Below are 144,179 nucleotides of genomic sequence, written 5' to 3' on the forward strand. Positions count from 1 at the left end.
AACTTTTAACAAAAAATTAATAGAAAATTTCATGTGTTTGGAAACTAAATGACACATGCTGATAGAGAGAGCAGATGCCTAGACATGGATGCTTGGAGATGTAGAGCCCAGCAGATGTCATCATGTGTCTTCCCATGAGATGCTAAGGAAGCCAGAACCCAGAGTTGTGTCCTAGAGGAGCTAATTGAAGGCTCACAGATTCTTAGAGAGGAAACCACTGGCATGAGAATCTGGAAGCAATGGAATCAGGAACAGGGACCAGCAGATGCCAGCTGCGTGCCTTCCCGATTGACAGACAATGTCCTTTTCTCAATTAAGGTATCTTTCTTTGGATGTCTTAGTTTGGACATTTCTATGGCCTTAGATCTGTAAATCTGTAACTTAACAAATTCCCTTTTTCAAACCCATTCTTTTCCTGGAATATTGTATTGCACAGCATTTAGCAAACCAATACAGACATGAATGACAGCATGAGGTATACCAACACACACATCCTGCACATCCCAGAAGGAGAAGAAAATGGAAAGGGGGCAAAATGAATCTTTGAAGAAGAACTGGCAGAAATTTCCCAACTCTTATAAGAGACATAAATGTACATGTCAAAGAATGCAATATACTCCAAACAGAATAAAACCTAATAGATCCAATCTATGGCACATAATATTTGGAATGTTTACTTTCAAAAATAAAGAGACAATTCTTGAAGTAAGAAGAAGAAAATTAATTAGTCCCTTACAAGGGAAACTCAGTAAGACTATGGGTCAATTTCTCACCAGAAACCATGGGGGCAAAATGCAGTAATATGATATATTTAAAGTACTGGAGGAGATTAAAAACACTGGCCCCAAATTCCTCATTGGGCAAAACTGAAGGAGAATTTAAATCATTCACATAAAAACAGAAACTGCGAGAGTACATTACCAGAAGACCTACCCTATAAGAATTGTTAAAGGGAGTTCATTAAGACTTTTTTTTTTTTTTTTTTTTAAGGGAGGAAGGGAAGGAAAGACAGAGAGAAGGAAGGATGGAAGGAAGGAAGGGAGGAAGAAAGGGAAACATCTTTAAACATTTTCTTGTTTTATTATATTTTGTTTGTTTGTTTGTTTTTTACATGGGCTGGGGCCGGGAATCGAACCGGGGTCCTCCGGCATGGCAGGCAAGCACTCTTGCCCGCTGAGCCACCGCGGCCCGCCCTCATTAAGACTTTTAGGTAGAAAGGAGGAGAACACAGAGATTGGCTTGAAGCAGTGTGAGGAAGTGAAGCTCTTCACTAAAGTTAACCAAGTGGGTAAATGTAAAATCCAATAGTACTGTAGCTTCAATATTTAATTCTACTCTTTAATTCTTATAAGACCTAGACTGCAATTGAATAAATGATTGTCATATTTCCTGGCAATTGAATCACAAAATATAAAGAGGTAATGTGGGACAAAAACAACATGAAGAGGGAATATAGAGGGACATAAGAACAGAGATTGTGTGTGCTATTGAAGTTGTTCAAATTAGTTGATGATAAACTCAGATTTTCTAATACAAACCCCAGGATAATCACAAAGAAATATTTAAAAAATAACAGAAATGGAAATGAGAAAGGTCTCTATCAGATATTATCACAATAAATAAACTGTACAGAAAAGAAGGCTGAAATAAAGAAAAAGAGGGAAAAAAGATAGAAGTCATATAAAAACCAAAGAACAAAATGGTAGAAATAAGTACTGCCTTTAGAGCAATGACACAGAATGTTAATGGATTACACTTCCCAGTCAAAAGGCACAGACTGGAAAAATGGATAAAAAGCTTCATCATATGTTGTTTACAAGAGACTTACCTTAGACAACACACACAAGAAGTTTGAAAGTGAAAGGATGGAAAAAGATAATCCATGCAATTAGTAACCAAAAGACAGCTGGGGTATTTATACTCATATTGAACAAAATAGTACTTAAGATGAAAGCTGTCAGAAGAGAGAAAGAAGGACACTACATATTAATAGAAGTATCAATCCACCAAGAAGAAATAACAATCTTAAATATTTATGCAACTAATCATGGTGGCCGAAAACACATGAGGCAAAAACTGGCAGAAACTGAAGGCAGAAGCAGACACCAAAAGAATAGTAGTTGGAGACTTCGATACACCTATTTTATCAATCCTAGACTATCTATACAGAAGATCAATAAGGAAATGGAGAACTTGAATAATGTGATTAATGAAGTAGACCTAAGAGATATATAGAGAACAGTTCAAACCAAAACTGCAGCATACTCATTCTTCTCAGGTGTGCATGGATCATTCTCCAAGATAGACCAGATATTGGCTCACAGGATAAATCTCAATAAATTTTAGAAGACTGAAATTACATAAAGTGTATCCTCTAACCAAAATGGTATGAAGATGGAAATCAAGAACTATAGAGAACTAGAAATTTCATAAAATATATAGAAGTTAAAATAACACACTCCTTAACAATGAGTGGTTCAAAGAAGATATGACAAGGGAAATCAGTAAATAACTTGAGATGAATGAAAATGAGCACACAACCTATTAAAACTTATAAATTTCAGTAAAGGTTGTGCTAAGAAAGAAGTTTATAGCAATAAATGCTTATGTTAAAAGATAAGAAAAAGCTAAAATCAAAGACTTGACTTTACATATAGAGGAGAGCAAACTAAACTCAAAGCAAGCAAAGGAAAAGAAGTAATAAAGATTCAATGGAAATAAATGAAATAGAGAATTAAAGAAAGAGCATAATAACCACACCAAATGTTAATTCTTTGAAAATAAAAACAATTTGGCAAATCTTTAGCTAAACTGACAAGAAAAAAAAAGAGAGGACACAGATAAATAAAATCATACATTAGAGCTGGGACATTCCTACTGCCTCACGGTAATGAGACTCAGAGGAGGAGAGTATGAGCAACCACATGCCAACAAATTTGAAAACCAACATGAAATAGAAAAACTCCTAGAAACGCACAGACAACTTCAATTGACTCTAGAATAAATAGGAAATCTCAATGGACCAGTTACAGAAAAAGAAATTGGATCAACCATCAAAAACCTTCCAACAGAAAAAAAAGGCCTGGACCAGTATCTTCATAGGTGAATTCCTCCTCACACTGCACAAAGAATTAATACCCAGCTTCTCAAACTCTTCCAAAAAATATAGAGGATAGGACACTATGGAACTCATGCTATTAGGTCAATATCACTCTGTTATGAAAGCCAGATAAATATACTACAACAAAACAAAATTGCAGATGAATTTCTTTTATGAACATAGTGCACAAGTCTTCACCAAAACACCAGGAAATTTAACCCAACAGCACATTAAGAGAATTACACAACCTGATCAGGTGAGTTTTATCCCAGGTATGCCAGGGTAGTTCAGCATAAGATAATCAATTAATGCAATAAACCACATTAATAGAATAAAAGGAAAAAACCAGAGGATCATCTCAATTGATACAGAAAAGGCATTCGACAAATTTCAGGATTCTTTTCTTGATAAAAAACACTCAGAGAAATAGAAATAGAAGGAAATGTTTTCAATATGATAAAAGGGCATATATGAAAAAGCCATGGCGAACATCACTCTCAGTGGAAAGATTGGCAGCTTTCCCTTTAAGATTTGGAGCAAGGGAAGGATACCCACTGTCACCACTGTTTTTCAACATTGTGCTGGAAGTTCTAACCAGCGTAGTTAGGCAAAAATCAATAAACAAGTAAATAAATAAATAAAAGGCATCACAGTTGGGAAAGAAGAACTAAAACTTTCACTATTTTCATATGATATGATGCTGTATAAAGAAAGGCCTGAAAAAATCTACAGAAAGCTGTTTAGTATTAACCAACATTTTCTGAAAAGTGGCAGGGTTTGAGATCAACATGCAAAAATCAGTATTGTTTCTATACACTAGTAATGAGCAATATGAGGATAAAATCAAGAAAAAATCCATTTCTAATAGCAACTATAAGAATGAAACATCTACAAATAAATCTATCCTAAGATGTTATATATGTACATATAGAAAACTACAAAACTTTGCTAAAAGAATTTAATGAAAACTACTGTATTGTAAAGAATATGCTCATGGATTGGAAGACTAAATATCACTAAGATGTCAATCTACATAAATTATTTATAGATTAAATACTGTCCCAAATCAAAACTCCAACGAACTTCTTTGCAGAAATTTAAAAAAGCCAATTACCAAATTTATTTGGAAATGTAAGGACCCCAAATAGCTAAATAACCTCTTGTAAAAGGAGACAGAAGTTGGAGGACTCAAAAACTTAGAAAGCTCGAGTACTCCAAAGAGCATAGTACTGACACAATGACAGATACATAGAAAAATGAAATCAAATTGAGAGTTCAGGAATTGACCCTCACATCTTTTGCCAATTTATATTTGATAAGGTTGCCAAGTTCTCTCTATTGAGAAAGAAAAATCTCTTTAACAAATGGTGCTGGGAGAAATGGATATCTATACGCAAATGAATGAATCAGGAAACCTGCCTCACATCATGTGCAAAAATCAAATCAAAATAGATCAAAGATATAAATGTTAAAGATGGACTATAAAACTCCTTGAAGAAAACATAGGGAAGCATCTTCAGTGTCTTATGTTAGGTGATATTTTCTTAGAATTTACAACCAGAGCACAAGCAATGAAAATAGATAAATGAGCCCTTAACAAAATAAAAACTTTGTCTTGAAGGACTTCATCGTGACAGTGAAAAGACAACCTACTTAATGGGAAAAAAACTATTTGAAAACAGCATATCCAATAAGGGTTTAATATCCAGAATATATAACAAAATCTTGCAACTCATCACCAAAAAGACAAACATTTAAAAAAATAGGCAAAATACTAGAACAGACATTTTTCTAAAGATGATGTCCCAATGGCCAAAAAGCACATGGAAAGTTATATTTTGGTTTTCTTTAAATATGCTGGAATGCAATATGGAAGAAATGGAATGGCTTTTAAAAAGGGAATATTAAGTTACAAGTTTACAGATCTAAGGACATAAAAATGTCCAAACTAAGACATTCATAGTAAAATACCTTGACTCAAGAAAGCCCAATGTCTGTCACACATTGCATTCCATAGACTCAGTGAAGGGTCTGACCAACTCCACAGGAGAGGTTCTCTGGCTGAAGAAACAGTGAAAGAATCTCTGTTCTTGCTTCTTTGGATTATTTCATTGTGGAAACATGCCTTCGTTGATCACAGATGTGATCAGCCACAGATACCATCAGCTGAATGGTGATTTAAGACAGCAACCTTCCCATCTATCAACCAGCCACAAACTACCCTTGCAGCAGTGATCAGGCCGGTGCTTGCCTGACCAGACAGCTGGGCATCATCATTTGGCCAAACTGGCACCAGGACCTAACCATCAAAATTAGTAAAACCCAAACTGGCCATCAAAAGGTATCACTTAAAATGGTTACATGGACTGGAGAGCTGTGTGGGTCTGATAGAATTTACCAATAAACATGATCCCATTAAGTACATCAAATGACCTTTTTTGTGTGTGGTGAGGAATGGTGTTGCAAATCAGAATATGGCCTGGATTCTTTTGCTACCTGTTTTAGTTTGCTAGCTGCCAGAATGCAACATACCAAAAACAGAATGGCTTTTAAAAAGGGGAATTTAATAAGTTGCTAGTTTACAGCTCTAAGGCCGAGAAAATGTCCCAATTAAAACGAGTCTATAGAAATGTCAATCAAAGGTGTCCATCCAGGGAAAGATTCCTTGGTTCAAGAAGGCCGATGAAGTTCATGTTTCTCACTCAAGTGAGAAGGCACATGCCGAACACAGTCAGGGCTTCTCTCTTGGCTGGAAGGGCACATGGTGAACATGGCATCATCTGCTAACTTTCTCTCCTGGCTTCCGGTTTCATGAAGCTCCTCTGGAGGCTTTTCCTTCTTCATTTCCAAAGGTCTCTGGCTCGTGGACTCCCTGCTTCATGGTGTGCAGCATTCTTTGCTCTTTCCAAACCTCCTTCATTCTCCAGATTGTTTCCTCTTTTATAGGACTCCAGAAACTAATCAAGACCCACCCAAATGGGTGGAGACATGTCATCACCTAATCCAGTTTAACAACCACTAGATTAAATCATATCTCCAGGAAGATGATCTGATTACAGTTTCAAACATATGGTATTGAATAGGGATTATTCTGCCTTTATGAAATGGGGTATAGATTAAAACATGTCTTTTCTAGGGGACACATGTCCTTTCAAACCAGCACACTACCCTATTTGCAATGTCTGTCTTGAATAAATCAGCTAGAATTCAATAACAGAAATTGATTGCATGTTGCACTTATAAAGAAGTTGATTAAACATAATAAACTACTTTACTATAAACTGTAGTATAAGAGAAGGTTGTGGAGCTTCCTCTTGAAAGCAGTGTCCCCAACCAGTCATTCTGCTCGTTTCTATCTTCAGTGATGGACCAGATGACTCTTTCATCAACTGAAAATAAAAATGGGTATCTTATTTCCTGAGATATGCTAGAAAATGTGACAATTGAACATTTAGGACAATTAACTCATGTACATTATCATTTACAATGTGAGAAATAAAATGATGATAAATGTGTCATAGAGAGCAATTATCTTACTTGTCACTGAACTTTGATGTTCCAGCATCAGCGGCTGCTTTCTTCTTCGTGGAAAGAATACCATTGTTTCCATCAATGATGTAGACCTCAATATTTCCTAAAAGCTCAAATGGCACCTCATTCTCCTCATCCTACAGGATAAATAACAGGATTTTGTGAGAAGAATTGAAAATACAATAAAAATAAATTTAGTGCCAAATCACATGCATTTCTGAATTTATTATTATGAAATGTTAATCAAGTTATTGTCTAGAAATAAAATTATCAAAATAAGTTTTAACTTTTGAAAATGGCATTTAACTTTATTTGCTTTATAAATTAAACATACGTATGCTAATTTATTGGTAATTATATTACTATCCTGGAAAAAAATTTTAACAAAATTGTGTGAATTTGCTGTCATTTATGTAGATAGTATCATTTCAGAGCTCTTGCAGGAAAAAGTTCAGGGGGACTGAAATTTACTCTATAGCTATGATTGTATATGGATATAAATATGATGTTTCATTAATTTTAAAATCATAGATTTAATGGAAGCACTTCAGTGACTTCATGATGCCCCTTCTAAAAAAATTGTTGCATTCTTTTGTCTAAAGATACAGTTTGACTGCATCCATAGCTTGTGAGTAGGATGGATGGCATTCAGAAATTGAACAGCAGAAGTCAGATATGTGTTCTTTGAGATAATAACTCTATTTCATGTGGTACATCTCCCCAAAACTTTGCAGCAAGGAAAGGTAAACCAGTCACATAAAAGGTAAGGCCTGGGGCGGGCCATGGTGGCTCAGCAGGTCCATTCCAGAGGACCCAGGTTTGATTCCCTGTGACTGCCCAAGTTAAAAAAAAAAAAAAAAAGGTAAGGGATATTCGGAATCATCACGGGTCTATTCAAATGTAGAGCTAGCAAAATGACTTAAGGCCAAACCTACTTAATTATTCAGTTTATCACATCAGTGTTAAGTTGAATCTCTTTGCTTGAGGAAACGTACAGAACTTGGAGTACAGGTGTGATCACAGCAGGAAAGTTTCCATGTCAGGGACACAGTGTAGGTGCCCTGTGGGTGCGTGAACCACCCTTTAGAACCTGGGGCATGGGGATCTATTCACCTAATCCAACAGCAAACGCAAATCATCCATGTCCTTTATTTGATTATTCCTCAAACACAGAAAATAATAATAAAGTCTGGCTGAGGAAACATTTATCTCAGCTTTAGGTCTATATGTAAATGATGCAAAATATACTTTACTTGAGGAGACTCAGCCTAAACTGCTGAAGAATATTGGATGTAAATCTCTCATTCTATTGTCTCAATGGTTTTGGAAATTCATGTTTCAGACATCCATTCCAATCAACTCCAATGTATTATCTTAACTTTCAATTCAGTATCTCTCTTCTGGTTCTTGACACTAATTCATTTCTGTCAAGCACTCACTCTACTGCTTGTGCAGAAGTTTTCTTGCTTCTTGATCCCCACGCTCATGTTTCCTACCAGGATTGTGGCAGCTCCCAGTTCGGGATAAACCCACACTGAGGCCCTGCCTGGCTTTGGTGGTTGCAGTCATGATTCCACGCCTCCTGTCAATGAGTCATTTTTCCAAAGAACCATTATGATTGCCAATCTAGCTGTCAAGGAGAAGCTAGGGTGACTAGTGATGCAAAATGCGAAGGAAAAATATAATACTCTTCAGGAATTTGAAGTAGCGCTCATCAGTTCTTTAGGTGGCAAGTAGTTTCTCACTATTTGAAATTTGCACTACCAAAGTTTTCTCTTTTTAACCTACATTTCAAAGAGAAAAATAATATTTGATTGATTTAAATTTGATTTTGGTTTAAAAGTAATTTATTCTTTTATAAAGCATGATCTTTATCTTGATATATGCATTTACAGGATTTTCATTAAAAAAATTTGCACCTGATAGGTTTATATATATGAATAAACTATTGAAAAGCATCAGATTTATTAGATGCATCCTATATTGAAATTGAACGTTAACTGCTAAAATAAATATTACCGTTGAATATGAAAAATCATCATCAAGTTTTTATTTGTAGATTATGAGATAATGGAAGTGAACCGGCACAGTGATTAAACAAATGGACTTTAGAGACAAAAAGATCAGTGTGTGGAATCTATTACTAGCTTTGTGAAAAGGGGCATGTTATGAAATCTCTTTTAGATGTTATTTGCTTATCTTCAATGCAAGCATATTAACAGTTAGCCAATAATATTGTGGTAAAGATTAAATGACACCATGTCTCTGACAGGCTTAGGTGAGATTCTGGGATATAATAGGCATGGAATAAATTGTAATTCTTTGGGAAGGGGCTTAGAATCCTTGGAAAAAAGCAATAGACTAAGTCTGAAACACTGATATTTAACTAAAGTTAATAATATTTGGAATTTGGAAATGGCAATAGTCAGAGTTACAATTCTTATTATGGCTTCTCAAACCAATTAGTCCCCAGGGAAAGTACAAAAATTATGTATTTTTGAAATCTTTAAATTATCAAGATTTATCCCAACATATCCAATCCCATATAAAAGCAGAGCAGGCCTCATGGCCGCAGCTGAACTGAGAAGTCTGCAGCTGAACTGAGAAGTCTGCAGCTGGGATAGCACTAACCTCCCCAGCAATTGCGTATGGATATGCAATTCAGAACCTCAGCCTTATAAGCACAGGCTGAACTCCTAGAAGGATCTGAGAACTACCTACACAGTGCACAGAGAGCAGATAAAAATCATTCTCCAAAAGGAAAAGTTTCAACTTTTACTTGAAAATATGAGAAAGAAGGAAAAGAGACACTATGCCTTCCTTTAAAAATTAGAAAAATAGGGTTATGCTTGCCAATGATATTGCCTAGCCATAGCATGCCATCACTATCACATACTTTGAGCCAAGAGATGAGTGCAATAATTCAAAAGTCCAAGGAGTTATTTTCAACACCAAGTTACCACATTGAAATGCTCATTTTTGTTCTGTGCTTAGCCTGAGTTTCTTGGGAGTGTAGTTGCTTCCATAGAAGACATTTGGAAATTCATGAAAATGGGAACTTGGTGCAGTTAGTGGATCTCATTTAATAACAAAAATTGGCTCAAGGAACAGAAAGAATAAAAATCAGATGGAGTAAAAGTGAAGAACTTTCTAGAAACACAGAATTTCAAGCTGAAGTATCACGTTTCCATTGTGTTTCCTAATTCTGCTTGTTGCTGAACAAGAAGAAAATGGCCCAGTACTAGGCTGGGTCTTCCCTCGTTTTCATCCTTTCTTACTGCCTGAGTATAACCACTGATAGAAAAGGTACTGTGTGTTGAGATCAAGATCTCAAATACTCTTTCCACTAGCATTATTTGGAGCAATGTCCAGGTTTTGGTCTGAAAACATGTTCCTTATTTTATTTTAAATGACTCTCAGCCTGGTTTTTATAACTGAAAGGTGTTCTTCTCATATTTGCTAGTATAGCCCCACCAAATGAGAAAAAATTATTTAAGGGTGCTACATTTGTCTGAGAAAACTTTGACTAGAAGATTATAATATCTTGAGATGGAGGGTTTTATAATTAGAGGGAAATGTTTCTTCTCTAAACAACATACTTTTGCAGCTCCCAGAAGCTTATTTCTCAATTGCAATTTTCTATGACTGTAAAGTCTATGAAATGTAACATGCAGCAATACCAATTAATTTTATTAAGAGAAGAAAGTCATTGGTTAGGAAGTAATCATTTCTGAATACTGGAAGATGAAAGAGTATATTTACAGCACATTCCAAGAGCATTCATACAGTAACACACTAGCCATAATGCTAATCTCAGGAATAAAGAGAAAAATCAATCTTCCCTAGGAACAGTTAAAATGTCATACCTGTTTTACAGACCTTTCCATAAAATAAAATGTGGCCAATTTTTTTTTTTTTTTTTTTTTGCAAATGAAGTAAAATACTTAGCTGACTTTGTAACAAGGATCTTATACATTTGCAATTGATCCATATATCCAAGGGATTAATGGTCATTTTGTTATTCTTTACCGGTAATTCTTCTGTGCTCCCATTAATCTGGTCCCCAAAAGGAGGGTAGCTGTCATTTTCACCCATGGCTGGCTCTGCATTTTGGGCCAATCCGAGGGAAAAGAAGCTCAGTGGTAGAAGAGAGGGGACTGTCAAAGTGGTCCACATCCTCTCACTGCCAACTGCGCTTAAGCCTGAGTCTCAAGCAGGGACAGATTTATACCAGGTGGAAGGCAAGTAATCCTTCTGTCAGTTAGATAATTATGACTCTCTCATTGGGCAATTCACTGGCCTATGACAGCCTGGTTGGTTAATGACCAAATAAATGGGTATCTGCAAATATTATTCTGCATTAAATTGTTGAATGCTATTGCAAAATTCTTCAAGTAAATAATTTGTTCAGACAATTTATTGCAGAAAATCAAACGGCCAATTATTTCCTATAGTTTAAATTATTCAAATATTACCAGCCTTTCCAAAACTACTTAATTGTAGCCATTTAATGCTGCCCTTCCTCATAAAGTTATCTCCCAGTTAATACTAACCAAAGCTTTAAAAATAAATAAAAGGGAAAGAAAGAAATAAAGAAAAATCATTTTTGCCATTGGACAGATTAAAATATAAAACTAAATTCTTCTCTATGCTCCAAGATTAATCATAGCACAATTTCATTGGTGTCTTGAATAAACATTGAAAGGGAGGGAAGGGAAGTAGCATTGATTTAGTTCTGATTGTTTTCTAGACACTTTTAAAATATTTTAAAATTACTTTTTTTAAAAAAAATTTAACTTTTTTTTATTGTGCAAAAATAGCATATGCAAAAAAGCAATAAATTTCCAAGTACATATTAACAAGTAGTTATACAACAGATTTTAAAGTTTGGTATGGGTTACAGTTCCATAATTTTTCATTTTTTTTCTTAGCTGCTCCAAGACACTGGAGACCAAAAGAAATATCAATATATTGGTTCAGCAGTCAAATTCATTTGTCTCTGAAATTTTCATCTCTCCCCTTTGAAAGACCACTTGGCTGTGTACAGAATTCTCGGCTGGAAGTCTTTCTCTTTCAGGATCTTAAATATAACATACCACTGCCTTCTCGCCTTGATAGTACCATTTGAGTAGTCTGAACTCAGTCTTATGTGGTTACCCTTGTATGTAGTAGATTGTTTTCTTGCCGTTTTCAGGATTTTCTGCTTCATTCCAACATTTGATAAACTGATTACTATGTGTATTGGGGAAGGCCTATTTGGATTTATTTTATTTGGAGTTCATTTGGCTTCATTGATTTGCATATTTATGTCTGTTATAAGAGTTGGGAAGTTTTCCCCCATTATATCCTTAACTAATCTTACTTGCCCTTTACTCTTCTTTTCTACTTCTCGCACACTGATGATTCTATTTGTGCACTTTGCTTTGTCCACCATTTCCCTGAGATTGATTTCAAAGTTTTCCATCTTTTCTGCCATTTCCTGTTTTGAGTTTTTGAAATCAGTTATTTTGTCCTCTAGTGTGCTTATTCTTTCTACTGTCTCTTCAAATCTGCTGTTGTAGGTATTGAGTATAGTTTTTCTTTGGTCTGCAGCATCTTTAATCTCTGTGGTATCTGGTATTTTTCTATTCATTCTTTCAAATTCCTCTATACACTCTTCTAGTGTCTTTTTGATCTCCTTTATGTCATCAGCCATTCCATTTAATTTATTTAGTAAAATTATATGAAAATCTTTGATTAGTTATTCCAAAGCATGTGTCACCTCTGGTGTTTTAATTTGGCCATTAGGCTGGGCTATATATGTCTGTACCATTGTGGTAGTTAGACTCAGTTGTCAACTTGGCCAAGTGAAGACATCTAGTTCTATTGCTGTGGACATGAGCCAATGGTACGTGAACCTCATCTGTTGCTGATTACATCTGCAGTCGGCTAGTAGGTGTGCCTGCTGCAATGAATGATGGTTGATTTAATAGGCTGGTGCTTAAATGAGAGACTCAACGTAGCACAGCCCAAGCAGCTCAGCATACCTCATCTCAGCATGAGCAGCTCAGCCCAGGCCTTTGGAGATGCAGAAAGAAATCACCCTGGGGAAAGGCACTCTGTGCCTTCCGACATAAGAAAGAACCTCAGATGAAAGTTAGCTGTCTTTACTCTGAAGAACTAATGAAATAAATCCCCTTTTATTAAAAGCCAATCCATCTCTGGTGTGTTGCATTCTGGCAGCTAGCAAACTAAAACAATCACGATATGCTTAGTGACCTTCTGTTGTCTTTGTGGCATGTAAATATCTTGAAAGGGTACTTTGCATGTTGATTTCCTTCGGTAGACTAAAGCTTTGTATGTGTAGGATGGATGTGGAGCAGGATGTGGGGCATGGGGTGGGGTTCAACAGTGTGGTGATGCATTTCAGTGTGGATCTAGGCCAGGTTGGTGACTGTGATGATGCTGGTGAGCATGTGTGTTCAGGTTGTGGGGTTGTGGAGGTGCATTGCAGAGCTGTGGGTTTGGGACACAGCTCAAGCAGACTTTGGAGTGCAGAAGCAAAGTGTAGCATGGGAGACACAGATGAAAAGAGTGCTGGGAGGTGGATGGGGACACAGTGTGGATATATGGGGCCTGGTTTGCAGGTAGATGTAGGTGGGAGCATGGAGCATGGGTATTAGAGTGTAGGATGGGGGCACAGAGGTTGGGGTATGGGTTGTGGGGTGCAGATGTGACTTTGTGTAGGGGAAGGGACACAGAGGGCCCTGGATGTGGATGTGGGAATATTGTAGGGGTGGGCACAGGTCACTGGGGTCGCGGGACATGGGTCAGGGTTTGGGGTGGTATCAGATGGGTCATACCGTGGTGCAGGTGCACAGGTATGGAGGTGGGCATGTGTGTACAAGGTGAGGGGTATAATGAGCAGATTAGTCTGTGAGCACCTACCATGTTTGGGAGCAGGGCACTTGTGCTTGTGCCGGGGAGTGGGGCAAGTGTACACATTTGTGGGGTAGGGATATTGGGCACAGGATGGAGAAGTCAGTGCATGAATGCATGGGTGCCAGGTGGTGGAAAGGATGTGGCTGGCTATATGGGTGTGAAGGTCTGGGGGCAGGGCCCTGGTGGGGTCTGGTCTAGGGGATTGTGCCCTTTGTGTGCATGCACAGAGTTCAGGGGTTTGTGGGGTGGGATTGCACAGCTGTATGGGCTAGGGGTGGGTGTAGCTTGGGTAAGGAGGTGTCCACAGCCTTTATGTGCTGGCAACCACCTGTAGGGTACAGGGAGGTGTGAGTGGGTCTCCAGAGGGGTGGGATGAGACTGTGCTTGCATAAGAGAGATGTGTTGGGCTGGGGCAGGCTTGCACAGGCTTGGGGTGGGGTGTAGGACAGGTATGTGTGGAAGGGTTGTGGCAGGGTGGGGGCACTTGAAGTTGGGGAGGGGGTATGGATGACAGGGTTCAGATGTTTAGGGTATAGGGTGAGTTGCAGTCACAGGGCTTGCAGGTGAGGGTAGCACATTCAAGGGAGACAGCTTGGTTTGCTTCCTATCCCCATCTCCCTGTTCATGCCCTCCTGAGCACTCCAAGCTTCTACGTTATGCTGTTTGCACCAGCTGGATGAATTCCAGTTCTCTGCCTCTTAGTTCAGCTTTTGCAACCAAGGCTTCCCTAGGAGGTGCAGAAGACTCTCCCAGGACACTTACACCCTGGAATCACTGTCTCAGTTGTCCTCCCATCCCTTCTTTAGCTGTTCCTTGGAGCAGGGATGAACTTGACCTATCCTATTTCACCATCGTTTCAGAAGTTCAGGTATCGATTTTTATAATTTCACAAAAATCTTATGAAACGTGTATCATTATCACTATTTTAAGGACAACAAAAAAAGGTTTAAAGACCTTGTAGGTTGTTTGTACAGAGAAATGAATTTTATTTCTCCCCATCAGGCAGACTTTAAAATATCATAACTCTTGGTATACTATGTAGAGAACTCAGAAGGCATTGACCAACCTCAAGCATATTTATTCTACCTAACCAAAATACTAAAAGAGAAAAATCCTGAAAATATTATACAGTTTCTAAATGACTTCATTGTATTCCATTTAAAAATACTTATGCAAAACTACTCACATACGAATTGGTAAAATTTTCAATGTCTGACATCCAATAAAAATTTTCTTTTATGCAAAGAAGTATAAAATGTGATTTTAAGATTTAAGAGATAAATCAAGCTTTCAAACGAAAGTAACAACTGACAAAGATGTTAGAATTAGCTGACAAGGACAATAAAGCATTTGCGATAAGTTCACTGATGATGATCAATAGCTACAAACAGGATAAGGGAATATTGGATAAGAGAGAGAATTAAAGAAATCTTAAGAGATGGAAAGAAAATACTGCACCCAAAACAAACAGAACAGATCCTGATGCCCAAGTAGCAGATGAAAGAAAGCTTTCTCCTGGAGGTGAACAATTGTACATGAATTACAATTTAAAAAATTATATGCATATCAAGGGCAAGAATCAGGTGAAGAATAACTGAGAAATCTGAAAGCTAAGTACATGGTACTCTAAAGTTGGCCCAAGCATGAAAAAAGGGCCTTTACTGAAAGTCAGTGAACAATAAAACCCTAGACAAAGGGAGAAATTGACTTTCAGAGTTGTCATTGAGAATATCAGATGCCCAGATATCAGCAAGTTTTATAAGGCATACTAAGGAACAAGAAGATATTTCTCAGTGAAGAGAACAAATTAAAACTTCAGAGAAGACATGGAATTTGGAAAAACTAATTAAAGAATTTCAAACAAACCCCTAAATCATTTCAAAAAAGATTAAAGAAGAATTCCGGGAAGATGGCAGAATAGCGTAGCTCGAGATCAGCCCTGCCCCATGGAAGAGTTAGAGAAGGGACAGGAAGGCGACTGAGGTGGTGATTCGGGAGTGCAGCAGCCCTGGTTGCAGAGGCCGAGGAACTGAGAGGCAGAAAGCTGGAGCCTGGTGCAGAAGACTGAGCCAGTGGGAGTGCACAGGTGGGAGCTGGGGACTAGGAAATAAGCCAGGCCATGTTCCTTAGGAGGCTACCCTCACCAGGCAGCCCTGTGACCGGTGACTCACCCCACACCCCACACACCTGAAAACCCATCACTCACTCCCATTCCCCGTGCTCCAGGTGCCCCCACCCCACCAGCCGCCGGTGCACGTACCTGCCCCCCACCCCCACCCCAAGAGCAGCCCAACCCACCTCTCCTGCACCCCTCCAGAGCACTACCTCCCCTTCCTGTTCCCTGCAGGTTGTTGCCAGTGCATAAAGGCTGTGGGCACCAACCTCCATACCCAGGCTACCCCCACCCCCTGCGCATAGTATCGCACAGCCTCACTCTGCAACCCCTGGGCCCTGTGCATCTGTTTATGGCACTCCCAGGCCCATGTATGTGCACGGGCCCCCAATCAGTCATTCAGCTCTGGGAAATGCACTTTACAGCAGTCCTAGAATTGTGCATGTGCATGGCCCTCAGCCGCACTTCCAGTTCTGAGAAAGTGCCGACCTGCACAGCCAGGTTGCATCTGCCCCCAATCCATGAGGGCATAACACTGGCCTGGCTGCCACAGCTCTGTGCATGCTCACAAAGGGCCTTGTGCCTTAGACCAGCACACACCAGGGTTATGACCCCAGACCGGTGCACCCACACAGCTACATCCTCCCTGGCCGCTGGGTCCCACGTTCATAAGAATCATTTTAACATCTGCAACCTGCACCTATGTCTGCCCTGAAACAAATCACTGCCCTGAGTGCCCCACCCTGTGTTCTGCTCCCTGCTGTACAACCATCCCACAACACAAGGCCTTAGACTACTGAAAGAAATCAACTCCCAAAGTAAATCAATCAAGGTATTTACATGCCACAAAGATAGCAGAAGATCACTAAGCATATCACAATGCAGACAGATAGAGCCCTGCCTAACGGCCAAATTAAAACACCAGAGGAGACACAGACATTGGAAAAACTAATCAAAGACGTTCATACAACTCTCCTTAATAAAATGAGTGGGATAGCAAATGACATAAAGGAGATCAGGAAGATAGTAGAAGAGCATAAATAGGAATTTAAAAGAATAAATAGAAAAATAGCAGATAATCACAGAGATTAAAGACTCTGTTGACCAGATAAAAAACATACTAGTGGCACACAACACCAGATTTGAAGAGACAGAAGAAACAATCAGTGATATAGAGGATAAGATAATTGACATGGAAGACTCAAAGCAGCAAATGGCAAAAAAGATGGAAAAAAATTGAATGGAAAGTCAGGGAAATGATAGACAAAACAAAGTGCATAAATATATGAATCATTGGTGTCTCCAAAGGAGAAGGTAGGAGTAGAGGGCGAGCAAGAATAGTTGAGGATATAATGGGGAAAACTTCCCAAACCTCATAAAGGACATAAATATACAAATCAAAGAATCCCAATGAACTCCAAACAGAATAAATCCATATAGGCCTGTCCCAAGGAATCAGTCTGTCAAATGTTGAAGAGAAACAGAAAATCTTGAAGGTGGCAAGAGAAAAAACAATCTACTACATACAAGGGTAGTCAAATAAGACTGAGTAGCACCCTCGAGGTGAGAAGGTATGATATATTCAAGAGAAAAAACAATCTACTACATACAAGGGTAGTCAAATAAAACTGAGTAGCACCCTTGAGGTGAGAAGGTATGATATATTCAAGATCCTGAAAAAGAAAGACTTCCAGCTGAGAATTCTGTACCCAGCCAAATCATCCTTCAAAATTGAGGGAGAGATTAAAGTTTTCACAGACCAAGAAGTCCTGAAAGAATTTGTCAACATGAGCTTGGCCATACAAGAAATACTAAAAGGAATTCTGCTGGCTGGAAAAAAAAAAGACAGGAGAGGGAGGTCTGGAGGAGGGCACAGAATTGAAGAGTTCCACTAAGGGTAATTTAAAGAATAAAAAAAGAAAAAGGGGAAAGAATATACAGATCTGAAAAATAAAATAAATCAGATAAGTTAGTAGAATTAAGAAATGCATTTTCAGTAATAACTTTGAATGTTAAATTTACCAATTAAAAGATACAGATTGGCAGAATGGATTAAGAAATATAATCCAGATATATGATGCTTGCAAGAGACTAATCTTAGACACAAGGATACAAATGGATTGAAAGTGAAAGGATGGATAAAGTTTTTTCATGCAAGTTGTAACCAAAAGAAAGCAGGAGTAACTATACTAATATCAGGCAAAATAGACTTTAAATGTAAAGACATCCTAAGAGACAAAGGATAGTATATACTAATTAAAGGGTCAATTCACCAAGAAGATATAATAATCATAAATCTTTATACTCCCAATCAAGGAGCTCCAAAGTACATGAGACAGACATTGGCAAAACTGAAGGGAGAGATAGATGTTTCAACAATAATAGTAGGAGACTTCAATACACCACTCTCCTCTATAGATAGAACAACCAGGCAGAAGATCAATAAGGGAATAGAGAAGTTAAATACTTGATGAATGAATTAGACCTAACACATATATATAGGTCATTGCACCCCACAGCACAAGGATATGCATTCTTCTCTAGTGCTCATGGAACATTCTCCAGGATAAATCATATACTGGGGCACAAAATAGATTTTTATGAATTTAAAAACATTGAAATTATTCAAAGCACTTTCTCTGATCACAATGAGATGAAGCTGGATCTCAATAACCACCAAAGAATGAGAACACTCACAAATACATAGAGAATAAATAACACACTCCTAAACAACCAGTGAGTCAAAGAAGAAATTGCTAGAGAAATCAGAAGCTATCTGGAGATGAATGAAAATGAGAACACAAGTTATCAGAACTTATGGGATGCAGCAAAGGCTGTGCTGAGAGGGAAATTTATTGTCCTAAATCCCTACCTTAAAAAACAAGAAAGAGCAAAAATTGAGGACTTAGCAGAACTCCTGGAGGAAGTTGAGAAACAACAGCAAATTAACTCCAAAGCAAATAGAAGAAGAGAAATAACAAAGATTAAAGCAGAGATAAATGAATGGAAGAAAAGAAGCACAACAGAAAGGATCAATAAAACCAAAAGTTGGTTCTTTGAGAAAATCAATAAAGTTGATGGGCCACTGGCAAGACCAACAAAGAAAAAAAGAGAGAGGATGTAAATAAACAAAATCAGAAATGAGAAGAGGTGCATTACTACAGGCCTTGAAGAAATAAAAGAAATCATAAGAGAATACTATGAATAACTATATGCCAACACACTCGACAACTTAGATGATTTCTCCAGGGGAATTTTATCTAACATTCCAGAAAAACTAACACTAATCCTGCTCAAACTTTTCCAAAAATTTGAAGAAAAAGGAACTCTACCTAACTCATTTTATGAAGGTAATATCATTTTAATACCAAAACCAGGTAAAGATGCTATAAGAAAGGAAAACTACAAGCTAATCTCCCTAATGAACATAGATGCAAAAATTCTCAATAAAATATTAGCAAATTGAATCCAACAGCACATTAAAGGAATTATACACCATGACCAAATGGGGTTTATACCAGGAATGCAAGGATTGTCAATTAATGTAAACAGCACATTAACAAATAGAAAGGGAAAAATCACATGGCCATCTCCATTGATGCTAAAAAAGCATTTGACAAAATTCAGCACCCTTTTCTGATAAAAATACTCCAAAAGATAGGAATCAAAGGTAACTACTGCAATATGATAAAGGGAATATATGAAAAACCAATAGACTGCATCATATTTAGTGGAGAGATAATGTTTCCCCCTGAGATCAGGTACAAGACAAGGATGCCCACTGCCACCACTATTACTCAGCATTATGCTAGAAGTTCTAGCTAGGACAATCAGGCAGGACAAAGAAATAGAAGGCATCCAAATTGGAAAGGAAGAAGTAAAGCTCTTATTGTTTGCAGATGATATGATACTATACTTGGAAGATTCTGAGAAACCTACAGCAAAGTTACCTGAGCTAATCAACAATTTCAGCAAGGTGGTGGGAAATAAAATTAATGTGCAAAAATCAGTAACATTTCAATAGACAAGCAATGACCTAGCTGAGGAGTCAGTTAAGGAAAAAATTCCATTCAAAATAGCAACTAAAAAATCAAATACTTAGGAATGAACTTAACTAAGGATGTAAAGCTTCCTAAACTTTACATCCAAAGCATAAACACAGAAAACTACATAACATTGCTAAAAGAAATCAAAGGAGATCTAAATAAGTGAACAGACATTCCCTGCTCATGGATAGGAAGGCTAAATATAGTTAAGGTGTCAGTTCTCCCCAAATTGATCTACAGATTCAACACAGTACCAATCAAAATTCTAACAAACTACTTTGAAGATTTGGAAAAGCTAACTACCAAACTCATCTGGAAGGGAAAGAGACCATGAATAGCTAAAAGCATCCTTAAAAAGAAGAGTGAAGTGGGAGGATTAGCACTCCATGACTTTAAAACTTATTATAAAGGCACAGTGGTCAAAACAGCATGGTACATGCAGAAAGATGGAAGCATTGACTAATGAAATTGAATCAAGGGTGCAGAAATAGACCACCAAATCTATGGTCAACTGATTTTTGACAAGGCCTCCAAATCCTCTGAATTGGGACAAAGTGGTCTTTTCAATAATTGATTATGGAAGAACTGGATATCAATAGCCAAAAGAATGAAAGAGGGCCCCTATCTTACACCCTACACAAAAATTAACTCAAAGTGGATGAAACACCTAAATGTAAGAACTAGCACCACAAAGGTTCTGGAAGAAAATGTAGGGAAACATCTTCAAGACCTAGTAATAGGAGGTAGCTTCCTAAACTTTACACCCGAAGCACAAAATACAAAAGAAAAAATAGATAAATGAGAATTCCTAAAAATCAAATGCTTTAGCACCTCAAAAGACTTTGTCAAAAAAGTGAAGATGCAGCCAATTCAATGGGAGAAAATATTTAGAGATCACTTATCAGAGAAAGGTTTGATTTCCTGTATATACAAAGAAATCATACAACTCAACAACAAAAGAACAAACAAACCAATTATAAAATGGGCTAAAGATATGAATAGACATTTTTCTGAAGAGCAAATACAGGTGGTGTGCTGGTTTGAAAGGATGTATGTGCCCTAAAAAAGCCACGTTTTAATCTAAATCCCATTTCATAAAGGCAGAATAATCCTTATTCAATATTGTATGTTTGAAACTGTAATCAGATCATCTCCCTGGAGACGTGATTTAATCAAGAGTGGCTGTTAAGCTGGATTACATGACGACATGTCTCCATCCATTTGGGTGGGTCTTGATAAATTTCTGGGGTCCTATAAAAGAGGAAACATTTGGAGAACGAGAGATTCAGAGATAGCAGAGTGTAACAACATAGCCACGAGAAGTAGCGTCCACCAGCCAGCGACCCTTGGAGATGAAGAAGGAACATGCCTCCTGGGGAGCTTCATGAAACAGGAAGCCAGGAGAAGAAGCTAGCAGATGAGGCCATGCTCGCCATGTGCCCTCTCAGAAGAGAGAGGAGCCTTGACCGTGTTCACCATGTGCCTTTGCAGATGAGAGAGAAACTCTGACTGTTTGTCATGTGCCTTTCCACTTGAGAGAGAAACCCTGAACTTCATCAGCTTTCTTGAACCAAGGTATCTTTCCCTGGATGGATGCCTTTGTCTGGACATTTCTATAGACTTGTTTTAATTGGGACATTTTCTCAGTCTTAGAACTGTAAATTAGCAATTTATTAAATTCCCTTTTTTTTAAAAAGCCATTCCATTTCTGGTATATTGCATTCCTGCAGCTAGCAAACTAAAACAGGTGGCTCAAAATCACATGAAGAAGTACTCATTTTCATTGGGTATAAGAGAAATGCAGATCAAGACTACAATGAGATACCACCTCACACCTGTAAGAATGGCTGCTAATAAACAAACAGGAAACTATAAATGTTGAGGAGGATGTGGAGAAACTGAGACAGTAATGCACTGCTGGTGGGAATATATAATGGTGCAGCCACTATGAAAGACTGCTTGGAGGTTCCTTTGGAAATCAAATATCAGGTTGCCCTATGACCCAGCAATAGCACTACTTGGTATATACCCAGAACAGCCAAAAGCAATGAAACAAACAGACATTTGCACACCGATGTGCACAGCAGAATTTATTCACGATTGCCAAAAGATGGAAGCAAACCAAATGTCCATCAACACACGAGTGGATCGGCATAATGTGGTATATACATAGGATGGAATATTATGCAGCAGTAAGACAAAATGATGCCCTGAAGCACATGAAAAGATGGATGAGACTTATGGGCATAATGTGAGTAAAATTAGCCATACAGAAAAGGATAGATACTGTATGATTCCACTTTTATAACCAACATATGGATATAATCAGAGGCTTATAACACAGAATATAGGGAACTTAGAGATACATAGAAACTAGAGATGGGTGAACCATTAGCTGATGAGGTTGAACTTCAATGTAAGGGAATAGATAGATGTGAAGGTGCTTCTCTAGTGGGTCTATATAAATAATTATATATAAATAAATTCTGCTATGAACATTGGTGTGCAAATGTCTGTTTGTTTCATCGCTTTCAGCTCTTCTGGGTATATACCAAGTAGTGCTATTGCTGGGTCATAGGGCAACCTGATATTTGATTTCCAAAGGAACTGCCAAACAGTCTTTCATAGTTCACATTGAAGATGAACAAGATTGTAAGGTGTTATATAGAACTACGTGTCCCACTGATTAACACTAGAAATATGAATCAGTACCCACAAGAATTACTTCAAAGATATGATTCCTGTATAAAGAGGGTTTATGTCCAGGGTCCAGGTGGAAAACCAGTACTGCATGCTATGAACTATGTTCAGAAGGAAACCATCAGCATTACCACAGCAACAGCAGAGGTAAATAATGGGGTGAGGGACAAGAGTTAAGAGGAGGTTTAGTTTTCCTATTTGGCAAGGGTGTGTTTATTGGTTTTCTTTCTCTTGGGAACAATAAATTATTTAAAATTGAGAATGTTGAGGGACTGTGGACTTTGGGCTCTCTACATGATGCTTGATGGGTGCAGGTGGCTGAAGGATGCACTGATGGAGAGGTAGATTGGTGAACAATGGTGTATACTTATGAATGAAGGTTGTGCTGCTACAAAAAGGAACAAAGTTGTGATGCATGCAACGATGTGGATGAACATGTGGGACATTTGGTGAGACAAAATCAGCCAGAAACAAGAGCAACAATGGTATGGTCTCCTTTAGAAAATGCTTATGAGAAAACAGGGTCTTAGGTTGTACGCTTTTAGAGCAGACACATTACATCCTGAGTGGTGATTATTGTTTCTGGATTTTGAGAGGCTGTTTCATATATATATATAACCTGATATCTAGAGATAAAAATGAAGCCAAACAGGTTGGGGTTAAAGTAATTCAGAACATAGGTGTAAGGAAGACAGTGTCTATATTTTAGAACCACACATACTCTTTGAGACCAATGGAAGAAAGGTTTATTTGGTCTGGAACATAAATTTTCTGTAGTGCATAATCTGATTCAGCCTACCTGTATGGCTCATTTGAACAACTGAAACACAGGGAGCATAGAATAAGAAAGATGAAGAAGGAACATGCCTCCTGGGGAGCTTCATGAAAGATTCCTTTAATCCTGTATAGATTACTGAAATGCCTGGAAGCATCCTAGAATATATTAAGCAGATAACAAAAAGTATTGGCAAAGTCCTCTGAGGGATGGGAGAAAGAATATGGAGGGTTGGGAGAATGAATATGGAACTATTAAACCTTACCATCAGGGAATCCCCTGATACTGTGTCAAACTTTAGGGACACCCAACTCAATAGGCCATGCCCTCGATCATGAGGCTTATTCTTGTGAAGCATATATAGGTAGCAGAGAAGCTTAGACTACCTATTGGGATGCCTAAGAGTTACTTCTGGAGGACCTCTGTTGTTGCTCAGATGTGGCCTCAGTCTCTCTAAGCCCAACTCTACAAGTGAAATAATTGCCCTCCCCGCTACATGGGACAAGATATACAGGGGTGAAGTCTCCCTGATGATGTGGGAGATGACTCTGGGGATGAATCCAGACCTGGCACCATGGGATCAACAATTCCATCCTTACCAAAGGGGGAAAAAGAAGTGTAATTAATAAAGTTTCAGTAGCAGAGATAGTTAAAGTAGAGTCAAGAGGCTACTCTTGGAGTTGCTTTTATGTGAGCTTCAGTTAGACCTTGCTAACTATCATAACCTGCCAAAGGATAGACTAAGCCTATTTAAGCCAGAACCATTCCAGCCAAGCCTAAAGAACACCTAGGGCAATATATAAGATTCTACAAGGTCTCCATACACTAGAGTAACTTTCCAGAAACCTAAAACCTCCAGATGGGTCCCTGGTCCAGACAAGTCCTGAAACCTAGCCCAACTTCTCCAAAACATCAGGTAGTTCCATCACCCTACCCTATATTAGTGACAGACCCTTCCAATAAAAAAAAATTTAGAATTGTCATAGCCCAAACACCCCTAAAGAGAGGTATGGAAAGATCAAAGGTGATGGTGGAGTTATACATAGAAGATAAGATTTAACAAATGAATATGAATGTTGAATCATTAAATTGATATCTCTTTTTAGTCTGCAATATTTCAAAGCAGCTAGAAGTAAAAACATAAAATTGTGGAATTGTAATGCATGTCAAACTCTGAAATATGTTCTACAACTAATTGTGGTGCTGTGCTTTGAAATTTACTGCTTTTTTGAAAAAATGTTATTTTTCACAAAAAAGAAGAAAAAAAGTCAATTGTGATGATAAAAAAATATTTAAGCCCTCTAACCTCCCATATTCTGGAGTAGCGAGAAGGAAAAATATGAGAGGATCGTATGGTAGCCCATGACAAACTCCAGGATTTGTCCTGTAACCATTTGTTGAAGAATGCTTTGAAAACTATTGCTTTTTTATTTCTTTGCTTTGTATATATGTTATACTATACAATAACTTTTATCAAAAAATTAAAGAAAAAATGGATATAGAGCGAAAGTATATTGAAAAGACATATGTGATCAGAAAGAATTATTTTAAAAAATATAAAGAAACGTAACAGAACTTATGGGGATGAAAGGCACAATAATGACAATTAAAAATAACTAGAGGCATATAAGAGCAGATTTGAACAGCCAGGAAAAGAATCACTTAACAAGAGAGTCAGAAGAACTGATAGGGAAAAGAAAAGAAAAAATTGAGCACGGCCTCAGGGATTTGAGTGCACAAACACACGTGTCATTAGTGCCCCAGAAGAAGGGAAAGGAAGAGTGGTGGAGATATGTTTGAGGAAATAATGACCCCTAATTTCCCAAATCTTATGAACTACATAACTACAAATGCCTGAGAAGTGTAACATACTCAACACAGAATAAATCAAATAAACCTCCTCTAATCAGAATGTCAAATTCCATGCATATAAGTACATGGAATCTTGAATTGGGCATGGGATTTTGTTGGCTTGTCCAGGTTAGTGCGAAGCCCTGGTAAATCACAGAGGGATCTGGATGGTGAACAGAGAAGCATTTGCAAAGTCGCCTTGGAGGAATGTGGAGAAAGGGGGAAATATTCAACTTCCCTATTTGGAAAATTTCTGATATTCTTGCAAGCAGTGGAGACAACCAAATCAATAGGCCGAGCCCTCAATCTTGGGGTTCACCCCTATGAAACTTATTCCAGTGAAGGATAGACTAAGCTTATTTAAAATTAAGCCTAAGAGTCATCCTCAGAGGACCTCTTTTGTTGCTCAGATGTGGCCTCTCTTACTGAGCTGACATAGTAAGTGAACTCACTGCTCTCCCCACTATGTGATACATGCCAGGGGTGTAAATCTCCCTGGCAACATGGGACAGAAATCCCAGGATGAGCAATCACCCAGCATCAAGGGATTGAGAAAGCCTTCTTGACCAAAAGGGAGAAGAGAGAAATGAGAAAAAATAAAGTGTCAGTGGCTGAGAGATTTCAAGCAGAGTCAAGAGGTTATCCCGGAGGTTATTTTCATGCATTATATAGATGTCCCTTTTTAGTTTGTGGTATATTGGAGTGGGTGGAGGGGAGTACCTGAAATTGTTGTGCTGTGTTCCAACAGCCTTGACTCTTGAAGATGATTGTATAGCTATATAGCTTTTACAATGTGACCATGTGATTATGAAAACCTTGTGTCTAATGCCCCTTTTATCCAGGATATGGACAGATAAGTTAAAAAAGGAATAATAAACAAACAAATACTAGGGGGAACTGAAAGGGAAACTAGGCTTGTAGAGTTTGTTCTGCTCAACTGATGTTGCCATTGTGTGAGCCTGTTGATAAAGTACTGAAATGCACGCTCCAGCTGGAAGGACTGGCTATCCTCTCAGAAGGAGACATACTTTTGGTAAAGTTATCTAGGTCCCAGGAAACTTCCCTCAGTCCCTAGCCAGTTTCCAGAAGATCACCCAGGCCAAGTCATGCAAGCTAATTAGAATCCGGCCACTATTGCATAAAAACACCATATAAACTGCATACAAGCAGGTAGATGTTGGAATCTCATCCAAGAGGAGGATGCTCTGCTTGGGTCCTTCCCCATCAGACCCAGATGCCATCTCTGGGATTCCCCAGCGCTCCTCTTTGGATGTTGGTGCTGTCTTGTTTGGTGATGTAACTGCATCTCATTTCTAGCAATCTTTTGATTACTTTCCTAATAAATTTTATATGACTGAAGTCTGTGTTATCCATGAATCCAAGCCTCTAAATTAAATGGTCACAAATATCATGTTGCCTTTAGTGCAACAAAAATGGCATAGTTGGCAGGATTCTCATTTCAACATGACTTTATAGAGGTAAATGCCATAAGACAAGCTTTAGAAAATCTACGTAAAGAATATGGACTGTGCGATTCTGAATATTGTAATGCTTTATTAGGACCATTCTTAATAGACTTAAAGTTGCTGGTTCCTTGTCCTTTTTGTGTGCAAAATGTTGTTTTGAATTTGAATGTTTTATCTCCCTGGTTTGCACTTTCTAATACTATAAACCATTTGGGAATTTGTAATTCAGTAAACCCTCTTCAGGATTGACTTGAAATTGTTAAATATCAAAACCCACATCCCCACATTGAACAAATTTTAGGGAAGATTCCTCCAGTTCCTTGCGAAGTGCACTTGTAATTAATCACCTTCACACTATGAGATGTGTTTTTCCTCTTCAGCACCAGGTAGGATGGGCCCTTCCGTGGAAAGTGCCATGCCTGCAGGTGTTAGCTACTCCTCCTGAGCACCCATGCTGCTCTGAATTGCAGTCCCAACCCATGTATGTTCAGCCTTAGAGGCTCTCTAGACCCCCAGCTCCACACCGATCCCCTGGACAGGGAGTTCCCTAGAGGACTGGGGCTAGAGGCTCTGGGAGAGTCTTCTGCTGTGGGCAGCCACCAGGCACATCTATGTAATGATGATTTTAAAGTTCAGACTCTACTGGGCTAGTTAAGTGTGTGATATTTCTCTTCTTCTTTGTGTTTACTTTTACTTTACCCTTTTGCTCATGAGGACGAACTTGAATTGGCCTGGCCTCATTAATGCAGATTCAGCAGGTTTAAGCCACACTATCTGTGACCCCAGATTTGTAGTTCCCTGTTTGTTCTGTATTTTGTAGTTTTGAATTGGGGAAGCTGTTTAATATTGAGGAACTCCTTGCTTGCTTGTTTTTTCTGGTCACAGATTTTCTTTACTTTTAACTTGAAAAATCTGGTAACTTAAAAAACTTCTGTCTTGATGCTTTGTCTTCACGACTTTTGTTAGTGTTGCCTAACCATAGGAAACTCTCAGGATGTGCCAGCTATTACTGCTTTGAGTTATGTTTTGAATAATTAGTCTAAATTTGGTGGGACCCTCTTGAAAAAAAAGAGGGAGAAAATTGACTTTCTCCTATACTGTTGCCTGGCCATTGTATAAATTGGACATCGGTGAAAAATAGTCTAAAAATGAAACTTTAAATTTCAATAGCATCTTGTAATTACATTCATTTTGTAAGAGAAATCATAAATGAGATAAAGTGTCTTATATTCAAGCTTTACAAAAATTCTATAATGATCATGTGTGGTATTTAATCTCCATATATTCATGAAACTTTTCATTCTTTGGTATTTATTGATGTCCAGCTTCATTCTATTTTGATCAGAAAAAGTGCTTTGAATAATTTCAATGTTTTCAAATTTAAAAAGACCTGTTTTGTGCCCCAGCATATGATCTATCCTGGAGAATGTTCCATGAGCAATAGAGAAGGATATATATCTTGGTGTTTTGGGGTGTAATGACCTATATATGCCTGTTAGGTCTAATTCACTTATCAAGTTGTTTAATTTTTCTATTTCTTTGTTGCTGTTCTCTCTGGTTGTTCTGTCTATACAGGAGAGTGGTGTATTGAAGTCTCCTACTATTATTGTTGAAACATCTATCGCTCCCTTCAGTTTTGGCAATGTCTGTCTCATGTATTTTTGAGCTCCTTGATTGGGAGTACAAACTTTTATGATTTTCATTTCTTCTTGGTGATGTCCCTTTTATTAATATATAGTGCCCTTCCTTGTCTCTCATGATGTCTTTACTTTTAATGGCTATTTTGTCTGATACTAGTATAGCTTCTCCTGCTTTCTTTTGGTTACAGCTTGCATGGAAGTTTCCCATCCTTTCACTTTCAATCTATTTGTATCTTCATGTCTAAGATGAGTTTCTTGTAAGCAGCATATATCTGGATTATGTTTCTTAATCCATTCTGCCAATCTGTATCTTTTAATTGGTAAATTTGGTCTGTTAACATTCAAAGTTGTTACTGAAAAGGTGTTTCTTAAATCCACCATCTTATCTTTTAGATTTTATTTGTCAGTTTTATATATTCTTTTCCCTCTTTCTCTTTTTATCCTTTGTTACCTTTCCTGGTACTCTTCAACTCTGTGCCCTCTTCCAGACCACCCTTTCTTGGTCTTTTTTCTTTTTCAACTGGCAGAACTTCCTTTAGTATTTCCTGAAGGACTGGTTTCTTTTTGACGATTCTTTCAGGATTTGTTTTTCTGTGAACATTTTAATCTCTCCCTCAGTTTTGAAGGACAATTTTGCTGGGTACAGAATTCTTGGCTGGAAGTTTTTCTCTTTCAGGATCTTAAATATATCATACCATTGCTTTCTTGTTTCCATAGTGCCAAGTGAGTAGTCTGAATTCAGTCTTATGTGGTTACCTTTGTATCTAGTAGAATGTTTTTCTCTTGCCACCTTCAGGATTTTCTGCTTCTCCTCAACATTTGACATGCTGATTAGTATATGTCTTGAGGGAGGCCTACTGGATTTATCCTGTTTTAGAGTTTGATGAGCTTCTTTGACTTGCACATTTATGTCCTTTATAAGGGTTGGGAAGTTTTCTCACATTATATCCTGAATTAATCATCCTAGCCTTTTCTCTTCTCCTTCTGGGACTCCAATTATTCTTCTATTTGTGCATTTTACTTTGTCCACCATTTCCCTGAGCTCCAAATAAAATTTTTACATTTTTTTTGCCATTTCCTGTTTTGAGTGCTCAAAATCTGTTGTCTTGTCCTCTAGTTCTCTTATTCTTTCTTCTACCCCTTCAAATCTGCTGTCATGCATTTCTAGTATGTTTTTTTTTATTTGGTCTACAGCATCCTTCATCTTTGTTATATCTATTTTTCTATTTATTCTTTCAAATTCCTCTTTATGCTCTTCTATTGTCTTGTTAATCTCCTCTGTGTCATTAGCCATCCCATTAATTTTATTTAGTAGAGTTATATGAACATCTTCGATTAGTTCTTCCAACATCTGTGTCTCCTTTGGTGTTATAATTTGGTCATTAGGCTGAGCTATATGTGTCTGCATCATAGTATGCTTAGTGATCTTCTGCTGTCTTCATGTCATGTAAATATCTTGATTAGTTTGTTTTGGAAGTTGATTTCCTTTAGTAATCTAAAGCCTTGTATTTGTGGGATGGATATGGAGCAGGATGCAGGGTACATGGCAGGGTACAACAGTGTAGTGATGTGTTGCAGTGCAGGTATAGGTACAGGTTGGGGATGCTGTTCTGGTGCCTGTGAGTATGGTTGCCCAGTGATGGAGAGATTGTGACTGTGTGGGTACAGGGATCAGGGGGCTGTTCCCTGGTGTGCACCAGTCCAGGGCATGGGGCCCTTTGTGTGTGTGTGAACAGAGCTCAAGGCAGTGGGCCAGCATTACACATGCATGGGTTGGGGGCAGATGTGGCCTGGCTGTGCAGGTCAGTGCTTTCCCAGAGATGGGGTACATGACAGGGAACCATATGCATGCACAGATATGGAAAGGCTTTAAACTGATGTATATGTGCATAGAGCTTGGGGAGGCCGGGGGCGGGGTTTGACTATATGAGCTAGAGATGGGTATGGCCTGGTATGGAGGTAAGCATCCACAGCCATTATGTGTTAGCAACTGCCTTCAGGGGGCAGGAAGGGGGAGGTAGGGTTCAGGAGGGATGGGGCAAAACTGTTCCTATTCAGGAGAGGTAGGTTGGGCTGGGGCAGGTATGCTCGAGCTTGAGGTGGTGTTGTGGGGCAGGTATGCTTGTGGGGGATTGGCTGGGTGGGGGTACTTGGAGCATAGGGGATGGGGTGGGTGATGGGGTTCTTGTGCATGGGGTGCAGGGTGAGTCATGGTTGTAGGGCTGCACTGGTGAAAGTAGTGCATTCAATTAACATGGTTTGGCTTACTTCCTAGTCCCTGTCTTCCGACACGCGCACTTCTGAGTGCTAGGCTGTTTTTACCAGCTGGATGGTCTCCAATTCTCTGCTTCTCAGTTCTTCAAGTTGTTCAACCAGGACCACCCTGTGTGGTGCAGAGGACTCTCCCAGCTCACTTACACCCTGGAATCACCATCCCATCCCTTCTCTAGCTGTTTTTTGGAGCAGGGTTGAATTTGATCTATCCTATTCCACTGTCTTCCTGAAACTAAGTTATTTTTTAAATATGGCCATATTGTTTTTAGAAATAAAATGTGCTTGAATAAATTATATGAAATATATGCCTAACATAAGCTGTGCAAATATAAAAAATGTGAACGAACCACCAAAAATAACTTCAGCATGGTCTGCTAATATGCGCCAGTCAACCCTATCTCAAGAGTTGATAAAATAAAAGCCTTCAACAGAGTAGGCCAGGATCTTGATCCTATACCTGTTTCACTCTTGGCTTTTGTTCCCATGATTCTATATTGCCCTTGACCTCCAGTGTCCACTTTTATATCCCAGCTCATATTATCTCAATTATATCCTAATTCAAGTGATTTATTTCTTGGTATTATAAACATGAGTGGCAAAAAAAAAGTTAGTGGCATGGGCGGGCCACGTGGCTCAGCAGGCAGAGTTCTGTCCTGTCATGCTGGAGACCCGGGTTCAGTTCCTGGTGCCTGCCCATGCAAAACCAACAAAAAAGTGAGTGGAAGAGATGGGACATCATCAATACGGTGATAAAAAACAACCTCTGGGAAAAATCTCTCCTCAGAAACAAATATTAAGTGTTTTTTCTTAAGTTGAAAATCTAAAGTTTGGAAGTTTGAAACTCTGGGGGACAATTGAGACTGTACAAGGAACTCCCGAGTACTTAGTGTTAGAAAAAGAAAAGAAAACACACATCCAAGGAAGGCAGGAGATCTCTGATCTATACTTGACAATCTTCTCATCGCATCGCTTGGTTACCTGTAACTGAGAAATAAAATGGCAGCACAACCTGGGAAACTCCTCTCATGCATGAAGACTACAGAGCCACTCACAGCAATGTGTTTGTATCTCATACATATCCTGGTACAGGGACCCAAGTACAAATAACACAAGCAGGTGGTCAGTGAGTGCAAACTAAAGAGACCAAGGAAATAGAACTAACCATGGCAGAACTGTTGGCAGGAGTGTACACAGCCAATGCATTCTCTGATATCTTTAAGCTAAAATAAACAAATAAACAAAAAACCCCAGAACTTTGTGAACATAAGGATGTACCAATAGGGAAGGGACGGCAAAAAGGCCTCACAGAAAAATAAAATGAAAATCTGATCTGCTGTAAGGCAGACTAGTTCCTAGAACCTAACAATGTGGTGAAAACATAGAACAGAGTAAAGAAGAGACATTAAATCATAGTACAGATGTTATCATTCTGCACAATAACACATAGCCCAAGTGAGGGTCAGAGGAACAGAAGCTTTCTCCAGGAACTAAAACAATTGCATACAAAAGGGTAAATTGAAAAGCTGCATTACATGCCCAGGGTAAGAATAAGGTGCATATGACTTGAGAAAATCAGAACAGTTAAACTCAGGCTACTATAAAGTTCCAGTATAAGTCAACCAAACATCAAAGAAGAGTGTTTACACATATCTAATCCACAATAGAAATGAAGCCTTACTAAGAAATAGGAAGATATGTCTCAGTCATTTCAAACCTCAGAGCTGATGCAGAATTTAGAGCAACTACTAACTTTCAAACAAGTCTCCTAAATCAATTCAAGGAGATGAGGGGAAATATGGATGGAAATAAACTAATGGTGGATATAGAGCTAATGGATATTAAGAAGACAATGTATGAGCAAAAAAGAAAGAAATGAAAGTTTAAAAAGAAAAAGAACAGGTATTATGGGGATGAAAGACATAATAATGGATTTTAAAAATATTAAAAAGGCACACAACTACAGACTTAAACACCAGAAGAAGGGATCAGTTCACTAGAAGTCAGGATAATATCAACCACATGAGCAGGATAGCATAGAGAAAGAATAGGAAAAGCAGAAGGATGTCTATGGGCAAGACTAAAAGCATATAGTATACCAACATACACACTATGGGTATCCTAGAAGGAGAAGAGAAAGGAAAAGGAACTGTTCTAGTTTGCTAAAGCTGCCAAAATGCAACACACCAGAGATAGATTGGCTTTTAAGAAAGAGGGATTTATTTAGTTAAAATCTTATAGTTCTTCAGAGGAAAAGCAGCTAACTTTCATCTGAGGTTCTCTCTTATATGCGAGGGTGATGTCTGCTGGTCCTCTCTCTTGGCTTCTGGGTTCCCACAGCTTTCCCCAGGGTGATTCCTTTCTACATCTCCAAAGGCCTGGACTGAGCTGCGAGTGCTGAGATGAGGTATGCTGAAATGAGGTATGCTGAGCTATTTGGGCTGTGCTATGCTGAGCTCCCTCATTTAAGCATCCAAAAAATTAAACTAAACATCACCATCATACCCTCCCCACCCCACCAGCCAATTGCAGTTACAATCAGTGACAGATGAGTTTCACATGCCAATGGCTCATGTCCACAGCAATAGAACTAGACATTTCCACTTTGCCAAGTTGACACCTGAACCTGACTACTGAATGTCCACCCCTTGTCTAGTTGGCAACTATACACATCACCTTAAGCAATATTAAAATGGCAAAGTTCTCCTCTGACTTTGAACCTATGAATCTCAAATCAAGTTAACTGGTGTCAACATGCAAAGAAGGGATAGCCACAGGATACGTGTCTCCATTTTGATAGGGAAAACCTGCAGGGCAAACTCCACTGGATTTCAGGTCTGAAAATCATTTATCCTTTGGGCTTTGGGCTTTAAAAAGTGTCAGTCCCACCCTTTCCAAGGGCCTACACAATAGCCCACCTTTCTCCAAATACAACCTGGAGGAACATTGAGGAGATCACATTTTTCTTGGCTTCACCCTCTCCAAGCATGAGGGCCACACCTGGGCTCTCTACCATCTCCAGGGCACAAGTGCAACCCCTCCATGTGGTGACAACCAGGCTCTCCCCAATCCCCAAGGAGTGTGCTGTACCTTCTCCAAGGCCTGAGGCATCACAACTGTTCCACTGCAGTGAGGTGGAAGGCCCATTTCTGCCTTCAGGGCAAACTCACTCTCTACATGTGCTTGGGTGGGTCCATTTTCCCTGCTGAGGTTTCTTAGCTTCAAACCCAGCTTCCATGGCTCTCACCCAGTAAACTCTATTTTGTCCCTTTTCTGTCCCCTTTTGTCCATACTGGCAGAGGTTCCATTTACATCAACAGTCTCTTCAAGTATTCCAGGCCTTCTCTATCAAGCTCCCCAGAGTTCCTCCAGAATCCTCCCTGAAAAACTGTTCCAACATGTCTGGTATTTGCAAGCTGCAGTAGAACCCCACTTCTCAGGAACCAAACCTGTTTTAGTTCGCTAAAGATGCCAAAATGCAACATGCCAGAGATGGATTGGCTTTTAAGAAAGGGGGATTTATTTAGTTAAAATCTTATAGTTCTTCAGAGAAAAGGCAGCTAACTTTCATCTGAGGTTCTCTTGCATGGGAAGGCACAGGACAGTGTCTGGTGGCCTTCTCTCCAAGCTTCTGGGTTCCTATAGCTTTTCCCAGGGTGATTCCTTTCTGCATCTCCAAAGGCCTGAACTGAACTATGAATGCTGAGATGAGGTATGCTGAATGGCTTGGGCTGTGCTGCACTGAGCTCTCTCATTTAAGCATCCAGACAAACTAAACATCACTCATTGCAAGAGGCACTCCCCCTAGCCAACTGCAGATGCAATCAGTGACAGACAAGCTTTGCATGCTGATGGCTCATGTCCACAGCAACAGAATTAGGCACCTTCACCTGGCCAAGTTGACACCTGAACCTAGCTACCACAGGAGCAGAAAGAATATTTGAAAAAATAATGGTTGAAAGTATTTCAACTCCTGTGACAAACAAATATACATGTTCAAGTATGCAATATACTGCAGAATAAACTCTAAAAGAATTTCTAATAGACCTACTCTGACACATGTATTAATTGGAATGTCAAATTTTCTAACAGACCTACTCTGACACACATATTAATAAACCAACTCTGACCCACATATTAATTGGAATGTCAAATACCAAAGCAAAGAGAATTCTAAAAGTAAAAAGAGAAAATTTAGTCACATACACGGGAAACACGTGAATCTGAATCTATAAATTAAATGGTCACAAATATGACATTGCCTTTCATGAGACAAAATTGGCGCTGTGAACAAGATTAACATTTCAGCATGGCTTCATAATGGTAAAGGTGAGTAAGACAAGCTTTAGAAAATTTGTGCAGAAAATATGAACTTTTTCTTCTGAATATTGTAATGCTTTATTAGGACCATTCTTGATAAATTTGAAGTTGCCAGTTTCTTGTCCTTTTTGTATGCAGAATGTTTTGGATTTAAATGTTTTGTCTCCCTGGTTTGTAGTTTCTAATGCTATAAGACATTTAGGAATTTTTAAGTCAGTAACCCCTCTTCAAGATTTACTTGAGATAGAACAATAGTGGGCCATAAGCTTTGGACATAGATTAGGAAATAATGTCATTTTTGAAAAGTCCTCTAAGCTCAAAGTAAAAAACAGCAAAAAATCCCAGGATGAGATGATTTAACTTACTCCTCACTTGCAAAGAAATGGGCAAAATGCACAGGACCCTATAAAGATTGGGGGAATAGAATTAAACAGGGAGAGGCTATTCAGATTGCTCTCTGTCTAGAAAACACTCCATTAGACAAAGGGAAAGAAATTATAGGAGTGTGTAGAAAAGGATGTGTTTTGTTAAAGAAATATAGAAAAATGTGTGAACAGAGAGATGAGCAATCTCTAGAAAATGAATTATGAGAAGGAATTGTCAGAATTACAGGAAATACTGTCCATGTTGCAGAGTCAAATCTGGTTTGGAAGATCAGATTTGTAATTATCAGTCAGTAGCTGAGAGGGCCGCAGTCCCTGTGGCCCAACATAAATATAAAAAGAGGTAAAGTGAACAACAGGAAAGTACACATGGTACTAGCCACTGCCACTGCTAATTGGGACCCTGATAAGTGGTGTTCTAGTTTGCTAGCTGCCAGAATGCAAAATACCAGAAACAAATGGCTTTTAAAAAGGGAAATTTAATAAGTTGCTAGTGTACAGTTCTAAGGCTGAGAAAATGTCCCAATTAAGCAAGGCTATAGAAATGTCTAATCAAAGGCATCCAGGGAAAGATACCTTGGTTCAAGAAGGCCGATGAAGTTCAGGGTTTCTTTCTTAAGTGAAAGGGCATGTGGCAAACACAGTCAGGGTTTCTCTCTCATCTGGAAGTGCATATGGCAAACATGGCATCATCTGCTAGCTTCCCCTCCTGGCTTCCTGTTTCATGAAGCTCCCCAGGAGGCATTTTCCTTCTTCATCTCCAAAGGTCACTGGCTGGTGGACTCTGCTTTTCATGGCTGTGTCATTCTCTGCTCTCTCAGAAATCTCTCATTCTCCAAAATGTTTCCTCTTTTATAGGACTCCAGAAACTAATCAAGACCCACCCAAATGGGTGGAGACATGCCGTCACCTAATCCAGTTTAACAACCGCTCTTGATCTTGAAAATGATCTAATTACAGTTTCAAACATGAAGTACTGAATAGGGATTGAAAGAAATGGCTGCCTTTACAAAGTGGGATTAGAATCAAAACATGGCTTTCTAGCGTACATACATCATTTCAAAATAGCACGGATGGTGATATGTGGGATGAGGCAGATGATGAAAAAAATGGGAATATTTTAGATGAGAAAGTTTATCCAAAAAAAAAGTGTAAATATCTTCCCCAAATAGAAGCTGTCCCAATATAAAGGCAAAAAGAAAAGAAACAGGGCAATCAGGTTAATTTCAAAACCACCATTAAAAACGAACAAAAAATAACTGATGTTCTTAGGCATTTTACTCAGAAAACTGGTGAGCCATTAGTTGCCTGGATGGTCAGAATTGCTGATGCAGGGGCTGGAGGAGTGGTGCTGGATTATGCTGATTGCATGAAACTTGTAGGAATTAACACCAATCCCTTTATACAAACTGTTTTTCAGGAGTTTCCAGTTAGAACTGGAAAAAGTTCTAACTTACTGACATTGGCTGCACAAAGGTGTAATGAACAATGCCATGCTAACATAATGTGGTTACGAAATAGACCCTCGTACACTTTGTGAGATGCTATGCAGAAAGGAAGTTATGAAGTCAACAACTGTATTGGAAGAGGCCAATGCATACCACCTCCTCCCTGTCAATGCTTCACAAAGAAATGCTATCATTAAGGCAGCACCTCCAGCATAGAAACAGTGATAATGACTTTTTAAATAAGAAAAGCAGACAATCCACTTAACAGTGTCTTAAATAAAATGGCAGAGCTGGGAGACACAGGAGACTGGAATACAGGGAAAGGAAAGTCCAAAAGATATAGTGGGAAATGCTTCCCCAATACCAGTAACAGGAATTCCTGCAGAGACATGTTCCACACTCTGCTGGAAGCTGGGGTCACCAGAAAAAGTATTAACATTTTGTCAAATAATGAGATAAACAGAATGTATGAAGAAAAATGTAAACCAAGTTATAATCGTAAAGTGAATATTGCTCCTACTCCTGGCAAGGTAGAAGACCTGCATCCAGCTCCCTTGGTATCTCTGTACCCTCATTTAGTCCCTTTCTTCCAGACAAAGGGATTAGGCTAAACCCTATTATGTTTGACTCCAAACTTGTGGCTCCCTTTTTGGTTTTATGTTTCATGTTTTTAAATTGGGGAAGTTGTTCAATATTGAGGAACTCTTTGCTTTCAGTTTTATCCGTATAATTTTTTGAGAAGTCTTGATATGTGCCATTAATCCTTATTAAAAAAAGTATGTTGATGTTTCAAATATGCATTGACTAAAGCATTTCGAGTATTTAACATTATTCTAACAAATTCGATTTTGATGGTAATTGTATGTGGTGAAATGTTTGTTTGAAGTAATGACAAGTATGAAGGATATAAAGGAAATGCTTTTATTAAAAGAAAAAAAGTAGTTTTATCTTAAGATAAAATACACGGTTGTTAGAAAATATAAGACAAAGCCTGAACAAAATATAGTAAGTTGCTGAAGGTTTGTGGAAAAGGAAATTATGGTGAAAGTTAGGAAAAGTTTTAGGTGAACTAAAAGGGAAGGTGTTGGAAGCAGTACCTGAACTCCGGCATCTACCCTCCCTTACATGAGTTTGAGCCAGAGGATTTGGTGTGGGTAAAAGACAGAAGAAAGAAAGAAGGAAAAAAGGCTTCCTCCAGCCTCAGTGGAGAGGCCCTTACCCTGTCGTTTTAGTAACCCCAATAGCTGTTAAGAGTCACAGAAGTCATCCCATGGATTCACCACTCTGGGGTCAAGAGGGCCACTGCAGATGACCCCTGGGAGGATGCCCCTCATCCTGCACACCCAAAATGCATCATCCTCCAGAAGCCACTGCGCGCTTCTCCATCGCAGCGGAGACCAGCTGACCAGCCCGCGGCCCAGGCCTGCGTGACCATCCTTGTCCTGCTCTAGCTCACCGGAAGCAGCAAGTCCATGCACGGCTGAAGCCCGAGGAGACCTCCGAGCCCTGCCTCAGTCGCCCCGGAAGCTGACTCACCTACGCACGACCAAAGAGTAAAGAATCAACGCACGGACATCCCAGCCTGCCGGGACGATGTTGGGAAACACTTGTGACCGTGGGTTTCCTTCTCTCGCTCCAGGTCCTTAAGGCAAAGCCTTCAATCTTTCCACTGAGAGTGACATTAGCCGTGGGTTTTTCATGTGTGCCCTTTTATCATACTGAAAACATTTCCTTCTATTCCTATTTTTCTGAGTGTTTTGTCAAGAAAGGAATCCTGAATTTTGTCAAATGCCTTTTCTGTATCAATTGAGATGATCCTCTGTTTTTTTCCTTCTATTCTATTAATGTGGTTTATTGCATTAATTGATTTTCTTATCCTTCTATTCTATTAATGTGGTTTATTGCATTGATTGATTTTCTTATGCTGAACTACCCTGGCATACCTGGGATAAAACTCACCTGATCAGGATGTGTAATTCTCTTAATGAATATGTAACAAATTCCTAACAAAGAATAAAAAGGGCATTCTAGCAGAAAAATTGGGCAAAAGCTTTGAATAGCCCTTCAAAGAGGGCATCCAAAGGCTACCAAACATAAGGGAAGTTGATCAAATTTGTTAGTCACCAAGGAAATGCAAATTAAAATTGTACCATGATAGCACTATATATCCACTAGATGGACTGAAATGAAACGAATAGAAAAATACCAAGTGTTTCCATTTTGTGAGATAAATAGATCTGTGAGAATGGCTTTTGGGAGTGCATGGTGGCACAAACAATTTGGCAAGCTCTTTGGGAGCACCTACTCAAGCTTACTATAGGTCTAACACCATTACTCAACAATTCTAGCCAAACAGAATTTGCTCAACTGAAATGCCAACCTCTGTTCTCCAGAAGAAATGTTTAAGAATGTATGTTGCAATATTATTTGTAATAGGCCAAAATTGGAAACAACCCAAATGACCATCAACAATTCAAAACTACAGTACAGATGATCAATGAAATACTTTATTGCTAGCTACAATAAATACGATAACATGTATGAATCTACAAACAAAATATTAAGCCAAATTAGCCAAAAAGAAAATTTTATATAATGCATGATTCCATTAATATAAAATTCAAAAATAGGAAAAACTAATCTATGGTATTAGAATTCAGAGTAGCAGTTCCTCAAAGCTGGAGATGAGTGATTAGACAGAATATGATATGGCTTGGAGTTTGGAGTCTGATCTCTTTTTAAACTTGATGCCCATGAAAACAGTATGTAATTTTGTGAATTTTAAAGATCAGTATATTGATGATTTCTATTTTCATTATTTTTTCATATATGTTTTACTTCAATAAAAATTTTATTGAAAAAATAATCAGTTGAATAAAATAAAGTCCAAACTTAGCTCCTAAAGTTATATAGTGCAAAAATGACATTTCAATTCTTTCTGTATTCAGCAGTTTTTAAAAAAAATATTGCAGATTTACTTGATTGTATATGTGACAGGAAAATGTAATAGGCTCATGTCAAATAATTTACAAATATAAACTTCAGATATCTTAAAACCCAGCAGTAAAATATTAAGAAAACAAATTAGAATAAGACTTAGGTGAAATTCTGTGTATTATTCATGTGTAAGACATTGTTAAACCTTAGGCCAGATACGTAGATATGAAGAGAAAAATGGACATATTTCATCACAACTAATTGATATATTGACTGGTAAAATTATCCAGCTAGTATATTAAGTAGTCAGGATAATATAAATTATAAATAGATGAGCAATGGCTGCTAATTTTCTATCCATCTAACAGATTTGCCGACTTGGCAATCATTACAGTTAATTCATAAGTAAGGAAGTGTGAATTGCAAATAGATGCATGGAAACATGTCCAACCATCATAATAAGGAATGCAAGGTAAAGAAGCCCAAAGAAATACCATTGATTCACTTTCTGATTGGCAGAAGGTAAAAAGGAAATTTTATAGATATAGTACCTGCATGTCCTTTGCTTCCAGATTGTGAATTGTTGTGACATTGTTGGAAATCATTCTGGAAATATAGAGGGATCATTAAATCGGACATATAAACTCTTCAATTCAGCAAATCTGAAGTGGGATTCGTTCTAAAGTCTCTAAAACTCCCTTAGAAAAAGCTACATAAAAGATTTCTTTTGAAGCACTGTTTGTAGTGACAAAAAGTGGATGTAGCATATTTTACAATCCATCAGTAACCTGCAAATAATGGGGTATTTTTCTTTTAATATATTAAAAGAAAATTGACATTCATGAATGTGTAGCATAGTATCTCTTACCCTTTATTGTGTGCAATATACATAATGTACATTTACATGGACAAACATATATAAGTGTGTATATATACACATGCATATGTTGGTATTACTTATACATACATGAACAAGGCAGAGTTATGTTTGACTTGCATATTAAAAGATCACTCTGGGTGAGGACTAATATCACTAATTTATATGGTTGTACTATATCCTACTATTAATACTACTAATTTTCAATCAATCCTTAATTGGAATAATAACATCAGGCATGTCTACATGAGCCTACTGCAATGTACAGGATAAATTAGTGGAGATGATCTTTTATGAAGTAAGAATCTTTTATGAAATGGATATATCTTTCCTATTTTTGTGTTTATAGATTGATCAGATGTGTACATCTTGTGACAGATGTTCCTGGGTTAATCTTGCTATAACTGTGTTTTGTAAGTTTTTTTCTAAAGACGTTTAGTCACAGTGGTAACCACCCTTCGAGATTAGGAGTTAGAACTACCTGTTCCTGCTCTATTGTTAATCCTCTTCAGTACTGACCTCTGGCTTCATGGGGAGTTTCCTATTTCAGGCTAATGGAGAAAGAAGAAAGAAAGAAAGCATGATTCAGCTAACCGACAGTTATACACGTTATGCTGACAACAGTCAGAAATGTAATCCTGCAGTCCTCAGGTGTGGACTAGAAGGAAAATAGGGAAAGGAAATTCCCCATGGGAAGAACTTTAAATAATGCACCTGGTTTTTCACGTTGCTTGGAAGAGAGATGGCAGAGGTGCAGATCTCCACTGCCTGAAGGTCTTTGGGAGAGATGTAGAAGGACATGGATGGTGGTGGCGACACGGAAGAGATTATGCAAAGGGCCCAGCAAACATAAGTTTCCTGTAACTAAGACTGACCAGGCTAAATACCAGCTGAGAGCACAACCTACGAACAGCAGGAAATAACTGAACACTACCCATTTCAACTCTCACTTGGACTACCAGTACCCTCCCATAGAACAAGTGTGTCCTTTCCATCACGGAAGGAGTGAGAATTTGTTCTCATTGGAATAGAACCATAGTCTGGATGAGGATTTTCTTTCTCTATTTACAATCCTTGAACAATACCACCTTGTGGACCTTCTGACAAAATCGCTGTCTTTTCCCGTATACACATTACCAGAAGCAGCAGACATGATAGAACAGTGAAAGAGCTTATATCTCAGTTAAATACTGTCTTGTAGACTTGGGTGATTTCTATAAAAAATAGAAAATATATTTAGAACCAGTATCTAATAAATGGTGACTTTTCTCCATGGTTAGAATTCTCAGCCTGTGAACTATAGTGGAAATATAGTGGAGTAATCTTACCATTTCTTCTAATGGGTCGCATACACATTTTCCTATTTTCATCCTCTGGATTTTATTCTTTCCTGCTTTAAGTGTATTTATTCTCAGGACACCCCAAACTGGTTTACTTTACTGAACCAGAAGAAGGACTTTAGGCTGCCATTTTGGATTCCTGCTATTACAGGATTGCTGCATATATTTGTAACTGTTGCCTCTTATCTGCCTTAACATGCCCTAACATATCCAGACATCTCTCATTCTTGCAAGCCTTGCTATTCTAACCCCCTGCCTAGCAACTCCTGAGCATATATCGCACCACCTTTTCACCTCTTCTTCATTAGACCATGTACACTCCTCATCTCACCACCCATTATAATATTCAACACACCTCCTAACCAATCCACATCCTATACGACACCATACCAGCTGCCCATCAAAGTTTCTTCACTCCTAATTAACTCCCCCTCACCAACCCTATATATTCTTTGTGTTTCCTCCTGTCGGGGTCTTAGCCTGTAAGCCTTGCCAGCCAGCTAAGTCCCGCGAGCCCTATGCAATAAATTACTACTATTATTCTTTAGTCTCGGTTTATTGTGCTCGTGCGCCCTCCAAACCTTCGAGCCCCGTGGTCTCGGCTGACGCCGCTCTCCAGCCGAACCACATCCGAGGACGAGACCCCAGTGCGGTCGGGCTAGGCAAGCCCCAAGCCGCAAGGATCACCAGACAAACAAGGTGATTACTTTATCTCTAGTGTGACTGACCTTGACTTTTCAAGGTATTTAGTAGTACTTATGGCAATAAGTAGTTAGGATTATTGCCATAAGTAGGCAATAAGGGGCAAAATTCTTGCTTTCCAGGAGATTCTCTGGAATCTCATATTAACTTCTATGACTAGCAGAAAAAAAAATCTGTGAAAGTCTGCCACAAATTCACATAAGCAGGACCACTGCAATTCAGACACATCCAGACTCAAAAAAAATCTAAGTTAAAACTAATAAAAACAACAAAGACAAGAAATTTGAATGAATTTGTAAGAACAAATTGTAAGTTCCCCAATACCAGTTTCAATAGTGGCTGGTATAGAAGCCAGGAATATTTAGTGTTCTATTGTAGGATGTGAAAACATTTCACTGAAATAGAAGAGGAATAGTCATCTCCAGATGTGGAGCCAGAAAGCAAATAACAGAATTTTGGTTCCTTACTTTTTAAAGAAAGGCAGGCCCTGTGTTCATTTGTAAGAGGAGTGCTTCCATCGGGTTTGATGGGAGCATGAAGTTGTTGCTTCAGTTGGTGTCTGAAAGGTAAATATGGATGCGAGGGTATCTATGCATGCTGCGGTGGACAAAGCGGGAAGGTAACAATGTACAATCTGCCTTTGTGACTCACCATCATCTCTAATCCGTTTGACCAGCATGGTAGCCACATTTCCCTGTTATACACTGGTGAGGAGAGTCTGTATTCCAACAGAAGAACTCATAACATGTGTAGGGTGGGAGAGAAGGAGAAGCCTTAGTTCTTCTCTGGCTGATGTGACCTGATGGCAGACTTGAGGCACACACGAGACTTTATGAATTCCCTCTTGAACCACTTCCTCCTGTACTGAAACCACACAAGGTCATTGATGTGAATTGATGTGAGATTCCTCTGCGCATTCTTCTGACCTACTAGATTCAGATGACAGCTTTTCCTGAACTTTTTCCTCTAGCCATCACAACAATTTTGTGAGGGCATATTTTTAGTATTAGTTCGTATTCATGCTTTGTTGAACAAATTTAGCAAAATATGCCATTTTGTTTCTGCCAATTTTATGAAACCTACATGCCTAAGGAATTTGTCTTGTATAGATAGGAATATATATTATTCATAAAGTGCATGAGTATTTATTTAGCATATTTCTCCCTGAAGTAAATGTTAGGAGATTATCAGTTGCAATAATTTCAAATCCTCACTCTTGCTGTTTTTATTAACTCGTATTTCAACAAAATTCTCAGTTATAAATAAATAGTGAAGGAACTCTAAATATTTTGGAATAAAATAAGGAAGATCTTTTGAGTGGTGTTGTTGAACAGCTGTTCTTATAAGTAATAGCTGCAAAATAAGTATTGAAGTAGAAAAACAGTACAAGTTTATATATAAACTTGCATACACTAATCCTCACGAGTGTTTTCCACCTAGTGAGGTTTAGTGTAAACTGTATAATGTTCAGAATCAGAAAACACATGTTCTGGATTCCAGATTCTCTATCTAGTACTCATTTTTAGTTGGTTGTAATAGAACTCCAATATAATTGTAATTTAAAAAATATGAATGAATTTTTTTCTCTCAAAAAAAAAAAAAAGAGCTAAAGCTATGCCTTTGTGTCATCTATCCAGGGTCCTTCTCCCACTGCTTTGCATTCCCTAGGTCTAGCCTTTGTCATATGATCTGAGAGGTCTTTCCACACATGTCCATCCCAAGTAACAAGAAGGAAATAAGACACCTAAATCCTTGATTGACAAATGTTGGCTTTCCACACATAACCGTGGAAGCTACGGATGCAGCCACGCAATATCTTCAGTTAAAAGAATGCAGTAATATTTTAGAAGTGGCATGCATATTGAAGTGCTTCCATTAAATGGATGATTTAAAAATTGATGCACATTGAAACTATAACTATAGAGCAAGACTCGATCCCTTCTTGAATTTTTCCTGCTAGTATTTTGAAATGATCCTAACTAACCAGCCGGCCCACAAATTGCCCAGCCCAAACCAGCTGAATAGGTTGTAAAGCCATATTAATCCAGTCCTGTGTAGGAGTTGAAATGCAATTTTTATGTCCATTATCTTAGATGCAACATGTCGTTTCATTTTTGTCTTCAGAATCAAAGCACAATATTGGTAAAAATAGTTATTAGGAACCCCTCCTAGGTAGGGCCCAGTATTGCTCATGTTTAAAATACTAACACAGACATTTTCCTCCCACGTTGGGGCACCCTTTCTAGGGAGCCCTTGGACTTCAAAAGATGACTCCCCTGTCCAGTGGAGTCTACCACATTTTTTATCTATAGAGTGGTTTCTGTGCGAGACTAGTTCACACATCCAGTAGGCCAATGTGGTCCACCTCATTGATAGGATGGCTGGAATGATATGGAGAGATATCTCCATATGGATATCTCAGTTCAAATGCTTACAGAGGAAGTAGTTGGTCTCTTTGGAATTTCTAAAAAAAAGTACTGTATCATTGGGGCCCATAGGTGAGAGGCTATTGTTCAACATTGTGAGATACCTTGGGAGAGAAAATGACATTACTGATTCCCCCTCGCATTACTTCCTGGGGGAAAAAATATTCTTACCCAGAAACTTAAAGTGAGGATTTCCTGGGTGTGGCTACCCAGTCTGTCTATTCAAGTCAAAGCCTGGAACTTCTTCGTCTGAGGTAGACTTTGGTGTCCCATTTGGTGGTAGATCCAGGAGGCTATCGTGCCAACCTGTTGGGTGCATTCTTGGTCAGCACAGGAATTCCATTCTTGTTCTACTGCATATGGCCTTTTGCCATGGGCCCCAGTATAGATGGCAAGTAGATCTCCTTCCAAGCTTGCAACCAATTGCCACAGTCCCTGTCTCCATACCTCTAGACATCTAATCATTGACTTGTCAGTCGCCAGACCATATAAATAGACTATTTGCAATGAGTCTGTCAATATTTTAGCAGGGGATTGTGTTTGGAGTGACCTGCCCAACCATCACCATTACATGAACTTCAGCCTATTTGGTAGGACACTTTCATCCAGTCTTGTTTAGTAAGTGATTATCCTTCAGACAGATGGCCACAGCAGCCCTGTAGACTTCATCAGCCTTGAGTTATGCAGATATATCAGCTGAAAAATCTTTTAACCAATGCTCTTCTTAGGGTAACAGTGGGAGTAGGCCCTCTGAGCCATTCTACCCCCCCCCCAAGGAAAAAATTTGTTCATGGAAACAGCTGATTAGCTGAGGCCCCAGTTAGCAGTCTTGGATATACCATTTTCACTTAAAGGTGGAGCTTTGTTAAGCCTATCTTATTTTAATATGATTTCTGAGTTCCCACATGAAGATGGACAGTTCTGGTCTTAGAGTCAGATATGAGGGGTGAATCATTAAACAATTTGTCTCTACTACGGCTGACTAATAGGGTAAAAATTGCCAGTCAAATAAGGCAAGGCTAATACTACCACAGGTAGTCTGTGTGTCTAAAATACAAGGGTCTGGTGCACACCTGTGGGAGTTCCTTCTCACCATAGGTTCCTGTTCGCATGGGTAGGAGTCACCAAGAATTCTAGTTCCATAGGACTGCAGGACCCCATTGACACGGATGGCAGTTTGTGCTGCTGCAAGTTGCACAGTCTCTAGGTTGTGCTATTTGCTGGGGCTGCCAAAGTGGTTGTCTTTTGGAAGAAGTTAACTAGAGGACCTAAAAGAATGCCCAGATATGACACATGTTGTTTGCATGAGCTAAACTAGTTTATAAGTTGTTGAGTCTCTCTCTTCAGGGATGGGGGTGGTGGTGAGGGGTGCTGCCAATGACAATAATTTCCATTTGACTGTTTGATGTGCTTCTCTGGCTAACAACCCAGGTGGTCCCTAGAAATTGTACCTGCCAGGCAGGACCCTTGTCAGGAATGATTGCCAAACCTACAGTTTGTCACAACATCTATGATTTTTGTAGGGCATGTTCAGCCTATTATCAGTGGTGCAGGCCCTAAGACTGTCATCAGTATAGTTGATCACACCTAATTCTGGAAGAAATTGGTCTTGTTTCAAATCTAGCCCTCCCCATTGTGAAAAATTCTGGAGGTGTTGAATGAATTCCAGTAAGAGTGGAGGCCATTCAGCTTGAATGTAAATTTACTTTGGTCCCTAGTCCACAGAGGATGGACAGAAAGGTGTTAGCCAGGTCAGTGTAAACATACTATTACCCTGTGGGGGCTGCCAGGACCCCAGAGACTGCAATGATATGAGATACCTCAGGGACTGAGGGCAGCCCTCAGCATTTAATCCACAATAATCTGTTGTCAACTTCCAGGCCCCTGAGGTCTTTTTCACCAGCTAGACTGGGCCTTTGAACTGTGACAGTTTGGTTCTCAGCACACCTGGTACATCAAGTCTTGAATCAACAAGGGAATGTCATTTTCCCCACCTCAGAGAAGATACTGCACTTGTTGAATAACTGTGCCAGGCTGTGGAAATACCGATAGTAGATGGGAGTGTGGAATCTCCCAGTAATGGCTCAATACCCATAACAAGGCCATCCTTCCTCAGGTGACAGAGGTGTTCCCTGCTGTGCCACAGGCAGCCAAAGTGCCAGTACTGATAATGCACTCAGAGATGGGAACAATGATCATTGGTCCTGCAATGGCCCCAAGGTCCCCACCCACAAGCACAAGTGCCCTTGCCTGCCTTGGATCACCTTAATACTTTCAAGCTTCCCAGTGCTACAAGTTTGCCTCTGTCCAGGGGTGGGGATTGGGGCTGGAATTCCCATCACTTGGCACCTGTATCTAAGCCCTCATGACAGTTTGGATTACCCCCTTTAACCATTTAACATGAGTGTGAACAAAAGGTTGCTGATCCCCAGGGGTATAGAGACCTTGGCCCCAACCCTAATCATCTTTTTAAATGGAGTAATGGGTGAGGGGTATCATCCTCCCTATCCAAGGAAACATGCTCATAGGGAAAATTGTCTTCCTCACTCTCTTATTCCATGTGCAGTGAGGCCTTATCAACCACTGTTTCCTGCACTCCCCAACCGTGTTTGCTTGTTGTGTTGACTGAGAGAGAGAGAGAGGCCACATCAAAGCAACAAAAGAGGTTTTCTTGGCGGTGACTCTTTGGCCTAATTTTAAGTAGACTTAGCCTATCCTTTGTGGGGTTAAGTTTCATATGAACAACCCCCAAGATTGGGGGCTCAGTCTATTGCTTTGGTTGTCCCCATTGCTTGTGAGAATATCAAGAATTTTCTCTGCTTGGGGAAGTTGAATTTTCCCCCTTTCTCACCGTTCCCCCAAGGGGACTTTGCAAATACTTTTTTATTCACTGTTCAAATCCTTCTGGGATTTATCAAGACATCACTCTGTACATACGTACAAAATCTCATGCCCTACTTAAGGCTCCATGTACTTACGGTGTTCAAGTAAGCTATCCATATAAGTTATAATAGGAAATGCACTACTCAAAACATACATTTTGCACCTAATAAATATTTTTTGCTTTAGTCTCACACATAAGTTTTATATTAATTACCATCTATTTTCAACACCCTACATTATTGACATTCCTTTGTTCTTCCTCATGCAAAACATTTTTAAATTTGTACAGTTAGTCACTATCATTATACACTCTAGGCATTCCTAGATTATACCATCTCAGTCTTTATTGTATATCTTTCTTTCTTATTTCATTTGTGCCCCCAGGCCTCCTCCCTCTATTATTCTCACATTTAGCTTCATTCAGTGTTCTAACATTATTGTATGGTAGTATTTTTGCCATCCCTTTCTGAATTTTTACAATCAGTGCCATTGCACAATCTGTATCCCTTCAGTTCCAGTTACCCAATATCTACCTTATTTCTACCTCCTGATGATCTCTGTTCTTAACTGAAATTATCCAAATTCATTCATTAATGTTAGTTCATATCAGGGAGACCATACAGTATTTGTCTTTTTGTTTCTGGTTAATCTCACTCAGCATAAGTCCTTACAGTCCATCCATGTTGTTACATACTTCATAACTTTCTTCTGTCTTACAGCTGCATAATATTACATCGTATGTATATGCCACAGCTTGTTTAGCCACTCATCTGTTGATGGACATTTGGGCTGTTTCCATCTCTTGGCAATTGTAAATAATGCTGCTATAAACATTGGTGTGCAAATGTCCATTTGTATCTTTGCCCTCATGTCCTCTGAGTAGATACCAAGCAATGGTATTGCAAGGTCTTATGGCAATTCTATACTTAGCTTCCTGAGGAACCACCAAACTGCCTTCCACAGAATTCTCGTTTGGCAATTTTTCTCTTTTAGCAATTTAAATATATCGTTCCCACTGTCTTCTCGCCTCCATGGTTTCTGCTGAGAAATTTACGCATAGTCTTATTGGGCTTCCCTTGTATGTGATGTATTGCTTTTCTCTTGCTGCTTTCAAGATTCTCTCTTTTTCTTTGACATCTGACATTCTGATTAGTAAGTGTCTTGGAGTACGTCTATTTGGATCTATTCTGTTTGGGGTACCTTTCACTTCTTGGATCTGTAATTTTAAGTCTTTCGTAAGCGTTGGGAAATTTTCAGTGATAATTTCCTCCATTAGTTTTTCTCCTCCTTTTCCCTTCTCTTCTCCTTCTGGGACACCCACAACACGTATATTCATGCGCTTCATATTGTCTTTCAATTCCCTGAGTCCCTGCTCATATTTTCCCATTCTTTTCGTATATTTTCTTTTGCTTTTTGGATTTCAGATGTTCTCTCTTCCAGTTCACTAGTCCTATCTTCTGCCTCCTCAAATCTGACACTGTGGGTTTCCATTGTTTTTCTCATCTCTTCCACTGTGACTTTCATTCCGATAAGTTCTGTGATTTCTAGTTTCAGACTTTTGATTTCTTCTTTTTGTTCATTCCTTGCCTTCTTTATATCCTCCCTCAATTCACTGGTTTGAGTTTTGATAAGGTTTTCCATGTCTGTTTATACATTCTGAATTAATTGCTTCAAATCCTGTATCTCATTTGAATTGTTGGTTTGTTCCTTTAACTGGGTCATATCTTCAATTTTCCTAGTCTGAATCGTTAGTTTTTGCTGGAATCTCGGCATTTAATTACCTTAATGAGTTTATTCAGGAGATTGTTTCACTTTTCTTACACAGGATTTTCTTGCTGGATAACTTTGCTGTCTATCTGTTCTTTGACATTCAGTTCAGTTTATTCTAGACCTCTAGCTTAGGTTTTGTTTAACAGATCAGAATTCTTCAGTTCTTGTTTTCTTGTTTCTTGCCCTGCCTGTATGGTGCCTTCCTTTCTCCCCTTAGGAGGGTCTATTTAGGTATTATGGACCCCACCCAGATATTCCCAGACCAAACTGGCCTCTTGTCAGAAGGAAAGAGTCACGTGCATCAGTTTTCCTTGAGGGTGAGACCCAGCAGGTTGAAAGGCTTTCCTGTGAAGCCTCTGGACTCTCTGTTTTTCCTGTCTTGCCTAGTATGTGGTCCTTGTCTGCCTGCAGGTCCCACCAGCATAAGGTGATGTGGTACCTTTAACTCCAGCATACTCTCCCTGCTGGGGGCATGGTAGAGACAGAGAAGAGGTTGAATCTGGTTTTAATCATCTCAGACTACTAAACATAAAAAAATCCGGAGAAGAAGGAAATTTGCTCTAAACTCCTATTTTCATATGTATGCATATATGAATTGAAATAGATATTTAAATAATAAATTTAATGGAGGAACTTCAGTGACTTTGTTCATGCTACCTCTAAAAAAATACTGTATTCTTCTACCTGAAAATACTGTGTTGCTGCTTTCATAGCTTGTGGGTAGGATGTACGGCAATCAGCAACTGAATAGCAGAAGTTAGAACTGTGTTCTTCTCCAAATAATAATGCTACCACTTATGGCACATCCCCCAAAATTCAGATTCAAGTGCAGCAAGGAAAGGCAAAACAATCACCTAAAAGGTAAAGCCTATAATATACAAGGAGAATGATACCAGGAATCAACAAGTTTCTACTTAAATTAGGAGTTAGCAAACAGACTAAAACTATGTCTACCGAATATAGTCAGCTTTTCAGCTATAAGCCCTTATTTTGAATTTTGTTCAATTTGAGAAATGTACAGAACTTGAAGAACTTAAGGATAATTGCAGCAGAAAATTTCCACGTGAAGAAATAGGGTGGGTGCAGATATGTACACATGAATCACTGTTTACAGTCTGGAGCATAGGGACTTAACTACCTAATCCAACAGCAAACCCAAATCATTCCTGTTCTCTATTTGTTTAATCCTCAAACAGATAGTAAATAATAATAAAGTATGGCTAGGGAAGCATTTACCTTACCTTCAGTATTATATGTCAATGATGATAAATATACTTTGTTTGAGGAGATTTAGCCTAAACTGCTGAAGAATTTTGGATAAACTATCTCCTATTGCTTCAATTGTTTTAGAGATTCATATTTCAGACAGACATCCTTTCTAATCACCTTCCGATATATTTCCTTAACTGTCAATCCAATACCTTTCTTTTGATTCTTGATACTAGCTCATTTCTAGCACACTTTCAGTCTAGTGCTTGCACAGGTCCTATCCTTGGACTGTGCCCTTGCTCCCAGATGCCCGCGTCCATCATGTCAACCACAAATGTGGCAGCTCCACTTCTGGGTTAAACCTGCATGGAGGCCCTGCCTGGCTTTGGTGGTCACAGTCATGACTCCATACCTTCTGTCAGTGAGTCACTTTTTCCAGAGAACCATTATGATTGCCAGTCTAGCTGTCATGGACATATGCAGTGATACAAAAGAAAATAGTGATACAAAATGTGGCAGAGAAAAGTGATAACACCAGACAAGTCGTTTTGCATTATTTGAAATTTGGAGTCTTAAATCTCTTTTTAACCAAAATCCCAAAATAAAAATGAATAGAGGATTGTTGAATATAAATTTGATTTGGGGCCATCTGTACTGGGCCTGAAAGAATTTGTTTCTTTGGAAGGTATGACCTTTATCTTGAAATGCGCATTTACGAGTCTCGCGTTTAAAATATTTGCACCCAGTAAGTTTATACATCTGGATAAACTACTGCGAAGCAGCAGATTTATTAGAGGTAGCCTATGCCAAAATTTGTCCTTAAATCTTAACATAAATCCCCAAATTGTAGGTAGAAAATCATTATTAAGTTTTTGGAGATTATGGTATAAGGGAAGTAAACTGGCACAGTGATTAAGCAAATGGATTTCAGACATACAAATTTCAGTGTCTGACATCTATTACTAGCTTAGTGGAAATGGGCAAATTATCCAACCTATTTTACATTGTGTTTCTTTATATGTTATTCAGATTATTAATGGTTATCCAATAATATTGTGGTGAGATTGAATTAAGCTGTGTCTGTGAATGGTTTTGGTGAAGTTCTGGGATATAATAGGCATGGAATAAATTGTAGCTCTTTGAGAAGGGGCTGATAATCTTTGAATAATCAATAGATAATTTCTCAAGGGGTGATATTTAACTAAAAATAATAATGTCCTACATGCAGCAATTTGGAAATGGCAATAGTCAGAGTTATATTTCTTATTTGGCTTCTTAAACTGATATCTCCAGGAAACTTGCCCAAAATGTATAGTTGTAAGAGGAATTATCAAGAGTTATCCTAACATATCCAATCCCACATAAAAGCAGAACAAGACTTATGGCCAAGGATGAACTGAGAAGTCTGCAATGAGTAGAGCAGGTACCTTTCCAGAGACTGTGGATGGATGTGCAACTGGGGACCTCAGCATTGTAAGCACAGACTGAACCAATGGAAGACCTGAGAATTTACCTGCACAGTACAGAGAGTAGATTAAAAAATCTCTAAGATGAAAGATTCAATCTTTACTAGAAAAATATGAGAAAGAGGGGGAAAAGCCACTATACCTTCCTTAAAAAGTAAGAAAATAGGGTTATTCCTGCCAATGATATTGTCCAGCCATAACATGTCATCGCAGTCACACACTTTGAGGGTTGAGAGCTTCTCAGGAGTCCCTGGCTGTTACAACCCTTTGTAGATTGACAAGGTCCAGCTGAGCTTGCCACATCAGGCAGCCTCCCTTATGCTGGGGACCTGATTCTTCCTTTAAGCCAAGAGATGTGTGCAATAATTCAAATGTTTGAGGAGATATTTTCAACAAGTCACCACATGATAATGCAATTTCATTCTGTACTTAGCCTGATTTTCTTGGGAGTTTAGTTTCAATAGATGACCTTTGGAAATGAATTTTATAAAAATGGGACCAGGTAAGGTTAGGGAATCTCATGTAATAATAAAAAAAATGGTTCGAGGACCAGATAGAAGGAAAATTTGATGGAGAATTCACCAACACAAAGGGACAAAACGGAAGAACTTTCTAAAAACACCGCGTCTAAACTAAAGTAACACATTTCTTTCTTTTTCCCAACCTCCTTGTCAGAAGAGAATGGCTGGGTTAATAGGCTGACTCTCCCTTTGCTTTCCTCCCTTCCTTCTGCCTCAATCTGAGCACTAATGGAAAAGACACTAAGATCAAGATATGTGTTACCCTTCCCACTTGACTTATTTAGAGCAATATCCATCCATTTAAGAAAACATGCTCCTCATTTTATTTTGCATGAAAACTCGGCCTGGTTTCTGTAGTCAAAAGGTGCTTTGGTCATATTTCCTGTCTTAACCTCACCTAATGAACCAAAGTCATTTAGGAGTAACACGGTTTTCTGAGAAAACGTCCATGCTTGGAGTTAATGCTATCTCGAAAAAGGGAGTCTTATATTTAGAGGAAAACACTTCTTCCCTAAACAATATGCTTCTGCAGTTCCCAGAAACTTATTTTATAACCTCAATTTTCTTTCCCCATAATGCCTAGCAAATGTAAAACACATATATGCCAAAATTTTTAACATGAGAAAAGCGTCATCACTTATGAAATAATCATTTCTGAATACTAGAATATAAATTATTATATTGAGCATTCAAACAATAACATACACTAATATTAGCTATAATAACAGTCTCAGGAATAAAGAGAGAAAAAAAAAACCTTCCTTAGAAATAGTTAAAATGTGCATACCTGTTTTATAGAGCTCTCCATAAAATAAGGTGAGTGACCACAGGATGTTGTCAGAATTGTTTTGTCCTAATGAAGTAAAATACTCATCTAATTTTGTAATGAGGATCTTATACATTTGCAATTGATCCATATATTCCAAGGGATGAATGATTGTTTTATTATTCTTTACTGGAAATTCTGCTAGGCTCCCATTAATCTGAGCCCAAAAAGGGGGGTAGCTGTCATCTCCATCTGTGGCTGACTCTGCAGTTTGGGCCAAACCCAGAGCAAAGAAGCTCAGTATGAGAAAAATGGGGATCTTCAAAGAAGACCACGTTCTCTCAGAACCTGTTATAAATCTCACAAGCAGGAGAAGACTTATAACAGGTGGAAGCCAAATAATCCTTTGCCAATTAGGGAGTTCTTATTCTCTTACTGGATAATACACTGGGCTATGACAAGCTGGACAGTTATTAAGGAAATATGAGTATGTGCAAATATTGATTTGAATTAAATTATTAAATGCTATTGCATACTGCTTCAAGTAAATATTTTGTTCAGATAATTTACCATAGATAGTCAAATGGTCGATTATTTCATATAGTTTAAATTACTTCAATATTGTCAGCTTTTCTAAAACAATGTCTTAAATTGAACCCCAATGAATTCTGTACTTTTCTGTAAAAGTTATATCCCACATGATACTAACAATGACTTTTAAATAAATTTTTTAAAAAATCAAGAAAGAAACAAAAAGCATCTTTGTCATTGGAGAGGTTAAAATAGAAAACTGACTTTTTCTCTGTGCTTCAATATTATTCATGATGCACTTGGATTGGTGGCTTGGTGATCTCTGGAAGAGAGGAAAGGGAAGTAGGATTTATTTAACGCTGATTGTTTGTTAGTCTCTTGTCAGTTATTAGTTTATGTAATTTCACAATGGTTTTATCACTATTTTAAAGATTAAAACAGTGGAATCCAAAAGATTTAAGTACCATTGCTAATTGCTTATATAGAGATAAGAATTCTGTCTCTTCCCACCAGACAGACTTGAAAATGTCATAACTACTCAGGTGTTGCCTATAATCCACAGAATATTTTGACCTACCTCAATCATATTTGTTCTACTCAACAAATAAACTGTAAAAGAAAATAGATCTGAAAATACCAAACTCTTTCTAAGTAATTTAACTGTATTCCAATTATAAAATACATAGGCAAAACTATTTTCATTCAAAATTGTAAAACTTCCAATGTCTGGTATCCAATAAAATATTTCCTGCATGCAAAAATATAGCAAAATATGACCCATATTAAGAGATAATCAAGCTTTCAAACCTAACTCACAATTGACAAATATGTTAGAATTAACAGACAAGGAGAAGAAAGCAGTTATTATATCTATACCTCTGATGCTTAATAGCTTAAAACAATATATAGATTAATTTCTATGGATGAAGAATGGATTTGTAGAGACTAAAGCTACAAAGCATTACACGAAAAATGCTGAAAATGGGAAGGAAAAAAGATTATGCATTGCAGAAAAAAAAGATTAGTGAATTTAATTGCATGGCAATAAAATCTACCTAAAAGAAACAAAAAGAGAAGTATAATTTAAAAAGCCAAGAGAGCATTAGAAATCTGTGAAACAATTTTAAGTAACCTTATCATATGTAATTGGAGTGTATAAAAAGTATAGGGTAGAAACAAAGAACTAGTGGAAGAAATGAAACCATGGTCAAAGTTTTTCCAAGTTTGATTAAAAATATGGAATGGCAAACATAAGGCAATCAAAAAAGCTAGGGAAAAGAAACAAGGAGGAAACTAAACCAAAACATATCACAATTTAATAATAAAAATCAAAAGCAGTCATATAGAAAAGAAATCTTAATGTCAACCAAAATAAAATGTCACTGGCAACAGGAAAATCAAGAAAGCAGTGGAACAACGTCTTTAACTCACCTAATTGAAAAAATATATATACTTACACTTTTATATTCATCAAAAACATTTTTTCAAAAAAAGCGTCTTTCTGATAAAGACTTTCTTAGGTATGACAAAGCTGAAAAAACACATCACTAACAAACTTGCATTAAAGAAATAGTAATGGAATTTATTCAAGCATATGAAATGATTACTGCATGGCTAAATATATGATAGTTTTAAAACTAAAATTAAAAATATATATTCAAGTATTGTGATATAATAATAACACTGTGCTTTGGGTGTTTTACAATATAAATGTAAAAAAATGTAAAATTATAACAAAATTGCAGAAAGCTTGAGGGTATAAATAGATGAATAATATGTCTGTCACCCAATTCAACATTATAAGATGTACAAATAAAGAGGAAAATAGATCCACAATGAGGAGAAGAATGTATACTAATCTTTACTGACCCACAAGTTATAGATTGCTATAAGTAGCTGGCAAGGACATTAAACTACTTAACGTGATTATATTACAGATTATCAAAAAGTTAAGTGTGCATGGAAAATATTAAAAGGACCCAAATAAAATTTCTAGAATTAAAAACTATAATGTATGAGATTAAAAATATATATTGTCAGGGATGTCAACATTAACATGGTGACAAAAGACTTCCTCTCGAAAGGCTCCACTTAGAGTCAGCAACAAAATGGAAAATGCCAATTGATTAGACCTATGCAGGACAACAGAGTCTGAAGAAGGACTCTGCAAATGTTGAATCAAAGAAAACAAACAATAAACTCCAAGAATAGGTAGGACATTTCTGTTCTGGACCCATCAGTCTGGACCACTTCCCCTACTCAATCTCATGCAGCTTGGGAGTCACACAGAGGCATCACAGCCTGGTAACTCTTGCTGCAGATCCAGACACAGGGCTGAACATAAGACACTGAGGAGTTTCAAATTCAAAAAGGTAACCAGAAAAGAGGGGTGGGGGAGAGAGAGAGGAAGAGAGAATGGCAGAACTGTTGACAAGAGGTGCAAAAACTCCATCCAGTATCTGTTCACTGGACCACCTAAACACAAAATGGATCTTTCTTTGTGGACAAACCATTCTGAATTGATCCAATTTGGGTCCCTGGGCTGAGATACTCTAACATGGGAGAAACCAGAGGTAGAAAAGTCTCACAGAATAAAACTGTGTGGGGGGAGAACTGAGCTTCTTTAAGATTCCAGAACTAAAGATTATAAGAAAAATGGGGCCCTTGAGTGAGAGAGAGGATTTAAACAAATAATAGTAGTTTGGGAGAAAATTCTGCACTAAGTCAAACAGAACAGATGAATATTCCCATAGAAGGAAGAGAAGAAAGGAAGCTTTCTCCTGGAAGTTAAACAATTGCACAAAAATTGCAATATTAAAAATTATACTGTGTATCAAAAGCAAGAATCAGATGAAGAAGAATTGAGAAAATTTGAACAGTTAAATGTGGATAATTTAAAGGCCCAGAATAATTTGGACCAAGCATCAAAGAAGAGTGTTAAAGCAAAGCTAATATACAATAAAACCCTAGCAAAAAGGAAGAAGCTAGTTGTATTAGCTACGGTTCTCTAGAGAAACAGAATCAGTAGGAGATATTTGTAAATATAAAGTTGATAAAATTATTCACATAACTGTGGGGATGTAGAGTCCAAGCTTTGTAGGGCAGGCCACAAGCTGGCAGCTCTGGTGAAGGTCCTCAATAAACTCTCAAGAGAGTCTGGCTGGCTGAAGCAGGAAGAGAAACTGCCCCTTCTGAGTCCTCCTTAAAAGCCTTCCTGTGATTAGATTAAGTGTCACTCATTACAGAAGACACTCCATTAGCTGATGCAATCAGCTGTGGATGTCACCAAGGTGGTCATGATTTAAGTCCATGAAATGTCCTCATAGCAACACACAGGCCAGTGCTTGCCTTACCAGACAACTGGCACCACCACCTGCCCAAGTTGATTCATGAATCTGACCATGACACTGACCTTCAGAGTTAAACCATCTAGATGATCAAATGTCCAGTCATCATCAAGAAATCACAAGCTATACTAAGAACCAGGAAGATATGGCTCAGTCAAGGGAATGGTTTAACTCTTTAGAAGACACGATATTTGGAACAGCTTATCAGAGAATTTCAGAATAATCTCCAAAACTAATTGAAGTAAATAAAGCTAAAATATATTAAAAAGATGTTTGAGCATAAAGAAATATTTAAAAGTTTAAAAAGAAACGTAACATAAATTATGGGGATGAGACAAAATAATGATTATTAAAAACACGCTAGAGGCATACAGCAGCATATTTGAACAGGCAGCAGAAAAAATCAATGAACAAGAAATAGGACAATCAAAATCATGTGGTCAAAAGAGTAGATAGAGAAAAGAAAAGAAAAGTTTGAGCAGGTCTTAGGGATTTGAAATGACTTGATATGCACAAACATGGTGTCCCAGAAGGAGAAGAGAAAGGAAAAGTTGTAGAGAGATATTTGAGGAAATAATGACTGAAAAATTTTCAAATCTTATGAAAGACATAGATGTACATGTCCAGGCATCTCAATGTGGTCCAGACAGAATAAATACAAACAGAACCCCTCCAAGACATGTTCTAATCAGAATATCAAATACCAGAGCTAAAGAGAATTCTAAAGTTGCAAAAGAAAATCAATTGATCACATTCAAGGGATCCTCAATAAGATTAAGTCCCAATTTATCAACAAAAACCATGAAGATGAGATGGTAGTGGCATGGTATATTTAAAGTACTGAAAGAGAAAAATTGTCAACTAAAAATATTTTATCCGGGAAAAATGACCTTCAAAAATAAGGGAGAGTTTAAAATAGTCACTAAAGAAAGCACACAAAAATATTGAAAGTTCATCATCAAAAGACCAACCCTACCAAATTATTAAAATGAGTTCTGCAGTTAGAAAGCAAAAGATAGGAGAGTGGTTTAGAATAGCGTGAAAAATGAAAATCTTCACTAAGGGTAGCTAAAAGTGTAAATGCAGCACCAGATAGTACTGTATCCTCAAATATACAACTTCACTTTTTTATTTCAAATAAGAGTGAGAATACAACAGAACAACAAAAAAGCATATTGCCTGATAAATGATCCGCAAAATATAAAGAAGTAATGTGAGACTTAAACAGCATAAAGAGGTAAGCAGAGGGACATGGAAGTAGCGAACATGAATACTTTTGAAGCTACGTTGATATCTTTTCAATTTGTAGGTGATATATGGAGCTTGTGTAATACAAACCCCAAGGTAACCACAAAGAAAATATTTTAAAAAATAACCAGAAACGTTAATGAGAAAGGAACTAGTTAGGCACATTACAAAAGATGAACAGTACAGAATTGCCATAAAGGAAAAGAGAGGGAAAAAAGATACAACATTTAAAATCCAAAGGATAAAAAGGCTACATTAAGTTCTGTCTTTACAATAACAATGCTGAATGTTAAAGGACATGACTCCCAGAGATGAGCTTGGTCCTGGCATCATGGGGCTGACAATGCCTCCTTGACCAAAAGGGGAAGAGAAATGAAATGAAATAAAGTTTCAGTGGCCAGGAGAACCCAGAGGTACCAGTCTCGCCAAGAACATGAACCAATTACGTTTCCCTACCCAATAATGTCGACAACACTTTTCAGCACAAAACTGGAAGGGTCCTTGCCCTATATCTCTGAAGACTGTGGGAATGATCAAATGAGACGGAGGAGTTGTAACAGAGAAGTTAGGATTTAACAAATGATTATGGCAATTGAATAAACACATGCATTTTTTTTTTTAGTTTCTAGTGTATTGGAATAGCCAGAAGGAAATGCCTGAAATTATTGAACGATAGTGTACTTTGAAATTTGTCCTATAACTACTTGCTAAACCGTGCTTTGGAATTTATCACTTTTCTGCATATATGTTATATTTCACAATAAAAATGGCTAGCACCAAAAAGAATATATGGTAAAAAAATAGAAAACAAATATTAATATATTATACTTTCAAAATGTATGGATGCATGAATTATATTGGTAGTCTAACACTTTGATTAAGGGAAAAGTTTGTTAGCTTATAATGAAACATAAAGATGTAACTATATTCTGTTTGCAAGAAATCCACTTTAAATATAAAAATAAAGATACATTAAAATATGTTTACATAGAAGGATATAGATATTTCAAAAGAGAATTCTGTATAAACAATATTCAAAAGTAATTTGCAGACTATATGAATAAAAGCCAAAGCCAACTTCAGATAAAAAAATATTTTTAGAGACATCATGGGACCCCTCATAACAATAAATCTGTCAGTTCATCATAAGATGTAACAACCCCAAATGAGTACTCACCTAATAACATATTTATATATATTTTTATAACATATATTTTAAATATAGAAAAAATTGATAGAATTGAATGGAAAAACAGACAAATCTATAATTTTAGAGAGTTCAACATAATTCACTAAGTGAAAGATACAACAACCAGAGAGAATATCAGAAGGTCTTTAAAAATTGTAAGTGACACTATCAAACAACTTCATCCATCGTATATGAAGCACTAAACCCCATAGAAGCAGAAACAACATTCTTCTCTAGAACCCACAGAAGATTCAACAAGAACGATGGCAGGCTGGGCCATTAAACAGGTCTACACAAACAAGTTCTGAAACTATATAGTGTTATGGCCCTTATCAATCAAAACAAAATGAAAAACCAGTAACAAAATATCTGAAGAAGATTCCCTATTATTTGAAAGCAAAAAACATATTTATAATCTTGGATCAAAGAGGAAATCACAATGGAAATTTGAAAATATTTTGAATGGAATAAAATGAAAACTACAAAATTTATGAATGCATGTAAGGCAATATTTAAAGGGAAATTTAAAGTTTTGAATATTCCTATTGAAAAGTATAATGATATAAAATCAATGAACTGAGATTGTAATTAAGAAACCAGAAAAATAAAGTGTTTAAAACCCAAAGTAAGAAGAAGGAAGGGACTTCAGCAAATAAAAGCAGAAATTAAATGAAAACAAAAAAATGAGAAACGTTAAGAGAAAATCTGGTTCTTTAAGAAGATCAATAAAAGCGATGCACTCTTAGCTAGGAGCACTAAGTAAATAAAAGAGATAAAACACAAATTACAAATTCACAAATGAGAAAGAATGCATTGCTTCAGAGCCTAATGACAAAAATTTTTCAAGTATTATAATTTTATGCCAATACATTTGAAAAAGTAAATGAAATTTAAATTCCATGAAGAAAGAACTTAGAAGTAACACTATAGAAAAGTCAAGGTCTGGAGTTCCTGAAAGGTGGCAGAACAGGAGAGGCTGAGTTCACCCTGGCTCCTTACAACAATAGAGATGCGATAGAAAAATGACTGAACAGTGGTTTCATGGTGCGAATACTTATAGAGGGTCTTCTACCCTATATAGAGAGGCCCTTGAAGAAAAACTGGAGAAATTAGAACAGAGAGAAAAGGGTGAAGGTACTAGGTCATGACTCGGTCTACTGTGCAGCTGGCTTGAGATGATTTTCCCTTTGGCTTTATAGCTGGGAGTGCCATGGCAAACTTGGAAGATAATAGATGCTTTTTTCCCATGCACAGACTCCACTTAGTCAAGGCACAGTGCCTGCTCCCTGCCCCTGTGACACGCTGCTGTGGGTACCTGAGGAGAAGGGGTGCCCTTCCCTGGGGAGAAGGGGGAGAAATGGAGTGGTATTGGTCCCACATCCAACCAGTGAAGGAGACTTCTTGGGTCCTGATACTGGACGCCTGGAGACCATAAGTGTGTGTGGATGGAGAATTGAGGCCAAGGAAATCAGCCCTCACTGGCCACTAGACATTGCACCTGTAGTCAGGGACAACGGGCTTATGGGGATGAGAGTACTCAAGAATGCCAGTTGCCGAGAGGAACTGGAAAGTGCAGCCTGGCAAATTGCCTATCTACCTAACTCTCAAGTAAAGTCCTAAGTAGAATTGCAATTGCCCCTTGAGATTAGGGATTTGGTTTCAAGGGGAAGGACTGGCAAACCAAGTCCAAAAGGGAATCTTCAAAGCTAATACAAGTAGATTCAAAGTCTTAGATGAGGGAAGGAAATAAATCTGCAAAATAACCTTATTAAGATATGAAAATACTACATTTACAACAGAAGATCATAAAACACAGGAAGACCAGGCAGATATGGCTCAACTAAATGACCAATTAAAGTACCTTAGGGGACACAGAATTTGGAACAATGAATTAAGTTTGTTCGTAAGGACATAAAGGATATCAAGAAAACACTGGAAGAGCAGAAGGAAGAATTTGAAAGAATAAATAGAAAAATATCAGATATCACAGAGGTGAAAGATACTGTAGACCAAATTAAAAGTACATTAGAGACTTAAAGTAGTAGACTTCAAGAAGCAGAAGAAGGAATATGCAAATTAGCAGAAGACAGGACAATTGAAGTTGAATGCCAAAAAGAACAAATGGCAAGAAAAATGGAAGAAATGCAACTTGATCTCAGGGAAATGACAGACACCATGAAGTGTACAAATATAAAAATTATTGGTGTTCCACAAGGAGAAGAGAAGAGTAAAGAGATGGGAAGACTAGTTGAAAATATAATGGAAGCAAACTTCCCAACCCTTAGAAAAGATATAAACATCCAAACCAAGCAAACCCAGTGAGTACCAAATAGAATAAATTTAAATAGGGTTACTCCAAGACATATGTTTATTAGAATGTCAATTCTTGAACAGAAGCAAAAAGTCAACAGAACAGCAAGAGAAAAAAGATTTATTACATACAAGTGTAAACATATAAGACTGAGCTCAGACTACTCAACAGATACCATGGAGATGAGAAGGCGGTGGTACGATATATTTAAGATTTTGAATGAGAAAGACTTCCAGCTAAGAATTCTTTATCCTGCCAAGTTGTCCTGCAAAATTGAGGGAGAGATTAAAATCTTCACAAACAATGGCTGTGAGAATTTACCAATAAGTGACCTCCCTACAAGAAATAGTAAAGAGAACTCTGGCAATTTAAGAAAGACAGAGAGGGAGGTCTGGAAGAGCGTACAGAATTGAAGTGTATTAGCATGGGTACTTTAAAAGATAAAAACTGAGGGAGGGAAAAAATATATATATAGATTTGACAATAAAAACTATGGGCAGGTATTGTCAATTGTATAAAATCTATTCCTGAAATAAAAAAACTTGAAAATGTTCAGTAACATAGGTCATTACTGTAGCAAAGTTGATATTTGTTATAACTCTCTACTTGATATTTAGAGAATGTTCACAGTTTAGACAGCTAATCAAATGGTATTAAAGTTAGTATTTAATATTTAGAATTTAAGAAACTTTGATATCTGTATTTGTAGATTCTTTCCATTTGCCTTAATTTTTTTTTGTTGTTTCTTTTTTGAGGGTGGTGCATGGTCCAGGAATTAAACCTGGGTCTTCTGCATGGAAGGTGAGCATTCTACCACTGAACTACCCATGCACCCCTCACCAATGCCTTAATTTAATTTATTAATATTTTTGCATGGGCAGGCACTGGGAATTGAACCCGGGTCTCAGGCATAGAAGGTGAGAATTCTGCCACTGAGTCACCATGGCCCACCCTACCTTAATTTTAAATTGGTTTATGAAACTTACTATGGGAACACAGGCTTTGCAATGATATTTGGTTATTTTTTAAAAGATGCTTATGGATAAGCTAACTAAGATATCCATTTTTTTTTGTGGCTATAAGTGTACTGTTTGTCTTCTTAAATAAAAATAGTTAAATTAAATAAATTTAAAAAGAAAAAGAAAACTCAAGGTCTGAATGACCGGATATCTATCAAAGAAACTGAACTGAATTTGTAATTCTAAAACATCCCACAAAGAAATTATCAAGTACTTATGAAATCTATGAGATATTAAGGGAAGAAATAACATGAATTTTGTACAAAGTTTCAGGAAGTAATGGGGAAGGATGTGGGCCACCTTAGTTTTGGGGCATCTTCAGATTTCATACCTTGATATTCACATGACCTGCTCAGAGGCATGTGACCAGGATATACTCTCTGGCACAGCTGTGCACTATAAATTATAGTGCACTCAACAATTATAGGCCACACGTAAGCTGCAGATTCTCAATAAACAATATTAGCAAACAGCCAAAGTGGCTTGGTTCAGCATACAGCAAACACTACAGGTCTTATTTATTGTAGGATCAGGCTTATTCCTATGATTATGGAGTTAGTTTTGCAAGGATAATTCATAAATCAAACATCAGGTGGCACTAAGTCTGGAGGGAAAATTGCCTAACTTTTGTAAATCTTTTCTTTCCTGATGTTGTAAATGTACCTGAATCGTAATATGTCATAAAACAAACTCCTGATTTTTCCACTCCAGATGGGCTCCTCTTGTCTCAGTAAGTGGCTCGTCTAGTTTTCCAGAGGCTCAGACTAAAGACCTAGAAATAATTGTTTTTAATATCTTCTGTACTAGTCACTATCTTATTGAAAAGTTTGAAATACAGTAAATATATATATATATTTATAGTTTTTTATTTTAATAAATATATTTTACTAAATATATTATATATTTATAGTTTTTATATATATATATATATTTTTTTTTTTTTTTTTTTCCTGAGTGCGTGATCTGGGAATTGAACCCTGGTCTCCCACATGGAAGGCGAACATTCCACCATTGAACTACCCATGCACCCTTGTAAACATACTTTTATTCCTTGAATTATTTGAGAGAAAGCTACCGAATGATTGTCAAGTAAGCTGTTGATCTGATATTCTGTCATTCACGGGAGAATTTGTGTGTATTCTCTACAAGCAAGGGCCCTGACTTCAAAACAACAATATCACTATCACAACATGGATTTAGAGCTGCTATGGAGTCCTCAGACTCTGTTCTTCTTATTTGTTCCAATAATGCTTTTAAAAGCAAAAGACCCTAGTGCAAAAAAACACTCTGAATTTAGTTGTCATGCCTCTTTTAGTCTCCTTCAAGCTGAAGCAGATAATCAGACATATCTTGTACTTCATAAGCTTAAATCATGTGAAGATTAAGACCAGTTATTTTGTGGAATAAACTCAGTTTGATTTTGACTGATATTTTGTCATGATTAATTCAGATTTTGTAACTTTAGCAGGACTGTCACAGCAATGATGATTTCTTTTCATTGTGTCCGGTAAGGTTCTATAAGATCTTGATTTGTCCAATTCTTATGCTCTGAGTAAGGTGTTGTCTGCCAGTCATATGCATTGTGAAGGCATTATTTTACTTTTTGAAATGGATATGCATTTTACTGAGAGGTATTTATAGAATATGGTGTCTGACTAAAGTAGAAAGAAACTGGGAACTACATAATGATCTCAAATGATGAAAAGACATTTGATGAAATTCGATATCCAGTCATAATAAGTATTCTTGGAAATAGGAATTCAAAAGGAAATTCATTTTTATGACAAAGAGTATGTACAAAAACTGGTGGTAATCCTGAAATATCAAAAGGTTTATTTCTGAGAATAGAGAAAATATTAAGGACGCCACTACTCTCACTTCTGTACAAAATGGACTGGAAGTTTAGCCATTGCTACACAAAAAAATAAAAGAATGGAAATATAAGGAATGGAAATTAGTAAATAATATTTACTATTCAAAGTTGAAATGATTGCATAGGTATGCAATTACAGACAAATTACTATTAATAATCAGAGAATTTAAAATATCACTGTGTCCAAGTTCAATATGCATATCTGAATTTATTTCTACTTATCAGCTACCAATATATTGCAACTTTTAAATTGCACAATTTTGGTAGGTTGAATTATGCTCCCTGATTGGAAAAAACATGTTCTTCACCTTCTTTCATTACTGTGTGTGGGAACCCATTGTAAATAGGACTTTCGCAAGATGTTATTCTAATTTAAGTTGTGGCCCAACTGAATGAGATTGGGCTTTATCCCTATTAGTAGAGGTTCAGTGAAGAGAAAGTCAGGTGGAGGAACAGAACCTGCAATTTAGCTGGAAACTGGAAGAGAAGGGAGAGAAGATCCCCATGTGTTGGAAAGCCAAGAAACACAGGCACTGCTGGCCAAAATGTATGCTATTGACCCCTGGATAAGCTAGCTGTGTATCCTCTGAAATCGCAAGCCAACAATTCCCTGTTGTCAACCCAGCCCATTGTGTGTTATTTGTCAGAGCAGCCAAGAAAAAAATACAGGAATGTACAGTAACATCAGCAATATGAGACACGATAAAGCTAGTCACCTATATTGAAAATTACAAAATGTTGGTGGGGAAAATGCCTATATGTTCCATTCATGGATTGGAAACTAACTCTTGTAAACATACAAGTTCAACCCAAATTCAATATATTTAGTGGCATCCCAGTTATATCCCAGATTTTGTGTTTATCTACATGTGTTTTGTAGGTGAGTGGTGAAGTGATTGGAAATTGATAAGTTGATGCCACGTTTTAAGAAAATCTGAAGTATACCAGAAAAGAGAGTATGGTTGCAACCATATAATAATAAGAAACAGCTTATTTTTCATAAAAGCATAGATAATAGTCCAGTTAACAGAAACAAAACCAGACATATTCAGACACCTGGTTTATAGCAAAGTAGATAGGACATTGCAGTGTGAAAGGATGATCTTTTCAATAAACCAGGATGCATCAATTAGCTATCCATGTGAGAGCATGGAAGGCTCTGTTGCTTTAAATATATATCATAAATATACACTAGAGCTACTAAAAGACGGTCATGATCTTGAAAGAAAGAAGAAGTCTGCAAGTTCCCTGGTGTTCTGGTGTCCTAACTGGGACTCAGATGAGCATGACGCGGTTCCTGGGCCTCTCCTCCTACTCCTAAGTCACCGGGTTGACTTGGACAAATCTAGTTTATAGAGATGGTAAAGATACATTATATTTTTTAAACAGGACATAGAAGCAAACAAACCGTAAAGGAAATAAATTTTTATTATGATTATAGAAACATTAAAATTGCCTTTTCATCTTTTAACATCGTGAAGAGACTAGTTTCTGAATTGGAGAAGAAATACACAATAGATATAGCCAAATAAAGAAGTTGTATGCAGAACAATCTTTCTTACCAAAGATTAAGAAAAGACAATCTAGCAAAAAGTTGGGCAAAGACTTTGAATAGCCCTTCAAAAGAGGGCATCGAATGGGTACTACACATAAGAAAAGCTAATCAAATACATTAGGCATCAAGGAAATGCAAATTTAAACTGTACTATGCTAGCACCATACATCCTCCAGATGGACTGAAATGAGAAAGATAGAAAACAGCAAGTGTTTTGACTTTGTTATGGAAAAGGATCTTACAAAACCACTTCTTGGGGTATAAATGGGTACAAACTCTTTTGCAAACTGTTTGAGATCATCTTCTCAAGCTTACCATATATCTAACTCCATTACTCAACAATTCTAACCCCCAAAAATACACCCAACTGAAATACTTACCTCTGGCACCAGAAGAAATGTGTAAGAATGTATGTTTCAGTTCTATTCATAATAGGCCATAAATTGCCCATTATGACCATCATAACCCAAATGACCATCAACAGTTCAAAGGGGAAACCATAGTATAGATAATCAGTGAATTACTTATTGCTAACTACAATACATTTGACAACATATATGAATCTACAAACAAAATATTAAGTCAAATAAGCCAAAAAGAAAATAGTATAGACTGCATGATTCCAATAACATAAAATTCAAAAGGAGGAAAAACTAATGCATGATATAAGGATTCAGAGTAGTGGTTCTTTCGGGATGAATATGAGTCCTCAGAAGTGGGTACAATGAGGGTGGGGGTGGGGCTTGGCGTGTTGGTCTGTTTGTGTGACGTTAGGTAATTTTGTGAATTTCAAACTTCAGTATATTCATCAGTTGTGCATCATTTGCCATGTATGTCCTACTTCAATAAACAAGTTATTGTAAAGTAATCAGTTGAACAAAATAGAGTCCAAACTTAGCTCTAGACTTATATATAGTCCAGCTTTGAAATTTCAATCATTGAGTAAAGTACAGTTTTTAAAATAAGTGTTGCTGACATATTTAATTATCTATGTGGCAAGAAAATTTAATTTTCTCAAGTAATTTCGAAATATAAATTCCAGATATTTTAGAATTCCATGGTAAAATACTAAACAAAAAGATTAGACTAACACTTGGGTGAAGTTTTCATACTCTTGAAGCTAAAATATTATGTAAACCTATGCCAGATACTTATATACCATAAAGAGAAAAATGGACATATATCATTACAACTAGCTGATGTATTATATGGCAAAGGTTACCCATGCACCAATTAAAAAGAAAAATGAGAAAGCGATGAAGAAAAAGAACACGTGCCGCACAGAGGAAAAACTGACTAAAAATAGCATAGAAAGATATTACAACTTGAGACGATCAATAAAATTTGGAAAAAAAACAAAAAAATCACAAAAGATGAGAGGAAAGTATCCATTAAACTTAAAATACTGTTCAACCTCATTGTAATCAGAGTAATGGAATTATAAAGAGTTAAGAATTGGGTGCTATTTTTCTATTCATCTATCTGATTTGCCAATTAGGCAACAATAGCGTTCACTCAGAAATGAGGAAATATGAATTGTAAACACATGCATGAAACATGACCAATCACAGTAATAAAGAGTGCAAATTAAAGAAGCCCAAAGAAATATCATTCTTTCACTTTCAATATGCCAGGAGGCAAAAAGAAAAGCAATATTGGTGGAAAAATTTATAGATACGTGAGATTTTCAATTGCTGCAACATTCTTGGAAGTTTTTCTGATAATATTATTAAAATCTAACATAAATTCTTCTACTTAGAAAATCTGAAGTATAATTCATTCTAAAATGTCTAAAAACTGCCATTGAAAAATCTATATGAAATATTTTTTCAACATACTATTTTTAGTGACAAAATTGGATACAGCATTTTTACTATCTATCAATAGCAGCAAAAATAATGACATACATTAAAAGAAAATTGACATTCCAGGAATGTATAGCACAGTATCATTTTTCTTTATTTGTGTGCAATATACATAATGTGCAGTTAATTTATGTACATATATGTATATGTGTATATATGCACATGTGAATATGAACATTATACTTATATATGCATGTACAAGGCATATCTATGATTGATTTATATATTAAAAGAGCACTCTGGGTATTGAGAAATATTACTACTTTATGGTTATACTATATCCTACTATTAATGCTACTACTTTTCAGTCATTCTTAACTGAAATAATTAAACCAGGAAATTTATATGATTTACCTTGCTGCACAGTAGAGGATGAATTAGAGGATGTAACTATTTATAAAATGAGAATAAGTGGACAAATCTCTCCTAACTTTGTGTCCAAAGATTGATCAAATTTGTACAACATTTTAACAAATGTGCCTGGGTTGATCTTGCAATAACTGTATTTTGCTAGTTTTTTTTCTCTCTCTAAAGACATGTAGTCAGAGTGATAACCATCCTTAGAAGTTAAGAGCTACAAATACCATCCCTGTTCCATTGCATCTTTTCAGTGCACACTTCTGACTCCCTGGGGGGTTTCCTATTTCAGATCGATGGAGAAAGAATAAAGGAAAGAAAACAATGAGTCAGCTTACTGACAGTTCTGCATGTTATGCTGATACCTGTCAGAAATGTAATTCTGCATCCTCACGTTTAGACCAGAAGAAAAATAGGGGGAGGAAATAATCCCAGCGGGAGAAACTTTAAATAATGCACCAGCTTTTTAACTTGGTTTGGAGTAGAGATGGCAGAGGTACAGATCTACACTGCCTCAAGGTCAGCGGGCAGAGGTATAGAAGGACACAAACGGCGGTGGTAACATGGGGAGATTATGTAAACGGTCCAGCAAACATTAATTTCCTCCAACCAAGGCTGATCTGGCTAAATCCCTGCTCAGTGCTCAACCTGCGAACAGCAGGAAACAACCCAGCAGCCTACACATCAACACTCCCTGGGGCTCCCAGTAACTTCCCTTAGAATAGGTGGATTGTAGGGTAGAATCTGGATGTGGATTTGTTTTCTCTTTCTACAATCCTCTGACAATACCACCTTGAGGACTTTCTGAATGCTTTAATTGTTTTATTTTATCCCAGCATAACATTGTTTTGGATCCAGACACTCATTTTGAAACTCCAAGGTATTCATTGTCTTTTCCATATACTCATCACCAGAAGCAGCAGACATGATAAAGCACTGAAAGAGTTTATAACTCAGTTAAACATTGTGTTGTAGTGTGGATAAGTTCTGTAATATACAAAATATATTTTTGAACCAGTGTCTAAGAAAAGGTGACTTTTCAACATCATTAGAATTCTCAGCCTGGGAGCTGATAGATGGAAATGAGAGTGGCTATCCTTACATTTCCTTTAATGAGCCACATATTTATATTTCTATTTTCATACCTTGTATTTTGTTCTTTGCTGGTTTAAATATATTAGTTCTGAGGAAACGCGAAACTCTTTTATTAAAGCAGATGAAGAACTTTATGCTGCCATGTGGGCATATGACACCACGGGGTCACCTGTCAAAGAAAGTGATCGTTTAGCTCTACGGTGACTGACCTTGATTGTACAGGGGAGTTAGGATTGTTGCCATGTAAAGGTGGTAAGAAGCAGTATTTTTGTTTTCCAGTAGATTTTCCAGGCATCATTTTAATTGTTCTATGACTAGTGGAAAAGAATAAAAACATCATAGAAGCCTGCCACAAATCCACAGACAAGGCTACTGCAATTCAGACACTTTGAATTAAAAAAAGGTTTATGTTATCCCCTAACAAACATCAACCAAGAACAGAAATTTGAATGAATGTGGAGAAACAAGTCATAACTTCCCTATGACCAGTTACAATAATGGCTACTATTGAAGTTAGGCATGTTACAGAGACTAGCTGTATTTTCTTCCTTGATTCGTTATTTATGTATTTGTATATTTTAAGTAGTTTCTTACCCATCTCCTCCATTATTTTTATATGAACCCTCCTTGAAAATGTAGGATTGATTTGTAGGATGTGAAACCATTTCATTGCACTAGGAGAGGAGCAGACATCTTCCAGATATGGAGATAGAAAGTGAATAATAAAATTTTGGTTCCTTACTTTCTAAAGAAAGGAAGGCCCTGTACTCATGAGTGAGAGGTGTGCTTCCGTCAGGGGTGATGGAAACATTAAGTTGTTCTGACGGTTGAGATCTGAAAGGAAAATAAGGAGAGGAGGGTATAATTGCATGCTGAGACCAACAAAGTGTGACTGTGCCAATTTACCTTTGTAGCTCATCATCTTCTCTAACCCCTCTGACTGGGGTGGTAACTACATTCACCTTCTTGGTGGTAAAGAGGGTCTGTTATCTCAATAGGAGAAATCCTACAAGATTTGTAAGGTGGGAGAGAAGGAAAAGCCCTCGTTTCTCTCTGGAAGAGGTGGGCAGGTGGCAGACTTGAAATGAGGCATTCAATATTCACAATCTTTGGGTGAGATGCAGTTTCATTCTACTGATTGAATGTGCCTGCAGTCTCCTTATCTACCAGGGGATTTATGACCTCGATGCAAATGTACCTGGTCCTGAACTCCATACATACTTGTGGATCCAGAGAAGGTGCCAGGTTAAAGACCACACTAGTACTGCCCCCTACCCCAGTTCATAGCCTGACTTTTCTTGAGACCCCAAAGTCAAATTAAATATCTTGACCAGTCTATCATCCACTTCTGATAGTGAGCCATATCCCATGGCATGGTGCAAAGCTTTGAGTGATGTCATTTTGTGCACCAATTTTCTTCATCTTAAGTAACATTTAAGGAGACAATGGTAGGGTCACACATAGCAGAGTCATCAGGCCTGCTTGGAGGAGGGAGCACAACCAGTTGCCCCATGCATCGCACAGCCCAAGCCAGCTGAATAGTAAAAAGGCTTTGTTTCTTTAACCGTGGAGGAGTTGATGTGAGTTTTTGATGTCCTTCATGTTACTTGCAACATATCTAGATTCATTTATTTCCTAAGAAACAAACCACACTATTTGGTTAAAATAGCCATTAGAAACATCTCTCATGCAGGCCCTTGTGCTGTTTGTGTATAGAATACAGCAGTAGAAATTCTCCTCCAGGTTGGGTCACTGTGAATAGGAAGACCTTTGACTGCAAAGCATGGCTCCTTTGCCCAGTGCAGTCAGTCGTAGTTGTCTACAGAGTTGTAGCTTGTGCAACCTGTACAGACATCCTGTAAGCCAACGTTGTCCACTCTGTGGACAGGTTGGAAGGAATAATGTGCACAGACACTCCATCATCTCAGTTCAGATGCTGACAGAGAAAGCAGTTGATCTGCTCAGGAGCTTTAATAAAAGCCTGTGTCATTAGGGCCCATGGGTGATGGGATTTTGTGAAATTCCTTCGAAGAGAAAGAGACATTACTAACCCCTCCTCCCTTTACTCCCTGAGGGTGAAAATGTTTAGCCCAACAATTTGAATTGAATATTGCCTAGGAGTGGCTACCTAGGCAGTCTGTCCAAGCCCAAAGGCTCAAAGTTCAGTATCGAGGTGGACTTCACCAACCCCAGTGGTCAATATAATGGGCAATCATGGCAACCTATATGGTGCATGCATGGTCAGCGCAGGAATACCATGCATGATCTACGGCACTTGACCCTTTGCCATGGGAATTAACATGGATGACAAATAGATCTATCCAGTTTGCAAGCTGTTGCCACAGGCCCTGAGCCCCTGTCTCTATACCTCTAAAAGTCCAAGCATTAATTTTCCAGTCACTAAATGGTATAACTAGGCAATTTGCAATGGCCCATGAGTCTGTAAATATTTTTGCAAGACGTTGGATTGGTATGGCCTGCAGAACCATCACTATATCATGAAGTTTAGCCCATTGGGTCAAATAACTTCATTCGGTTTCAGTCAGTAGGTGATTATCCTTGGCGCAAATGACCATAGCAGCTCAAAAGGACTCCATCAGCCTTGAATTTTATGGATTCAGCTGGAAAATCTTTGTACCAGGGCAAAGCTTAGCTAAGGGAGGAGTAGGAGGAGGCCCTCCAAGCCATTCAACCTTCTCTATCAAGGAGCTATATATTCATGAAGTCATCTGGTTCCCCGAGGCCCTGGTTGGCCAGTCTTGGATATACCATTTACTGAGCTTTGCACAGCCTATCCTACTTGACAAGTAAGATCAGTGAGTATTCACTCAGGATGGGCAGTTCCAGTCTTAAAGTCATATATGACACAAGAATCATTAAATGTTTTGTCTCCAGGAAGGAGACTAACAGGCTAAAATCTTCTAATCAAAGGAGACAAGCTTATTTGCTACAACAGGTAGTTTGTGTGCCCAAAATCAAGTGGGCTGGTGGAACCCTGTGGCTATTTCATGTTGCCATAGGCTCTAGTTTCTCATGGATAAGAATCACCAAGACTTGTGATTCCGTAAGACTGCAAGGATCCATTCACCCTAGTAACAGAGTTTGTGCCACTGCAAATTTCACAGCACCTTGAGTCTGCTTACATTGTCTGGCACCCTCAAAGATGGTTTTCTTGAAGTGTCCAAAAGAATGCTAGATATGGCACATGTCTCCAGGAACCAAATAAGCCTAATAGCTATTTGAGTGGTGGTGTTGTATAGCTATTCTTACAAATAATGGCTTCAAAATAAGTCCTGAACTACAAAAAGTTATGGCAATCAATGTTTTTACATATAAACTTGTACAGGCCAATCATCACAAGAGTTTTCCATCTAGTGAAGTTTATATAAACTGTGTAAGGGAACAATAACTTTTATTTTATTCCTTTTTGGGTGCTCCTCTGGCGACAAGCCCAAGTGGCCCCTGGAAATTGTACCATCAAGCTGGACCCTCGACCTGGTAAGACTGATTATCCAAACTAAAGTTGTCATAACATCTATGAAGTTTTGTTAGGTCTGTTCAACCTGTTTCTTAATGGTACCTGCCATAACAATGTTATCAATATAGTGGATGACAAGCATTTCTTTGGTAAATTGGGTATGTTGCAAATCTAGCCCTACTCATTGGAGAAAAATCGTGGAAGGAATTAAGATATTCCCATTCGAGCACAGTAAGTGTATATCAGAGGACATTACACTTGAATGCAAATTGACCTTCGTCCCTAATCCACAGAGAGATGGACAGAGGTATTGTCCAGCACAATGACATTCCAGTCCCCTGCATGGACTGCCATGACCTCAGAGATAGCAGTGATATCAGGTACTTCTGGGCCAAGGGCAGCACCTCAGCATTCAATCTGCAATAACCTGTTCTTAGTCTCTAGGCTTTTGTGGTCTTTTTCACCAGTCAGACTTGTTTGTTATATTGTGACTGGGAGATTCTAGGCACACCTGCCTGCATTATCCTAAAGCAACAAGGAAACATCTGAGAAGTGGTGTTACCCTTTGCTGAACAATTCTGCTAGGCTCCGACAGCACTGGTGTTGGGTGCATATGGGCATGCCCCATAGTTATGGCTCAATCTCTCATCAAAAGGATATCTTTTTTCAGGCAACAAAAGTATTTCCTGCTATGCCACAGGCAGGCAAAATGACAACACCCATAATCCACTCACCATGGGAACAATGATCATTGGCACAGAAATGGCCCCAAAATTCCCTTCCCCACACCAAGCACATGTGCATTTGCCTGCCATGGGTCAGCTCAAAGCCTCCAAGCCCTCCAGTCCAAACAATTTGCCCTTGCCCCTGTTGGAACCTGAAATCACTGTCACTTAGCACCTGTTTCTAAGATCCCCATGAGGGTCTGGATCCCCCCCTTACACCCTTTCACTGGAATGTGAGCAAAGGGACAGTGCTCTACAGGAGAAGCAGAGTCTTTGGTTCCACCCTTAACTATTGTTTTTAAAGGGAGTAATAGGTAAGGGAATTCATACTTTCCTATTCAGGAAATAAATGCTCATCGGTAGAATTATCACCCTCACTGTCCTGTTCAGTGAGCAGGGAGACCTCATCAACGATTGGTTCTCGCCTTCCTGGACTGGGTTCAGAGGCCCAGAGGGCAATGCGGAACTCTAAATCCTTCCAGGCTTGTGAGCACTTCCTTCTGGCTCCTACCCAGGCCTTTACCCCTAACTTAGAGGGGCCCCGTCCACCCAATTATTGGTATAATCCCAGCTACTATAGCTCTGTTTAGCAATCAAGCAACATTGCCCTGTCGCTGCAATCTGCCCTCTCCTTTGTCTTTCCCTCATAGCTTTGTGATCCCCTTCTGGTGCTTTGGAACTCTTTATCATTGCACTGCCCCTCTTGTCCTTCTAGTCTTGATGCAGTGAAGCAGCTGACATCTCCCTGCTATTTCCACCCCAGAAATGGGCATTATGGTGCAGCCTTCCTACCTTCCTACCTCTTCTTTCCCGACCATCCTCCTGGGACAACAGAAGAGACAGGGGCTCTTCCATTGGTGAGGACCCTGTTTCATGAACCCCTCCAATGCCACCTTTGACAAAACCATCTTACCTACATTCTTCCTGAGCTTAGTTCTTATAGCTAAGTATCTCTCACCTTCACCATCAAGACAGTTATAGCTTTATAAACAGTTTTCAAGAAGTTTTTCACTGTGGAATTTTCCTGTGGTTGGGAACACTGCTCTCATACTCCAGCAACCCACAGTTTAAGTGACATGAGCTTGCCTATGTCTCCGTCCTGACATTTGCTCTGTTGGAAAAAAACCCATAGTTTCAGAGGGTCAGTAGTTAACATTCCTGGACTGTGCCACTCAGCCCCTAGACGTCTCAGTGTAAAATGTGCCTTCATTGATCTTATACCCCAATCAAACCTTAGGACCCTCCCTATATTAACTTCCATATTTTGCTCTCAGAAAAAGTTCCCATTTCAACATTTTGCCTTTTAATAATGCCTTTGGTACTTCTGTGTCAAGTGAAAACAAGTCTCACCAGGCAGAGCACCTGCATGTCCCAACTCTCCTCTGGAATTGTCTGAGACCCTTGAAACACCATGGGAGGCAGCAAGTGTCAAGGAAGAATGGAGGTGCCTGGGATCCAAGGTACTATCTCCTTTTTCTTCCTGGAATCCCCCATCTGGTCTTCACCCTTATCCACCTCACCAGTTTATCCTTGCTAGCAGGGAGATTGCATACATCCACCTATTCCCCTGTGGCCAGATAGAGATCAGCATATCAGCCTGCTCACCATCCCTGTGGGAACCTGCACCAAACTGGAATGCCTCCAAATTGCTGTGGCTTGTGTTTTTTTTTTTTTTTTTTCTTTTTTAAAGCAATCTTGCCAACTATGCCAAACTATCGGTCAAAAGGAGAGACAATTAAAGAGAAGTCAACCTACTTCAATATAGGTGCCAGGATCCCCAGCCAAAGCACACCTTATGCAGCCACTGATGGAAAGATGTTTTACTCACATAGCAATGAGACAGTATGAGGTCAGCTTCACTAGTGGGCCTCACATCTCCACAGCCAGTGAGGTCAATCCTTGTGCAATATAGGAAGATGGCTTATGAGCAGCACTCTCTCTTGCATTTGTGTGCCACAGTAGAGGATCCCTACTCCTCCATCTCAAGGACAGATACATCAACAGACTCAGACTGTCTCCAGGAATATTTGCATATGCTTAGAACAAATAGGGCAAGGAATGAACGTGAAAGTCCCCTTATCTACCAGGGCATTGCATTTAATCCCACCAGCAGGATACGCCTGGTCTCAAGTACAGGCTGTATTTGTGGGTTCCAGGGAACGGTGGCAGGTCACAATAGGACTACCACTACCACACAGCAAGTGATTTTGTTAATATAATCCCTTATGAGTTAGAAAGGATCCCATCTTTTTTTAAAATCTGGTCTGCTTTATATGGGAGTAACTGCAGGTAAAGTCCTCATCTAGGTCAAGTTTTCAAGGATGAGGATTTTAGAGTTTACATTACGATTCTCAGAACATTTGTCTCTAGGGTCACCAGATCTCCAGCTGAAATACTATGGAGTGTTTTCCACATCCCCGCAAATACAAAAACAAAGTCAATTCCACATATGTTGGAATCTGTCATGTTATTAATTCTTCTGTTACAAAACTCTACACCTATTTTAGGCTTATCTGCATATCATCAATACCTGTGCACTAAACAAAGGATTTAATTTTGAATTCAAGAACAACTCCAGGCAAACAGAGCCAGAGCAGATAGTTTGTGGTTGCAAGAAACAACGCCAATTTTTCTTATTCTTCTTTTGTTGGTTGAGTCTGATCTTAACAATATGAATCAAGAAAACTCACCTCTATGCTCACTCTATCCTTGACGGTCTACTAAAAAGAGTTAAAAAGAAAAAACAGATTTCTTTTCAGAGCCTGTGCCTACCCTCCTGGGTTCACCTATCCAAAGCTTATGGTGATACCCAGCTTTATGTGTCCCTTTTCTTGGGTCACAGCTCTTTCCCAGTGTTCTAAGCTCAGTCAAATCCAAAAATCTCTTCTTGTTTTTTCTTTTAAGCATCAGGCTTGTCTCATCTCTGCTGGAAGAGAAATCAAGGTTCCTTTTGTGCTTGTACTGGTTTACCTAAGCTCAGCGCTTGTATGCAACAGTCCAAATCTGTTAATTAAAACTGTAATTGGAGTTGTTAGAGATACCTTTCCTTGCTCCTAGCAGAGACTCCTTTTTTCCCCCACAGGGAATTGTCTCTAAAAAGCTTGTTTTGCCAGTAGGTATGGGCACTGGCCTCCCCAGTTTGGGAGACTTAAGTTCTGTGCTGTGTCTTAACCCTTCTCCACTTTCAGACTGGTTCATGAAGTGTGTCCACTCACAGATATTCCTCAAATAGTTCTTCCAGACCATTCCTGGCTATTAACTAGCTGCCCTAAGTAAACCCACACCTCCTTATGCCACCATCTTGCCCCATTATCGTTTATATTCACTCTTTAAATAGCAGAAATTAGGATGTGATCATAAGGAAAACCCCTCCCTTTAAGGAAATGACCCTTAAATACATGCAGAGAAATCCTCCAATCATACATTCTTGGAGTGAATTTAATCATACAGTCTCATATAGTTTTAAGGAAGTTGAGATTTTAAGCTCCTTATGGGTGTAGACATGGATCCAGTAGAAAGAATCTGGTGTATTTATTCTTATGGAGAAGGAAGAATGATATTGACAGATGGATTACTGTGTTAAAAAAGAGTGACCTCGAGAGATTAAAAATTCTCTGAGCTTCAGATTCCATGTTAACATTGGATATGAAAGTATCACTTTTCCAAGATTGTTTTTAAGGAGAGTTAAATGAAAAAAGCATATGTTAATCCATATCAAAGCTATTCAGCAAAGGGTAGATAATTTTGTACTACCTTCTGATACAGCAAGGATTTAACCTACGTTACTCTCCACTACATTTGTGGGATCCAGCAGAATCCCTGACACACGGTGTTGCTGAATCAAATTACCTGTTATATTTTGGTGAGAATGAAAATCCCTCTACCTAAGGCCACAACTTAAGTGAATCTGATCTCTCCATATAGCTATGTATATAGCTATGTATCTCATAGCTCTCCATATAGCTGTGTATCTCACTGGTTGCCTCCTCTCCTTTCATACACAATTCCATGTGGTAGAACCAATGTCAGTGAATTAGCCATCTTCCTCCTCCAATTATCCCTCCTCCTGCATTAACTTTCTTTGCAAGGATCAGTGCCCAAGTACACAACCACAACCTTAGAGTCTTCCAAGCCTTCAATGCCGAGAACTCCTCACGCTGAATTAATGATAAAAGTCAAAATCTTTTAAAAAACTGTTATCCTTTAATGATCTTCCTCTCTTCATTCCATTAACTCATACCTTAGTTGAGACATATAGATCAATTATTGAATAAACTTCCTGTCAATTTCCTCATATCAAATAATTGCCCCCCCGAATGTTCATACCCTTTATATCTACAGTACAATATTTCTAAAACCAAGTGATGCTATTTACCCTCGAAACTATTCAGAGTTTTCCCCATAACTTACAGGATAACATCCTTTCACTTAACGATTCCTAACCTTGACAGTCTGAATTTTGCCTCTTCTCCAGCCTCATCTTTCATAACTGCCTAGAGACCTCAAACCACTTTTTCTTTTTCAAGTCATTCTTGTATTGGTTATTCTCTATGCCCTTTTAATATAGCAAATGTGTTGAAACAGATATAAGTTGCATTATGCATTGTGAACCCTCTTCACTATTTTAGGATAATTTTTGTAGATAACATAACATAACCTATATACCTACAAATATTTATAAAAAAGAAATTAGATGTATTTTTTTTCCAGAAACAGAGAATATAAATCCAAGTCTAAATGAAATATATATTCTAATGCACAAAATGCATTGAACCACCATTAATGGAATGATATTGAATAAATATATATATTTGCTCTTTTAAGTTGAAAGACATCATTGTGAAAAATGTAAATGGTTGTTTTTGTAGTTTCCTATGTGTAAGTCCTATATATCCAGTATTAGAATGATTCCTAGATATTTCATTCATAGAGTTGTTATTGTAGATGGATTTTTTTCTTGATTTCCTCCGCAGAATGCTTATTTCTAAAATACAGAAACACTACTGATATTTACATTGACAAAATGTAATATCATTTACTGATTAAAAAACACTTAGAAGAGTAGGAATAGAAGAAACATTTCAACATGATAAAGGGCATATATGAAAAGCCCATGGCTAACATCATACTCAATAGTGAAAGAATGAAAATTGTCCCCTTAAGAGGTGAAACAAGAGAAGGCTGCCCACTATCACCACTGTTAATTAATGTGCTGGAATTTCTAGCCAGAGCAGTCGGGCAAGAAAGAGAAATAAAAGACATCCAAATTTATATGGAGGAAGGCAATCTTTCACTATCTGGAGAGGCATGATCATACACAAAGAAATCGCTGAAAACTCTATGACTTGAAAAGATACCGATGTAGATTCAATAACATATATGTTCTCTCCTCTTTCATCTCTTTTTTTACCTCTTTGTGTTGTTTAGCCCCACATTACCTCTTTATATTTTGTGTGCCTTTTATCACTGAATATCCCTTTTTCTTATTCATATTCACTGTATTATGACTGTTATAGAGTTGTATATTGAGTATATAGTACTATTGAGTATTGCTTTTATCCTTTTAGTTACCCATAATAAAGATCTTCATCTTTTCCACCCTACTTTTAACCACTTTCCTGTCTTTTCCTTTCAACCTGTAGAGCAGGCTTTACTAATTCTTGTAGGGCTGGTCTTTTGTTGATAAATTTTCTCAGTTTCTGTTTTTCAGTGATTATTTTAAACTCTTCCTCATTTTTGAAGGAAAGTTTTTCTGGATGAAGTATTTTGGGCTGGCAGTTTTACTCTTTCAGTACTTTATACATTCCACTGCCCTCTCATCTCCATGGTTTCTGATGAGAAATCAGGACTTAATTTTTTTGAAAAACTACTATATGTAATGAATTTGTTTTCCTTTGCTGCTTTCAGAATTCTCTACCTCTGGCATTTGACATTCTAAGTAGTATATGTGTTGGAGGAGGCCTATTTAGAACTTATTCTGTTTGAGAACACTGCACTCCCTGGGCATGTATATGTATATCTTTCATTGGATTTGGGAAATGTTTGGCCATTACTTCCTAAAATGCCATTTTTCCCCTTTTTCCTTCTCTTCTCCTTCTGGGACACTCATGACGAATATGTCTGTGCACTTAATGCTGTCACTCAAATTCCTGAGACCCTGCTCAAATTTTCCTTTTCTTTTCTCCATCTGTTCTTCTGATTGCATGATTTGGATTATTACAATTTATGAAAGAACATTTATATAGTGGTAATATTAACTGAGTCAGTAGTTCACATTAAGTTCACTGTGTTTTGTGGTCCATGTTCTATCCTGTAATATTTATTTTAGTAACATATATGTGAACTAAAGCATCCTCCTTTTGACCACATTCACATATACAATTCACTGACAATAGTTATGCTACCAATATTGTACTATCTTCACCACCATCCACTAACAAAACTTTGCAATCAACCTAAATAGAAATTCGGTACCACCATGCACATTGGCTTCTAAATATCTGTCTGAGCCACTAACTTCAAATCTTTTGGGAATGTACATAGATACAGGAATATGGGAATAATTCTATATTTGACTTTTCAAGAAATTGCTAAACTGCCTTCCGTAAGGACTACATCACTTTACCTTCCCATGAAGCATGATTGAGTTTTCTTGTTTCTTCCCATCCTCTTGAACAGTTCAATTTTCTGTTTTTCTTTCTATAGCCATTCTAGAGGCATGTAAAATGGTATCTCCTTGGTTTCATTTGCATTTCCCTAATAACTACTGATATATTGAGCATTGTTTCATATGCTTTCAGTCATTTGCGCATACTTTTTCGAGAAAAGTCTATCCACATCTTTTACTTATTTTTAAAAATGACTTTTGCCTTTTTATTGTTGAGTTGTAGGGCTTATTTATAGGTTCTGGATATTAAACCCTTATTGGATATGCGGTTTTCAAGTATTTTCACCCATTGTGTAAGTTATGTTTTCATTTTCATTATAAAGTCCTTTTGGGCACAAAAGTTTCAAATTTTATCTTCTTTTTTTCTTTCATTGTTTATACTTTGTGTGTAAATTCTAAGAAAATATTGCCTACACAAGACACTGAATATTCACCCCTATGTTTCCTACTAGGTGTTTTATAGTTCTGGCTCATATATTTAATACTTTGATCCATTTTGAGGTGATTTTTAAACATTGTGTAGGGAAGTTTCCACCTCTTTCTTTGGTATGTATATATCCAGCTATCACAGCATCATTTGTTAAAGAGACTGATCTCTTTCAATGGAGAAAACTTGATAGCCTTCTTGAAAATAAATTGGCCAAAGATGTGAGAGTCTATTTCTGAGCTTTCTACTTGATTCCATGAGTTTTATATCTAACCTCTTGCCAGTAGCATTTTGTTTTGACCACTGTAGCTTTCTAATAAATTTTAACTTCAGGAAGTGTGAATCTTCTGACCTTGTCTTCTTTACAAGAGGATTTTGGCTATTTGGGGTCCTTACCCTTCCAAATGAATTTGACCATTGTTTTTTCATTTCTACAAAGAAGGCTGTCAGAATTTTGATCAAGATAGCATTGAATCTGGAAATCCCTTTGAGTAGAATTAATTGATTAAAAATATTTAGTCTCCTAATCCATGAGCATATAATGTCCTTCTATTTATGTAGCTCTTCATTGATTTATTTTAGCAAAGTTTTGTACTTTTCTTTATATAAGTCCTTTATATAGTTTGTTAAATATATTCCTAGATTTTTCATTTTTATAGTTGTTACTATAAATGGAGTATTTTTTCTTGATTTCTCCCTCACATTGTTCATTACTAGTTTATAGAAACACTACTAATTTTGGGGTGCTGGCCGTCTAATACACAACTTCACTGAATATGTTAGCTCTAATAGCTATTTATAGATTTTCAGCAATTTCTTTATATATGATCATGTCTCTCCAAATAACAAAAGTTTTCCTACTTCCATGTAAATTTGGATATCTTTTATTTCTTTTTCTTGTCCAACTGCTCTGGCTAGAAATTCCAGCACACCATTAAGTAACAGTGGTGATAGTGGGCATCCTTCTCTTGTTCCAGCTCTTAAGGGGACAATTTTCAGCCTTTCACCATTGAGTATGATGTTAGCCATGGGTTTTTCATATATGCCTTTGTCATGTTGAAGATGTCCCTTCTATTCCTATTTTTCAAAATGTTTTTTAATCAATAAATGATACTGGATTTTGTCAAATGCTTTTTCTTCATCAATTGAGATGATCATGTGGGTTTTTTTGTTTTGTTTTCATTTTGTTCTGTTAATGTGATGCTCTGCATCAATTGGTTTTCTTATGCTAAATAAACCTTGCATGCTTGGAATAAAACACATTTGGTTATGGTGTACAATTATTTTAATGTGCTATTGGATTCTATTTGCCAGTGTTTTGTTGAGGTATTCATAAGAGAAATTCATCTTTAATTTTGTTGTCTTATAGAATCTTTCTCTGGCTTTGGTATTAGAATGTTGTTGGTCTCATAGAATTAGTTCCATTGTGTACTTTTCAAGTGTTTGAGCATGACTGTCATTAATTATTCTAGCAATATTAGGTGGAATTCACCCATTGTTAAGAGTTTTTTTATGACTGATTTAATCCCTGTGCTTGTAATTGCCTTATTGAGACTTTCTATTTTTTCTAGAGCCAGTTTAAGTTGTTTTTGTTTTTCTAGGAATTTGCCCGCTTCATCTTGGTCATCTCATTTTTTGGTATACAGTTGTTTATAGTTTCCTCTTATACTTTTTATTTCTGTGGGATGTTTAATAAGCCCCTGTTTTTTCATTTCTGATTTTATTTATATGTGTTCTCTCTCTTTTTTTTTTCTTGTCAGTCTAGTTTTGCCAATTTGGTTCCTCATTTCCAAGAACTGACCTCTGGTGTTCTTAATGCTCTCTATTGTCTCTTTATACTTTATTTCATTTATTTGTACTATAATAGTTATTATTTCTTTCCTTCTGCTTGATTTGAGTTTTGTTTGCTATTGTTATTCCAGGTCCTCCATATATGCAGTGAGGTCTGTGATTTTAGCTCTTTTTTTTCTTTTAATTATTTCCACAATTTGTTTTCTTGAACTCAATATGTACAAAATATACGTTCAATGTTTAATTAATATATAAAAACTAAAACAATATGTTTATTTTTGGTACTAAACATCCAAATCCAGCATCTATTTCACACACTCACAGCTTTGATATCTTTGTATTGTTGTTTTCATTTGTCTTGAGATACTTATTGATTTCCTTTGTGATTTCTTATTTGACCCATTCATTGTTAGATGTGTGATTTAATTTCCATGTGTTTATGGAATTTCTAATTCTCTGCATTTTTTTTTTTGGTATACTGTATGGTAGGGGTTACATTTCATTCTTTTTCTATGAGAGAATCCTTTTATTACAGCACCATTTTTTGACTTTTTGCTTGGTTGTTTTTTTGTTTGTTTATTTGCTTGGGAAGGAATTCCAGGAAGGGCCTGGAATTGAACCCAGGTCTCCCACATGGCAGGCGAGAATTCTACCACTGAACTACCCTTGCACCCCATGCCTGTTTTAGATATCCATCTTCATTCCATTGTGATCAGAGAAGATGCTTTATATAATTTCAAATCTTTTTTATATTTACTGAGATTTATTTTGTGGTTCAATATGTGATTTATCCTGGAAAATTATCCATGTGCATTTGAGAAAAATGTGTATCCTGTTGATCTGGTGTGCAATGTTTTCTATATGTCTCTTAGGTCTAGTTCATTAGTCATATTATTCAAGTGCTCAGTTTCCTTATTGTTCTTCTGTGTAGATGTTCTATCTATTGATGAAAATGGTGAATTGAAGTCTTTAACTATTTTTGTAGGGAAGTCAGTTTCTGCCATGACTTTTGCTGGCATTTGTCTCTTGTATTTTTGGGCACTATGATTATGTGCATGAATAGCTAAGATTGTTACTTTTTCTCAGTGGGTTGACTCTTCCATTAATACATAGTGCTCATTGTGTTTCCTAACAGCGTTTGTCTTGAATGCTATTTTGTTCAATATTATAGTAGCTACCCCAGCTCTATTTTGGTTATTATTTGCATAGATCACTTTTTCCATCCTTTCTCTTTCAATCTTTGTCTAAGATGAGTCTCTTTTTTTACCAGATTTATATCTTAATTATATTTTAATACTGCCCAGTCTATTTTGAAAACAATTTTTTTCTGATATATACCCAAATGAATTTGAAATTACAGTTGTTTCAAAGTACACAGTAATTACCTATAAATGAAACACTGATAAAAGAACATGGCATATTATTTAAGGACTTCAACAAAGTAGAATTTGCTTTTTCCAGCTTTTTAAACTATTTTTCCTATATAAGCCAATATATAATTTTTGGCATTTGGGTTATATATACATATAAAGCAGACACATTTGTCAAAATGAACATAAGATGAAATAGCATTCAGTGTCCTTTCTGGATATAATTAAATTTTCAGATGCAAAGTGGTTCAAATGGAAGCAAAAAGTGGTTTCCTCATGAAAAAAATTAGATAAGGAAAATTAATGCTCAAGATTTATACTATAAACCATTCTCTTTCTTATCCTTTTAACATACGAATGTGTACTCTGGGTATGTGTGAATCAAAATACTTGCAATCAAGATTGTGAACTCCTACGACTAGAGGAGTATATAATTCAATAAAAGGCCCTGGGGTAAAACAAAAAAGTGCTATAGGTAAATAGAGGACATTTATCCATCAAGTTATGTATATCAGCTTAATAAAGAAGTAGATTATTTAAGAGTTTCAATGGGCTCACATATTGATTTGGGCCTGAAAGTGATGTTTTATTTATTTCCTAGGATCATAATTAAGCATATTAGAAGGCTAGCCATAATATATATATATAATATAATATAAATATATGTAATATATACAAATGTATATTATATAAATATATATAATATATATAAATTGTATATTTTTTTCAGCAAATCTTAAGGTTAAACACAGAAAAGAAATTATTGTTACAAAACATTATATTTTGTGGTTCTCTATTTTGTTTGTTCCACTATTTTTGTAATTGGAGCAAGGGAAGAGATTCAATTTGTTTAAGAACATTTAATGTACCTCATAAGCTGTCTGAAATAGATGTCTTAATGAATTCTTCTGCAAGCACAACACTGATTTCCATCTACAATTATTTTTAAGATACACAAGAAGTCAATTGAAAAAAAAGTTGTGGCCTTGCATTAGGGAACATTACACTGTTAACACACCGATTGACCGAAGAACCTAGAACATCCCTGTAAAGGTGTTAATCATTGTCGGTCTTCAGCAACAAATGATGCAGCTTTACTGTGACTTCTCCAAAAATGCTTTGCAGCACCTGAGACACTGCTGGTGCACAGTCTCAATGGAAGAGCCATTCCCATGATAGGGATCTTCATTGCCTTCATTAACTTCATTAGTCAGTTGTTTTATTAGCTCCCAAGTAGTTCAATTTCTTCTTGGCAGTTTTTAACTTCACTACCTTTTCTATTAAAATCTCTCAGATTGCTTTCATCCATACACAGTATATAATACAATGTGGCAAAGTTCTCTTTGGTAACCTGCTGGGCATCGTGATTCATAGAAATATCATGCTTCTTTATGTCATTTTGCCCTCAATAATCAGGAGGGTTTCCTTCTCATAATTGGATGTTGCAGCACTGTCTGCCCTCCAATTATCTGAAATAGTTTTCTGAAAACTGCTTCTGCAGGGGTGGCCGACAATGTTACCCAGACATACAAACAACACCCACTTGGGTGGCTGCACTGCCACATCCTCAGGTGCAGAGAGAGGCACGGAGTTGGGTGAGTCTCTTTTAAACAGCATATAGTTGGATGATGCTTTTCTATCCACTCTTCCAATCTGCGCTTCTGATTGGGAGATTTCACCTGCTGGCGTTAAAGCGTTATTACTCTAAAGGCAGTACTGACTTCAGCCATTTTGTTCTTTGTTTTTTCATGTCTTCTGTCTTTTCTCTCACTCTCGTTCCTTTATCGCAAATTCCTTTTCTGTATCATTTATATAGTGTGATGTACCTGACAGACCTCTCTATCATTTCTCTTTATTACATTGTAAATAGTTTCTTTGTGGTAATCCTTGGATTTGTATTACAAAATCTAAGTCTAAAACCAACCCTACCTGTAAAAATGCCTAGTCAATTTCAATAGCACATTCATCATTCTCATATTCCTCCATTCCCCTTCTTTATGTTGTTTTTTGTCCCTCATCACCTCTTCATAATTTGTGCATAGCTTATCAGAAAATATGATACTTTTATTCAATTGTATTCTAATTTTTGTTGGAATTAAAGAGTAGAGTTACATATTTAGGATACATTACTAAAGATTTTGTGTGTACCCGTATAGTTATCTGAAGGGTAGGTCTTCAGTTCTGCACAGCATCTCAAGCCAGTCTCTCTTGTCTTTTCCTTTCAACCCAAAGCACATAAATGCTTCCCTTTAGCAATTATTTTTTTATTTTTTTATTAATTAAAAAAATTAACTAACACAACATTTAGAAATCATTCCATTCTACATATACAATCAGTAATTCTTAATATCATCACATAGATGTATGATCATCATTTCTTAGTACATTTGAATCAATTTAGAAAAGAAACAGCAAGACAACAGAAAAAGAAAAAAATGATAATAGAGAGAAAAAAATAAAAATAAAAGAATATAAAAAAACAAAAAAAAAACTATAGCTCAGATGCAGCTTCACTCAGTGTTTTAACATAATTACATTACAATTAGGTAGTATTGTGCTATCCACTTTTGAGTTTTTGTATCCAGTCCTGTTGCACAGTCTGTATCCCTTCAGCTCCAATTACCCATTATCTTACCCTATTTCTAACTCCTGATGGTCTCTGTTACCAATGACATATTCCAAGTTTATTCTCGAATGTCGGTTCACATCAGTGGGACCATACAGTATTTGTCCTTTAGTTTTTGGCTAGTCTCACTCAGCATAATGTTCTCCAGGTCCATCCATGTTATTACATGCTTCATAAGTTTATTCTGTCTTAAAGCTGCATAATATTCCATCGTATGTATATACCACAGTTTGTTTAGCCACTCGTCTGTTGATGGACATTTTGGCTGTTTCCATCTCTTTGCAATTATAAACAATGTTGCTATAAACATTGGTGTGCAAATGTCCATTTGTGTCTTTGCCCTTAAGTCCTTTGAGTAGATACCTAGCAATGGTATTGCTGGGTCATATGGCAATTCTATATTCAGCTTTTTGAGGAACCGCCAAACTGCCTTCCACAGTGGTTGCACCATTTGACATTCCCACCAACAGTGGATAAGTGTGCCTCTTTCTCCACATCCTCTCCAGCACTTGTCATTTTTTGTTTTGTTGATAATGGCCATTCTGGTGGGTGTGAGATGATATCTCATTGTGGTTTTGATTTGCATTCCTCTAATGGCCAGGGACATTGAGCATCTCTTCATGTGCCTTTTGGCCATTTGTATTTCCTCTTCTGAGAGGTGTCCAAGTCTTTTTCCCATTTTGTAATTGGGTTGGCTATCTTTTTGTTGTTGAGTTGAACAATCTCTTTATAAATTTTGGATACTAGACCTTTATCTGATATATCGTTTCCAAATATTGTGTCCCATTGTGTAGGCTGTCTTTCTACTTTCTTGATGAAGTTCTTTGATGCACAGAAGTGTTTAATTTTGAGGAGCTCCCATTTATTTATTTATTTCTTCAGTGCTCTTGCTTTAGGTTTAAGGTCCATAAAACCGCCTCCGATTGTAAGATTCATAAGATATCTCCCTACATTTTCCTCTAAATGTTTTATGGTCTTAGATCTAATGTTTAGATCTTTGATCCATTTTGAGTTAACTTTTGTATAGGGTGTGAGATACAGGTCCTCTTTCATTCTTCTGCAAATGGATATCCAGTTCTCTAGGCACCATTTATTGAAGAGACTGTTCTGTCCCAGGTGAGTTGGCTTGACTGCCTTATCAAAGATCAAATGTCCATAGATGAGAGGGTCTATATCTGAGCACTCTATTTGACTCCATTGGTCGATATATCTATCTTTATGCCAGTACCATGCTGTTTTGACCACTGTGGCTTCATAATATGCCTTAAAGTCCAGCAGTGTGAGACCTCCAGCTTCGTGTTTTTCCCTCAAGATACTTTTAGCAATTCGGGGCACCCTGCCCTTCCAGATAAATTTGCTTATTGGTTTTTCTATTTCTGAAAAATAAGTTATTGGGATTTTGATTGGTATTGCGTTGAATCTGTAAATCAATTTAGGTAGAATTGACATCTTAACTATATTTAGTCTTCCAATCCATGAACACGGTATGCCCTTCCATCTATTTAGGTCTTCTGTGATTTCTTTTAACAGTTTTTTGTAGTTTTCTTTGTATAGGTTTTTTGTCTCTTTAGTTAAATTTATTCCTAAGTATTTTATTCTTTTAGTTGCAACTGTAAATGGGATTCGTTTCTTGATTTCTCCCTCAGCTTGTTCATTGCTAGTGTATAGAAACACTACAGATTTTTGAATGTTGATCTTGTAACCTGCTACTTTGCTGTACTCATTTATTAGCTCTAGTAGTTTTGCTGTGGATTTTTCTGGGTTTTCGACGTATAGTATCATATCGTCTGCAAACAGTGATAGTTTTACTTCTTCCTTTCCAATTTTGATGCCTTGTATTTCTTTTTCTTGTCTAATTGCTCTGGCTAGAACCTCCAACACAATGTTGAATAATAGTGGTGATAATGGACATCCTTGTCTTGTTCCTGATCGTAGGGGGAAAGTTTTCCATTTTTCCCCATTGAGGATGATATTAGCTGTGGGTTTTTCATATATTCCCTCTATCATTTTAAGGAGGTTCCCTTGTATTTCTATCCTTTGAAGTGTTTTCAACAGGAAAGGATGTTGAATCTTGTCAAATGCCTTCTCTGCATCAATTGAGATGATCATGTGATTTTTCTGCTTTGATTTGTTGATATGGTGTATTACATTAATTGATTTTCTTATGTTGAACCATCCTTGCATACCTGGGATGAATCCTACTTGGTCATGATGTATAATTCTTTTACTGTGTTGCTGGATTCAATTTGCTAGAATTTTGTTGAGGATTTTTGAATCTATATTCATTAGAGAGATCGGCCTGTAGTTTTCTTTTTTTGTAATATCTTTGCCTGTTTTGGGTATGAGGGTGATGTTGGCTTCATAGAATGAATTAGGTAGCTTTCCCTCCATTTCAATTTTTTTGAAGAGTTTGAGCAGGGTTGGTACTAATTCTTTCTGGAATGTTTGGAAGAATTCACATGTGAAGCCATCTGGTCCTGGACTTTTCTTTTTGGGAAGCTTTTGAATGACTGATTCAATTTCTTTACTTGTGATTGGTTTGTTGCTGTCGTCTATTTCTTCTTGAGTTAAAGTTGGTTGTTCATGCCTTTCTAGGAACTTGTCCATTTCATCTACATTGTTGTGTTTATTAGCATAAAGTTGTTCATAGTATCCTTTATTACCTCCTTTATTTCTGTGAGGTCAGTGGTTATGTCTCCTCTTCCATTTCTGATCTTATTTAGTTGTGTCCTCTCTCTTCTTCTTTTTGTCAGTCTTGCTAAGGGCCCATCAATCTTGTTGATTTTCTCATAGAACCAACTTCTGGTCTTATTGATTTTCTCTATTGTTTTCATGTTCTCAATTTCATTTATTTCTGCTCTAATCTTTGTTATTTCTTTCCTTTTGCTTGCTTTGGGGTTAGTTTGCTGTTCTTTCTCCAGTTCTTCCAAGTGGACAGTTAATTCCCAAATTTTTGCCCTTTCTTCTTTTTTGATATAGGCATTTAGGGCAATAAATTTCCCTCTTAGCACTGCCTTTGCTGCGTCGCATAAGTTTTGATATGTTGTGTTTTCATTTTCATTCGCCTCGAGGTATTTACTAATTTCTCTTGCAATTTCTTCTTTGACCCACTTGTTGTTTAAGAGTGTGTTGTTGAGCCTCCATGTATTTGTGAATTTTCTGGCACTCCACCTATTATTGATTTCCAACTTCATTCCTTTATGATCCGAGAAAGTGTTGTGTATGATTTCAATCTTTTTAAATTTGTTAAGACTTGCTTTGTGACCCAGCATATGGTCTATCTTTGAGAATGATCCATGAGCACTTGAGAAAAAGGTGTATCCTGCTGTTGTGGGGTATAATGTCCTATAAATGTCTGTTAAGTCTAGCTCATTTATTGTAATATTCAAATCCTCTGTTTCTTTATTGATCCTCTGTCTAGATGTTCTGTCCATTGATGAGAGTGGGGAATTGAAGTCTCCAACTATTATGGTAGTTGTGTCTATTTCCCTTTTCAGTATTTGCAGTGTATTCCTCACATATTTTGGGGCATTCTGATTTGGTGCGTAAATATTTATGATTGTTATGTCTTCTTGTTTAATTGTTCCTTTTATTAGTAGATAGTATCCTTCTTTGTCTCTTTTAACTGTTTTACATTTGAAGTCTAATTTGTTGGATATTAGTAGAGCTACTCCTGCTCTTTTCTGGTTGTTATTTGCATGAAATATCTTTTCCCAACCTTTCACTTTCAACCTATGTTTATCTTTGGGTCTAAGATGTGTTTCCTGTAGACAGAATATAGAAGGATCCTGTTTTTTAATCCATTTTGCCAGTCTATGTCTTTTGATTGGGGAATTCAGTCCATTAACATTTAGTGTTATTACTGTTTGGGTAATACTTTCCTCTACCATTTTGTCTTTTGTATTATATATATCATATCTAATTTTACTTCTTTCTACACTTTTCTCCACACCTCTCTCTTCTGTCTTTTCATATCTGACTCTAGTGCTCCCTTTAGTATTTCTTGCAGAGCTGGTCTCTTGGTCACAAATTCTCTCAGTGACTTTTTGTCCGAAAATGTTTTAATTTCTCCCTCATTTTTGCTGGATATAGAATTCTTGGTTGACAGTTTTTCTCTTTTAGTAATTTTAATATATCATCCCACTGTCTTCTTGCCTCCATGGTTTCTGCTGAGAAATCTACACATAGTCTTATTGGGTTTCCCTTGTATGTGATGGATTGTTTTTCTCTTGCTGCTTTCAAGATCCTCTCTTTCTCTTTGACCTCTGACATTCTAACTAGTAAGTGTCTTGGAGAACGCCTATTTGGATCTATTCTCTTTGGGGTGTGCTGCACTTCTTGGATCTGTAGTTTTAGGTCTTTCATAAGAGTTGGGAAATTTTCAGTGATAATTTCTTTCATTAGTTTTTCTCCTCCTTTTCCCTTCTCTTCTCCTTCTGGGACACCCACAACAGGTATATTTGTGTGCTTCATATTATCATTCAATTGCTTGAGCCCCTGTTCAAATTTTTCCATTCTTTTCCCTATAGTTTCTGTTTCTTTTTGGATTTCAGATGTTCCATCCTCCAGTTCACTAATTCTAACCTCTGTCTCTTGAAATCTACCATTGTAGGTTTCCATTGTTTTTTTCATCTCTTCTACTGTATCTTTCATTCCCATAAGTTCTGTGATTTGTTTTTTCAGACTTTCCATTTCTTCTTTTTGTTCATCCCTTGCCTTCTTCATGTCCTCCCTCAATTTATTGATTTGGTTTTTGAAGAGGTTTTCCATTTCTGTTTGTATATTCAGAATTAGTTGTCTCAGCTCCTGTATCTCATTTGAACTAGTTGTTTGTTCTTTTGACTGGGCCATATCTTCAATTTTCCTGGTGTGATTTGTTATTTTTTGCTGGCATCTGGACATTTAATCACATTTCCCTGAGTGTGAGACCCAGCAGGTTGAAAGACTTTCCTGTGAAGTCTCTGGGCTCTGTTTTTCTTATCCTGCCCAGTATGTGGTGCTTGTCTGTCTGCGGGTCCCACCAGCAAAAGATGTTGTGGCTCCTTTAACTTTGGAAGGCTCTCCCTGCTGGGTGCATGGTGGAGACAGAGGAAAGGTTGTAGGCTGGTTTTAATGGCTTCAAATTGTGAAGTCCTGGGATTTGAATTCCTTGAGAGAAGGATTCCACCTGAGATGCGTTTCACCCCTCCCATGGGGAAGGTTCAGGTGGTAGAGAGCCCTGAAAGCAGCCTGTTTCTGCATTTGGGGCAGTTGCAACCTGTGTAATCCCGGTGCTGAGCCCAGAGGCACCAAGCCTCTGTAGAAACAGCCACAGAAGGCTCTGTTTTGCCCCCTTTCCTCTTTTTCAGTTAGGCCAATAGGCGACTTCCACCTTGATCAGTTTCGCCTGAGCTGGGGGCCTAGTTTTAGTAGTCAGAATTTGTTTATTAATGCCACTATTGGTGTTTGGTTGGACTCAGTCCCTGCTACTGTTGGAGACTCTTTCCTTTCCCTCCGGGTAGCCACCTGTGGGGGAAGGGTGCAGGCCACCGGCTGCCGCGGCTTGGGGATCTCGCTGATCCAAGCCTCGCCGCTGGACCGGGAAGCCACCTGTGGGGGAGGGGTGCCGGTTGCCGGCCACCATGGCTTGGGGATCTCGCTGATCCAAGACTCGTAGCCGGTCTGGGGAGCCGCCCGTGAGGGAGGGGTGCCGGCCGCCGTGGCTTGGGGAACTTGCCTCTCCGAGACTCTCAGCCAGCCTGGGAAGGAGGGAGGGAGGGGCGCCGGCCACCAGCCGCCGCGGCCCGGGGAAGCGCGTGCCACTCAGGGATCTCACCGTAGCGGAGTCTCGCAGTCGGTCCAGCCAGTCCAGACTGGGGTACACTGTGTGTCCAGTCTCTGTCATGGCTCCGGGAGCTGTTCTGTACTGTTTCTGGTTATTTAGTAGTTGTTCTGGAGGAGGAACTAAGACGCGCGCACCTTACTAAGCTGCCATCTTAGCCCCTCCCTAATATGTTTTGTTTGTTACTGAAGAGTAACATGTGAGAAGTTATTTATAATTGTGGATTTTATCAGTGGGATACATGGCCCTATACCGTTCATCATGTTCACCTCCAATATGGCAATGTTACTTATAAACCTACTAATTAGTTCCTATTCCCTTGCATTTAAGGTCACCCTCACTGGGTAGCCTTTCCCCCATCTCTAGCTTTTGTGTAGCTTCAGATCTGCTAAATACTACAATGTAACCTCTGAGATGACCTTTACCAGAGTCCTAATGGTGGAATCACAGAGTGTCTTTACTTTTGTGTCTGACTTATTCTACTCAGTATTATGTCCTCAAGCTTCATCCACATTGTCACGTTTAAGGATTTTATTTTGTCTTACTGCTGCATAATATGCCATGATATGTATATATCACAATGTGTTTATCCACTCATCTGTTGATGGGCACTTTGTTTCCTTCTGTTGGCAGTTGTAAATACTGCTCTGTGAGCGTTGGTGTGAAAATGTCTTTTCACATCACTACTTTCAGCTCTCTGGGCTTCTATTGAGAATTGGTATTGCTGGGTCATAGGGCAACTTAATATTCAGGTTTTTGAGGAATTGTTAAACTGTTTTCCACAGTGGCTGCACCACGTATGGACTGTTTTTTAAATCATACATTTAACAGAAGCACTTCAGTGACTTGATGAATGCCACTTCTAAAATAACATTGCATTCTTTTAACTGAAGATATTGTGTGCCTTCATCCATAGCTTACACAGGGATGTGTGGAAAGTCAAAATTTGGCTATCAACAACTTAGGGGTCCTTATTTATTTACTGCTTCTTGGGATGTAAAGATGTTGAAGGTCCTCTTAGCTAATGTGGTAAGGGCTAGAGCTCTGGAGTGCAAAACAGTGCAAGAAGAAGCCTGGATACTGACACAGAGGTGTAGATCTAGATATTCTGGAAAGAGAGGGAGAAAGAGAAATACATTTATATGTTTTTAAAGTTACGATTGGAACTCTATTAAACCCAATGAAAAAGTAATACTAAAATAGTTCTGTTAGATGTGCTGGGATCCATGGCACCTGTTTTATGATTCCAAATGTTACACAGTTTATACTGAACCTCACTACGTGGAACACTCACAAGGATTTGCCTATAGAAGTCTGCAGATAAAAACATCTATTGCTGTAATATTTTTTAGTTCAGTACTGATTTTGAAGCCATTATTTAGAAAAATAGCAGGTCAACAAATCACTCAAAACCTTTTCCATATTTTTTGGTGAAATACTAATTTATATAATCAACAATGGACTGAGGATTTAAAATTAGGCAACTGATACCTAATAAAATATCATTTAGATGAAAATGCACTAATTAATAAATTGATGAACACATGAATAATACATGTACCTAGCTATACAAGAAAGTTCTTTGGACATGAAGGCTTCCTAAAAGTGGGAGAAAATATTTTGGCACATTTTAATGAATTTGTTCAGCTAAAAATTAATAGGTTTAGATATTTCAAGCGAGAAAATAATTAATTCTAAAAATTTGTGCTCACAGAATTGTTTTGAGGGATGAGGGGACAAAGCTCTGGAAAAACTACCATCAGAATCCAGGATATCAGAAAGATGCATGGAGAGAACTCTCACATCAATAACCCTGGGTGATTTCATCATTGAAGGAGGTGATTCATGAAGGGATTCCTGAAGTCCCATTCATGCCTGAAGTCTGCCATCTGCACACACCTCCCAGTGAAGAACAAGGGCTTTTCCTTCTCTTTCACGTTACAATTTTGAATGACTACCTCTATTGAGATATTAGACTCTCCTTAATAGTAGTCTGGGTAAGTGTAGTTACCATACCAGTAAAAAAGATTGGAGATGATGATAAGCTTCAAAGGTAAACTGACAAAGTCCAATTCAGCATGCATGTATACCTTTCTATCAATTTTTCAATTTTTTTAAATGTGAAAAAATAACACATACAAAAAAAGCAATAAATTTCAAAGCATACTGCAACAATTAGTTGCAGAACAGATTTCAGAGTTCCATATTTCTTATAATACCACAATTTTAGTTTTATACTTCTGGTTGCTCCAAGACACTGGAGACTAAGAGAAATATCAGCAATCACACCAATTTGTTAAATCCTATCTTTGTTATAGCTCTTCTTTCTCCTTTTATCTCTATACCAATCTTTAGGGGTATTTGGCTATACCCATTCTAACTTTTCATGTGGGAAAGACTGTTGATAATATGAAATAAGGGGATGGAGCTAGTTGATGCTCTGGAGAGGCTGCCCTCTGTGGTTTACAGGACTTACCCAGCCTAAGAACCCAACTGGGGTTTGTACGTTTCTGGAAGGTAATCATAGTGCATGGAACCTTTATAGAATCTCAGACAAAGCCCTAGATGTTCTTTAGGGTTGGCACAGGTGGTATAGGTTTTGGATTGGCAAACCTTGGCAATTAGCAATGTCTACTGAAGCTTGCATAAGAGTAGCCTCCAGAGTAGCCTCTTGACTCTATTTGAACTCTCTCAGCTACTGATAAATTATTTTTTATAATTATTTTCCCCATTTTATTCAGGAAGACATTGTCAATCCCATGGTGCCTGCACCAGGCTCATCCCTGGGAGTCATATCCCACGTTGTCAGGGAGACTTTCACCCCTTCGTATCATGTCCCATGTAGTGGGGAGGGTAATGACTTTTCTTGCAGAGCTGAGCTTAGAGAGAGAGAGGCCACATATGAGCAACAAAAGAGATCCTCTGAAAGTAACTCCAAGGTGTATTGATAGGTAAGCTAAGCGTCTCCACTACACAAATAAGCTTCACAGGAGCAAGCCAAGATCAAGGTTCTATTGACTTGGGAGTCCCTAATGCTTGAGAAAAGGGCAGGGTTTCTCCAGTGTTAAAGTTAAATAGTTTCATATTTTTTTTCTCCTGTCCCTCAGGGGACATGGTCAGCACTTTTTAATTATCTGATCAACATACTCTGGAAAAAATCTGGGCCTTACACGAAGCTATATGGAATTAAAAACCCTCATTCCCATTCTGGGCTGACTGGGTTTGGATTGTTTAAATGATCTATTCAAACAGGTTGTATTAGATTATGTACTACAGAAAATTTAGGTTCTGGACAAAATAGACCTCTCTTCCTTTGGTCTCATAAAATAGGTGAAGTTAAAAAATACAGACAATATCTTTCTCACCCCTGTATTTTGATTTTTCTTTAGTTCCAACTCTATCAGCTTTGTTCTTATCTCTAACTGAAGCCTGATCTCTTTTTCAGTTTCTTTACCAGTTGTTGTATGTAGCAATGTTGACTTTCAGAACTCAGCACTCTACTCTGAGTCTTAGGTATCACACAGGTACCCAAAGTAATCTCTAAAAGTTCGCTATTAGAGATTACTATCTAGGCCTTGACTTTTTTTTATAACTATTTTCTAAATGAAACAAAATACAATATTTGTTCTACAGTTTCTGGCTTATTTTGCATCACATATCGTCCCACAGGTTCATTCACAATGTTGCATGCCTCATGAACTTTTTCCTTTCTGGAGCAGTGCAATATTCGATCACATCTATACACCGCAGTTCATCATTCTACTTCTCAGTCAGTGCATCCTTCAACCACCTCCATCTTTTGGGCATATGTATAGTGTCCAAATTCAACAGTTCATCAATACTCTCAATTTTAGACAATTTTCGTTGCTTCCAAGAGAAAAATAATTGATACACACATTAACCAAATGAAAATCCAAAACTCCTCTAAACTCTTGTCCTCCCCTGCCCAATCACTTACTCCTGGCATTACTGTGATACTTTTGATGACTTCCTGTCAAATATAGACACTAGTATGAAATAGTAGTTTCCCTCAATATTATTTACACCTTTGAAGTAGTTCCTGCAAGAACTTATTTATATTTGTAGTGTTAATCAGTGGGATACATGTCTTTATACAATCCCTTTCAATCATGTTCACCTTCAGTATTGTGATATTAGTTATAGGCCCACTAATGAACTGCCTTCACTTCTATCCATTCCAAACTTATCCATAAGTTTAAGTTCAATCTCATTAACTAACTATTCACCCATATCTACTGTACATGTATTTCTAGGTCCTTAATATTCTATGTTATAAGCTTCTGAGTTTATTTTTATTATGGTCATAAAAGTGAATCATATAGTATCTATCCTTTTGCATCTGATTTGTTTCACTCAGCACTGTGTCCTCAAGGTTCATCCACCTTTTCATGTGCTTCAGGACCTCATTTCATCTTGGTGCTGCATAATATTCCATCATATGTATATGCATTTTGTTCATTCATTCTTATGTTGATGGGCACTTGGATTATCTCCATCTTTTGGCAATTGTGAATAATGCTGCTATGACAATTGGTGTGCAAATATCTGTTTGTGTCACTGCTTCCAGCTCTTCTCAGGATATACTGAATAGTGTTATTGCCAGGTCATAAGGCAATTCAGTATTTGGTCTTCCATATGTTACATTGTACATTCCCACCAGCAGTGCATAAGCGTCTCAATTTCTCCACATCCTATCCAACATTTGTAGTTTCCTGTTTGTTTAGTAGCAGACATTCTTATCAGTTTTAGGAGGTATCTCATTATAGTCTTGATCTGCATTTCCATTATAGCTAATGAAAATGAGCATCTCTTCATGTGCTTTTTAGCCACCTGTATTCGCTCTTCAGAAAAAAATGCCTGTTCATATCTTTGGCCCATTTTATAATTGGATGGTTTATTCTTTTGTTGTTGAGTTGTATGATTTCTCTATGTATACAGGACGTCAAACCTTTATCTAATATGTGATTTCCAAATATTTCCTCCCATTGACTGGGCTGCCTTTTCTCCTTTTGACAAAGTCTTTTGAAGCACAAAAGCATTTGTATGTGAGGAGTTCTCATTTGTCTGATTTCCTTTCATCACTTGTGCCTTGAGTATAAAGTTTAGGAAGCTACCTCCTGTTACTAGTCTTGAAGACATTTTCCTATATCTTCTTCTAGGAGTTTTAAGATACTGGATCTTAGATTTACATGTCTGATCCACTTTGAGTGAATTTTTGCATAGCATGCAAGGTATGGATCCTCTTTCATTCTTTTGGATACAGATATCGTTATCCCATGCCCATTTATTGAAAAGACTATTTTGTCCCAGTTCAGTGGGTTTGGGAACTTTGTCAAAGATCAGTTGACCATAGATTTGGTGGTATATTTCTGCATTCTCAATTTTATTCCACTGATCAAATACTTTTATATTGTACCAGTACCATGCTGTTTTGACCACTGTGGCTTTATAATAAGGTTTGCAATCATGAAGTGTTAATCCTCTCACTTTGTTCTTCTTTTTTAGGATATTTTTAGCTATTCAAGGTCCCTTTCCCTACCAAATGAATTTCATAACTTGATTTTCCAGGTCTTCAAAGTAGTTTTGAAATTTTATTGGTAATGTGCTGAATCTGTAGATAAATTTGGGTAGAACTGGCATCTTAACTACATCTAACCTTCCTATCCATGAGCAGGGAATGTATTTCCACCTATTTAGATCTTTGATTTTTTTTTGGCAATGTTACGTAATTTTCTGTATACAGGTCCTCTACATCCTTAGTGAAGTTTATTCTTAGATACCTGATTCTTTTAGTTGCTATTTGAGTGGAATTTTTCCTTAACTGACTTCAGTTAGGTCATTGCTTGTGCATAGAAACAATACTGTTTTCTCACATTAATTTTTTATCCTGCCACCTTGCTGAATTTGTTTATTAGCTCAAAAAACTTTGTTGCAGATTTCTCAGGATTTTCCAAGTATAGTATTATATCATCTGCAAATAATGAAAGTTTTAGTCCTTCCTTTCTGATTTGGGTGACTTTTCTTTTTCCTGCTTAATTGTTCTAGCACAATGTTGAATAATAATGGTGACAGAGGGCAACCTTGTCTCATTCCTGATCTTAAGGAAAAGGATTTCAGTCTCTCACTATTGAGTATAATGCTAGCTGTGGGTTGTTCATATATCCCCTTTATCATATTGAAGAAGTTACCTTTGACTCCTACTGTTTGAAGTGTTTTTTATCAGAAAAAGATGTTGAATTTTGTAAAATACTTTTTCAGTATCAATCAAGATGATCAAGTGATTTTCTTCCCTTTTGATTTGTTAATGTACTGTATTACATTGATTGATTTTCTTGTGTTGAAACTCCCTTGCATTCCTGGTATAAACCTAACTTGCTCATGGTGTATAATTCTTTTAACATGCTTTTGGATTTGATTTGCAAGTGTTTTGTTGAGAATTTTTGCACCTATATTCATTAAGGAGATTGGCCTGTAGTTTTCCTTTCTTATAGTGTCTTTACGTGATTTTAGTATTAGAGTGATGTTAGCTTTATAAAATGAGTAAAATAGTGTTCCATTTTTTTTATTTTTTAAAAAAGTTTAAACAAAATTAGTGTTAGTTCTTTTTGGAATGTTTGATAAAATTACCATGTGAAGCCATGGGCTTTTCTTTATAGGATGATTTTTGATAACTGGTTGAATCTCTTTACTTGTGATTTGTTTGTTGAGATCTTCTGTTTCTCCCGAGTCATATGTTTCTAGGCAATTTGTCCATTTCATCTAAACTGTATGGTTTGTTGGCATATAGTTGTTCATAGTATCCTCACATGATTTATTTTTATTTCTTCTGGGTCGTGGTAATGATCCCCTCTCATTTCTGATTTTGTTTATTTGCATCGTCTCTTTTTCTTTTGTCAGTCTAGCTAGGGATCCACCAACTTTATTGATTTTCTCAAAGAACCAACTTTTAGTTTTATTCATTCTTTCTATTGTTCTTTTGCTCTCTAATTCATTTAATTTGCCCTTAATTTTTGTTATTTCTCTTCTTCTATTGCTTTGGGGTTAGTTTGCTGTTTGTTCTCTAGCTCCTTTGGGTGAGCAGTTAAGTCCTTGAATTTTGCTCTTTCCAATTTTTTAATATATGCATTTAAGGCATTATATTTCCCTCTAGTACTGCCTTTTCTGCATCTTGTAAGTTCTTATGGGTCATATTCCCATTTTCCTTAGTCACTAGATAGTTTCTCTAGCAATTTCATCTTTAACCTACTTGTTGTGTAAGAGTGCTTTATTTAAATTTCCATGTAATTTGTGAAACTTCAGGTTCTTTGGTGGTTATTGATGTCCAGCTTTATCTATTGTGATCAGAAAAAGTGCTCTGAATATTGTTAACCTTTTCAAATTTATTAAGACGTGTTTTTTGCCTCAGTATATGATCTATCTTGGAAAATGTTCCATGAGCACTGCACAATAATGTATAGTCTGGTGTTTTGAGGTGTAACATTGTATGTATGTCTGTAGGTCTAAATCATTTATCAAATTGTTTATATTCTCTATTTCCTTGTTGATGCTCTGTCTGGTTGTTCTGTTTATAGAAGAGAGTGGTGTAGTGGAGTTTCCCACTATTATTGTGGAAAGTCTATTGCTTCCTTCAGTTTTGTCAATGTTTGCCTCATGCATTTTGGAGATCCTTGGTTGGAGGATAAACATTTATGACTGTTAGCTCTTCTTGGTAAATTGTTCCTTTTATTAATATGTAGTGTCCTTCTTTGTCTCTTATGATTTCTTTACACTTTGTCTCTTATGATTTCTTTACATTTTAAATCTATTTTGCCTGATATTAGTATAGCTACTTCTGTTTGTTTTGGTTACAGTTTGCATGGAACATCTTTTTCCATCCTTTCACTTTCAATCTATTTGTATACTGTGGTCTAAGATGAGTCTCTTGTAAGCGGCATATATCTGGAGATGTTTCTTAATCCATTCTGCAAATCTGTATCTTTTAATTGGTGAGTTTGGTCTGTTAACGTTCAAAGTTATTACTGTAAAGGTATTTCTTGAATCTACAATCTTATCCTTTGGTTTTTATTTGTCAGATCTATATATATTCTTTTCCCTTTCTTCTCTTTTTATCTTTTAGGTTACCAAGTTACCCTTACAAGTACTCTTCAATTCTATACTCTCCTCCAGACCTCCCCTCTTGTCTTTTTTTTTTAGCTGACAGAGCTCCTTTTAAGATTTTTGTGGAACTGAACTTGTGTTTACAAATTTCCTGAGCATTTTTCGTGCGTGAAAACTTTCATCTCTCTCTCAATTTTTGAAGCACAATTTATCTGAGTACAGAATTCTTGGCTGGAGGTCTTTCTCTTTCAGGATCTAAATTTATCATCCCACTGCCTTCTCACCACCCTGGTGCCTGTTGAATAGTCTGAACTCAGTCTTATGTGGTTTCCCTTGGATGTAGTAGATCATTTTTCTCTTGTTGCTTTCAGAATTTTCTGCTTCTCTTCAACATGTGACTTGGAGTAGGCCCATTTGGATTTATTCTATTTGGTGTTCATTGGGGGCTTCTTTTATTTGCATATTTATGTCTTTTGTAAGGGGTGGGAAGTTTTCCCCCATTATCTCCTCAACCAGTCTTCCTAGCATTTTACTCTTCTTTTCTCCTTTGGGGACACCAGTAATTCTAATATTTGCATGCTTCATTTTGTCCATCATTTCTCTAAGAGCCAATTAAAATTTTTCCATCTCTTTTGCCATTTGCTATTTTGTGTATTCGAAATCAATTGTCCTATCCTCGACTTCACTTATTCTTTCTTCCGCCCCTTCAAATTTGCTGTTGTTTGTCTTTAGTATATTTTTTATTTGTTCTATAGCAACTTTGATCTCTGTGATGTCTATTATTTTTCTATTTATGCTTTCAAATTCTTCTTTATGCTCCTCTTGTGTCTTCTTGAAGTCTTGTATGTCATTAGCCAACTTGGTGACTTTATTTAGTTCACTTGTGTAAGCATCTTTGATTAGTTGTTACAAAGACCCTCTTCTGGTACTTTAATCTGGTCATCAGGCTGATTGCACCTTCATATACTTTGTGATTTTCTGTTGCCTTTGAAGCATATAATTATCTTGACGGGGTTACTTTGGAAGCTGATTTCCTTCAGTGGTCTAAAGTTTGTATCTCCATGATGGGCATATGGAAGGACATGGTTCTTGGGGTGGAACACTGTGGTGTGGAGGTGAGTTGAGGCACGGGGTAGACACGGGGTGGGAGTGGTATGCCTGTGCCCAGGAGTAGGGGGTATGGGTTGTGGGTTTGGGGAGGGCAGTGTAAAGTCCATGGGGGCAGGGTGCAGCTCAGATGAGGCAGGTTGTGGTGGGAATCTCATCAGGGGTCTTTGTGGGTGTGTGGGGTAAGTTTGTGGGCAGGGTGTGGGTGTGTGCATGGTGCATGGTGGGGGGACATGGGTGTGCGAGGCTGAGGATGTCAGGATGGAGTAGGTGGGGCATGAGGGTAGGAGTAGCTGGGTGCATATGTTCTCATAATCTGGGAGTGGAAGGACAGGGCTGCACATGGACACTGGGCAAGTGGGGCATGGCTGGGACGCACATGCGGGTATGCTTAGAATACAGATGTGGAGGTTATGGTGGGGAAGGGGTGGCACGGGGTGTGAGTTGGGGGAGTCAGGATATGTGTGTGTGTGTGTCACAGGGGACAGGAATGAATTTGCTGGTGGGGGGCGGGCATGAACTGCAAGTGTGCATGTGCGTGAGGAGATGGAAGCCTTGGTGGTGGTGTACATCTGTGTGGTGCATGGGGATGGAGGTGGTGTGCATGTGTGCCGAGCAGTTGTGGGCATGAGGGACACAGGTGTGTGTAGACGCTGGATGTAGGCGGTGGGGTGTGGTGGCTGGCCAGGGTGGTGGTACGTCTGTGCGGGGAGTGGGATAGTGATGTGCGCGTGTGCACGTGGCTGGGGAGCGAGTTATTGGTCCCTGGGAGGTGGGGGCGGGACTCAAGTGCATTGGTCGCAGGGTGTGGGTTTTTGTGAGTCGCGAAGGGGAGGCTGTGCGCATCAGTGTGGCACATTCATGGAGTGTGGCTTGGTTTACTTCCTAGGGCCTCCTGGTCCATGCACTCCTGAGGGCTCTGAGCCTCCATTTGCAAGGGACACATTAAGCTATTTGCATAGCTGGATGGTCTTCTGTTCTCTGCATTTCAATTCCTCAGCTTTATCTACCAGGGCCTCTCTCTGTGGTGTAGAAGACCCTCTCAGGTCGCTTGGCCCTGGAATCACCATCTCTGCCATTTTTCTGTCACTCCTCTAGCTGTTCCTTGGAGCAGGGGTGAACTCATCCTATCCTATTCCACCTTTTTCCATAAAAGCCCTCTCCTGCCAACTGTAGCAACATCATGCTTCCTTCAAACCTGACAGCACTATCCTTTTTACAGAGGAATAGAGTAACTTTCTTTCTTTAGAAAGTGAGGAACCAAAAATTTTGATTTTCGTTTTCTGTCTCCATTGTCTGGGAAATGTCTATTACTCTTCTGGTTCGACCAAATGCTTGGTCATCCTACAAACACCCCACTAAATTTAACAAGAGAAATTACACAAAACAATAATGGAGTAAGAAACAAAGAAACCATTTAAGATATACAAATGCATAAACAATCAAACAAGGAAGAAAGTATGCCTAGGTTCTATTATAGCAATTATTGTAACTGGTCATGGCGAAGTTACTTGTTTTTCCAAATTCACTCAAATTTGTGATCATGGTTGTTGTTTGTTTGGGGTAACATAAAACGTTTTTAGTTCAAAGATGTTGAATTGCAGTAGTCTTACCAATGTGGATTTATGGCTGACTGACTTTCATGACTTTTTTTTTCACTAGTCATAGAAGTATTAAAACGATGCAGAGAAAATCTCCTGGAAAGTACGAATATTCTCTTCACTGTCAATGAGTGGAAATAATCCTAACTCCCTTGAAGTTTCAAGGTCAGTGATTCTAGAGATAATCTTTTTATCTGGTGAACCTATGATATTGAAAGTTCCAAATTGCAGCATAAAGTCCTTCTTTGGGTTCAATAAACTAGTTTTGTGTTTCCTGGGTTCTAAGTCATTTAAGCCAGCAAAGAAATAAAACTGAGGAAATTGAATAGGGAAATGCATATGTGGCCTATTAGAGAAATGGCTAAGAGTGACCCTTCTTATTTCCACCTATCGGTTCACAAGCTGAGAACTCCAGTGATGGTAGAAAGTCACCTTTTATTAGACACTGGTTCAGAATATGTCATGAATCCTAGAGAAATCATGGAATTCTACAACAGTATCTAACTGATATATAATCTCTTTTAATGTTTTTTCACGTCTGCAGCTTCTGGTGATGTGTATATGGAAAAGACAGTGAAAACCTTGGATGTTTCTTTGGTTGAAGGGGTATCTTGATCCAAAACAATGTTGTGTGGCAAACAATAAAACACAGCATTCAGAAGGTCCACAAACACGGTATTGTCCGAAGTTTGCAAATAGGGAAAGCAAATCCACATGCAGACTCTGGTTCTCTTCATATGAGAAGAAATTTTCGCTCCTTCCATGACGGAGGGAACTCACCAAAATCTACTTGTTCTATGGGAGGGTGCTGTCGGCCCCAGGGAGTGCTGAAATGTGGAGCCCTCAGAGTGGTTCTCTTGCTTGCAGGTTGAGCACTCAGCATGCATTTAGCCAGATCCACCTCAGCTACAGGAATCTTATGTACGCCAGGCCCTTTGCATAATCTGCTCTACATCACCCCCAAGGTCTGTGTCCCTTTGTAGCTCTTCCTAATGAACTCGGGGCAGTATTGATCTGTACTCTGCAATCTCTACTCCAAGCCAAGTGAAGAACCAGGCATATCATTTAAAGTTCTACCCACTGGGAATAGTTTCTATTCCTATTTTCCTTCTGGTCCGTACCTGAGGATTGTGGAACTACATTAACATGTAGAAACATCAGTTAGCTGACTCAATGTTTTCTTTCCTTTCTTCTTTCTCCTTAAATCTGAAACAGGAAACTCCATATAAGACCAGATGTGTGTGCTGAAGAAGAGTTAGCCACATGCAGGTACAGGTGTTTGCAACTCCTCAATTACAAGGGAAGTTGCCATATGACTCAATGTCTTCAAAGAGAAAAAACTTCCAAAGCACAGCAATTGCAAGATTAATCCAGGAATGTTTGTCAACAAGAGGTACACATTTGATCAATCTTTGGACACAAAGATGGGCCCACTCATTCTCCCTTCATGGCCACCTGCGCAAGTCATCCTTGCACAGAGCTGAAGGTCAGCTCATGTAGACTGGGCTGACTTAATTATTTCATTTAAGGACTGGTTGAAATGTTGTAATTAGCAGTAACATAAAGTATAATCGTAGAAAATTGTAATATTATTCGAGATTCAGAGTGACCTTTTTTTTAGGTTCATGGTCTGGGAATCAAACCCAGATCTCCCAGATGGAAGGCAAGCATTCTGCCACTGAACCACCTGTGCACCCTTGTGATCTTTTAATATATAAGTCAAATTATGAGTCTGCTTTGTGCATGTATATGTAAGTATATATGTATATATGTACATACATATATATATGCATATGTAAATGTACATTATGTATTTTATATATAAAGATAAGACAAAAGATAGTATGCTATGCACTCATGAAATTTCAATTTTCTTTTAATATTTATTATATATTTTCAGATATATATGTCTTTATTTGTGGGGTATTGATGAATAGTAAAAATGCTCTTTATCTACTTTTTATTACTACAAGTAGTGTCTCAAAAATGCTTTTCATGTAGCTTTTTCTGTGGGAGTTTCAGAGACTTTAGAATGAATCACATTTCAGATCTATTACATAGAAGAGCATGTCAGATTTTAAAAATACTTCTACATTTCCAGAATTATTTCTAACAATGTTGCAGCAATTCCAGATGCAGAAGCAAACTATTTGCAAGTGACTATAAGTTTTTCCTCAAATAATGCTTTTCTTTTAAATTCTGACAATCTGAAGGTGTATCAATGGCATTTCATTGAGCTTCTTTACTTTGTATTCCCTATTATTGTGGTTGGACATGTTTTCAGGCATTGCATATATTTACAATCCACATTTCCTCATTTATAAATTAACTATCTTGTTTCCCAAATTGGCATATTTGATAGCTGGATAGAATAAAGCACATATTAGTTGACTATTTATAATTTACATTACTCAGACTATTAATGAAGTTGAATACTTTACTCTCATCTTTTGTGTTTTATCCAAATTTTTTTTATCATAACAAATTGTAATGTATCTTTTTGTGCTATTTTTACTGAGTTTTTCCTCTCTGTGGCAAATTCTTTAGTTTTTCTCACCTTTTTCATTTTTTCGTTTGACTTTGTGCATTGGTAACTTTTGTCATATAATATATCCATTAGTTGCAATCATATATATCTACTTTTCTCTTTATAATATCTAAGTACCTGGCTTAGGTTTAAATAATGTGTTACATCTCTACATTGTATGAAACTTCACCTAAGTAGTTTTATAATAGTTTTGTTTAACATATGGTGTTAATATATCTAGAATTTGTAGTTGTAAATTATTTGAGAAAACAGCCTATTATATTTTCCTGCTACATAAATAATCAAATATGACTGAAACATTTATTTAATAAACTGCCCTATACTTAAGGAATTGAAATGTCACATTTGTGCTATGTATAACTTTTAGAGCTACTGTTTGGACTCTATTTTGTTCAACTGATTATTCTCAGTAAAATTTTTATTGAAGCAGAATATATAGTAAAGTATACACAAATGATGAATGAACTGATCTTTGAAATTTACAAAATTATATACCTCCTTTAATAGCCAACGAGTTCACAAAAACAGGCCATTACATCGACCCCATCACCATGCCTATTTTATTCCCTTCTGGTCACTCCTACACAGGCTAGAGGAACCACTAATCTGAATTCTGATATCATGGGTTAGTTTTTCCTCATTTTGAATTTTATATTAATGGAATCACGCTGTATATAATATTTTGTTTGGGGCTTCTAGGGCTAAATATTTTGTTTGTAGATTCATACATGTTGTTCTATTTATTGTAGTCAGAACAATAAATAGGTATTTATTGTTTAATAAATAGATATATACAGATTTTGTATATTATAGTTTATCTTGAACTGTTGATGGTCATTTGGGTTACTTCCAATTTTTGCCTATAATTCCTTTTTCTATAAATATTGCTGTACTAGTACTGTAACCTACAAACTTACACATTTATTCTGATGGACAGAGGTGGGCATTTCATTTGACAGTATTCTTGGATGGAATTTTTGAGTAAATAACATTAGGTTTATGGTAAGCTTGAGTATGTGCTCCCAAAGAGTTCGTGTCATAGTTAGATTCAGTTGTCAACTTGGCCAGGTGAAGGCACCTAGTTCTGTTGCTGTGGACTTGAGCAAATGGTAAGTGAACCTCATCTGTTGCTGATTACATCTGCAGACAGCTAGGAGGAGTGCCTGCTGCAATGAATGATGTTTAACTTAATTGGCTGGTGCTTAAATGAAAGCGCTCAATGGATCACAGCCCAAGCAGCTCAGCGTACTCCATCTCAGCACTCGCAGCTCAGCCCAGGCCTTTGGAGATGCAGAGAGAAATCACCCCGGGGGAAAGTTGTTGGAACCCAAAGGTCTGGAGAGAAGGCCAGCGGAGATCATTCTGTGCCTTCCCACATAAGAAAGAACCTCAGTTGAAAGTTAGCTGCCTTTCCTCTGAAGAACTAATGAAATAAATCCCCTTTTCTTAAAAGCCCATCCATTTCTGGTATCTTGCATTCTGGCAGCTAGCAAACTAGAACAGTTTGTCAGTGAGTTAGTACCAATTTACCCTCCCAAGAGTGGTTTTTGGAAGATACATTTACCTAACAAACTCAAAACACTTGGTATTTTCTAACCTTTTCATTTCAGTTGATCTGGTGGCTAAATAGTGCTATATAGCACAATTTTAATTTGTGTTTCCTTGATGACTAATGTATTTGATAAACTTTTCTTACATTAATTAGACATTAGGTGTCCTCTTTTGAAGGGCTATTAAAAGCTTTTGTCCAATTTTCTGCTAGATTATCTTTTCTTGATCTACATTATGAATTATTTACATATTCTGTATACAGTCATTTCTTTGGCTGTATCTGTTGTAAGTTTCTTCTCCAGTTCATGAACTAGCCTCTTCACAGTCCTGAAAATGCAGCCATCTGTAATTTTGCTATAATTCAAAATAAGATTTGATTTTCTTTACATTTTGTGCTCTCCTATGTAGTTAAAAAACATAAGATGTGTCCTGTTTGTAGCAGCACAATGTTTGATCATATGTGTACACCATCATTCACTAGTCTACTTCTCAGTCACTGCATATTTCATCCACCTCCATCTGCTGGGTCTCATGTATAATGTCCAAAGTCAACCGTCCATCAATTTTAGATAATTTCATTATCCCTGAGAGAAAGATTGTCAGTAAACACACCCTCACCTCTAGTGTCTTGGAACAGCTAGAAGGAAAAATGAAAGATCGTGGAACTGTAACCCATACCAAAATTTAAAATTTGTTGTATAACTACTTGTTAATAGGTACTTGGAAATTTATTGCTTTTTTGTACCTATGTTATTTTTCACAATAAAAGAGTTAAAAAATATAATCCATCTTTGCCAGCTCCGTGAATAAGACCTGCCCAAATCAGCCAGTAGGTTCCAGAGTGTGAAAGGCATCCCAGGTAACTGAGTCATGCTCACTTGAGTCTCAGGTAGGTCACTCAAATCCCAGGTGACCTACAGACTTGTGAGAAATAATTATTTTTTGCTTTTCCGAGATCATAAAGATCTTTTAGTAGTTCCATTGTATTGTAATGATCCATCTTGTATAGACTTTCTTTAAGTAGCAGGAGGTCAAGATTCTTATATGGAGATCTAATTGATGCAGCATGGTTTATTAAAAAGTTCATCTTTTTAATACACACTGCAATGTCATGTCTACTTTGCTATAAATCTGGTGACTGAACTTATATGATTTGTAAATACATGCTTTTAGAAATAATAAGTTGTTTATTTATTATTATGACATTGTAATCAACTTTTATTTCTTGCAGTGAAAATGCTCCAACACTCTTTTCATGTGTATTTTGCAATTTCTTAGACATCATATTATCAGGTTATCTATTTCCATCACCCCACCCACCCACAAAACACATTACAGATAAACACAAAATCTGGGATTTGATTGGGATGTCATTAAATATATTGATCAATTTGGGATGAATTTGCATGTTGACAAGGGTAGCTTCCCACCCATAAATATGGTATATATGTACTTTCTCTCAACAACATTGTGTAATTTTCAACATAGATGACTAGCTTTATCCTTTATTCTTTTAGAGATGTTATTGTATACTGATTTTTTAGTCTCCTGACTGCTCTGACAGATACCACACTGTAGTTTGGCTTAACAACAGGGATTGTTGCCACCCCATTTCAGAGTCTACATGGCTTGTGCCTTCTGGGTCAGTGGCGCTCTGCCTGGCCAGCAGTCCTTGGGTTTCTCAGCTTTCCTGTCACATGATGATGTCCTCCCCCTTCTCTTCCCGCTTCCAGCTAAATTCCAGCTTCTCCTCCACATGGCTTTCTCTTCAGCAAACCTCCAGTAATAGGATTTAGAACCAACCTCATTCAGGTGGGCCACACCTTAACTAAAAATAACATCTTCAAAAAGTCCCATTTACAAGTGGATTCACATCCACAGCAATGGAATAAGATTACGAACACATCCCCATCCAGGGCATAGAATTCAACCTACCAAACTTGTGTAGCTTTAAATTTGAATTTATGTATAGCTGCTGAGTAGAAATAAAATCATATATGCATATTTAAGTTGATCACAGTGACCCTGTAAATTCTGTAATAAATACTAATAATTTTTTACAATTTTCTATCTTCTCAATCATTTCACCTGTTAATAATGAATATTACTTACTCTCTTCCATTCTGGATATTTCTATTATTTTATTTATTTTTGCTGCAGTGGCTAAACCATCAGTTACAATTTAAAGTAGAAGTGGGTATAATGGACATTCTTATCTTTTCTCTGGTCTCAGAAAGAAACTTATCATATTTCATAATTTCCATCAATTTTTGTAGATACCCTATATCATATTAAGGAAGATCTTATTTATTCTTGTTTACATATTTTGATTGGCTATTCAGTTTCATCAAATGTCTATTCGTCCTCTTCTGAGGTGATTATGTACTTTCTAGCAAGATTCTACTGTAGTCATACAATGTATTCTATAATTTCCTCCTAGGAAAATGTATATTCAGTATCAAAGGAGAAAACTCATTGCAATGCATAGACAGGCAGCAACACCTTAATCAATGATCAATGTGAACATTATAAAAATAAAAAATCAAAGTCATTTACAGCCTTATCAAATGCAATGTAAAGAAATCATCATTTTGTGATATTCCTACTAAAGATACCTACCCTGAATTAGTAATGAGAAAACATCATTCAGAATCAAAGTGAGATTAATTTCACAAAGTATATGGCCTACAATCTTCACAAGTTTTCTTATGAAAGGCCAAGGATTCTGACAATCTGTTTCAGTTTTAAGGAGACTAAAGAGATTGACAACTAACTTCAAAGTGTGCTTTGCACTGGATTCTTGGGCTATGAAAAGCATTATTGGAATAAATAAAACAATCAGGGTCTGAGGATTCCCTAGCAGTAATAAACCAGTGTTGTGATATGATATTGCTGTTGTAAAGGCCAAGATCCTTGCTTGTAGGCATCACACACACAGGCTTTTGGCGCACTGTCATTCGACAGCATAATTTCAAATACTTCAGGGAAAAAGAGTATATTTACTGTATTTCAAATCTTTCAACAAGATTGTAACTATTACAAAATGTATTAAAAACAGTTGTTTCAAGGTCATTAGTGTAATATCTATAAAGCTAGATGAGCCATGTATTGAGCTGAGAGGAACCCATGTGGAGTGGGATAATCAGGAGTTTGTTTCTTGGCCTGTTAAGTTTGAAGTGCACTTTCAACATCAGAGAAGAAAGGATTTAAAGACATTAGGCAGTTTTAGCTCCAGGCTTAGTGGCACCTGATGTTTGATTTCTGAATTATCCATGCAAAAACTACCTTCATAAGGAGAATAAAAAATCTGATCCCAAAATAAATAAGATGCACAGTGTTTGTTGGATATTGAACCAAGCAATTAACTAGCTGGTAAGGTTTCTATTGAGAACTTATGCCTACCATGTAGCTTACAGTTGTTGAGTACATATTGATGTACAGTACACAGCTGCACCCGAGAGTGGGTTCTGGTTATAAGCCCCTGGGTAAGTCACATGAATAGCAAGGTATAAAATCTGAAGATACCCCAGAAATAAAGTGGTCCATATCCTTCTCCATTATTTCCTGAAACTTTGTACAAAATTCACATTATCTCTTCACTTAATAGCTCATATATTTCATCCACAAATACTTGAAAAAACTCTTTCAGGGATGTTTTTAATTTAGAAATTCAGTTCAGTTTCTGTAATAGGTAATGGGTCATTCAGACTCTGACTTTTCTTTAGTGTCATTTCTAAGCTCTTTCTTCAGGGAATTCAAATAACTCATCTAGTTTTTCAACTATTGGCATAAAATGATTTATAATATTTGAAAGTTTTTGTCATTAGAATCTGAGGTAATATATTCTTTCTTAACCCTGACATTGGTTATTTGTGTTTTATCTCTTATTTACTTAGCCAATATAGTAAAATGTATTACTTCTATTGATCTTTTCAGAGAACCAGTTTTGAATTCCTTGATTTTCACTTAAGGTTTCCATTTTTATTACATTCATTTCTGCCATTATCTATAGAAATCCCTTCCTTCTTCATATATTGGTTTAAAATGTGATTCATTTTTTTGGCTTTGCAGAGCATAATTGAAGTACACTGGTTTTATACCATTATTCTCTTCAATATGAGTATTTAAAACTACAAATATATCTTTAAGTGTTGCCTTACCTACTGTGCTAGATTGAAACTATAGTGTACCTCAGAAAAGCCATGTTCTTTACCCATGATTCAGTATTACTGGCTGGGATATTTGGTCAAGTTGTTTCCACGGAGATGTGACTCATCCATGTGGGTGGGACCTTTTGATTAGGTGGTTTCCATGGAGATGTATCTCTACCCATTCAAGGTAGTGTCACATATTGGAGCACTTAAAGAAGGAACCATTTTGGGAGAAGTTTCAGAGCCCACACAGCCAGAGACCTTTGGAGATGCAGAGAGAAAATGCCCCCAGGGAAGCCATTTGAAGAAGCCAATAGAGAAAGCTAGCAAGCACCACCATGTGCCTTCCCAGCTTACAGAAGGGCTCCAGACCCATCAGCCTTTCTTGAACCAAGGTATTTATCTCTGGACACCTTAGTTTGCACATTTTTATAGCCTTAGAACTGTAAACTTGCAACTTCATAAATTCCCTTTTTAAAAGCCCTTCCATTTCTGGTATATTGCATTCCAACAGCTTTGGTAAACCAAAAACAACTACATATGATAAATTTTGATATGTAGTTTTCATTTTATTCCATTCAAAATGTTTTCAAATTTACATTGTGATGTTTTTCTCTGACCCATGTTTATAAATGTGTCTTATTTCCAAATAATAGGGATCTTTCCAGATATGTTTTGGTAACTGATTTTTCTTTTTTCTTTCTTTTTGACTGATAAGGCACATAGCTTTGCCTATTTTCAGTACTTTTAAGTGTATTGAGAGTTATTTAATGGCCTAGCCTATTATCAATCTTCGTTGAAGATTCTATGGTTCTTGTGAAGAAAGTGTTTGCTTTTGTTTTGTTTTGTTTGCTGCTGTTTAGTTTATCGGTTTTCCTTGGGTTTACAATATGGATTCCTAAATTATACAGACTACCTGAAGTTTATTACACCTCTTCCTATCTCAGGTACAAAAACTTACAACTATATACTTCTAATTATCCTATTCCCATCTTTGTATTATTTCTAATCATACATTTTATATCATGTATATTATCAATCACTCAATATTTTAAAATTTTTGTTTAAACATGTGTTTTTAAAGACATTAAGAAGCTAAGGGCAAAGTTTTTTACTTACCACATATTTGCCTTTTCCCACATTCTTCATTTCTCTATGTACATATGACTTTCAAACTGATAAGATTTTTCTTCATCCCCCCCAAAGTAATATACCATTAATTGTACTAGAGATATCCCTTTGACAAATTCCTTTAGCACTTGTGCTTTATTTAAAACTTTATTTTGCCATACTCCCTTAAGTTAAATTTCACTGGATATAGAATTTAAATTTTCTTGCTTGTTTCCCCTCCCGTTCTTTTATCATTTGACACATAACATTTGCAAAAATAAATAAGTTACAATGGTTATCTTTCCCTGTATGTATGTGTCTTTTCTTCTGGCTTTTCATAAGATTTCATTTTTACCTCTTGTCTTCTGCATTTTATTATGTTAAATAAGCTTTTATATAGTCTTCTTTCTTTCACTGTGCTTGGACACTAATGTGCTCCTTGAATCTGTGGTTTTGGCATTCTCACCAAATTTTGAAAAATTTTATTCATCATTTCTTTAATACATTTTCTTACCTTTTGTACTTCAGACATTGCAATTACATGTTAGGTCACAGTAACTTTTTAATATTTCATTAAACTCTTTTTTCCTGGTGCTTTCACTGAGATAGTTTCTACTGCTATGCCTTCAAATTTATGGATTTTTTCCTTTTATAGTGTCTAATCTTCTGTCTTTATCCAGTGGTTTTTTTCAGCTCATATAATTTCAAGCCTTAGAGCACAACTTTTAAAAATGTTTCATTTCTTTCATTTTTAGGTTTGGTTTTCTTTTAAATCCTTCAACGTAATTATCTAAGCACTTTTAAGTTCCTTGTCTGCTATTTCTCCCAGTTATTTGTGGATCTGTTTTACTTAACTGACGTTCTTCCTAGTTTGTGTCATCTGTACTGCTGCAGTGCATTTGCATTACTTTGATGAGACACTGCACACTGGGGCTGGTATGTTATCCACTGTTTGGACTTTATTACCGTCCTATAAAAAGTGGGCTTTGTTCAGCAGGTATTTAGGTTGCTTGTGGTTCCCCTTCATGCTTTTGAACTTTTTTCTAAAGCTTTCTCTTTTTTTGGTACAGATCTAGACTAGCTTCACTCTTGGGTTAGGCTGGCCCTACAACTAAGAAATGACTCTCTTGCTCTCTACTAAATATCCCAGGTGTTCTTCAAGTGGCTACATTCTGTGCAGTTGAAACTCAAACATGTCGCAACCTTAGATGACCTCTGGGAATCTCTCAGGGTACAGTTCCCTGTATTTCTCACAGAGTTTTACCATATGTGCTTTGCTTAGTATTCACTGAAATATGGGAGGTGAGCCCAATGCATACTTTGGAAGTCTATATACCTGTCTTTCCCCTACAAATGCCTTAAGCACCACACAGTCTGAACTTCATTTAAAAGCCTGAAAATATTTCAGTCCTCTCCTTGGGTTCTCTCAATTCCCACTATCCCAGAGTTTGTCACGGGCTACCATACGATTGTCTCGTATTTTTCCTTCTAGCTGCTCCACAATATAGGAGGCTAGAAGGCTTAAATACTTCATCATCACAATCGACTTTTTTCCTTCTTTTTTTGTGAACAGTAACATATATACAAAAAAGCTCTAAATTTCAAAGCAGAGCACCACAATCATGGTAGAATATATTTCAGACTTTGACATGGGTCACTATTTCACAATTTTTGGGTTTTAATTTGAGCTGTGCTAAAATACTGGAGACTAAAAGAGATATCAATTTAATGATTCAGGATTCATATTCATTTGTTAAGTCTTATCATCTATGTGTAATTCCACCATCACCTTTGATCTTTCCATACCTCTCGTTGGGGGTGTTTGAACTATGGCAATTCTAAATTTTTGATATTGGAAGGGTCTGTCACTAATATGGGATAAGGAGATGGAACTATCTGATGTTCTGGAGAGGCTGGGCTAGGTTTCAGGACTTACCTGGACCAGGGACCTATCTGGAGGTTGTAGGTTTCTAGTGCCTGGAACCCTTATGGAATCTTATATATTTCCCTAGGTGTTCTTTAGGATTGGCTGGAATGGTCCTGGTTGGAGGTTGGCAGGTTATGATAGGTAGAAAGGTCTACCTGAAGCTTGCATAAGAGCAACCTCCAGAGTAGCCTCTTGCCTCTATTTGAACTCTCTCTGCCACTGATACTTTATTAATTACATGTCTCTTTCATCTTTTGGTCAGGATGGAATTGTTGATTCCATGGTGCCAGGTCTGTATTCATCCTTGGGAATCCTCTCCCATGTTGCCAGGGAGATTTTCATCCCTGGATGTCATATCCATGTAGGGGAGAGGGCAATGATTTCACTTGCGGAGTTGGGCTTAGAGAGAGTGAGGCCACATCTGAGCAACAACAGAGGTCCTCCAGAAGTAACTCTTAGGCATGCCTATAGGTAGTCTAATTAGCTTATTTTTTATTCCTTCTCTCAGGGATTACAATATTGCACTTCCTGTTTTCCAAGATCTGAAAAAGTTATATTTTTCATATATTTTTTCCAATGTGCTAGTTGTTTATAGCAGAAAAATAAATCTACTATTAGATATTTGGGTTTGAGAAAGCAGTTCTTCTAATGAATTTCAATTATATGTGTTGGGTTTTTTTTTTTTTTTTTTTTTTCACATGTGCCAGCACTGGGAATTGAACCCAGGTCTCTGGCATGGCAGGCAAGAATTCTGACGCTGAGCCACCATTGCACTGCCCAATATTTTTTTGTATTTTTAAACTCACACAAAAGATTTTGTTATGAATTGTATACTTCATATACCAACTATGACTAAGGTATATCATTATGTAACTAAGTTTATCATTATAACCTTCACAGATTTTGTATTAAATTTACAGCAATAAAATTCTATTTATACTTCTTGTTCTTTTTTGTCTGTGGTTATCTTATACTTCTGTATATGATCTAAACCCCACAGTTCCTTGCTATCATTTTTACAGTAAACATTGATTCTGAAAAACTAAACTGTCATCTTTTTTTTAGGTCTTCTGGTTTATAATGCATCTATCTCCCCCACCTTCCATTCCCAGCTGCTTTTAAGATTTTCCTTAATTTTCAGCAGTTTGACTATGTCATGTATTGGTGTGATGTTCTTTGTCTCTAACCTGGTTTGGGCTCCCTGAATTTCTTGGGTTAGTCATTGTGATGGTTACATTCATATGTCAATGTGGCTATATTTTGGTGTCCAGTTCTTTGGTCAAGTAAGCATTGGCCTTATTGTACTGTGAGGACATTTTTGGGACTTAAATCATCAGTAAGTTGATTGCATCTATGGCTGATTACGTGTACAATCAACTGAGGAGACTGCCTTCAGCAATGACAGACTCTTAATTCAATCCGTTGAACGCTTTAAAAGGAGAGGAGATCATTTCAGCACTCAGAAGAGAAAATTTCCATCTCTACTTCAGTCAGCCAGTTTCCGGGGAACTTCACTGAAAATCTTCACTGGATTTCCCAGCTTGCAGCCTGCCCTATGAAATTTGGATTTGAGTATCCCTGCAGTTGTGTGAGATAATTCTTATAAAAATGTCAAAATATTTACAGGTATCACCTATCAGTTCTCTTTCCCTAGAGGACTCTGACTAATACAGGAGGTTATAGTTTTTATCAGATTTGGAACTTTCTAACAATATTTCCCTTTCTCTCTCTCCTCTATTTCTTGGATTCAAATTGTTAATACGTTAGACCTCTTGAAACTTTCCCAGAGATGATTGAGGTTCACTTTATGTGCTTTAGTTCAAATTTTAATAATTATTTGCCTTTAAATTCAATAATCCATTCTTCTGTTATGGCCAGTAAGCTGCTAAATCCACTCATTTTTTAAATACATATTGTCTTCACTTGACCAGATTTTTAATTTTGTTTTTCTTTTATGCTTCAGAAATCCCTCACTTTTCTCTGTAAATTCATCTACTCAACATTACATTTATCTTTTTCCTCAGGATACATTAACATTTATAATTGCTATTTTCAAAACTGTTTTTAATAACCTTCGGGATGAGTGTGGATCCAGTAATTTTGTGTAAATTTTCTTTTGAATCTGAGGCTCATATTGGGTCTAATGAAAAGTTTGGCCAAATCTTAAAACCGAAACTGTTTGGGGGGGAGATAGACACATTATAAACCAGGTGCTTATTGGAACAGGACTTCAGAGGTCAGGCCTCCTCTCCCCAAGTTGATCAAAACCACACTCAGGCAGTACGGATTGGTCTCTCTTCCAAGAGCATGTAGGACTTGTGCAGCTGCTATGCATTGACCCCAGTGTGGAGCAATTTCTGACCCTCCAGACACCAGCCAAAATGGGGGTTTTCCCCTGCTCTTTTGTACTCTTTATACTATGTAAGTGACTGGGAGATTATTTGCCCTTTCTGAACTCTTTATTCTCTGTAAATAATTAAGGGTTCAATTGTTGAAAGCTTCTGTTGTTCCCTGAACTTGATTTCGCATGACACACTGTTGTAGCAACTCACTCAAAAAATTTGAAGCAGAAATTTTTCTTTCTGACTTATGAAGTCTTCAATTCTGGCTCTTATCACTTCCACTGACTGGATGTGGATACTTCCCACATTCTTGAGGTCAAGTTTCTTTGTTGATTGTAGATGCAATCAGCTATAGATGCAATCAGTTGAGTATAGATACAAACTCATCTATGAAATATCTGCAATAGCAATCAGGCCAGTGCTTGCTTTACCAAAAAGTGGATACCACAGCCTAGTTAAAATGACATAAGAAATTGATGATCACCAATCAGTCGTCTATACTCTAGCTTGGAACTCAGTGTTTCTAGAAAGCTTTTCTGTTTTACATCTGACTTTTATTCTTGGTGTAGTCATTGAGGTTACTTTCGAGGTTCCCTAATTTTACCAGATCATTTTTTCATGAAACTCTCTTGTAAGTTACTTTCTTTGAAAGCAACTAATCTCCTAAAATACACATAAAAGGCATGTTATAGATTGTGCCTTGGTTTTTAAAATGATTTCTTGCACAGTTGCACCATTGCTAGCAGCTCTTGATTATTTAGGAAGAATGAAGTGACCAACAGTGATATGAATTGCTCTCCTGGCCCTGCCCAGTCAGCAAGAAGAACTTTTTTTCTAAAAGGTTTATGGTCCTAGCTCTAATGTTTGGGTCTTCAATCCATTTTGAGAGTTAGTTTTTGTATAAGGTGTGAGATAGGGGTCCTCCTTCATTCTTTTGACTATGGATATCCAGTTCTCCAAACACCATTAGCAGAAGAGGCTGCTCTGTCCCAGTTGAGTCAACTTGCCTGCCTTATCAAAGATCAATTGTCCATGGATGAGAGGCTTTATTTCTGAAGACTGAATTCAATTTCACTGGTCAGTATCTCTGTCTGTTTAGCAGTGCCATGATGTTTTAACCACTGTAGCTTTGTATACTTTTATGCAGCATAAGGTACACTGGGATAAATCCTGATATTTCTTTTATAACTATTTCTATTTTTCTCTGTAATTTTTGGAAGGACTAATCAATTTAAGAAACAAATAAGAAAGTTAAGTCTGAGTGTGGCCATTTCTCAATTATCATGTGCCACACATTTTAATATTAATTTATATAGGATCATCAAAGAAGGTGATACTTTAAGGTACTCAGGGTTTCAAAGTATACTGGGCCCTTTGTGTGCCGTGTCTGAGCTCCTTGCCCCTAACAGCTAATATATATTCCATATTATTAGTTGAAGTCTAAGCCCTTCAGGGATGTGGTTTATTACAATCACTATTATGATATTCCTGTTTTGTATCTTTGTCTTTGTCTTCATGTTTTGTGTCGCTGGTTATCCTGGTTTCTACTTTACACTCAGGTTGACACTTTAAATGGGTCTCTTGTCAAGCAGACACACGAGAGGAAGGACTTCCCTGCCGGAAGCATGGAGTCATGAGTGTGACCTGCTGAGCCATGCTCCTGTTGGCTTAGGAACAGCCCAGCAGCCGCCAGATGTGGCAGATCAGAAGGACTCAAGGTCAAGCCCAAACGGTCCCGAGCCAGGGTGTGTGCAGCTGCCACTGCTAGCACCTGCTGAGACAAGATAGCCACAAGGAGCAGGAGAAGGATTTCAGATTGAATGCTAGGGAGATGTTTGGGAGACTGGCTGGAAAGGAAGTCAGAACTGTGCATCTCAGAGAACGGAGTGGGCAGAACAAGTAGTAAATGCAAGCTCTCTTCATATCTTCAGGCAGTCTCCATGGGCAACATGTTTTGACAATCATTTACATGTGGTCCTAAATCTGAAGCCAGTAGTTTCCTCATTTACAATGTTTATTACATACCTCCTATTTGAGGGGCAAAACTATTTAGAATTTGGATGATGTGGTTTTGCAGTTGGAGTGGGTTCTGTGATCCATATATGTGGAAAATTTTCTGACTGGGATTTTCCATAAGCTTTCCTGTTACTGCACATTTCTCAGAACCAATAAATTCAACTGGCTGGTTTGAGGAATAATCTGGTCATGTTATACACACATAATCTTAATTAATTTGCTAATACCTCTTTTTAACAGACAATGGATGATTCCTGTCACCTCCCTGCTGTTCTATTGCAAGATTTAACTTCCATGTTACTCTTATACCTATTCCTGCTCCTCTTGACTCATTTTTTTGGACTTAGCATATGAGATTCAGATACAACCTCAAGAAGAACATGGTCCTAAATTCTGTTATTTAAATGTGAGATATTGTGCATCTTACCCATAAGCTATGAATACAGCCAACCATTATCTTCATGTTTAACAATGTAACACATTTTTGTAAGAAGTACGCATGAAGTCTCTGAAGCTCTTCATTTGGATTTATTATTTAATATTCAACTAAAGTGGATTTGTGTAGGCATATACAAGTATAAGTACAGCATTAGCTTCCTTCTTTCTAGAATTGTTTATGCTGTTACCCTGAAATTATACTATATGAATAACTAATAGCAAATAAATCAATGATCTGTTTATAGTAACTGTTTACTTCAGAAAAAATGAGATCATTTTCAAATTGTTTTCTAAAATGAAAATATTTTATCATGCAAATAATTAAAGCAATATGTCTAGGTAGTTAGCTAAAATCGTTTAAACAATAATAAGATTCAAGATATATCTGGCTGTGACTGAATTTATTGTCATTTGGTTTCAGTTCCCTACTCACAAGAATATATAATTTGTTCTTTTTCTTTTTCTTTTTTTTTGCATGGGCAGGTACCAGGAATCAAACCCAGGTCTCTGGCATGGCAGGCGAGAGGTCCACTTGCTGAGCTACTGTGGCCTGCCCAAAATTTATTCTTTATTTTATGAAATCCAGGAAGAAATATTTCATCATCATAAATGTCTCTATTCACATCACAGATGAGCGCACAGGGATGGTTTATATGTAGGAAGTCTTTCAAGCAGCCACTGATGTGGAAATGCCAAAGTTCAGTAATAGATCTGATACAATCTCAGTGTTAATATTAATTGTAAGTTTCTTTCTTACATTGCAAATAATAATATCCAAATTGTTGATGCAATAAATATAGATTTCAAGTGTTTTCTATAATATCTCATTAGATAGCATTTCCATTTTTAGTTCAATCCATAATATTCATCTGGTCCACCAGTGAAGCTTAGGGATGTAGTAGAGAACAGGACAAGCATACATTTTCCAGGTGGGGACTCCACAGTACTCCTTCCTAGGACAGTTCATAAGAATGCAATTCTTCTCATGAATCATTAAATTTTTAGAGGTTCAACATGCAACCAATCTCTGTTCTTCTGGATGATTTTGCCAAACCTCTACAAAGAGGTTTTGAAGTGCTAACTGCATATTTACAAATTCTGTTGTATCTACAATGTCATCAAGTACAGGAAATATTTTAAAGAGATATTTTTGAACTATCCTTTTTACCAAAAATATATAGTGGGGTGAACTTTTTGAAAGTTAGCATACACGCAGGAAGAAACAGGAATTATCTTACAATAAACAGATTTTTATGTGAAAAAAGTTTTCAATTCACTTGGATAAATTAAAAAAATGGGGATTGGCAGGTCATATGGAAAGTAATATTTTAACTTAATCAAAATTTGCCAACATTTTTTTCAAGCATGGATATACCACTTGCATTTCTAGTAACAATGAATCAGACTTATTACTGCTCCCCTTCATCGTCAGCACTTGGTATTTTTAGTGCACTATTATTATTTTAGCCATTCTTAAAAGTGTATAGTGGTAGTTCATTGAGAGTTTCTACATTTCCCAAATAACTCACCAGGAATTAAACCCGGGTCTCTGGCATAGCGGGCAAGAACTCTGCCTGCTGAACCACCGTGGTCTGCCCTGCATGAGACACCTTTATAAAACTCATATTTACAGATTTTTCCTGTTGTTTCTGTTTCTCTAAAGAACCCAGACTAACACAACTATCTAATAACTCCTTGTCAAATATAAAGTTATGGAATTTTCTCCTAAGTTTTCTTATAGAAGTTTCGCACTTTTGTTTTTGGCATTTAGCCTTATAATCTATGTTGAGTTAATTTTTATAGAGGTATGTATCAGGGTCACTTTTTTGCACTGGATCTTCAATTGTTTCAGAACCAATGTTGAATAATTATCCTTTGTCCATTTAGTTGCTTTTGCACTTCTGTCAAAAATCAGTTGACTCTATTTGTATATGTTTATGGACTATCTCTTTTGTTCCATTTATTTATGTATTTATCCATTGTCAATAGTGCAGTGCCGTGATCACTGCACCTTCATAGTAATTCTCAAAGATTGGTAATTTAATCCTACAAGATCATTCTTCTTTTTTAAGTATGTTTTGCTATTTTATTTTTTTGTCTCTTAACATAAAGTTTAGAAGTGGCTTGTCATTATGTTCAAAAACTTTTTAGAGTTTTGAATGTGTTGAATAATATTAGCTAGAATTGACATCTGAGCTGTATTGAATCTTCCAGTTCAACACCATAGCAAATCTCAAAAGAGATACTTTTGTTTCATTCATCAATGTTTTCAGCATCCAGATCCTGTCCATGTCTTGTTAGATTTGCACTTAGTTATTTCATTTTTAGTTCTTTTATAAATTATGTTGGCTTTTTAATTTATGATACCTATAATTTATTGCTGGTATATATCAATATGATTGACTTTTGTATGTTGACCTTTTATCTTGCAATCTCACTAAACTCACGAGTTCAAGCAGAAGGTTTCCTTTTATTTGGATTATTTAGAATTTTATATTTACTCAGCTATGTTATCTGAAAATAAAGAAGGTTTTATTTTTTCCTCTCCATCTATCTCCTTCATACTTTTTTCCTTTGTCTAATTAAATCAAATGAGATATCCATTGAAATGTTGAATTTAACTGGTGAAAGAAGAGATCCCTGTTGTGTTTCTGTTCTTTATGGGAAAACATTCTTTCTCATTCCATTAAGTATGATGTCAGTTATAGATTTTTCTTAGATAAGTTTTATTGGGTTAATAAAGTTCTCTTCTAATCCTGGCATGCAAAAAATAGTTATCATGAATTGAAAATGAATTTTTCCAAATGTGTTTTCTGCACAGACTGAGATAATTATATGGTTTTCCTTCCTTAATCTGATAATTTGGCTAATTACATTGATTGCTTTTCAAATGTTGAAACACACTTGCATTCATGGGTTGAACCCCTGTAGGTCATGATTAATCTCCTTTTAATATTTGCTGGATTCAATCTGTTAACGTTTTTTAAAGCAGTTTTTGCATCTTTAGTCATAACTTGGACATATTGCAGGATCAGTTCCAGACCAACTACAGCAAAGTGAGTTGCACAATTTTTTTTGGTTTCCCAATGAATATAAATATTATATTTACATTTTACTGTAGTTTCTTAAGGGTGCAATAGCATTAAGTTCAGTATAACAATGTACATATTTTAAATAAAAATACTTTATTGCTAAAAATGTTAGCCATTGTCTAGCCATCATCAAGTAGTAATCCATTTGCAGGTGGAAGGTTTGAACTTGATTTGATGACTGCTGACTGATAAGGGTGGTAGTTGCTGAAGTTTGGGTGTCTGTGGCAATTTCCTAAAATAGAACAAAACGAACAATTTCTCTGTAGAATATGATGTTGTTTGATAGTATTTAACCACAGTAGAACTTCTTTCAAAATTGGAGTCAATCTTCTTAAACTTTGCTGCTGCTTTATCAATTAAGTTTATGTAATATTCAAAATCCTGTGTGGTCATTTCAACAACAGTCACAGCATCTTCACCAAGAGTTGATCACATCTTAAGAAACCTCTTTTGTTGCTCATCAATAAGAGGAAACTCCTGGCTGGTTAGAATCAACTTCTTCCAACCCGCTGTTAATGTTGATACTTTGACTTCCTCACACGACTAAATAACTGCATTGCCAAGAGGCACAAACATTTTGAAAATAACCTTTTTTTTTCTGAGCAGGAGGTCTAAGTATTGAACTTAAATATTGAGCTTAAAACATTGGGTTTAAAGTATTGGGCTTAAAATACAACCATGTTGTAAATAGATGTGCTGTCATCCACTCTTTGTTACTCCATATATAGAGCTCATCCAGAGTTTATTTAGTGTTGTTTGAGGGCCCTCAGATATTAGGAATGGAAATGAGCATTAACTTCAGCTTGCAATCACCAGCTGCATTAGCCTATACCAAGAGAGTCAGACTGTCCTTTGAAACTTTGACACCAGGTGCTGAATTTTCCTCTCCAGCTATGACACTTCATCAATTACCTATTGATCGTCTGGAAAACTTGCTGCACCTTCCACATTAGTGCTTGCTGCTTCACCTTGCACTGGTATGTTATGGAGATAACAAAACATAACATTTATGAAGTTTATGGTTTTAAACCTCATGAACCATCTTCTGCTACCTTCAAACATTTTATTTTTGGCTTCTTCACCTTTTGTCAGTATTAAAAGAGTAAAAGAGAGTTAGGGCCTTACTATGGATTAGCGTTTGGCTCAGGGGATCATGGGACTGGTTTGTTTTTCTATCCAGATCACTGAAACTTTCTCCAAATGAGATATAATGCTGTTTTGCTTTCTTATCATTCACGTGTTCAGTGGAGTAGCCCCTTTAATTTCCTTCAGTAAATCTTCCTTTGCATTCACAATTTGGCCAGCCACTTGGCAGAAGATGCATAGTTTTGACTTATTTTTGCTTTAGATATGTCTTCCTCACTAAACTTAATAATTTTTAGCTTCTGATTTAAAGTGCGAGACTTTCAACTCTTCCTTTCACTTGAACACTTGGAGGCCAATGTAGGATCATTAATTGGCCTAGTTTTTAATATTGTTTTTTCTCAGGGAACAGGGAGGCCCAAAGGGTGGGAGACTGATGGGGAACAGCCTGTCAGTGGAGCAGTCTTATGCTGATAAGACAATACTTAAAGGGAAGTTTATAGTTTTAAATACTCATATTAAAAAGACTAATGGGGAGATGGCGGCTTAGTAAGACGCGCGGGTCTTAGTTCCTCCTCCAGAACAGCTACTAGGGGAGTAGAAACGATACAGAACAGCTCCCAGAGCCACGACAGAGATCAAGAAGACAGCGTACCCCATCCTGGAATGGCTGACTGGCTGGGAGAACCCGCTCTGGTAAGATCGCCGAGGGGCGTGGGCTTCCCTGGGAGGGGCAGCAAGTGGCCGGAGTCCCTCCCTTCCTCCTTCCCGGGCCAGCTGGGAGAATTGGACAGGTGGTCTCCTCAAGCCACTGTGGCTGGCGCCACCCCCACGCGCGGCCCCCCGGACCAACTGGGAGAATTGGATCGGAGATCCCCATGCCGCAGAGAATGGTGACCAGGGTCCCTTCCAAACACATGGCTTCCCGGTCCGGCTGGGAACGGTGTACTCTCCTGGGCCGTGGCGGCTGGCGCCTTCCCGCCATGCTTGGCACCGCGGGCCAGCTAGGAGATTCGGACGGGCACTCTCCCGGGCTGCGGCGGCCAGCGACCCTCCTCGCGTTCGGATTCCCAGGCTGGCTGGCACTCTTCCAAGCCACTTCGGCTGGTGATCCTCCCCCACGGTGAGAGTTTTCCAAAGTTAAAGGACCCATAGCACCTTTTACTGGTGGGACCCACAGACAAACGAGTGCCACAAGCACCACCTACTGGGCAGGATAAGAAAAACAGAACCCAGAGATTTCACAGAAAAATCTTTCAACCTGTGGGGTCCAACACCCAGGGAAATCTGACTAAATGCCCAGACGCCAGCAGAAGATAACGGATCACACTCAGAAAATTGAAAATATGGCCCAGTCAAAGGAACAAACCAATAGTTTAAATGAGATACAGGAGCTGAGATAACTAATGCTGAATATACGAACAGAAATGGAAAACCTCTTCAAAAATGAAATCAATAAATCGAGGGAGGACATGAAGAAGACATGGGCTGAACAAAAAGAAGAAATAGAAAAACTGAAAAAACAAATCACAGAACTTATGGAAGTGAAGGATAAAGGAGAAAAGTGGAAAAAACAATGGATACCTACAATGATAGATTTAAAGAGACAGAAGCTAGAATTAGTGATTTGGAGGATGGAACATCTGAATTTCAAAAAGAAACAGAAACTATCGGGAAAAGAATGGAAAAATTTGAACAGGGTATCAGGGAACTGAAGGACAATATGAACCGCACAAATATACGTGTTGTGGGTGTCCCAGAAGGAGAAGAGAAGGGAAAAGGAGGAGAAAAACTAATGGAAGAAATTATCACTGAAAATTTCCCAACTCTTATGAAAGACCTAAAATTACAGATCCAAGAAGTGCAGCGCACCCCAAAGAGAATAGACCCAAATAGGCGTTCTCCAGGACACTTACTAGTTAGAATGTCAGAGGTCAAAGAGAAAGAGAGCATCTTGAAAACAGCAAGAGAAAAACAATCCATCACATACAAGGGACACCCAATAAGACTATGTATAGATTTCTCAGCAGAAACCATGGAAGCTAGAAGACAGTGGGATGATATATTTAAATTACTAAAAGAGAAAAACTGTCAACCAAGACTTCTATATCCAGCAAAATTGTCCTTCAAAAATGAGGGAGAAATTAAAACATTCTCAGACAAAAAGTCACTGAGAGAATTTGTGACCAAGAGACCAGCTCTGAAAGAAATACTAAAGGGAGCACTAGAGTCAGATACAAAAAAACAGAAGAGAGAGGTATGGAGAAGAGTGTAGAAAGAAGGAAAATCAGATATGATGTACAGAATGCAAAAGACAAAATGGTAGAGGAAAATATTATCCAAACAGTAATAACACTAAATGTTAATGGACTGAATTCCCCAATCAAAAGACATAGACTGGCAGAATGGATTAAAAAACAGAATCCTTCTATATGCTGTCTACAGGAAACACATCTTAGACCCAAAGATAAACATAGGTTGAAAGTGAAAGGTTGGGAAAAGATATTTCATGCAAATAACAACCAGAAAAGAGCAGGAGTAGCTATACTAATATCCAACAAATTAGACTTCAAATGTAAAACAGTTAAAAGAGACAAAGAAGGACACTATATACTAATAAAAGGAACAATTAAACAAGAAGACATAACAATCATAAATATTTATGCACTGAACCAGAATACCCCTAAATACATGAGGAATACACTGCAAACACTGAAAAGGGAAATAGACACATATACCATAATAGTTGGAGACTTCAATTCACCACTCTCATCAATGGACAGAACATCTAGACAGAGGATCAATAAAGAAATAGAGAATCTGAATATTACAATAAATGAGCTAGACTTAACAGACATTTATAGGACATTACATCCCACAACAGCAGGATACACCTTTTTTTCAAGTGCTCATGGATCATTCTCAAAGATAGACCATATGCTGGGTCACAAAGCAAGTCTTAACAAATTTAAAAAGATTGAAATCTTACACAACACTTTCTCGGATCATAAAGGAATGAAGTTGGAAATCAATAATAGGCGGAGTGCCAGAAATTCACAAATATGTGGAGGCTCAACAACACACTCTTAAACAACGAGTGGGTCAAAGAAGAAATTGCAAGAGAAATTAGTAAATACCTCGAGATGAATGAAAACGAAAACACAACATATCAAAACTTATGGGACGCAGCAAAGGCAGTGCTAAGAGGGAAATTTATTGCCCTAAATGCCTATATCAGAAAAGAAGAAAAGGCAAAAATGCAGGAATTAACTGTCCACTTGGAAGAACTGGAGAAAGAACAGCAAACTAACCCCAAAGCAAGCAAAAGGAAAGAAATAACAAAGATTAGAGCAGAAATAAATGAAATTGAAAACATGAAAACAATAGAGAAAATCAATAAGACCAGAAGTTGGTTCTATGAGAAAATCAATAAGATTGATGGGCCCTTAGCAAGACTGACAAAAAGAAGAAGAGAGAGGATGCAAATAAATAAGATCAGAAATGAAAGAGGAGACATAACTACTGACCTCCCAGAAATAAGGGAGGTAATAAGAGGATACTATGAACAACTTTATGCTAATAAATGTGGAGAGCCGCCTCCCGGGTCGGGCCTAGTGGACACGCCGCAGCCTGCTCTAGAGTTCCCCCCGCCCATCGAGTGAGTCAAGATGGCGCCCGCATCCTGTTTCCGCGTATGACGCACGCGCCCACCAACCCTATCTTCCAATCACCTCTGTATACGTGGCACTAACCTATTGGGTTTGGGCACAGTATATAAGAGGTTACCCGGATAGGGTGGGTGGAGACGACCCATAGGGAGCCGTACCTGACGGCCGCATAGAGGTTGTTCCCCCGCGGGGTATCTTGTCCCGCGTGGAACCTGTAACAGAGAACGCAAGCTTAACTCCAGTAAAGGTCTGTGCTCACAACTGCAGCGTGTCTCGAACCCGTGTTTGCCGCTCGAGCTGTTTTGTCTGCGCCTGTCTCTCTCTCCCCCTGTCCCCCTCGCCGGCCGGGGACCTGACACCGAGCGAGAAGTCCCGGACAAGTGGTGGCCCGTACGGGGAACCTCTCTCTCCGAACTTCCGGAGTTCGCAGTGGACTTTCTGCGCCTGATCACCGCGGAAAGGTGAGTACCTATTATTAAGTGGGAGTTAAGGGCCGCGGGCTTTCAGGTAGCCCCGGTGACTCGGGAGAGCTCCCCGAGTGAATAAAAGACAGTACCGACTGCAATCATGGGGCAGTCTGAAAGTTCACCTCTGTTAGCTCCTTTAAGGACCCTCTTGAAGCAGCAGGGTATCTCAATTAAGAAAAATTCCCTCCTGCGGTTCCTTGATGATGTGGCAACTTTCGCCCCTTGGTTCCCCCAGACCGGGAGTCTTAGTTTGCCTTCTTGGATAAAGCTTGGCAGAGACATAGACAGGGCGCGCCGTACAGGCTTGTGCATGGACCCGATCCTAGTCCCTGTCTGGGAGGCCGTCCGCGCCTGTCTTGAGGCAGAGGTTGCTACAGGCCTCGGTTCGCCCCTTGCCCTACAGCAGGCACGGCGCGCGCTTCAGGAAGCTCAGTCGGTCTCGTCTGCAGACGGCTCCTGTAAAAGTGAACCGTCAATTCATAAACCGGCCAAGCCAAACAACAGTTCAGACACCTCTGATTCTGAGTCAGATAGTGATGGGACCGAAGGTGCGGATGCGCCCCCGTTAATCGACTGGGAGAGGCCCCCTGTCTCGCCCACGCAGCCCTCCGCCCCGCCAGTGGTCACTGTAGGGGCGCGGCAGCTTCCCAGTGATCCCGGCAAGAAACCTCACCGAGAGCTCCCCCTAGTGTCCGAATCCGGTAATTACGCTGGTCCGCCTTTGCGGAACCCGGAACCCCTTGCAGGCGGGCCGGGGGAGGGGCATCTACAGCTGTATCCCCCACCTGAATACTCAGGCCCTCAAGACCCCATATCATCAACAAGTGGAAGGAGGCATTTCTGGAAATGGGTCCCCTCTCTAACCTTTAGGCCTTTCGGTATACTAGGTGGGTACCAACCGCTTAAGCCAGAGCCAACCCCAGAAATGTACCCGGTTATCATTAATCCCCAGGGTAACAATCAGTATGAAGCATATGATTACAAAGTATTAAAGGAGTTGAGGCAAGCCGTCCATCAGTATGGCCCCAATGCCCCTTTCACATTGAATTTGGTTGAAAATCTTTCTGCCCTGTGCCATACTCCTGCAGATATATACCAGCTGGCCCGTGCTTGTCTGCCACCGGGCCGATATATAGATTGGAAAGCATGGTTTGAGGAGTTAGCTGAAGAGCAAGCCGCAAAAAACGCGGCGGGGAGACGCGGCGGTTGGAGTGCAGATATGCTACTAGGGAAAGGTACCCACTCACAAAACCAAACAGGGTTCCCTACAGAAGTCTATGGACAGATCTTTCGTTGCTTCATAGGCGCCTGGAAAAAGTTAGCAGGTCAGGGAGAAGCTCAAGCTTCACTTAGCAGCATACACCAGGGCCCCACTGAGCCATTCGTAGACTTTGTAGCCAGGATGCAAACTGCAGCTGAGAGAATTTTCACAGACCCAGGAATAGCAGAGACTGTAGTTAAACAAATGATATTTGAGCAGTGCAATAAAGAATGCAAAGTAATTCTAGTACAAAATAAGGGAAAGAGCTTGACGGACTGGGTTCGGCTGTGCAGGGACGCTGGCAGCCCGTTAACTAGTGCAGGCCTAGCTGCCATGCTGGCCAGCTCCTTATGAATAAATGCAGTGCAAACCGAAAACCCAGGAGCAAAGCCTAAAGGATGCTACCAATGTGGCCGATCGGGACACATAAAAAGAAATTGCCCTAATAAGGACCAACCAACCACCGCCCAACAATCTAATAAGCCTCATGCGACAGCCAGACTCTGTGGCCGTTGCCATAAGGGACCCCATCGCGCAGAAGACTGTAGATCAGCCTTCGATGCGCAAGGTAAGCGCCTTTCTGGCCGTCCTGAGCAAATTCCAAAAAACGGGCAGAGGGGGTCCGCCTTTCCGGTGGGCCCCCTTACTGGCAGTGTGGCGACGCAGTACCCATCCAGCTCCGCGCCTCCCATGGATCAGCAGGACTGGACCTCTGTGCCACCTCCAGGCTCGTACTGACCCCATCTATGGGAGTCCAATCAGTGAGAACCTCCTTTAAAGGGCCCTTACCGCCAGGTACAGTGGGGCTCCTTTTAGGGAGAGCATCTACAGCCCTGAAGGGACTAACAGTGATACCAGGTATTGTGGACCCAGAGTCCACAGATGACACCCGGATTATGATACAATCTCAGCAAGGCACCTCAGTTATTGAAGAGGGTGATAGGATAGCACAGCTTCTACTCCTACCCAGCTTGCATGCACTCCTTCCAAGCAGAAACAAGCAGAGAAAAGATAAGGGAGTTAGGTTTACTGAAGGAGTTTTTGAGGGCCTTCATATGTCCTTAGAGAATCGACCCATGTTGACTCTTAAAGTGCAAGGCCGACCCTTCTTAGGCCTGCTAGATACCGGGGCCGATCGGTCGATTATAAGACAGCAAGAATGGCCCCCTGCCTGGCCGACGTGCAAGGCGGAAGAAACCATTAGAGGAATAGGCCATGTCTCAGCACCCATGCTGAGTGCAACTGCCCTTCATTGGGCAGATGAAGAGGGACATCAAGGTAATTTTCAACCCTATGTACTAGCCTTGCCCGTGTCCCTATGGGGAAGAGATATTCTAGCAAAAATGGACGTTACCTTGACCAGTAACTGTTCTCCAACTTCAAAAAGTCTGTTAAAAGGAATGGGATACGTCCCTGGCAAAGGATTGGGAGTCTCATTGCAAGGGCATACAGCGTCCATACAGGCTGCCCCCAATTCTGATAGACGAGGCCTGGGTTTTTCCTAGGGGCCACTGAGGGGAGACTCCCACCCACGCCTATAAGACTCAGGTGGAAAACCAATACTCCGGTGTGGGTGCCTCAGTGGCCCTTACCAAAGGAAAAACTTTCAGCACTCCACGCTCTAGTATCAGAACAGCTAAAAAAGGGCCACGTCATTCCTTCCACATCACCTTGGAACACTCCCGTATTTGTCATAAAAAAGAAATCAGGTAAATGGAGACTGTTGCATGATTTAAGAGCCATCAACAACTGCATGGAGTCCTTAGGACCTGTTCAAATGGGGTTGCCACTCCTCTCGGCCCTGCCAAAACACTGGCCTGTTTTTATCTTAGATCTTAAGGACTGTTTCTTCTCCATTCCACTTCATCCCGAAGACACTCCAAAATTTGCGTTTACTGTGCCCTCTCTTAACCATGAGGAGCCATGCCACCGCGTCGAGTGGACAGTCCTGCCCCAGGGCATGACTAATAGTCCCACCATGTGCCAGCTATATGTTGCTGCAAAGCTGGCCAACACTCGACAACAGTTCCCCCAAGTAAAAATCATTCACTATATGGATGATATTCTGCTTACCCATAAAAACACTGACATTTTCAAGACAGCTCTATCACATTTAGTCCTCACACTTAGAAAAGTCAACCTAGAAGTAGCCCCTGAGAAAATTCAGATGGCAGAAGTTTCCACCTTCCTAGGAGCAAAAATCACGCCTACTCATCTCTCCCCTCAGAAAGTGTCTCTCAGGCTAGATAACATACATACCCTTAACGATCTGCAAAAACTTTTAGGAGATATCAATTGGGTCCGCCCGTACCTAAAGCTGCCCAATGCCAGACTAGCGCCCCTATTTAACTTGCTGAAAGGAGATTCGAACATAACCTCGCCCCGGTGCCTCACTCTAGAGGCGAGACAAGCGCTTAGCCAGGTAGAACAGGCACTCAGTAGCGCTGCTTTAAAAAGAATAGACCCCCAAAAGCCCTTCGAAGCCTGCTTGTTGCCGACAGAATTCCAGCCCACGGTAGTGCTATGGCAACAGGGGCCTTTACTCTGGATCCACCCTGGAATTTCACCTAAAAAGAGTTTAGAGCACTATCCTACAGCGATTGCAGGGCTGGCATTAGAGACCGTCAAAAAAGCCGTGCAGCATTTTGGCCAACAACCAAAAAACCTCAGAGTACCTTACTCCACCCAACAACTTGAAATACTTACTGGAGCTATAGATCAATGGGCCATCCTCCGATGTACCTTTTTGGGAGAAATTGATAACCAATACCCAAAAGATCCCCTCTTACAATTCGTCACCCGTCACCCAGTAATCTTTCCTAAGGTGACTTCATCTAAGCCACTAGCGAACGCTCTCACCGTGTACACAGACGGTTCCAGCTCCGGTTCAGGAGCATATTGCGTAGAAGGAGGTTCTCCTAAAACTGTGTTCTTCCAACCACAGAGACCTCAATGGGTAGAGCTGCAAGTTGTTATCACAGTCCTGAAAGAACTTACCGACCCCCTAAACATTGTATCCGATTCCCTTTATGTAGTGAACTCTGTAACAATTTTAGAAACGGTGGGAATTATAAACCACTCCTCCTCAGTCAGACCATTCTTTCTCAAACTTCAAGAGACAATATATGCCAGACGATGTCCTTTCTTCATAACCCATATTAGAGCCCACACAGGCCTGCCAGGCCCCATGGCACAGGGAAATCACGTAGTGGATGTGGCCACTCGACAGCCACATATCTTCCCTGCGCTGACACCGTGTCAACAGGCCCAAGAGTTTCATACTAAATTTCATGTCAATGCAAGCACCTTAGTCAGACGGTTTCACATACCGCGTGCAGCTGCCAGAGATATAGTCAGAGCCTGCAATAATTGTGCAGAACAGAGGGTAGTCCCTTCAGTTGGAGTTAACCCCAAGGGCCTCATCCCGGGGGACATTTGGCAGATGGATGTCACTCATCATCCAGAGTATGGCAAAGCCAAATATCTACATGTGTCAATAGACACATGTTCTCAAATTATATTCGCATCTGCTGAAACAGGAGAGAAAGTCCACCAGGTTATTGCTCATTGCCTCGCCGCTTGGGCGGCTTGGGGCAAGCCAAAAATATTAAAGACAGATAACGGACCTGCTTACACCAGCAAAGCCTTCCAAAGATTTTGTGAAAATATGGAAGTGCAATTAAAACATGGTATCCCCTACAACCCTCAAGGGCAAGGAATCATTGAAAGAGCACACAGGTCTCTTAAAGACTTGCTCAAAAAACAGAAAGGGGGAATAGGCCACGGCTTGTCCCCGAAGGCTCAACTGTCTGTAGCCTTATTTACATATAATTTTTTAAATGAAAATTCACTAGGAATGACACCTGCTCTTCAGCACACTACTCCGAGTCCTCTACATAGAGGTCTAGTCCGTTGGAAGGATGTCCTGTCAGGACAATGGCAAGGCCCTGACCCAGTGCTCAGCTGGGCCAGAGGCTCTGTTTGTGTTTTTCCCCAGGAACCAGGACGTCAACCTGTGTGGGTTCCGGAAAGACTGGTGAGAACCGTGACGTCGCCCGAGGACGCCAAGGAACTGTTGCCCAGAAAATTGATAAGCCTCCAACCAGAGCCACCAGATCCGGTCTCCAACTCTGCTGATGATGGCGACGAACGACAAGATGACAACAGGAGCGCTAGTCACCCTTCTATCATATAGAAAGGGGACCAGCTTTAAAACCTCCCTACCTTTACTAACCTCTCCCAACAGGTGGATTCAGACCTTCGAGTGCTTGGGGATATCAAGTTGACCCCCGTTGACTTCGACCTTTCCAAACTGGGCGAGACTGTACAAAGTCTGTGGAACCGAGTCACCTCATGGTTCTCTTGGCCCAATTTGACTACTTGGATCCTCGTGGCAGTGGGACTATTAGTGGGTTTAGTCACTGTTAAATGTTTGTTAGAACGCTTGCTCCAGACACAGCAGCAATTACGTGTCACTACCATGTTGGCTATGTCACTCGCCCCTGATGCTCCTGGCAACGAACCAGCTCCCCCCTCACTGTATGACCCGTCCCGGCCACTCAGGGCGGGGCGCTCGAAAACAGGATCTGCTGCAAAGCCCATGGCCGTGTCCCGGGTGTAAAAGGCGGCACCAGAAGTCATAATTTTTGTCTAAAGGATGATCTCTACGGCGGAGTCACGGTCCTGGCCAGACTAGACTCCGGCCATTGCACAGAGACACCTAATGACGCTCTCGGCTCTGGTTGCCGCTCTCCTGCCCCCCTACATAACCTAGTTGCGAGGCGAAGCACTGCAGGGAGAGTCACGTTGTTTCCAGTTCACGGGCTCTCCGGTCTCTATATGAGGAGGCATTCTGGTTGGTGCCTAGCAAGCCTAGTCCAGACTCCCCAAAGCACCAAAACATGCAGTGGGCCTGAGTGGCCCACGGGAGCTCACTCATCAATGGAGACACTGGGTCAAAATGAATAAAAAAGGGGGAGATGTGGAGAGCCGCCTCCCGGGTCGGGCCTAGTGGACACGCCGCAGCCTGCTCTAGAGTTCCCCCCGCCCATCGAGTGAGTCAAGATGGCGCCCGCATCCTGTTTCCGCGTATGACGCACGCGCCCACCAACCCTATCTTCCAATCACCTCTGTATACGTGGCACTAACCTATTGGGTTTGGGCACAGTATATAAGAGGTTACCCGGACAGGGTGGGTGGAGACGACCCATAGGGAGCCGTACCTGACGGCCGCATAGAGGTTGTTCCCCCGCGGGGTATCTTGTCCCGCGTGGAACCTGTAACAGAGAACGCAAGCTTAACTCCAGTAAAGGTCTGTGCTCACAACTGCAGCGTGTCTCGAACCCGTGTTTGCCGCTCGAGCTGTTTTGTCTGCGCCTGTCTCTCTCTCCCCCTGTCCCCCTCGCCGGCTGGGGACCTGACACCGAGCGAGACGGCGCCGGACAAATAAATACAACAATGTAGATGAAATGGACAAGTTCCTAGAAAGGCATGAACAACCAACTTTGACTCAAGAAGAAATAGATGACCTCAACAAACCAATCACAAGTAAAGAAATTGAATCAGTCATTCAAAAGCTTCCTAAAAAGAAATGTCCAGGACCAGACGGCTTCACATGTGAATTCTATCAAACATTCCAGAAAGAATTAGTACCAACTCTCCTCAAACTCTTCAAAAAAATCGAAGTGAAGGGAAAACTACCTAATTCATTCTATGAAGCCAACATCACCCTCATACCAAAACCAGGCAAAGATATTACAAAAAAAGAAAACTACAGACCAATCTCTCTAATGAATATAGATGCAAATATCCTCAATAAAATTCTAGCAAATCAAATCCAGCAACACATTAAAAGAATTATACATCATGACCAAGTAAGATTCATCCCAGGTATGCAAGGATGGTTCAACATAAGAAAATCAATTAATGTAATACACCATATCAACAAATCAAAGCAGAAAAATCACATGATCATCTCAATTGATGCAGAGAAGGCATTTGACAAGATTCAACATCCTTTCCTGTTGAAAACACTTCAAAAGACAGGAATACAAGGGAACTTCCTTAAAATGATAGAGGGAATATATGAAAAACCCACAGCTAATATCATCCTCAATGGGGAAAAATTGAAAACTTTCCCCCTAAGATCAGGAACAAACAAGGATGTCCATTATCACCATTATTATTCAACATTGTGTTGGAGGTTCTAGCCAGAGCCATTAGACAAGAAAAAGAAATACAAGGCATCAAAATTGGAAAGGAAGAAGTAAAACTATCACTGTTTGCAGACGATATGATACTATACGTCGAAAACTCGGAAAAATCCACAACAAAACTACTAGACCTAATAAATGAGTACAACAAAGTAGCAGGTTACAAGATCAACATTCAAAAATCTGTAGTATTTCTATACACTAGTAATGAACAAGCTGAGGGTGAAATCAAGAAACGAATCTCATTTACAATTGCAGCTAAAAGAATAAAATACCTAGGAATAAATTTAACTAAAGACACAAAAAACCTATATAAAGTAAACTACAAAAAACTGTTAAAAGAAATCACAGAAGACCTAAATAGATGGAAGGGCATACCGTGTTCATGGATTGGAAGACTAAATATAGTTAAGATGTCAATCTTACCTAAATTGATTTACAGATTCAATGCAATACCAATCAAAATCCCAACAACTTATTTTTCAGAAATAGAAAAACCAATAAGCAAATTTATCTGGAAGGGCAGGGTGCCCCAAATTGCTAAAAACATCTTGAGGAAAAAAAATGAAGCTGGAGGTCTCGCGCTGCCTGATTTTAAGGCATATTATGAAGCCACAGTGGTCAAAACAGCATGGTTTTGGCATAAAGATAGATATATTGACCAATGGAATAGAATAGAGTGCTCAGATATAGACCCTCTCACCTATGGACATTTGATCTTTGATAAGGCAGTCAAGCCAACTCACCTGGGACAGAACAGTCTCTTCAATAAATGGTGCCTAGAGAACTGGATATCCATATGCAAAAGAATGAAAGAAGACCCGTATCTCACACCCTATACAAAAGTTAACTCAAAATGGATCAAAGATCTAAACATTAGGTCTAAGACCATAAAACATTTAGAGGAAAATGTAGGGAGATATCTTATGAAACTTACAATTGGAGGCGGTTTTATGGACCTTAAACCTAAAGCAAGAGCACTGAAGAAATAAATAAATAAATGGGAGCTCCTCAAAATTAAACACTTTTGTGCATCAAAGAACTTCATCAAGAAAGTAGAAAGACAGCCTACACAATGGGAGACAATATTTGGAAATGACATATCAGATAAAGGTCTAGTATCCAGAATTTATAAAGAGATTGTTCAACTCAACAACAAAAAGACAGCCAACTCAATTACAAAATGGGAAAAAGACTTGAACAGACACCTATCAGAAGAGGAAATACAAATGGCCAAAAGGCACATGAAGAGATGCTCAATGTCCCCGGCCATTAGAGAAATGCAAATCAAAACCACAATGAGATATCATCTCACACCCACCAGAATGGCCATTATCAACAAAACAGAAAATGGCAAGTGCTGGAGAGGATGCGGAGAAAGAGGCACACTTATCCACTGTTGGTGGGAATGTCAAATGGTGCAACCACTGTGGAAGGCAGTTTGGCGGTTCCTCAAAAAGTTGAATATATAACTGCCATACGACCCAAGAATACCATTGCTAGGTATCTACTCAAAGGATTTAAGGGCAAAGACACAAACGGACATTTACACACCAATATTTATAGCAGCGTTATTTACAATTGCAAAGAGATGGAAACAGCCAAAATGTCCATCAACAGACGAGTGGCTAAACAAACTGTGGTGTATACATACGATGGAATATTATGCAGCTTTAAGACAGAATAAACTTATGAAGCATGTAATAACATGGACGGACCTAGAGAACATTATGCTGAGTGAGTCTAGCCAAAAACTAAAGGACAAATACTGTATGGTCCCACTGATGTGAACCAACATTCGAGAATAAACTTGGAATATGTCATTGGTAACAGAGTCCAGCAGGAGTTAGAAACAGGGTAAAATAATGGGTAATTGGAGCTGAAGGGATACAGACTGTGCAACAGGACTAGATACAAAAACTCAAAAATGGACAGCACAATAATACCTAATTGTAAAGTAATCATGTTAAAACACTGAATGAAGCTGCATCTGAGCTATAGGTTTTTTTTTTTTGTCTGTTTGTTTGCTTGTCTTTTTTTTACTATTATTATTATTTTTATTTTTTTCTCTTTATTAACATTCTATATCTTTTTCTGTTGCTTTGCTAGTTCTTTTCCTAAATCGATGCAAATGTACTAAGAAATGATGATCATGCATCTATGTGATGATGTTAAGAATTACTGATTGCATATGTAGAAGGGAATGATTTCTAAATGTTGGGTTAATTTCTTTTTTTTTTCTTTAATTAATAAAATAAAAAAAAGAATAAAAAAAAGAGACTAATGGTATAAAGTTGGTGAACCAACATTACACTTTAAGGAGCCAAAAAAAAAAAAAAAAAAATCAAGAGCATTTTAAACTAAAGTAAGAAGAAAGAAGGGCTTTCTACAAATAAGAGCTGAAATGAATGAAATAAAAATGGGCAACTTAAGAAAAGTCAAGGAATCCCAAATCTGGTTCTCTGAAAAAATCAATAAAAATGACACGTTTTACCTAGATTTGTTAACTAAATAAAGGGGATAAAGCACAAGTTACAAATGTCAAGAGTGAGAGAGGATACATTGCCTCAAATCCTAATGGCAAAAAAATATCAGTTATTGGCAGAGCGGTTTGGTCAATCGCTACGGGAGCTTTGATCGTTGACGGCGGCTCTTGGTTGGAGCTGCCGAAGCGGCGCGTGGCTCAAGGAAGCGGTCTAGGGTCCCACCTTTGGGTAGAGGAAAATGGCCCGAACCAAGCGGACTGCTGGCCTGTCCACTGGTGGAAAGCCCCCCGCACACAGCTGGCCACCCAGGTTGCCCGGAAGGTAATGTAATACGTTGCATTTGTACTGAAGTCACTCCATCCTTCACTCAGGATGATCGCGCGGTGACTGTCCACAGACCTCAGTGACGCGCGCCGTGCTCAGGAGTGACAGGCTGCTCGACGGAGAAGGGGTGGGTGATGTTTCTTGCTTCTCACGAGGCTTCTGTGTGTTCTTGACTTGGAGGGTAGCTATTAAGGTACTAGAATTGACAAATGTGTGCAGGGCCCTTTTGCAGTAGAACTGATCCAAGTATTTAACATTTAAGGCTAAATCTGACCACACATCACTGTGATTGAATGTGGGCTTTTCCAAGGGTGAAGATACAAGTCTTAACCACAGTGTAACTTGAAGTTTCCTTTTAAAAAAAATAATAAACCTAGCAGCTTATAGAAAACACTACATGCATTTATAAAAGCTGTTTTATATGTTGTAGTGTCAACAGTTTTAAATTAAATGTTTTACATTCACATGTGGTAGGGAATCTTGTCATTAAGGTGTGTGCAATTTGAGAGTCCAGTTGGTTTTCTCCGAACTAGATTGCACTTGATTTCATAGTAAGAAATGCTATTCCACATTATATCTTCCATAAGTCCTCATTCTACCACAAGTTAGCTCACCCTCTAGCTGATAATGCAGACACTATTGGGAGATATAATTTATAAGGGCTCTGGAATATACAAATGTTTCACACTAGCATCATCTGTTACTAATAATCTGAACTGGTTAGTGCAGCTTTTCATTGTGTCATGGTTGGTCTCATAAATAGGGTAACTTTTCCCCCTCTACAAAGAGGAAACAATAAGTTCTTTACCTTTGTCGAGTTTGTATTGTAGCAACCCTTAGAGTAAACTTGCTGTGGGAGAGGGCACACAGCTCCAGCTTGTTGAACTTTCGCAAATTAAGTTGTCGGGTTAGGTTACATCTAATGTACCATCCTGGGAAAACCACTTTTATAGAGGCAGCCTTCAAAGTGGTTTTAAAATTGATCTTCTTGCATTTGATTCCCAGTGCCTGCTCATGCAAAAAAGGAAAAAAAAAAAAATTATCTTCTTCCATTGAAGAACTATGTGTGCTGAATAAATTTTCAAATAAACTTGTTTATCCAACCTAAGTGTCAAAACTAAATTGAATAGGCAAAGCCTTAACAAATCCATTACTTAGTTTCTTTGTATCTTAAATTTTGAACTTAAATTATTTCTGCTTCTGTTTGGTAGGAAAAAAGAATCCTATTTACAAAGATAATTGTAGAAAGCTTGTAAACTAATCCCAACAGCCCATATTCTGCTCAATAAGAATGCTGTGATTGCTCTATAAATCACAAGTGAAGCCTTGAGACAAAAAAAATACTAAGAGAGTTTTTCCCGAAACTGTCAAGGAATTCAAAATACTTCTATCACATTTAAGGAATAACATAGTACAGGCCAAGGGAAATCGCTTTAAAATTCTCCAGTTATGATTTGGGGATCTGTTCCAAGAGACTGCTTTTGATGCAGGTTTTGTAGAATGTTTTTATACAGCAATAATTTTAACACAATTCCACAGCTGTAGAATTCATTGACCTAGGCCACCCTTTTGGCGTTTTTTATTTTTATTTTTTATTTTTCACATGGGCAGGCACAGGAATCGAGCCTGGGTCTCCAGCATGGCAGGCGAGAATTCTGCCCCGGAGCCACCTCTGCACCACCGACCCTTTTGGTTTTAAACCCGTTTTCTTAACCGGTGATGGCTGCTATTGACGAGGTAGTATGTTAGCATCAGGAAAGCATGGGCCCAGCCCCATGGTCATCAGGCAGAGCATGCCATATGAAGCCAGTGGTTGTATGAAGGAATACTTGCCCTACAAAAATGTGGATTAGTTTCAAGCTTCAAGGGCTTATGAAGGAGGAAAAGTTATAGGGTTTTGCAGTCAAAACCTTAGTAAATTAATGAATCTCTTGAGGTGTCAAACGTGGGGACCAGCAGCGTCCAGGGAAGTGGTTTTCTGCAGCCAACGAGTTCCGGGACATGCACGGTTGACAGTTCTGACAGTCCCTTTTCACTGCGCTTCTGACTCTGCTCCTCAGGCTGGGCCCTGCTCTGCAGGCTGGGTACACGGAGGTCACGCTATTAGCGATGATGCATTAGTTTGTTGGGTTTTACTACCTGTGACCATCCAAGTGGATGACAGTTGAACCTCTGTCTGCATCCTGATACAGAAAGACTTGGATTTTATCTTAGTACTCAGCTTGGAATCTGCTGCTGAGGTGCATTTCGTGCTTCACACTTTTCTTAAGCCCATTTAACCCAATCAAAATGCTGTTTGGTTCCAGGAAGCTTCCCTCACAGGGTATTGCTGGGTTAAGGGTGTATGAAAGAAAGCAAGGTATTCTGTGCCCTTGATAGATGGGACAAAAATAAAGTTGAAGTTAATGAGAAAAAAATAAATTATTACAAATAATTTTATGTCAATACATTTGGAAAGCTGAATGAATTTTTTAAAATACTATGAAAAAACAGTTTAGAAATGACACCATAAAAAGACAAGATGTGAGTAAACCCGATGCTTATTAAAGAAATGGAACTGAATTTGTAATTTAAAAACATTCAACAAATTTTTTCAGTATTTATTCATAAAACCTATGAGATGTTTAGGGAAGAGACAACATGATTTTTACACCAGTTTAGGATGTGGGCCACCTTTGTATCAAAACCTTGAGATTCACACAGCCCATGAGAACTACGTGACAAGAACCCTACCTGTGCTGCAGCTGTATGCAATGCGTTGTATTGTCCGCAACAATCACAGGCCACACATTAGCTGTAGGTTCTCAGTAATAAAATTTTAGCAACCAGTTAAATTGGCTTCCTTTGGTATACAGCAAACACCGCAGGCAGAGCTTGTTTATTTATTTTAGGACCAGGTTTATTCCTAACTTTATGGAGTTAGTTTTGCAAGGATAATTCAGATATCAAACATCAGGTGCCATTAAGCCTGGAGGAAAACTGTTCAGTGTCTGTAAATCCTTTCTTTCCAGATGTTGAAACTGCACCTCAAACTTAACAAGCCAAAAAACAAGTTCCTGATTATTCCACTCTCGGATGGATTTCTCTCATCTCAGTAAGTGGCTCACCTAGCTTTCCAGCGGCTCGGTAAGTGGCTCACCTAGCTTTCCAGCGGCTCAGACTAAAGACCTTGAAATGACTGTTTTTAGTATCTTTTGTAATAGTCACTTTCTTATTGAAAGGTCTGAAATACAGTAAATATATTTTTTCCCCTGAACTGTTTGAGATGAAGTTGCTGAACCACTGGAGAGTAGGTTGTAGACCTGATACCCTGTCACCTCCAAAAGCATGTGGGTGTGATCCCTACAAGCAAGGACCTTGGCTTTCACACCGGCAATGCCACTATCACAACACTGGTTTATTACTGCTATAGGACTCTCCAGCCCTATATATTCCAATAATGTTTTTCATAGCAAAAGAAGCCAGTGCAAAATCAACAAGCCCTTGCAATTAGTTATCATGTCTCTTTAGTCTCCTTCGAACTGGAACAGATTCTCAGTCAGTCAGTCCTTATCTTTCATAAACTTGAACTTTGGGAAGGTTATAAGCCAGTTATTTTGTGGAATTATCCTCACTTTGATTTTGAGTGATATTTTCTCATGAGTAATTCAGATTATGTATCTGGAGTAGGAATGTCACAGAAGTGATGATTTCATTGCTTTTGGAAAGTTGGTATCTGATTTTGATTTGTCCAATTTTTATGATGCTCACTTTGATCAATGAATTAGGTGTTATCTGCCAGTCCTATGCGTTGTAAATGCATAATTTTCCCTTTTGTACTGAATATGCTTTTGTTGGGAATTAATTATAGAATATAGTGTCTGACAATAGTAGAAGCAAACTGTAAGCTATGTAATTATCTCAAAGATGAGGGATATACACTTGTCTAAATTAAATATCCAATCATAGTAAGTATTCTTAGCGATCAGAAATAAAAAAGAACTTCCTTGATATGATAAAGAGTATTTACAAAAACCTGATGGAAATCATGAAATATCATGAAATATCAAACGGTTTCTTTCTGAGACCAGACAAATGATAAGGATGCCACCGTTTCTACTTCTTTTAAAAATGTACTGAAGGTTTAGCCATTGCAGAACAGAAATATCTTGAATGGAAGATAGACTGATTTTTACTCTCCACACGTCACTGTGGAAACTAAGTATTCAGCCCCATGGTATTTTCTGCTCAAAGAATGCAGTAATATTTTAGAAGTGGCATGCATGAATTCAGTGAAGTGCTTCCATTAAATATATGATTTAAAATTGATGCATTTGAAATTATAAATATATGGAACATCTACCTCCCCTCTGGAATTTTTCCTGTTAATATTCTGAAATGATGCTAACTAATCCAGCCGCTCCACACATTGCCCAGCCCAAACCAGCTCCATAGGTTGAAGGGCTGTATTTCTTTTATCCTGGGGGGGGAATTGAAATGCATTTTTTTTCTTTTTTCGTTTTGACACGGGCAGGCACCAGGAATTGAACCCGGGTCTCCGGTATGGCAGGTGAGAATTCTACCTGTTGAGCCACCATCGCACCTGAAGTGTATTTGTTAATGTCCTTTATGTTGTTTGTGACATGGCCAGATTCATTTATGTCCTCTGAATGAAACCACACTATGTGGTTAATATTAAGAACCTCTCTTAGGTAAGTTAATTTAGTATTACTTTTGGCAACAGTTTATGTTTAAAATACTGTGACAGAAATTCTCCTTCAAGTTTGGGGCACTCTCTCTGGGAGCTCTAAGGCTTCAAAAGTTGCCACCCCTGTCCAGGGAGACAACTGTACTTGTCTGAAAAGTGGTTTCTATGTGAGAATAGGTCAAATTTCCAAATGAACAGGTTGGCTGTAATGATCTGGAGAGACAGCATATTATTGCAGTTCAAGGGATGACAAAAACAGCAATAGATCCACAAAAGCCTAAATCATTATGGACCATGGGTGATTGGATTTTTTTTAACACTGTGAGATACTCTGGGAGAGAAAGAGACATTACTAACTCCCCCTCCCCTAGCTTCCTGAGGGAGAAAATGCTCTTACTCAACAACTTGAGGTGAAATTTGCCCAAATATAGTTACCCAGGTTTTTGGTTCAAGCCAATAGCTGGAACTTTTGTATCTGAAGTGGAACTTCAGTGTCACTTTCTGGTGGTAGATTCATCGGCAGCCATACCAAACTATAAGGTCCATGTTGGGTCAGCATGGGAATTCCATTCATGTTCTGCTGCATATGTCCCTTTGCCATGGGAATCATGGCTCCTTCCCAGCTTGTAAATTGTTGCCACAGACCCTGTCTCCATACCTCCAATAGTGCAATCATTGACTCGCCAGTCACCAGACCATACGACTACCATATGTACAATGGCCCATGATTCTGTAAACACTTTAGCAGGAGGTTATGTTTGGAGTGGCATGCACAGCCATCACCACTATGTGAACTTAGCCCATTGAGCAGAATACCTTCATCCAGTTTTGGTCAGTAGGTGGTTATCCTTGGGACAAATGGCCACAACAGCTCAGTGGAATCCATCATGCTTGAATGTTGCAAATGCATCAGCTGTGAAATCTTTTAACCAGGGTCCTGCTTAGATGAGGAAGGAGCAGGAGTAGTCCCTCTGAGCCATTCTGTCTCCTTCATCAAAGCAAGTATTTGTTCCTGGTGATGTGTGATTCCCTGAGAACACAACAGCAGTTTGGATATACTGTTTCCATTTAAAGGTGGAGTTTGTTGAGCTTATTTTACTTTATTAATATGACTTGTGGGTACCCACATGATGATGGTCAGTTCTACTCTTAGAGTAATATATGATGCATGAATCATTGAACAATTGGTCCCCACAAAGGCAAATAATAGGGTAAAAGTTGCCAATTGATTGG

At 38.1% G+C, this 144,179-nt stretch overlaps 1 long non-coding RNA gene across 2 annotated transcripts; it reads right to left on the reverse strand.

Moving 5' to 3' along the window:
• Positions 1 to 6,643: 6,643 nt before the first annotated feature.
• LOC143682940 (uncharacterized) lies at positions 6,644 to 42,996 on the reverse strand. 2 transcript variants are annotated; one of them, XR_013175379.1, is made up of 4 exons: positions 42,889 to 42,987; positions 40,861 to 40,930; positions 40,054 to 40,108; positions 6,644 to 6,768 (listed from the first exon to the last, which is right to left on the reverse strand). It is a non-coding gene; the product is annotated as an uncharacterized LOC143682940 (long non-coding RNA). The 2 variants fall into 2 exon arrangements; XR_013175380.1 differs by lacking the exon at positions 40,861 to 40,930 and having other exon boundaries at positions 42,889 to 42,996.
• Between the last annotated feature and the right edge of the window lie 101,183 nt (positions 42,997 to 144,179).

The sequence above is a fragment of the Tamandua tetradactyla genome, chromosome 5 (genome assembly GCF_023851605.1).
Source record: "Tamandua tetradactyla isolate mTamTet1 chromosome 5, mTamTet1.pri, whole genome shotgun sequence".
NCBI classification, from domain to species: domain Eukaryota; kingdom Metazoa; phylum Chordata; class Mammalia; order Pilosa; family Myrmecophagidae; genus Tamandua; species Tamandua tetradactyla.